Below are 144,179 nucleotides of genomic sequence, written 5' to 3'. Positions count from 1 at the left end.
TTCTTCTCCATGGACTTTAATACCTACTCCGAATTTTTCTTTTGTTTTCTTTACTGCTTGCTCAATATACAGATTGAATAACATCGGGGACAGGCTACAACCCTGTCTGACTCCCTTCCCAACCGCTGCTTCCCTTTCATGCCCCTCGACTCTTATAACTGCCATCTGCTTCCTGTACAAACTGTAAAAAGCCTTTCGCTCCCTGTATTTTACCCCTGCCACCTTTAGAATTTGAAAGAGAGTATTCCAGTCAACATTGTCAAAAGCTTTCTCGAAGTCTACAAATGCTAGAAATGTAGGTTTGCCTTTCCTTAACCTATTTTCTAAGGTAAGTCGTAGGGTCTTTCTGCGGAATTCAAACTGATCTTCGCCGAGGTCGGCTTCTACCAGTTTTTCCATTCGTCTGTAAAGAATTCGCGTTAGTATTTTGCAGCTGTGACTTATTAAACTGATAGTTTGGTAATTTTCACATCTGTCAACATCTTCTTTCTTTGGGATTGGAATTATTATATTCTTCTTGAAGTCTGAGGGTATTTCACCTGTCTCATACATCTTGCTCACCAGATGGTAGAGTTTTGTCAGGACTGGCTCTCCGAAGGCCGTAAGGCCGTCAGTAGTTCCAATGGAATGTTGTCTACTCCCAGGGCCTTGTTTCGACTTAGGTCTATCAATGCTCTGTCAAACTCTTCACGCAGTGTCGTATCTCCCATTTTATCTTCATCTACATCCTCTTCCATTTCCATAATATTGTCCTCAAGTACATCGCCCTTGTATAGACCCTCTATATACTCCTTCCCCCTTTCTGCTTTCCCTTCTTTGCTTAGAACTGGGTTTCCATCTGAGCTCTTGATATTCATACAAGGGGCTCCCTTTTCTCCAAAAGTCTTTTTAATTTTCCTGTAGGCAGTATCTATCTTACCCCTAGTGAGACAAGCCTCTACATCCTTACATTTGTCCTCTAGCCATCCCTGCTTAGCCATTTTGCACTCCTGTCGATCTCATTTTTGAGACATTTGTATTCCTTTTTGCCTGCTTCGTTTACTGCGTTTTTATATTTTCTCCTTTCATCAATTAAATTCAATATTTCTTCTATTACCCAAGGATTTCTACTAGCCCTCGTCTTTTTACCAACTTGATCCTCTGCTTCCTTCACTCTTTCATCCCTCAAAGCTACCCATTCTTCTTCTACCGTATTTCTTTCCCCCATTCCTGTCAATTGTTTCCTCACACTCACCCTCAAACTCTCTAGAACCTCTGGTTCTTTCAGTTTATCCAGGTCCCATCTCCTTAAATTCCCACCTTTTTGCAGTTTCTTCAGTTTTAATCTACAGTTCATAACCAGTAGATTGTGGTCAGAGTCCACATCTGGCTCTGGAAATGTCTTACAATTTAAAAACTGGTTCCTAAATCTCTGTCTTACCATTACATAATCTATCTTATACCTTCTAGTATCTCCAGGATGCTTCCACGTATACAACCTTCTTTTATGATTCTTGATCCAAGTGTTAGCTATGATTAAGTTATGCTCTGTGCAAAATTCTACCAGATGGCTTCCTCTTTCATTTCTCTCCCCCAATCCATATTCACCCACTATGTTTCCTTCTCTCCCTTTTCATACTCTCGAATTCCAGTCTCCCATGACTATTAAATTTTCGTCCCCCTTCACTACCTGAATAATTTCTTTTATCTCATCATACATTTCATCAATTTCTTCATCATATGCAGAGTTAGTTGGCATATAAACTTGTACTACTGTAGTAGGCATGGGCTTCGTGTCTATCTTGGCCACAATAATGCGTTCACTATGCTGTTGATAGTAGCTTACCCGCATTCCTATTTTTTTATTGATTATTAAACCTACTCCTGAATTACCCCTATTTGATTTTGTATTTATAACCCTGTATTCACCCGACCAAAAGTCTTGTTCCTCCTGCCACCGAACTTCACTAATTCCCACTATATCTAATTTCAACCTATCCATTTCCCTTTTAAATTTTCTAACCTACCTGCCCGACATTCCACGCTCCGATCTGTAGAACGGCAGTTTTCTTTCTCCTGATAACGACGTCCTCCTGAGGAGTCCCCGCCAGGATATCCGAATGGGGGACTATTTTACCTCCGGAATATTTTACCCAAGAGGACGCCATCATCATTTAACCATACAGTAGAGCTGCATGCCCTCGGGAAAAATTACGGCTGTAGTTTCCCCTTGCTTTCAGCCGTTCGCAGTACCAGCACAGCAAGGCCGTTTTGGTTAGTGTTGCAAGGCCAGATCAGTCAATCATCCAGACTGTTGTCCCTGCAGCTACTGAAAAGGCTGCTGCTCCTCTTCAGGAACCACACGTTTGTCTGGCCTCTCAACAGATACCCCTCCGTTGTGGTTGCACCTACGGTACGGCCATCTGTATCGCTGAGGCACACTAGCTTCCCCACCAACGGCAAGGTCCATGTTTCATGAGGGTAGGCTTAATAGATAGACTGTATTTAATTTACATCTGTGAGTATACACTTATTAGCAAGCCATCGTACGGCGTAAGGCGGAGTGAACCCTGTACCACTACTAGTAATTCCTCTCCCTGTTCTACTCCCAAAGCGAGGGAAAGAGGCTGCTTATATGTCTCCTTAAGAGCGGTAAGTTCTAAGTTCTCATATCTTATCTTCGTGGTCCCTACGCGAAAAGTATGTTGGTGGCTGTAGATTCCTTCTGCGGTCAGTTTCAAATGTCTCTTCGCAATAGTGTTCCTCGAAAAGCACATCGTCTTTCCTCCAGGAATTCCCATTTGAATCCGACACCGGCACAAAACAAAATTACTGGTGGCCGGCTAATTGGCAAAAGGGGATGTATGTGTTGCATGAGAAGATTCGATATGACGGGTGTTTGCGCTGGACCCTTATTCCAGCCATGTAAATTGATAGATTGACTGCTTGGTGACAATCTCTCCGGGCTCTGACCGTTCTGTACGGAGGGCGTGTGGATGCCGGGGGATTAATGTGCAGCTGCCGACATGGCTGGCGCAGTTGTGGCTGTCTTCCGGTCTGCACGAGCGCTGCCACCTGGCAGTCGGAGGACGGAGTACGCTTTGCGTGTGTGTGCAGTCGGAAGGAATCAACTAGCGATATATAACCTCTGGCCTGGGGCACTGCATATGGGCATCGGGGGGCATCCGAACATGACCGCGCAGGATGTACGAGTGCTCCAGCGATCTCCACGATCTACCCGTGACGATTACTGCTACGGAATGGAACGTGATTTATGTGTCCTTCTCAATCCAGTTGAGTCTCTCTTGCAGGGGAAAGGTGGGAGTGGTATTCATTGTTGTTACTGTATAATCATGTAGTAGACACTTCCTCCTCCTCATTCTTCTTCCTGGTGTAGCTGAGAGAGCCCACTTAGGAATTAATAGCGCTTTAAAAAACCAGTCGCAACATCAAATTCCCGATTGATCAGTTATTGTTTCTGTAGTGGTACTGCGAGGACACACTTCAATCAGACACGTCCGCAGACTGTTTGACATAGCATGCAGTTGAGCTGAAATTAGAAATTCTCAGCTACCTCCAATATAATGAACTTCCTACCAAATGACCTAATTGTGCCAGTATTCACCAATAGCACGCAAGCGGAAAAAATCCAGAATAGTTTGGAATCCGGGCAGTAGCGGGATCGAATGCCACCAGGTATACTAGTCCCAGCAACCACCAACACCAAGGAAAAAGTGCCCACATACAAAGGGTACTGATTTAATTAATAAGTCAGTCAATCTGTTAGAGTTAGGCAATATTTCCGAGACATCCACAGCTGGAGATTTACCAGGTATCTGCTGCTTTGATCAGAGCAAAGAAGGGGTTAGTATGACATGTGACAGATTCTACCCGCTTCTTGACAAATGCCTTTGTTCCAGCCACTACATGTTTCCACTGCAGTGGAAGTGCGAGAACAAAGGGGTATACAGACCACCAGCACCAGGTACGCATGAGGGGTGGGGATGATGCTGGAGGGGAATGGAATGGAGGACAGATGGGTGCGATATCTTGGTCAATGTGTGATTGCGTAGGTTGGTTTACACAAACAGGAAATAACCACTTGAGAGAGACCGCAGGTATCAAATACACTCCTGGAAATGGAAAAAAGTACACATTGACACCGGTGTGTCAGACCCACCATACTTGCTCCGGACACTGCGAGAGGGCTGTACAAGCAATGATCACACGCACGGCACAGCGGACACACCAGGAACCGCGGTGTTGGCCGTCGAATGGCGCTAGCTGCGCAGCATTTGTGCACCGCCGCCGTCAGTGTCAGCCAGTTTGCCGTGGCATACGGAGCTCCATCGCAGTCTTTAACACTGGTAGCATGCCGCGACAGCGTGGACGTGAACCGTATGTGCAGTTGACGGACTTTGAGCGAGGGCGTATAGTGGGCATGCGGGAGGCCGGGTGGACGTACCGCCGAATTGCTCAACACGTGGGGCGTGAGGTCTCCACAGTACATCGATGTTGTCGCCAGTGGTCGGCGGAAGGTGCAAGTGCCCGTCGATCTGGGACCGGACCGCAGCGACGCACGGATGCACGCCAAGACCGTAGGATCCTACGCAGTGCCGTAGGGGACCGCACCGCCACTTCCCAGCAAATTAGGGACACTGTTGCTCCTGGGGTATCGGCGAGGACCATTCGCAACCGTCTCCATGAAGCTGCGCTACGGTCCCGCACACCGTTAGGCCGTCTTCCGCTCACGCCCCAACATCGTGCAGCCCGCCTCCAGTGGTGTCGCGACAGGCGTGAATGGAGGGACGAATGGAGACGTGTCGTCTTCAGCGATGAGAGACGCTTCTGCCTTGGTGCCAATGATGGTCGTATGCGTGTTTGGTGCCGTGCAGGTGAGCGCCACAATCAGGACTGCATACGACCGAGGCACACAGGGCCAACACTCGGCAACATGGTGTGGGGAGCGATCTCCTACACTGGCCGTACACCACTGGTGATCGTCGAGGGGACACTGAATAGTGCACGGTACATCCAAACCGTCATCGAACCCATCGTTCTACCATTCCTAGACCGGGAAGGGAACTTGCTGTTCCAACAGGTCAATGCACGTCCGCATGTATCCCGTGCCACCCAACGTGTTCTAGAAGGTGTAAGTCAACTACCCTGGCCAGCAAGATCTCCGGATCTGTCCCCCATTGAGCATGTTTGGGACTGGATGAAGCGTCGTCTCACGCGGTCTGCACGTCCAGCACGAACGCTGGTCCAACTGAGGCGCCAGGTGGAAATGGCATGGCAAGCCGTTCCACAGGACTACATCCAGCATCTCTACGATCGTCTCCATGGGAGAATAGCAGCCTGCATTGCTGCGAAAGGTGGATATACACTGTACTAGTGCCTACATTGTGCATGCTCTGTTGCCTGTGTCTATGTGCCTGTGGTTCTGTCAGTGTGATCATGTGATGTATCTGACCCCAGGAATGTGTCAGTAAAGTTTCCCCTTCCTGGGACAATGAATTCACGGTGTTCTTATTTCAATTTCCAGGAGTGTATTAAGAAGGCACCGACTTCTCCTTTGGGGTCGTTGGACTGTCTAGGTGGCGACGCTCGAGGAGCTCCCTGGGTGGGTGAATAGTGAACTACTGCTCAGTCTACATTTAGCTGCCTTCTTGACCGTGTGGGCTGCGGATGGAGTATGCTTGTGTTCTCAAACGTCTCTGCAAACATAACCACCGATATATGGTGATTGTTCTTGAAATTTAATTATTGATTTGCTTTCGTCCGTCTATACAGATGGGGATGGACCACGTCATTCTTTGTGATGTGATCACCAGTCAGTAGTTCCCACAGATGTCGCTTGGTGGCGCTGGGATCGTACACAAGCTGTCCGTGAGCCTGGGCACAAGGCTTCTGGACGCCATGGGAAGCAGCCGTGTTGTTGCAAGTGTCCCAGCGAAGTTCAGTAAAGAAGTTATTTTTCTAGCAGTTAGCGGATGTGTGTTTTATATAGTCTGTTTGCAGTATACATGTTAGGCGGTGTTTTTTCACGATGTTTATGGAATGTTGGGGTCTTTATTAGCAATGATTTTTTTTGTGGTATGTTATTCCCACCACTAATCTGCAGCACTGTAATCACAGAAGATGATCATGTCTGACGTATGTGGCAGATGAAAGCTAGTGCTTCCTACTATCGCCTACCCGTTGACACACTTGTAGAAAGGATTCTCATCACCTGACACTTTTTTCAGGGATTAGCGCGACTTCCGATATATACGCTGCGTGAGTCGCACCTGTGTGCAGGCCTCTCTCCCAATCTGCACACAAGGTAACACACAAAGTGCCTGCACATCTGCCCTGCGCTCGGTGCGAACACGCAGTCGGAATCACATGTGCTGAGTTATCTTTACAACACTTTCGTTACGGTATTCCTTGCACAAACGGACAAAAAAGCAATCTCTTAAATTACTTCATTTTGATGTATTAGACAACACCTGCACCTTCAAAACAGCTGAGAATTTGAGTTTTTCTCACCAAATAAAAGAGAGATCCGACGCTTGCGAACTGAATTTTACACTAAAGCGCCAAAGAAAATGGTATAGGCATGTGTATTCAAATACAGAGATATGGAAACAGGCAGAAAACGGCGCTGCGATTGCCGACCTTATATAAGACAACAAGTGACTTGTGCAGTTGTTAACTGCTGCTGCAGTGGCAGGATATCAAGATTTAAGTGAGTCTGAACATGGTCCTATGGGACACAGCATCTCTAAGGCAGTGATGAAGTGCGGATTTTCCCATATGACCATTTCATGAGCCGGAGGCCCACTCGTGTATCCTTGATGACTGCAGGACACAAAGTTTACACCTTGCCTGGGAGCGTCAACACTGACATTGGACTGTTGATCACTGGATACATGTCGCCTGGTCGGATGAGTCACGTTTCAAATTCTATTGAGCGGATGGACGTGTATGGGGATGGGGTACCTCATGAATCCATGAACCTTGAATGTAAGCAGGGGACTGTCCAAGCAATGGAGGCTCCGTAATGGTGTGGGGCGTGTGCAGCTGAAGTGATATGGGGCCCTTGATACGTCTAGATATGACTGTGATAGGCAACATGTACATAAACATCCTGTCTGATCACCTGCATCCATTCATTCCCATTGTGCATCTCGACGGACTTGAGCAATTCCAGCAGGACAATGCGACACCACACACGTACAGAATTGCTACAGAGTGGCTCCAGGAACACTTTCTGACTTTAAACACTTCCGTTGGCCACCAAACCCCCAGGCATGAACATTCAAGGTTCATGGATTCATGAGGTACCCCATCCCCATACACGTCCATCCGCTCAATAGAATTTGAAACGTGACTCATCCGACCAGGCGACATGTATCCAGTGATCAACAGTCCAATGTCAGTGTTGACGCTCCCAGGCTAGGTGTAAACTTTGTGTCGTGCAGTCATCAAGGATACACGAGTGGGCCTCCGGCTCATGAAATGGTCATATGGGAAAATCCGCACTTCATCACTACCTTAGAGATGCTATGTCCCATAGGACCATGTTCAAACTGGGATGTATGCAACGTGATCTTCAGAAGAGCCCTTCACTGACTCATACTCTTATGGATTTGTGGACAGCTGTGCAGCATTCATGGTGTCAGTTCCCTCCAGCACTACTTCAAACATCAGTCAAGTCCATGCCACATCATGTTGCGGCACTTCCGCACGCTCACGGTGGCCCTACATGATATTAGACAAGTGTACCAGTTTGTCTCTTCAGTATATAAATAAATAGCACATCCTTTATTAATTTGATTTCAACTTCCTGTTGTGAGATGCTTCCTCTCCAGCACAGACTCCTTTTCCCACCAGATGGGGTATGGGAGGGGTCTGGGGGATTTACCAGAGGGACAGGGGTTAATTAATTTATCGATTTAATTAATTAATTTGATATCAAAAGTGTGCTTATTTGGCGAGAGGGTTTAGCAGAGGGATGGTGGAGGTAAAGGGGGAGGGGGAGGTGTGGGATTTCTCAGAAGGATGGATTATCCCCAGCAGGTCTTAAATTAACCCCCAGGGGGTCATACATCAATTAACAGAACAGTAGCTTAAGGGGAGGAGGAATACGAGGGAGTCATGCATCAGTCAAGTTTGATCCTGAATGTATGCTTGCAACTGAATGTATGCAACCCGCAATAATACACTCCTGGAAATTGAAATAAGAACACCGTGAATTCATTGTCCCAGGAAGGGGAAACTTTATTGACACATTCCTGGGGTCAGATACATCACATGATCACACTGACAGAACCACAGGCACATAGACACAGGCAACAGAGCATGCACAATGTCGGCACTAGTACAGTGTATATCCACCTTTCGCAGCAATGCAGGCTGCTATTCTCCCATGGAGACGATCGTAGAGATGCTGGATGTAGTCCTGTGGAACGGCTTGCCATGCCATTTCCACCTGGCGCCTCAGTTGGACCAGCATTGGTGCTGGACGTGCAGACCGCGTGAGACGACGCTTCATCCAGTTCCAAACATGCTCAATGGGGGACAGATCCGGAGATCTTGCTGGCCAGGGTAGTTGACTTACACCTTCTAGAGCACGTTGGGTGGCACGGGATACATGCGGACGTGCATTGTCCTGTTGGAACAGCAAGTTCCTTTGCCGGTCTAGGAATGGTAGAACGATGGGTTCGATGACGGTTTGGATGTACTGTGCACTATTCAGTGTCCCCTCGACGATCACCAGTGGTGTACGGCCAGCGTAGGAGATCGCTCCCCACACCATGATGCCGGGTGTTGGCCCTGTGTGCCTCGGTCGTATGCAGTCCTGATTGTGGCGCTCACCTGCGCGGCGCCAAACACGCATACGACCATCATTGGCACCAAGGCAGAAGCGACTCACATCGCTGAAGACGACACGTCTCCATTCGTCCCTCCATTCACGCCTGTCGCGACACCACTGGAGGCGGGCTGCACGATGTTGGGGCGTGAGCGGAAGACGGCCTAACGGTGTGCGGGACCGTAGCCCAGCTTCATGGAGACGGTTGCGAATGGTCCTCGCCGATACCCCAGGAGCAACAGTGTCCCTAATTTGCTGGGAAGTGGCGGTGCGGTCCCCTACGGCACTGCGTAGGATCCTACGGTCTTGGCGTGCATCCGTGCGTCGCTGCGGTCCGGTCCCAGGTCGACGGGCACGTGCACCTTCCGCCGACCACTGGCGACAACATCGATGTACTGTGGAGACCTCACGCCCCACGTGTTGAGCAATTCGGCGGTACGTCCACCCGGCCTCCCGCATGCCCACTATACGCCCTCGCTCAAAGTCCGTCAACTGCACATACGGTTCACGTCCACGCTGTCGCGGCATGCTACCAGTGTTAAAGACTGCGATGGAGCTCCGTATGCCACGGCAAACTGGCTGACACTGACGGCGGCGGTGCACAAATGCTGCGCAGCTAGCGCCATTCGACGGCCAACACCGCGGTTCCTGGTGTGTCCGCTGTGCCGTGTGTGTGATCATTGCTTGTACAGCCCTCTCGCAGTGTCCGGAGCAAGTATGGTGGGTCTGACACACCGGTGTCAATGTGTTCTTTTTTCCATTTCCAGGAGTGTAGTTGTTTCAGTACCTCTGTTACCCCACTGCTATCGACATTCACAATCAAATCTCTCTCCCTGCTGACGCACTCGTCCACCAGTTGGGGTACTCAGACGTGTGTGCTCACTGTGTTCCTCGCCCTCGCCACCTAACACAAGACCACAAAGAACAGTGGACGATCATCTGTGCGGAATTGCTTGCGCGTTTAGAGGCTGATAGTGACAATTTTTTAGTTGAACTTCTCCACAGGCTATGAAATGTGGGTTCATCACTTCAAACGAAAAACAAACGAACAATCCATGGAGTGGCGCCACATCCTCCCTCCTCTAAATAAAAAGTTCAGAGCCACACCCTTGGCCAGAAAAGTCTTGGTGACGGTCTTCCGGTACTGTGGAGGTACTATTCTGTTTGATGTCCTTCCACATGTGTTCTGTACTACCCTCAGGAAATTGATGAAACGACTTCAGCATGTTCGACGCCACAAAAATGCAAACGAGCTTCCGCTGCTGCATAACAACGCAAGGGCTCACTCAAGTCTTCACACCCAAGAGGAGGTCTCAAAACTTCCTCGTTCATCGTACAACTTCGACCTCACACCTTCCAACTTCAGTCTGTTTTGTCCAATGAAGGATGCTCTCCATGGGAAGCTATATGTAGATGGCGGGAAGCTTATTTATGCAGTGAGATGTTGGCTCCGACGTCGACCAATAAAATGGTACCATGTGGGCATACAGGTTCTCCAAGGAAGGTGGCGTAAGACCATCAGATTGAACGGAAATCATGAGCCAAGCCAACACAGTAATACATGTTTATGTGCCAACTAGCTCCGTAGATGAGGAAGACAATAAGGAAATGTATGATGACATAAAAGAAATTATTCTGGTAATTAAGGGAGACGAAAACTGAATAGTCATGGGTTACTGGAATTCGATAGTAGGAAAAGGAAGAAAAGGAAAAGAAGTAGGCGAATATGGGCTGGGGAAAAGGAATGAAAGAGGAAGACGCCTGCTGGAATTTTGTACAGAGCATAATTTAACCATAGCTAACACTTTGTTTAAGAATAATGAGAGAAGATTGTATACGTTGAAGAGACCTGGAGACACAACAAGATTTCAGACTAATTACATACTTTTTAGAGGTTTAGGAATCACATTTTGGATTCTAAGATATTTCCAGGGGCAGATATGGATTCTGACCACAATTTATTGGTGCTGAACTGCAGACTAAAACTGAAGAAACTGCTAAAAGGCTGGAATTTAAGGAGATGGGACCCAGATAATCTCAAACAACCAGAGGTTTTAGAGAATTTCAGAGGGAGTATTAGGGAACGACTGACAAGAACAGGGGAAGGGAACACAGTAAAAGAAGAATGGGTAGAACGAGAATGAGATGAAATAATGAAGGCAGCAGAGGAACAAGAATATAAAAAGAAGAGGGCTAGTAGATATCGTTGGGTAACACAAGAAATATAGAATTAAATCGATGAAAGGAGAAAATATAAAAATGCAATAAATGAAGCAGGCGAAAAGGAACACAAACGTCTAAAAAATGAGATAGGCAGGAAGTGCAAAATTACTAAGCAGGAATGACTTCAGGACAAATATCAGGATGTATGAGTAGAAGCATGTATCTCTAGGGGTAATATAGATACTGCCTAATGCAAAATTAAAGAGACCTTTGGAGAAAAGAGAACCACCTGCAAGAATATCAATAGCTCAGATGGAAAACCAGCCCTAAGCAAAGAAGGGAAAGCAGAAAGAGGCTATACAAGGGAGATGTACTTGAGGGCAATATTACGGAAATGGAAGAGGAAGTAGAGGAAGATGAGAAGGGAGATATCATACTGATTGAAGAATTTGACAAAGCACTGAAAGACTTTAGTTGAAACAAGGCCCGGGAGTAGACAACATGAATACATTAATCCCAATTCCAAAACTAGCATGTACTGACAGGTATGAAAATTACTGAACTATTAGTTCAATGAGTCACGGCTGCAAAAGACTAACATGAATCCTTTACAGAAGAACAGAAAAACTGGTGGAAGTCGACCTCCGGAGAAATGTAGGAACACCCGAGGCAAAACTGACCCTACGACTTCTCACAGAAAGGAAAACCCACGTTTACAGCATTTGTAGACTTAGAGTAGGCTTTTGACAATGTTGACTGGAATACTCTCTTTCAAATTCTAAAGGTGGCAGGGAGCGAAAGGCTATTTACAATCTGTACAGAAAACAGATGACAGTTATAAGAGTCGAGGGACACAAAAGGGAAGCAGTGGTTGAGAAGGGAGTGAGACAAGGTTGTAGCCTATCCCCTATGTTATTCAATCTGTATATTGAGCAAGCAGTAAAGGAAACAAAAGAAAAATCTGGAGTATGGAGAAGAAATAAAAACTTTGAGGTTTGCTGATGACATTGTAACTCTGTCAGATACAGCAGAAGACTTGGAAGAGCAGTTGGACGGAATGGACTGTATCTTGAAAGTAGGATATAAGATGAACATCAGCAAAAGCGAAACGAGGATAACGGAATGTAGTCGAATTAAATCAGGTGATGCTAAATTAATTAGATTAGGAAATGTGGAACTAGAAGTAGTAAATGAGCTTTGCTATTTGGGAAGCAAAACAACTGATGTTTGGAGTAGGAACGATATAAAAAGTAGACTGGCAATAGCAAGAAAAGCGTTTCTGAAGAAGAGAAATTTGTTAACATTGAGTATAGATATGTCAGAAAGTATTTTCTGAGAGTATTTGTATGGAGTGAAACATGGACAGTAAATAGTCTTGACAAAAAGAGAATAGAAGCTTGTGAAAATGTGGTGCTACAAAATAATGCTGAAGATTAGATGGCTAGATCATGTAACTAATGAGGAAGTACTGAATAGAATTGGGGAGAAGAGAAATTTATAGTGTGACCTGACCCAAAGAAGGGATTGGTTGGTAGGACACATTTTGAGGCATCAAGGGATCAGAAACTTTATGCTGGAGGGAAGCGTGGGGGATAATAATCGTAAAGGGAGACCAAGAGATGAATACGGTAAGCAGATTCAGAGGGATGTAGGTTGCAGTAGTTACTTGGAGATGAAGAGGCTTGCCCAGCATAGAGACCTATGTCAAACCCGTCTTTGGACTGAATATCACAACAACAACAATAACAACAGCCAAAAGAATGGGGAATAATATGGTGTATTGGAATCCTGAATAAAACCACCCTGGTTTCAGAAAAAAGCGTTGAATTACTTACTGAACATCCCTCGTGCTTAGTTCCATGGTGACAGATGGTGCTTAGGTGTTCCTGATGGCTATTTTCCACGGATTTGTTATGTAAGTAGGCTGTTTAGGTTTTCTTATTGGTAACGCCACGTAGCGCTCTGTATGAAAAATCACTGGCTGTGCTGTGTGCAGTCTGTGGCTAGTTTGCATTGTTGTCTGCCATTGTAAAAAAAATGGTTCAAATGGCTCTGAGCGCTATGGGACTTAACTTCTAAGGTCATCAGTCCCCTAGAACTTAGAACTACTTAAACCTAACTAACCTAAGGATATGACACACATCCATGCCCGAGGCAGGATTCGAACCTGCGACCGTAGCGGTCACGCGGTTCCAAACTGAAGCGCTTAGAACCGCACGGCCACACCGGCCGGCTGCCATTGTAGTGTTGGGCAGCTGGATGTTAACAGCGCGTAGCTTTGCGCAGTTGGAGGTGAGCCGCCAGCAGTGGTGGATGTGGGGAGAGAAATGGTGGAGATTTGAAATTTGTAAGACTGGATGGCATGAACTGCTATATATATTATGATTATTAAGGTAAATACATTGTTTGTTCTGTGTTAAAATCTTTCATTTGCTAACTATGCCTATCAGTAGTTAGTGCCTTCAGTAGTTTGAATCTTTTATTTAGCTGGCAGTAGTGGCGCTCGCTGTATTGCAGTAGTTCGAGTTACGAAGATTTCTGGTGAGGTAAGTGATTTGTGAAAGGTATAGGTTAATGTTAGTCAGGGCCATTCTTTTGTAGGGATTTCTGAAAATCAGATTGCGTTGCGCTAAAAATATTGTGTGTCTGTTTACGCATAGTCTTGTATAATTTTTCAAAGGGGACGTTTCAGTTATATGTCGATATTAATAGCGTTGGTGACTTTGAACACGAGAATTTGATGTGGGTGCACGTCTCATAGAGCGTACGAGATATGAACTCCCTCTCACAAGGTTATTCACATAAATTAGACGTTCCATTGAGGGGAAATATTCGGGATTAAGAGCTGAATAGTGAGAACTCATTATGATTATGCGCATTTTTGGAATGTCAAGATTCAATAACGGATTCACAATCGTGAAAGCGACTGGAATAACATTTCTCACTCCGAGAAAATAAAATATCTTTCGATGCACGCAGTATGAAGAAGAAAATCAAACAAGCACTGACTTTGGGCTCAGGAGAAGCGCTGGACCGGCACACGAGAACGAGGGAAGGGTAGGAGGGGGAGGCTGCCAAGTTTCTTGTAGAACCTTGTACTGAGCGAGGACAGGATCAGTTTGTGACCTGTCATTCTTCGAAGTGTGCCCTCCAGGTACCCTTGTTACTGTTCTTGAATAATTCTATGGGGGGGGGGGGGGGGGGGGGGGGGACGTGGCATAGACCTCATGCCTCATGGCGCTGGACTCGTGCTTGAGATCAGTAGATTCCAGATTCCCTTGTGGGTCATCCAGGTTTACGTTTAATGTGGAGTACATAAATCAGTTAATGTGAATGCTAGAATATTTCCTTTGACAATAACAAGGCTGCTTTCCATTCAGTATCAGGTCCGCTCTAACTGTCCAATTACATACACTTTTTCGCTTCCTTCTTCCTACGTCCACCCTGCTTTTTCCACTACTTTAAGACTTTTACAAGCCAACAAAAACATGTTTAGATACGGATTTTTTACCGTATTGCGGTAAAATTTCAGGCAGCCGTTTCAAAAATAGAAACATAATTCCAGCATTTTGCATACCCAAAAGCACCGAAATTAGGTATAGACACAAGGAACGAACTAATACCAAATCCGTATAAGGGTACTGGTATATGCACGATTAATTGTAACGACTGTCACGGTAGGTATGTACTGCAGACAAGGCCGCTGTATAATTACGCCTGTGGTTCTTAAAACCCATTATCTTTTATCTTCTCATACACTCATCCCCTTTTTACGATAGTACCCTCCCCTCTCCTCGTTGTTCTCTTTTCCGTCATTTTACTTTCTTTTGCCCTTTCCAATTCCCTCGTAAACGATCCCCCATCCTTCCTCCCACCTTGCCCCCAACTCCCCACCCGTGAATTTTTCTTATGTACTACCACTTTAAGTCATACTCTTTGTCTTACAGTTTGTATTTTATGTATTTTACATAACAATAATTCCATCTACACAAGGGAATATTAGCATACCCTTTTATATTTTTACTATTATCTATGCCAAAACAAATGTATACATCTACTGTCCATTCCGTATGCGAGTCGCAAGGTCCAATCAGCGCACTGCTCTCTCAGAACCTCGAAGAGCTACATTGTGCGCCTATCTCGCACTCTCCAGTGTTTAATGTTCTTCTGTTACCTGATCTCAGCTTATGCGCCACGGAGGCTATCTATCCTTTAATCCACGAAGCCAATTCTGAAGGCTTTAATACTTACGTGGAATGAATGTTCATTCCGTACACACATATATAGCGTCACTTTCTGGTAAGTGCCGTCCTTATGCCTTGTTCCCTCCGTGTTATTTAGGACGGTGAGAAGTTTCGCCTCACAGTTACATAGACTTCCATTTTACGAACAGACCTAACAAGACACAAGTTTTCCCCTGTCATCCGAAAACACAAATGTTCAACAGTCTAAACTGTATCACGTTACCACATGTGAGTCAGATATTACTGTCTTGATTAAATTCATTTTGGTCTGCTTATAGACCATGTTGGATACTCCTCACTACTACTTTTACAATATTTTTATTTTAGGGACGTCTGGCGCCCTCCAACAGTCAGTTATCAGTGACAGCTGACTTTATTAAGTTTCACCGCCGCTGGTGGTTGCGTCAGACAGTGCCCATCTTTGCGCCTTGGAACATGCATTAAGCCATTTAGATAACGTGGGACATTAGGCGTTCTAAGTAATTTCATGATAGCTTTCGTTGTTAATTGGTGTGCCATGATATTAATTTTCTTACTGTTAAGAATTCTGAACTTAGTAATATAGTAGTAGGGCTCTTATAAAATTTTGTACCAAAATTTTACGCAGAAATACGCCTAAGGATGTAACTGCGTGCTACGAAATCAGTCTCTGAGCGACTACAATAAAACAGCTAAAGCAGCAAATTGGCCTCTCAATCAGTTTTACCAGCAATTCAACACCTAAATACATTGTAATTTGTTTGAGTGTTCCTTTAGTACGTATAACTATTTTAACTGTAGATGCCCTACTTCTAGGTTTGTTTGCAATAACTTGCCTGGCATGGCAAAGATGGCTCGTTATCAATTCTTACATTTTAAGAAACTGTGCTTAAAATTACTGTGCACGTCCGATTTATAAAGACTTGCCTTGCGCTTTGTGTGTCTAGTAACTACACAAGAAACGTAATAATGTTCGAGCCCCCTTATCTAGTACATTCACGAGACGCATGCTGACCTTTTGCCTACGTAATGAAGTCCGCAATTTTTTGTGTTAAGAAGGACAAGATCAAGAGTGCCTTTCACACTGCCCACTTAAGGTTAGTAGGTTGTTGAGTATAGAATCCTTTGATTCAGTTCTAGAATGCATTAACAAGTTCAGGAAAGGATTACCGGTGATCCATTCTAAAAGAAACTACACCATTTGTTGACTGGTGCTGTTCGATATACTAGTCCGTTCACCTCCAACAATTCTTTGTAGTTTGCTCCACGCATCTGTAATTTAAGCGATTTTACGCTTCACTGTAGAGAAACGTAATTCCTAGAAAAAAGTCTGACGTATAACACAAACCAACCTCTATTTCAAAGCTCAGCCTGTTTCCGCCTTGTATGCAACATTACTCACTACAGCCCTCAACGGAATGAAGTTCTCACTACTCATCAAGTCATGTCCAACAACAGAATAGGCCATGTAAGGCGCCAATGCAAAGTAATGGTAGTAAAATATTTCCCAATAGCAACAGGAAACTCTGAGCACCAGTCCATCATAGTTAGATCAGATAAAGCTAAGGCTGTAGTCGTTATCAAAGGCCAGTACATAGCTAAAGGATTCGATTTTTCATTAAAAACTATGTGATGCGGTGTAGATACGACCCTACTGCTAAATATATGGCACAGTTTAAAAAATACTTTAAAATCACAACCACTTTCCCAGATTCCTTCCGAAGGAGGTCCTTAACATCCATGAAGCCAGAAAGTCCACGTGTAAGAACGATTGCACAGGTTCAGATAAGAGATTTTCCTGCGCATACGATAGTACGCATTGTTCGGAAAGTTTAATTGCATCCTTTATAAACAAACATTATGTCCATCTCTCACTGTTTACATTACAGAATAATGCTCGTTTATTTTCTATCCTAACTGACCTGTTCCACCAAATCCCAAGATAGGTTCTTTAGATATCAACAGTTGTGTACAGCAACATACTAACAGGACAGGGTGTAGAGATTGTCACTCACAATTTACACACTCAGAGTAACCGTCACACAGTGGAGATCAAATAAGTACGAGGTGCATTCAAGTTCTAAGGCCTCCGATTTTTTTTCTCCGGACTGGAAAGAGATAGAAACATGCGCATTGTTTTAAAATGAGGCCGCGTTCATTGTCAATACGTCCCAGAGATGGCAGCACTGTACGGCAGATGGAATTTTACCACCAGCGGCGAGAATGAGAACTGTTTTAAATACTTAAAATGGCGACGTTTTCCTTACTTGAACAGCGTGCAATCATTCGTTTTCTGAATTTGCGTGGTGTGAAACCAATTGAAATTCATCAACAGTTGAAGGAGACATGTGGTGATGGAGTTATGGATGTGTCGAAGGTGCGTTCGTGGGTGTGACAGTTTAATGAAGGCAGAACATCGTGTGACAACAAACCGAAACAACCTCGGGCTCGCACAAGCCCGTCTGACAACATGATCGAGAAAGTGGAGAGAATTGTTTTGGGGGATCGTCGAATGACTGTTGAACAGATCGTCTCCAGAGTTGGCATTTCTGTGGGTTCTGTGCACACAATCCTGCATGACGACCTGAAAATGCGAAAAGTGTCATCCAGGTGGGTGCCACGAATGCTGACGGACGACCACACGGCTGCCCGTGTGGCATGTTGCCAAGCAATGTTGACGCGCAACGACAGCACGAATGGGACTTTCTTTTCGTCGGTTGTGACAATGGTTGAGACGTAGATGCCATTTTTCAACCCAGAAACAAAGCGCCAGTCAGCTCAATGGAAGCACACAGATTCACCGCCACCAAAAAAATTTCGGGTAACCGCCAGTGCTGAAAAAATGATGGTGTCCATGTTCTGGGACAGCGAGGGCGTAATCCTTACCCATTGCGTTCCAAAGGGTACTATGGTAACAGGTGCATCCTACGAAAATGTTTTGAAGAACAAATTCCTTCCTGCACTGCAACAAAAATGTCCGGAAAGGGCTGCGCGTGTGCTGTTTCACCAAGACAACGCACCCGCACATCGAGCTAACGTTACGCAACAGTTTCTTCGTGATAACAACTTTGAAGTGATTCCTCATGCTTCCTACTCACCTGACCTGGCTCATAGTGACTTTTGGCTTTTTCCAACAATGAAAGACACTCTCCGTGGCCGCACATTCACCAGCCGTGCTGCTATTGCCTCAGCGATTTTCCAGTGGTCAAAACAGACTCCTAAAGAAGCGTTCGCCGCTGCCATGGAATCATGGCGTCAGCGTTGTGAAAAATGTGTACATCTGCAGGGCGATTACGTCGAGAAGTAACGCCAGTTTCATCGATTTCGGGTGAGTAGTTAATTAGAAAAAAAATCGGAGGCCTTAGAACTTGAACGCACCTCGTATTTGTCGGTTGGTTGATTTGGGGGAGGAAAGCAAACAGCGAAGTCTCTGTCCCATCGGATTAGGGAAGGATATAGAACAAAGTCGGCTGTGCCCTTTCGAAGGAAGCATCCCGGAATTTGCCTGAAGCGGAAAACCTAAATCAGGATTGCCGGACACGGATGTGAACCGTCCTGCTCCGGGGTGCGAGTGGAATGTGCTAACCACTGCGCCACCTCGCTCGGTAAAGAAGTATTAAAGTTCCTGTAACTAGCACTGTAATTGCTTCAACTCTACATACATCGCAAAACGAGTTGTGACAATGCGATTCCCTCTTTCGTATCCTTTTGCCAACATTTACATGTCCAAATTCGAGTAATGATTACATATAACAACATCCGTCTTATGGTACAAATATTTTCGAATAGTTTCGTTATGTTGAGATGTTTTATTGCTATATAAAAATCCTAAAACAACGTGTGACACTTTCGACCCGTACTTTAATAAACAACACGCTCTGAAGACACACTCTCTCGTTGTGAGGGGTAGCCGCGCTTTCTGAGGCGCCTTGCCACGGTTCGCGCGGCTGCCCCGTCGGAGGTTCGAGTCCTCCCTTGGGCATAGCCGTGTGTGTTGTCCTTAGCGTGAGTTAGTTTAAGTTAGGTTAAGTAGTGTGTAAGCCTAGGGACCGAAGACCTCAGCAGTTTGGTCCCATAGGAACTTATCACACTTTCTCTTTGATTTGTTCACTACTTTAAAAAACAGTCTTTTTTCTTTTGACCTTTACCGTACACCTTCCTCCACTGATCATGTCATTCAACGGTCTTCCGAACATCACATTATTTAAAGAAAAAGCCACTTTTAGATCCTTTTTACATCGTCTTCAAAATGTCCCCTTACTCCGAGAGGCCTCTGATCGACAATAGAACGCCATGCAACAAATTGCTAGAGCAAAAGGATACAGTGCAACAGTTATAGAGAAATACCAAGAAAGAGATCGTATTCTTCCTGCATCCACCGTGGTATTTTTTTTTTTTTTTTTTTTTTTGCTACCTTTGTGACTTGTACCAGCCAAAAGTAACACGCTGAGGTATCACTGTTTACCGCATTACGGCAAAAATTCAGAGCAAACAGACAGCCATTTCAAAAAGAAAAACATAATTCCAGCATTTTGCATACACAAAAGTGCCAGAGCTAGGTATATACACGAAGAGAGATCTAATATCAATCAGTATAAGGGTAGAGGTATGTATGCAATTAATTGTAACGACTGCAAAATAGGTATATAGAGCAGACAGAAATGGGTTCTTACAAGGGGAGGCCACGACGTTTGTAACGCGGATTTACTTCAAACTTCGTACACTCGTAGTACTCCACGAGCACAACAAAATGTGTAAGCAGTAGCGCGTACTTCTCAAGCGTTATTGAGAAAATCGCAAGATAGTTTCGGTCGTCAAATATATACCTATGCGTGGCCGTTTTTACCAGGAAGCGGCAGCAGCCGAGTGGGTAGCGTTCAAGCCCCATAATTTGCTGGATCGAGTCCCGTTCGTCAGTTCTTTTTATTTTTAACACAGTCATTACCTTTACTATTTATACTACAATTGATATAATGGGAAAATACGTATAATCGGATGAAGTTTTATTAAAGTTACAACGTTATTTGACGGTCTACAAATTTTTATTTTCACAAATAATATAATATTCATAACTATCGATTAGTAAACGACCAAACGTATAAAGTGATACTGAAAATCTATGCTAGTCCGTGATTTGAAGCGTCCCTTATATCTGGAAGGAGCACGAAACTACTTGTTACCTCCAAGTTTTGACCGGCACAGACGGCTTTCGAAAGATGTACAATTAATTGTCGCTTTCGACATTACAATATCAGGATGGTATTTTTCGTAAAAACATGGAGAACATAGAGTTAAATGGCACCAGCTGCATTGAATAAATGCTGTTTCCGCATACGCAAGGCCTTTTGAGGTTTTCCGTGGAAAAACAAACCTCGTTAACATTTTCAAAAGCCTCTTTCAACCGATAATTTGGTAGCAAACCATGCACAACGCAGCATTTCCTCAAATATCGGCGCTGATAATTGATCATGCAGTATCGAGTGTATTTTAATAGCGTCTTCACGAGAAGCAATTTCTCGTTCTTTTTCGATTAAATACGAACAATTTTGAAGACACAGACAAGCATACATTTTCAGTATCACTTTATGCGTTTGGTCGTTTATTAGTCTATAGTTATGACTGAAGACCACAACAACAACAATGTATATTATATTATTTGTGATAATAAAAATTTGTAGACTGTCAAATAACATTGTAAATTTAATAAAAGTTCATCTGATTATACGTATTTTTCCCATTATATCAATTGTAATACAATAGTAAAGAAAACGACTGTGTTAGAAATTAAAAAAAGTGACCAATGGGACTCGATCCAGCGATTACGGGGCTTAAACGCTACCCACTCGGCTGCTGCCGCTTCCTGGTAAAAACGGCCACTCATAGGTATATATTTGACGACCGAAATTATCTTACGATTTTCTCAATAACGCTTGAGAAGTACGCGCTACTGCTTACACATTTTGTTGCCCTAATGGAGTACCACGAGTGTACGAAGTTTGAAGTAAATCCGCGTTCCAAACGTCGTGGCCTCCCCTTGTTAGACAGTAAGAGGAGACATGTTTCAAAGAACGTATCTATTTGAACCATTACAGATCTGTCATGACAATGCAGCGACAGGACAGGGGACATTCAGTTCTTCCTGTAGAATATGAGTTGGGGGTCTTATTCGGGAAAAACAAAGAAACCGCCCTGAATATTTTAGAAGAGGTACAGATTATGAGAACTAGTAAGCAGACAACTTCACAAGTTCAAAAATGTTCAAATGTGTGTGAAATCTTATGGGACTTAACTGCTAAGGTCATCCGTCCCCAAGCACACACACTACTTAACCGCCGGCCGTGGTGGCCGAGCGGTTGTAGGCGCTACAGTCTGGAACCGCGCAACCGCTACAGTCGCAGGTTCGAATCCTGCCTCGGGCACAGGTGTGTGTGATGTCCTTAGGTTACTTAGGTTTAAGTAGTTCTAAGTCTATAGGACTGATGACCTCAGAAGTTAAGTCCCATAGTGCTCATAACCATTTGAACTACTTAACCTAAATCATCCTAAGGAAAAACACACACCCATGCCCGAGTGAGGACTCGAACCTCCGCCAGGACCAGCCGCACATGCGTGTAACATGACCCCACCATCTAAGCCTGTTCGCCCTGACTGCTACATCTATAGAGTTCATTCCCAGTTTTTCTTTGATTTCCTCATTGTGGACACCCTCCTGCCATTGTTCCCATCTACTAGTACCTGCAATCATCCTAGCTACTTTCATATCCGTAACCTCAACCTTGTTGATAAGGTAACCTGAATCCACCCAGCTTTCGATCTCATACAACAAAGTTGGTCGAAAGATTGAACGGTGCACAGATAACTTAGTCTTGGTACTGACTTCCTTCTTGCAGAAGAGAGTAGATCGTAGCTGAGCGCTCACTGCATTAGCTTTGCTACACCTCGCTTCCAGTTCTTTCACTATGTTGCCATCCTGTGAGAATATACATCCTAACTACTTGAAACCGTCCACCTGTTCTAACTTTGTTCCTCCTATTTGGCACTCAATCCGTTTATATTTCTTTCCCACTGACATTACTTTCGTTTTGGAGATGCTAATCTTCATACCATAGTCCTTACATTTCTGATCTAGCTCTGAAATATTACTTTGCAAACTTTCAATCGAATCTGCCATCACAACTAAGTCATCCGCATATGCAAGACTGCTTATTTTGTGTTCACATATCTTAATCTCACCCAGCCAGTCTATTGTTTTCAACATATGATCCATAAATAATATGAACAACAGTGGAGACAGGTTGCAGCCTTGTCTTATCCCTGAAACTACTCTGAACCATGAACTCAATTTACCATCAACTCTAACTGCTGCCTGACTATCCATGTAAAGACCTTTAATTGCTTGCAAAAGTTTGCCTCCTATTCCATAATCTTGTAGAACAGACAATAACTTCCTCCTAGGAACCCGGTCATATGCCTTTTCTAGATCTATAAAGCATAGATACAATTCCCTGTTCCACTCATAACACTTCTCCATTATTTGCCGTAAGCTAAAGATCTGGTCCTGACAACCTCTAAGAGGCCTAAACCCACACTGATTTTCATCCAATTGGTCCTCAAGTAATACTCGCACTTTCCTTTCAACAATGCCTGAGAAGATTTTACCCACAACGCTGATTAAAGAGATACCTCTGTAGTTGTTACAATCTTTTCTGTTTCCATGTTTAAAGATTGGTGTGATTACGGCTTTTGTCCAGTCTGATGGAACCTGTCCCGACTCCCAGGCCATTTCAGTTATCCTGTGTAGCCATTTAAGACCTGACATTCCACTGTATTTGATGAGTTCTGACTTAATTTCATCCACCCCAGCCGCTTTATTGCACTGCAATCTATTGACCATTTTTTCCACTTCCTCAAATGTGATCCTATTTCCATCATCATTCCTATCCCATTCAACCTCGAAATCTGAAACATTACTGATCGCATTTTCACCTACATTGAGCAACTCTTCAAAATATTCCCTCCATCTGCCCAAGGCATCCACAGGATTCACCAGCAGTTTTCCTGACCTGTCCAAAATACTTGTCATTTCCTACTTACCTCCCTTTCGAAGACTGCTAATTACACTTCAGAATGGTTTTCCAGCAGCTTGACCCATAGTCTCCAACCTGTTTCCAAAGTCTTCCCAAGATTTCTTCTTGGATGCTGCAATTATCTGTTTGGCTTTGTTTCTTTCTTCAACATAACTTTCTCTGTCTACCTGGTAGACAGAGAAAGTATGTAGCCATTTTTGATACGCCTTCCTTTTCCTTTTACAGGCTGCCTTGACTGTATCATTCCACCAAGCTGTTTGCTTCATCCTACTTTTACACACTACTGTTCCAAGACATTCTTTAGCCACTTCTAGTACTGTGTCCCTGTACCTTGTCCATTCCTTTTCCAATGACTGTAATTGACTACATTCAACTAACTGGTACCTTTCTGAGATCGCTGTGATGTACTTGTGCCTGATTTCCTTATCCTGAAGTTTCTCCACTCTTATCCTCCTACATATGGACCTGACCTCCTGCACTTTCGGCCTCACAATCCCAATTTCACTGCAGATTAAATAATTTTGTAGAAAAAACAATAAACGGGGATGCTTACTGTGACATGTTGACAGAGTACGTCTTTCGCCAAATGAACGATACTGAGGCGGAACGGGGCTTGTGTTTTTCCAACAAGATAGCGCCGCACCTCATTACAGTAACCGTATTCGTGCGGCTCTTGACACTCGCTTTCCAGGAAGTTGGATAGGCAGGACTGGCCCAGTACCTTGGCCACCACAAAGCCCAGACTTAACCCCACTGGACTTATTCTTTTGGGGCCACATAGAAATGCTGTGTACAGTGAAAATATCAGAGACATCAGTCACTTACGGGAAAGAATCGTCGCGGCGGTTGGGACAGTTATACCCGAAATGTGGGTGATTACGTGGCGAGAAGCGAAATATCGTCTCGACGTGTGCAGGGCAAGAAATGGATCCCACTTTGACGTCTTCTAACATGAAACAAAACTTGAACGAATTCTCTTTCATGATATGTACTCATTAAAGCAATTTTTCAATAACTTCTACATTAAATTTATACTTAAAACTAGGCACTTCTTTTTCAAACACCGTGTATTATAGTGCACTTGTGTCAACTAATCTTTCGCTTGCTTGTCCAGATTCCTACGGCGATAGATCGTTCTGGCCATCTTCCAATCTTTTATCATTAGCAACGAGAACATAACTGCGGCTCCTCAGAACACAGCGTTTACTGTCTCGCATCATGACAGAGTCGGCGTATAATTCTGGAAATTGGAAATTTGTGGTAAGTTCCTTCGGGACCAAACTGCTGAGGCCATCGATCCCTAGGCTTACACGCCACTTAATCTAACTTAAACTAACTTATGGCAAGGACAACACACCCACCCATGCCTGAGGGAGGACTCGAACCTCCGAGGGGGGGGGGGGGGGGGGGAGCTATGCAAACCGTGGCAAGACGCCCTAGACCGTTCGGCTACCCCGCGTGGCGGTATAATTTAGCGTATGATTCTTATAACATATTGTATTCTGCCTTCTCATCCACTCATCATCTCTTTCCAATACCAGCCTCCTTTCTCCTCTTTATTCCCTATCCCTCTTTATTCTTTCTTTTTTTTCCAGCCTACAAGTAGTCACAATGAAGCTTGAGTAGCCCATGACAAAGAGTATCGTAAGGTGTTTAAAAATGTTATTAGGAAGGCAAAAAGTATGTGGTATGCAAATAGAATAGCTAATTCCCAGGATAAAATTAAAACCATATGGTAAGTTGTTATGGAAGTGCCTGGGCAGCAGCACAAGGTCGACGATATAAAGTCAGTTCACAGTAAACATATGTTTGTTACTGATAAATCAGATATACGTACAGTATTTAACAATCATTTTCTGAGCATTGCTTGTGAATTAAATAAAAATTTAGTTCCTACAGGGAATCATATAACTTTCTTGGCAAATACCTTTCCGAGATTGATGTCTGAAATACTCCTCTGTGGCGCACCCAAGAGAGAGATTGAGTCAATAATTAAATCATTGAAGACTAAGTACTCTCATGGTTATGATGGAGTGCCTAGCAGAATATTAAAGTAGTGTGCTGCACTTGTTAGTCCTGTATTTAGCCATATTTGTAATTTTACCTTTAGGAATGGTCAGTTTCCTGAACGATTAAAGTACTCTGTAGTAGAGCCACTTTATGAAAGGGGAGAAGGGGATAATATAAATAAATTTAGCCCTATTTCTAAGCCATCAGTGTTTGCTAAAATTATTGAAAAGGCTGTGTATGTAAGGATAATTGATCATTTTATAGCACACAATTTGCTGTCAAATGTACAGTTCGGCTTCAGAATTCTTTTAACAACTGAAAATGTCATATTCTCTTTTCCCTGTGAGGTACTGGATGGGTTAAACAAAAGGTTTCGAACGCTAGACATTTTTTGATTTAACTAAGGCATTTGATTGTGTTGATCACAAAATATTGCTCCAGAAGTTGGACCATTACGGAATATGGGGAGTAGCTCACAATTGGTTCACCTCTTGCTTTAGCAACAGACAGCAAAAGGCATAATTCACAATGTGGAGAATGGTTGTGATGTGGGGTCTGAGTGAGGTACAGTTAAGTGGGGGGCGGGGGGGTGCCCCAGGGATCAGTGTTGGGGCCACTCCTGTTCCTTATTTATATAAATGATATGCCCTTTAGAATTAAGGGTAACTCTAAAATATTTCTGTTTGCTGATGACACTAGCTTGGTAGTAAAGGATGTTGTGTGCAACATTGGCTCGGATTCAAACAGTGCAGTTCTGACCTAAGTTCATGGCTTGTAGAAAATAAACTAACGTTAAATCACAGTAAGACTCAGTTTTTACAGTTTCTAATACACAATTTAACTAAAACTTACATTTTAATTTCACAGAATGGTCATATGATTAGTGAAACTGAACAGTTCAAATTTCTAGGTGTTCAGATAGATAGTAAGCTGTCGTGGAAGGCCCACATTCAGGATCTTGTTGAAAGACTTAATGCTGCCAATTTTACTATTAGAACGGTGTCTGAAGGGAGTGATCTTTCGACTCGAAAATTAGTCTACTTTACTTATTTTCGTTCGCTTTTGTCGTATGGTATTATATTTTGGGGTAGCTCTTTCCATTCTAAAAGGATATTTTTGGCTCCGAAACTGGCGGTTCGGCCAATAAGTGATGTAAGTTCACGAACCTCTTGTCGACTCCTATTCACAAGTCTCATTTCGATATTGTCCTCTCAATATATAAATATTCCTTACTGTCATTTCTTGTTAACAATATTAGTTTATTCCCAAGAATAAGCAGCTTTTACTCAGTTAATACTCGGCAGAAATCAAACCTGCATTTGGCCTGGAGTTCCTTAAGTCTTGTGCTGAAAGGTGTGCAGTATCCTGCTACATCCCTTTTTAAAGAGCTACAACTCGAATTCAAGAATCTTAACAGTGATCCGCGCGCTTTCAAGTCGAAATTGAAGAATTTCCTCGTGGGTCACTCTTTCTATTCTGTCGAGTAGTTCCTTGAAAAATTAAACTGATTCTAGTCGTATTGTTGACTGCGTTTACTTAAACTTATGGACTGACTTTTTTCGGGTTCATAAGCATTTATTTTTGTGTGTTATTACTTTGATGTTGTAATTTCATGTACTGGCATGTTCCATGGCCTTGGAGATTTGCTCCTCAATTTGGACCTACGGAACTTGACGTGTAAATAAATAAATAAATAAATTTTGTCTGAGCTTTCTTACAGTATGTACAACTTTTTCTGTCGCACAGCGGAGTACTGATTTCATATACAAATGAATAAAAATATTATTTCGAAATTATTACTGAGTGATGAGAGAGAGCAGCAAGTAGAGCAATATCCTTTTATTAATAATTTTGGAGAAAAAATCCGTTTCATATGGTCAGCTAAGAACTCCTGAGCCGCCAACCAGCTCCGAATTCAGGGATCTGAAGTACCTGGAAGACTGGCGAACGGTAGTCGAACTAGCATGGAGGCCACAGCTCACTACTGCAGTGGCCGAAACAAGATAAATCGTATAAAATCTATTCCTCAGTTCTTTTAAACATGACTGTTTCTCAGCAATTGTATACAATTTTCAAACATAAGAATTATACAGCCCATCGGTTCCAAATAACTGTTTGGTACAATTGACCTACGTTTCGAGACCTATTAAGGGTGTGATCAACAGAAATTTTGAGGAACCATAAAATTACATTGCGAGAAAGCAATGGTCAGAATTTAGAGCAACTCAAGTCAAAAATGAAATAAAATATTTTCCACCGTTTTTACGTATGCCAAGCTAGGAATATCCATTTCGCTCTGACGTGTTGATAGTTGCATCAGGCTGGAACTATTACTAACATTGATTCGAAACGGTCAGAGCTTATTACGATAAGGCACAGCGCTTGTCACTTCTTTTTAAAAGAACAGATCATTTAAATAATTTGGAGGTGTTCGCAAGTGAGCAAGGTGTCATAGTGGCAAGCGCACTACACTCGCATTATGGAGGACGCTGGTTCAAATCCATGTCAGGACATTGAGATTTGGGGCTTCCTGGACTTCTGCAAATCGCATTATGCAAATGTCTAAATGGTTCTACCGATCGAGGTGGCGCAGTGGTTAGCACACTGAAATAGCATTCGGAAGGACGACGGTTCAAACCCGCGACCGGCTAGTCTCATTCAGGATTTTCATGGCTTCCCTAAATCGGATCAAAAATATGCTGGAATGGTACCTTTGAAAAGGCACGGCCGTCCTTCCTAAACCAATGCAACTGATTACCTCGCTTTTTGGCCCCCTCCCCAAACCAACAACCAACCATCCAACCAAACTGAATGGTTCCCTTAAAATGAGAACTGCCAATCTCCAAGAAATTCTTCCATAATCCCATCATTTGTTCCGCCTCTAACAACCCCGATGTAGGCGGAACGGCATACTCTAATCTTCCTTTCTTCTGCCAGTAGTTTTCCGTTTCCTTTAAAGACTAGATGAAATGAAAGTGAGACTATTTCATTTACCTTTAACTGCACAGTAGCAGTTTCTTTTATCATTAACTACCATTAGTATCCAGCTTCACCTGGGAATGAATTTATTCGAATATTCTACTAGTCCATCTCCCGTTACCACTCTCTCTGTCCAGCTCCACCCCCCACTGTGTATTTCCTCCTGTCACTGTCTCTGTCCATTTCCTCGTAACCCTGTCTCTGTCAGTCTGCTCTTCTCCCTCTGTTCATATGCGGCTACCCCTCTGTCCAACTGTCCAAGCTCCTCCTCCACCTGTTTCTGTCAGTCTGCTCGTCTCCCTCTGTTCATCTGCTTCCCTCTCAACCCATCTCCTACCCCCTCGGTCTCTCTCAGTCTGCTTGTCTCCCTCTATTCACATGCTGCTTGCCACTCTGTCTAGTCTCCTACTTTCTCAGTCTGCTCGTCTCCCTCTGTTCAATTGCTGGTTCCCCCTCTGTACAATCTCCTCCTCCCCCTGTCTCAGTCCGTCTGAGTCTCTCATTCTGTTCATCTGCTGCTTCCCCCTCCACCCATCTCCTGCCCCCTCTGTCTCTGTCAGTCTGCTCATCTCTCTCTGTTCATTTGCTGCCACTTCATCCTATTTCCTACTCAGTCAGTCTGCTCATCTCATTCTGTTCATCTGCGGCTTCCCCCTCCGTCTATTCTCCTCCCCCTGTCTCTGTCAGTCTGATTCTCTCCCTCTTTTCACCTGCTGCTTACCATTCCACTCAACTCCTACCCCCTCTGTCTCTGTCAATCTCCTTCTGTTCATCTGCTGCTTCCCTCCCTGACCATCTCCTCCTCTCCCTCTGTTTATGGTCACCCTCTCTCTGCACATCTTCGCCTGCCTCCTCTCTCTGTCCATTTCTCCTCTTTCCTGTCCATTTCATCTCCTCGCCTTTCCTTTCTGTGTCCACCTCCACCTCCCCCTCTCCCCTTCCCTGTGCATCTCCTCCTCCTTCCCTTCTCTGTCCACTTCCTCATCCCCTCTGCTCATCTTCCCTCATCCATCTCTCTGCCTATCTCTTCCTCCACCTGCCTCTGTCCACCTCGTCGTCTTTTATTTCTCTGTTTATCTATTCCTCTCCTCTCTCTCTAATTTCACCTCCTCTATCTCTGTCCATCGCCTCCTCAACTTCCTACAAGTGCATATCTTCTCCTTTGCCCTAGTTGTCTTCCTGCCCCCCGTCCTTCCTTCTCTCTCCACATTATCATATCCCCCCCCTCCCCAATAGGAGGCTGGCGATTCTTATCCCTACTTCCTCTCACACTGTAGCTAATATGTGTACCAAAGTTTACTGAAGTCGTTACATGGCTTTCTGATGCGCTTCTTACCTGTGGCTTTACCCGCAAATGCACGTGTCAAACATATTTCACACATGTTTAACGTATTTCGTGAGTATTTGTACCCATGCGTCACCAGAATGCCTAGCGCATTCCGTCGTGCAGTTTCACACTCACGCATCTCAATATTTATGACGTATCTGTCGAGCTACGTGCTGTACAATGATATAATTATGCGCACCCATCCAGTGGTGTATGTACCTACAATCTGCGAAATGTGTTGTGAATAGATTTAATAGAAAAGAATAAATAAATTAAAACATCATGCATAATGTCGCAGTTTCTCACGCATGTCAACATTTTACGTCGTATCTCCTGAACTATGTGTCATCCAATGATATATTGTACAATTCAGCGAATCACCGATACAGGGAAATTGTCTGCGAAAAGTGTTGTGAATACATTTAGTGGCAACGAAGTTATAAATTTAATCGTCTTATGCTGCAATAGTTTTTCATGCACTCAGTCTCCATGACATCGTATCTCCTGTATGAACTACGTATCTCCTGGTACATACAGTGGTATATGTGAATAATGTATGCAAAATGTGCCCCTAATAAAGTTAGTAGCAATTAAATAATAAATCAAAACGTCATGCTTCATATGGCAGTTTCACTGCATGAACAGCGAAAATGTAGTAACGGATAACTTTTTTCAGTTCATCCTTCTGGGGGGCGGGGGTTGTCAACGAGGAAAAGTTTCGTAGAGGTTTGAAATTTTCAAGTCTGTAAGTGCTCTCATTCTGAAGTGCTGGATGGCTGCAGTGTGAGTATTCTCGCCTCATGGGCTACAGTGCTTCTTCACCCCCATCCCTTCCTCTTGGGTAGGTGGATTCTCTTATCCCATAGTGATCCTTTCCAGACTGAAAATGATATGTGGAACGAGTTTGGTTGAGCAGATGGTTTAGGTGGTGGTGGTGGTGGTTAGTGTTTAACGTCCCATCGACAACGAGGTCATTAGAGACGGAGCGCAAGCTCGGGTTAGGGAAGGATTGGGAAGGAAATCGGCTGTGCCCTTTCAAAGGAACCATCCCGGCATTTGCCTGAAACGATTTAGGGAAATCACGGAAAACCTAAATCAGGATGGCCGGAGACGGGATTGAACCGTCGTACTCCCGAATGCGAGTCCAGTGTGCCTACCACTGCGCCACCTCGCTCGGTGATGGCTTAGGAGCAGATGTAGAACATACAAACATATACATGCGTATGTTTGTATGGACTGCAGCATGGAATTCAGACAGTTGGTTATTCCTAATTTTGCACTTAGTATTCTTTGGAGCTAGACACCCCTGGAGCTGTGGAACATATTAACACAGCCAGATGCGTACTATAGGGTCGCAGCCATCATTCTTATACTTGTAAAGTACTGTTTTCAGGGAATGTTTATTTTAGGCTTCTAATAGCGGTGGCTCACATGATTTAGACTGTATAAAACTTCAGCTTAGACTTCGGTTGCAAATCCCTGTTTACAGCTGTTTGAAAATGGAGCCACTTCACCTCTCGAAACTTGTTCTCGGTTTCTAACTGCCTCATCGTCGAGGCGTTTTTACTCCGGAGTCTCGTTTCGCATGTATCTGTTGAGAAACTGGTGTCTCTGTTAGTCGTGAGAATACCGTTCACAAGGTGAAGCTGATCAGAACACTTAATGTAGTTGCAAAAATGTGCCATTTTAATGCACTCTATCAAATGATGGCTTGATAAGAAATACGTTACGATTGAGAAAGCAATTACACCTACGTAAATGGAAAAATGGTGTCTGATAACGGCTACCTATATATTCGAGTGTCAACAACGAGAAATCGTTTACAGTACTGTCTAACAGCCGGGGAAATGTTTAAAGGTGAGTTAATGCTTTCAAAAGATTAGCAACACTTCTTTGAGCTTCTCCACTTACATATTTATTCTTAATGTAAACTCGATAGAATGGCCACGTTGAGTGTTGGATGTATACTACACATTTTTCTAATTCTAAGCTTAGCCGCCGTTCGTTGGAAAAAGCGAGTAGCTACAATGTTTAGGATGCTAATGCCTCTCCTGATCCATGCGGCCGGCCGGCGTGGCCGTGCGATTCTAGGCGCTACAGTCTGGAACCGCGTGACCGCTACTGTCGCAGGTTCGAATCCTGCCTCGGGCATGGATGTGTGTGATGTCCTTAGGTTAGTTAGGTTTAAGTAGTTCTAAGTTCTAGGGGACTGATTACCTTAGAAGTTAAGTCCCATAGTGCTCAGAGCCATTTGAACCATTTGACCCATGCGGAGGCGAAGAAAAATCGACAGCTCAGATAATAAGCGCGAAAGACTCTTCAGCATGTCCAATAGACATTTAAAGAGATTGTTTTATGGTGAAACTTTCGAACGAAAACCAACAGAAACGTGAGCTGCAGATCCATTAACACTCAAGTGTGAGACCATTTTGAAGTATCCTATTAAAGAGAAGAAACATGAATTCAATACATTAGTAATCGGTTAAAAGTTAATCTTATCTTTTATTAATTCCAGCATATTTTAAAATCTGATTTGTTACTACGTTTCAATTTTAAGCGCTTCCTAATATAGTGAACCCAAGCTCTTTCCGTTTAATACGACACTTAAAAACTGTCCAACACCGAAACTGTGCAATAGTACAGCGGATAAAGAAAAATGGCACCTGCAAGTGGTAGAAAATTATTTAAAAACTCAAAAAAACTGAGCTTCACTGCTTTAAAACCAACGATAACTGCTGCATACAGTATACTGAGATACAAGAGGCTTTAAAAGTGCTCTCAAAAATAAATTTCATTTCGTACGTTCATCACTTGTCGTATATGTCTCATAAGACCAGACTTCGAAAAAGAAATTTGTTTGTTAACCACTTCTTGCAAATTCATCACTCGCATTTCTTAGATGGTACGGACTTATAGCGCATCTTATCAGTTTTCATCCTTCGCCAGTTTTTTTGTCTTTCTTCACTTGATATAAATCAAGAATACTGTCAAATGGTTCAAATGGCTCTGAGCACTATGGGACTCAACTGCTGTGGTCATAAGTCCCCTAGAACTTAGAACTACTTAAACCTAACTAACCTAAGGACAGCACACAACACCCAGCCATCACGAGGCAGAGAAAAAGAATACTGTCAACGGAATGTAAAATTTTTGTACTCTCAGATCGGCAAGATCTGCTGGAACAGTAAAGGTTTTAATTTAATACGTTAAAAAGAAAAAATCCAACACAGATATAACTCACAGTTTTTATTAAACTGCTTTGTGAGATACAGTGCGTCCCCTTTTTTCAATAGGTAGAAGAGAAGTGGGTAGCTTGTGTCAAATGTTTTTGTTTTCTGCAATATAGGCGTACACTAAACAATAAGAAGGAAAACAAGTATGGAAAAAATGTAGGACGTTAATTACGTGACAGCAGACAGGCTGCATCACATTGCACTGTAGAAAGCAACTGAGATGTCGCGAAGTGAGATGCGTCTCCGGCTACACAATGGTGTCGTAACAAAATGTCAACAAGGGAGACCTGAAGTACAAACAAGCTGGAAGCTCATTTCATCACACTATGTAAGAGGGAAGCCTAGAGCAACTGACTCGGTACTTTGGCAACACTGTGCTGCAGACAGAACGCTCTACTATAATGAGGCAAATTTAGTAACCTAAATGTAGCAACGTCACCTAGAGATGTCGCAAGAATGCCGGTTGCAAACTTCGCACGAAGAAACGTTCTCGAGCAGTGAAAAATACTATAGCAGCTGAGAGTGCTGACAGGCTCAGAGAACAACGACAGCACATTCGGTCACCAGTTTGGTGGTGTAGGGAGGGGAGGGGGGGAGGCGGAAAAGGAGGAGAGATCACGTCCAAACCTGCTACAAAGCCTCCGCCCTCTTCAAACTCATTCTGAGATTGAGGCCATTCAGTCTGCATCATGGATACCAATGGAAGCCCAGCTCTGTTAAGTTGGAGGAATTTAGCAAACGTCTACATGCTGCCGCCAACTTGGAGTCAATTGCTACACGTCCACAGCCGTCTGGCTGTGAAGGGGTCTTCTGATCTGCAAGCCACTTCTGTCCGTCACAACAGACACTGACTGAGAATTGGGGACTGGCCGATCTCTTATGGATAAAGAACTGATCCACTTGTCCGTAAGCTGTTCAACTTGGGCTCCTGGTGCATGTGTCGCCGTTACTGCGGCAGTACAAGGTCTGCTTTACCAGTAGTATGCTGGGATGCCACTCAGGCTGTCCTTCACATTGCTGTTGACTCTTCCGACATCACACAATTTCGACAATCGACTACATAAGTATGTAGTATTCTGGGAACGAGCCAAAGCGGAGCAGATTCCCTCATCGAGAGCACTGAACCTCCTGCTGGGCTCTGGAGACGCACAATCGCTGTACCCCCTACAGGACGCAGCACTGACCAAAGGCAACGCCAGGGCCTGCTCTCAGAAAGTTCCTCACTTCGCGTTTTCATGCTACGCGGGCTCATCACGGTCGCTGCTAGGCAGAGCCGGGAATAACGTAGAGTTATTGTCAAGCTCTCGTTCCAGAGGTCTACAGGATCACTCAACCCCCCTCTCTGCTCTCGACATACTGATAACAACACGATCTCGACTCAGGTCGTAACATTACTGTTAAGAAGCGGCGTCGACACTTATTGTTAGCAGTGGTTCTGGAACACTACATTCGCGCCAGAACGTGGTTCTGACACGCTGCAGGGTGACAGCAGGACTTGCAATCCTAAAAAGGGCCACCTGGGGTACCGACGTCTACTGCCGCCGCCATCGACGAGTCACACCTGTGCATCAGCAGCCACTGGCATTTGTCATCATCCGCAGCGGTGAGTGACCAATTTCTATTCGCCTGTTTCGTTTTTCTTTGCTGGGGGGGCCCTGTTAAGTCGCTAGGATCTGCACAGTAACTTGAAAGTGGCATTGCATAGGCCACAATGGCCTGCAGACATATCATAGTTCGAGATAACCGTAGGGAATAATATTTACCTCTGAATAGGTGCCAGTTTTATAGCACATCAGGGCATGAATCACCTTGTACTAAGGCAGTGCTAGTAATATGTGAAACCTGCAGACGAACTGGCCAGGTAAAGCAGAGCAGTGAGTGAGTCTCGCTGATCTATGATACACAGAGAAAGATTAGTACAGTTATTTTTTATTGTTGATTTTGTGTTGGTATAAAGAGATCCCACTTGTTCTGAAGTGTAGTTCAGACACAGCGACCAGAAACGCGTTCAATAACTTTGAGAGATGCCATCTCCTTCCGAGGTTATGATGCCTCAATTAGATGCTAATGAAGAGTCAGTGAGGAAGTTCACGAAACGTAGTATGGCAGAAGGTCAAACGAGCGAATACAAAAGCACTGGGGCATCAAGAAAAGATGAGGCAACTTACAGCGATATTGACACAATACTGAGTAGGTCAGTGGGTTTTGGTAACCAACCCATACGCACCAAAAGTAAGAATAAAGAAGTGTTTAACTAAGTACCAAGGCCCTCATCAGGTGATAAAGATGACATCACAAGTGAATGTGAATGTGAACGTACAGCTTCTGACAAAAACATCGATTATTCATGTAAGCCAAGTCAAACCTTTCAGTGGAGTAGCAGACGCCTTGCCACAGAGTGCAACACCATAGGTGGCATGGAATAAGAACTCCTGGAAGGCGAAGAATTCTGTAGTTCGAACTGTTCAGTCATCGGTGGACGCTTGGTTTAACTCTGAATGCATGGAAGATGAGAAATTAGGTGTGTGGGTTAGAAGATACTTTTTGGGAATTGCAGAAAGAAGCATGGAAAAAGGGAGTTCTAGTGAAAATGAATACAGCGGATTGCAGCTCTATTATAATAAACTCAGGGGACTGCTGAAGAAGGCAATCAACCTGGAACCAAGGACATTATTTCTGAGAAAGAAAGGATGGGTAAACATAGTGGAAAACTTTTGATGATTGGAACAGCATATGACAAAGATATTCGACATTTAAATACACTCCTGGAAATGGAAAAAAGAACACATTGACACCGGTGTGTCAGACCCACCATACTTGCTCCGGACACTGCGAGAGGGCTGTACAAGCAATGATCACACGCACGGCACAGCGGACACACCAGGAACCGCGGTGTTGGCCGTCGAATGGCGCTAGCTGCGCAGCATTTGTGCACCGCCACCGTCAGTGTCAGCCAGTTTGCCGTGGCATACGGAGCTCCATCGCAGTCTTTAACACTGGTAGCATGCCGCGACAGCGTGGACGTGAACCGTATGTGCAGTTGACGGACTTTGAGCGAGGGCGTATAGTGGGCATGCGGGAGGCCGGGTGGACGTACCGCCCAATTGCTCAACACGTGGGGCGTGAGGTCTCCACAGTACATCGATGTTGTCGCCAGTGGTCGGCGGAAGGTGCACGTGCCCGTCGACCTGGGACCGGACCGCAGCGACGCACGGATGCACGCCAAGACCGTAGGATCCTACGCAGTGCCGTAGGGGACCGCACCGCCACTTCCCAGCAAATTAGGGACACTGTTGCTCCTGGGGTACCGGCGAGGACCATTCGCAACCGTCTCCATGAAGCTGGGCTACGGTCCCGCACACCGTTAGGCCGTCTTCCGCTCACGCCCCAACATCGTGCAGCCCGCCTCCAGTGGTGTCGCAACAGGCGTGAATGGAGGGACGAATGGAGACGTGTCGTCTTCAGCGATGAGAGTCGCTTCTGCCTTGGTGCCAATGATGGTCGTATGCGTGTTTGGCGCCGTGCAGGTGAGCGCCACAATCAGGACTGCATACGACCGAGGCACACAGGGCCAACACCCGGCATCATGGTGTGCGGAGCGATCTCCTACACTGGCCGTACACCACTGGTGATCGTCGAGGGGACACTGAATAGTGCACGGTACATCCAAACCGTCATCGAACCCATCGTTCTACCATTCCTAGACCGGCAAGGGAACTTGCTGTTCCAACAGGACAATGCTCGTCCGCATGTATCCCGTGCCACCCAACGTGCTCTAGAAGGTGTAAGTCAACTACCCCGGGCCAGCAAGATCTCCGGATCTGTCCCCCATTGAGCATGTTTGGGACTGGATGAAGCGTCGTCTCACGCGGTCTGCACGTCCAGCACGAACGCTGGTCCAACTGAGGCGCCAGGTGGAAATGGCATGGCAAGCCGTTCCACAGGACTACATCCAGCATCTCTACGATCGTCTCCATGGGAGAATAGCAGCCTGCATTGCTGCGAAAGGTGGATATACACTGTACTAGTGCCGACATTGCGCATGCTCTGTTGCCTATGTGCCTGTGGTTCTGTCAGTGTGATCATGTGATGTATCTGACCCCAGCAATGTGTCAATAAAGTTTCCCCTTCCTGGGACAATGAATTCACGGTGTTCTTATTTCAATTTCCAGGAGTGTAACACACTAGGCCAGGTACAAGCAGTAGGAGACGTTACAAGGAGTAAAGTGGAATGGCATATCACCCAGTTGAGGAATATGGAACGAGCTGTATTAAATAACACAAGAGTGGTACGGGAACTAGTAACGGATTTAAAACAACACCGTAGAAGCACTAAGCAGAAGATTGAATAACTGAAGGTCTTAAACAGGTACAGTTCCAACTACAGGAACTAGACGGGCAGACAATTATAGCCAGACTCTTACGACTTTCGACAGCTAGTATCAATGACGCAAGATTGGAGACCGTAACACTGCAGGAATCTAAGCGCTAGACTACTGCCACTGCAGCACTTCTTAGCAGGGCTACGAGAAGCACAAAAGAATTTCGTAACTGAGCTACACAGTAAAAGGGAACCGACTGAGGGCAAATTAGCATTACTTTGGGAATAGATGGTGCGCGACTACGTGTGTCAATACATTTCCCAGTGGTAGTCTTAGACACTCCATATCAATGTTTTCTTATACATCCTGCCCCTGTAAAGTGGATCACGCTAAGAAAATTGGTACAAGTACGCACTAGCCGAGTACAGTTACATTTGTTAAATTGTAGTCATTTATAGCACATCTACTCGTACAGCTATAGCATTCATCTGTCGGCAGTTTTATTCTCTGTCGTCGATTTATACAAATCAAGACACTCGTGTCGATGGTATGTAACATTCTTGTACTCCCAGATCGACAAAGTCTGCAGGAACAGTAAAGGTATTAATTTAAAGGATTAAAAGGAAAAACTCGGCACATAGAAATAACACTGACAGTGTTTATTAAACTACTTTGTGAAACACAGTACCTCCGCTTTTTTCCTCAGGTAGAATAGAAGTAAACAGCTTGTGTCATCTTTTTCTGTTTTGTGAGATATGTTGTCTCTGAAGTGGTATGGTGGCAAGACAACAACTCAGACGAGTAAACTAATCAATAACATGAAGTAAAACAAACATGGGAAAAATATTGGACTTCAGCATCGCGATAGCAGGAAGGTTACATTACATCGAAACCAAAGGAGTGAGACGATAGGTGAGGCAGTAAGAGCCTCTTTGACGACTGCCCTATACGGGGAACTCTGAAAATATGTTGCCTTGGCACTTACACTACAGATGTCTGAAGTACATGCAGACTGTCATGTTGACAATTTTTTTTCCAAGGCACTGCAGCTATCTCTGACCAATAGCTTATCTCCCTTTTATATTCTAAAAATGCAGCGTAATAGCTGTGTCCTTCTCTTTGTGAGCAGTTTCCACACTACGGAAATTTCTTGAAGCTAGATGTGGTTTGCCACGGCACTACATCCAGCAGACCACTTTTGGAGACATATACCGAATATATATATTATGACCAAATCATAATCACATAAGGAGACATTCGCCACAAGCGTATTTCATAGATCCTGGTAAAAAAAAGGCAATCTAATTTCCTTTATTTTTGTAGGAGGAAGAGGTTCAAATGGCTCTGAGCTCTATGGGACTTAACGTCTGAGGTCATCAGTCTCCTAGAACTACTTAAACCCAACTAACCTAAAGACATCACACATAACCATGTCGAAGGCAGGATTCGAATCTGCGACCGTAGCGGTCGTGCGGTTCCAGACTGTAGCGCCTAGAACCGCTCGGCCACCCCGGCCGGTGGAGGTAGAGGGAGTTTATTTTTTAGGTTATAGTTTCGCCATTAGAAATATTCCATAGGGACGATTAACTAAGAAAGAGTAAGGATAGATAGTGATAAAGTGAAATATTACAGTTCAGTATTTGGGTGATATCAGTTTGATAAAAAGCGAAGATATTAGTAGCTACGCACAAGTTTGAGATTATGTATGCTCTGATAACTCTCAAGTACTTCATGAATAGAAGCTCTCAGGGAAATTGGAATTATAGCTGGGAAGGCTGAGTACTTTAATATTTTTAGTTTTACATTCGTCGAAAATGCCTTATGTGAAATGAGCAAGATACGAGGGTTGGAACTTTAATAGTGGCAACTATTTATTTACAGCTCGTACAACATAGATATGTGTGTCAAATTTTTACTGACCTTCAAAGTAGTCACCAGCATTGTGTATAACCCGTTGCCAGCGACGTGCAAGTCGTAGGATACTCTTAGTAGTGCCAGTTGTGTTGACAGTTCGAGCGGCGCTGTCTGTTGCCCAACGAATTTGTAGCAGTTCTGAAGCGAATGCCATGAAGTGTTTCCTTCAGTTTAGAAATCGAGTTGAACTCATGAGGGCTTAAGTCAGGGGAGTGCAGTAGGTGGTATAGCAATTAGCAGCCCCATTTGTCAAACAAATCAGTGACAGCTTGCACTGTACGTGCTTGAGCATTGTCCTGCAAAATGATGGTCAGGTCCTCCAGAAAGTGTCATCACTTCTGTCTCTAAGCTGATCGTAAACCCTCGTATGAATACTTCTGTTTGGATTTTAGGCATTTTTTAATACTTTTGAGACTGCCTTTCTCATTTACCTTCCCGTTTCTGTGTCGTTCAGTGAAAGCAGATGTATTTAGCCATTTTAGAGGCAGAAAAGCGCATCGAGCGCAGGAACAGGACATGTCAGTGTTTTACAACGTAGCAGCAGCAGTAACGGTACTCGGGGGATTGCATTCAGCAAACACTTCAAATAAGTCACATTAAAATAGCATATACCACGGTCCATGACTTCCGGAAAACAATCAATATAGTTATGAACTGACACAATGGATACAAAACACGAACGTGCGGAATATTGTACCACCTGTGTGACATGGTTCATTGCTTCCTATTAGATCCAACTCGATAATTCGTTCTTAACAGAGCGGAATCTTTAGACGAAGAAATAACTTTGGGCTACAGGGGACTGTAGTGGGGCCGTTATGGTCCAGTATATCTGTAAGTAGTCTGTGGGTAACAGGAAACTCTGCGAGGCTATTCGCAGATATGCCGGATATATGAAATCTGCAACGCCAAAAAACTGTAACAAAATACAGGAAGACCTACAGAATATCGATACATGTGAAAGAGATTAACAATTAACCTGACAGTACGTGAATCTAACGTATAGCGCACCTGTAATCGGGAAAGACAGTTATTGTTCGTTTACAACACTGGTGCCAACTCGCCGGAAACAGTACAGCGGCATAGCTGTAAACTACCTGGGAGTATCTGTCCGGAGCGATATAAACTATCACTGAAAACTACTTGAAGGAAAAGCAGATGCGACGTTAAGATTCAGTGCAAGTATTCTTACGAGAAGTAGTCCGTCCAAGAACTAGTGTTCTCTCCAACACATCAGCAATCTACACTTCAACTGCTTCTGGCTGTGTTGTTTCTGATGAGAATACTGTAAGGAAGTCGCAGCTTTAACCTTCGTGTGAATAAAAGCAGATATGCTGATAGATGCTCAGCTTCATCTAGCACTTCGATAACTGTCGATATGAATATACATTACATATTTTTTTTTTATTTTTTTTATTTTTTTTATTTTAGTTATTAATTTTTTAGTGTGCCAACCTCTTCATCTCAGAATTGCACTTTCAACCTACGTCCTCAATTATTTGCTGGATGTATTCCAATGTCTGTCTTCCACAACAGTTGCTGCCCGCCCTTTAGTACCATGGAAGTCAGTCCCTGACGTCTTGCTAGTCTATCGTCCTGTCCCTTCTCGTTGTCAATGTTTTCCACATATCCCTTTCCTCTCCTATTCTGCGAAGAATCTCCTCATTTAATTCCTTATCAGTCCACCTTATTTTCAATATTCGTCTGTAGCACCCGATCTCAAATGCTTCGATTCACTTCTGTTCCGGTTTTCCCATGGCCCATGTTTCACAAACATACAATTCTGTGCTCCAAACGTAGATTCTCAGAAATTCCTTCCTCATATTAAGGTCTATGTTTGAAACTTCTCAGGACCAGAAATACTCTTTTTGCTAGTGCTGGTCTGTATTTTGATGTCCTCCTTGCTCTGTCCGTCATAGATTATTTTGTTGCCCAGGTAGTAAGATACCTTAACTTCATCTATTGCGTGACCATCAATCCTGGTGTTAAGTTTCTCGCTGTTCTCATTTCTGCTACTTCTCATTACTTTCGTCTTTCTTTGACTTACTCTCAGTACATATTCTGTACTCATTAGAATGTTCATTCCATTCAGGAGATCGTGTATTTCTTCTTCAGTTTCACTCAGGATAGCAATGTCATCAGCGGATCATATCACATATCCTTTCACCTTGAATTTTAGTTCCACTCCTGAACCTTTCTTTTATTTCCATCATTGATTCTACGTTGTACAGATCGAACAGCAGGGGCGAAAGACTGACTACATCCCTGTCTTACACCCTTTTTAATCCGAGCACTTCGTTTTGGTCGTCCACTGTTACTATTTTCTCTTGGCTCTTGTATATACACTCCTGGAAATGGAAAAAAGAACACATTGACACCGGTGTGGCAGACCCACCATACTTGCTCCGGACACTGCGAGAGGGCTGTACAAGCAATGATCACACGCACGGCACAGCGGACACACCAGGAACCGCGGTGTTGGCCGTCGAATGGCGCTAGCTGCGCAGCATTTGTGCACCGCTGCCGTCAGTGTCAGCCAGTTTGCCGTGGCATACGGAGCTCCATCGCAGTCTTTAACACTGGTAGCATGCCGCGACAGCGTGGACGTGAACCGTAAGTGCAGCTGACGGACTTTGAGCGAGGGCGTATAGTGGGCATGCGGGAGGCCGGGTGGACGTACCGCCGAATTTCTCAACACGTGGGGCGTGAGGTCTCCACAGTACATCGATGTTGTCGCCAGTGGTCGGCGGAAGGTGCACGTGCCCGTCGACCTGGGACCGGACCGCAGCGACGCACGGATGCACGCCAAGACCGTAGGATCCTACGCAGTGCCGTAGGGGACCGCACCGCCACTTCCCAGCAAATTAGGGACACTGTTGCTCCTGGGGTATCGGCGAGGACCATTCGCAACCGTATCCATGAAGCTGGGCTACGGTCCCGCACACCGTTAGGCCGTCTTCCGCTCACGCCCCAACATCGTGCAGCCCGCCTCCAGTGGTGTCGCGACAGGCGTGAATGGAGGGACGAATGGAGACGTGTCGTCTTCAGCGATGAGAGTCGCTTCTGCCTTGGTGCCAATGATGGTCGTATGCGTGTTTGGCGCCGTGCAGGTGAGCGCCACAATCAGGACTGTATACGACCGAGGCACACAGGGCCAACACCCGGCATCATGGTGTGGGGAGCGATCTCCTACACTGGCCGTACACCACTGGTGATCGTCGAGGGGACACTGAATAGTGCACGGTACATCCAAACCGTCATCGAACCCATCGTTCTACCATTCCTAGACCGGCAAGGGAACGTGCTGTTCCAACAGGGCAATGCACGTCCGCATGTATCCCTTGCCACCCAGCGTGCTCTAGAAGGTGTAAGTCAACTACCCTGGCCAGCAAGATCTCCGGATCTGTCCCCCATTGAGCATGTTTGGGACTGGATGAAGCGTCGTCTCACGCGGTCTGCACGTCCAGCACGAACGCTGGTCCAACTGAGGCGCCAGGTGGAAATGGCATGGCAAGCCGTTCCACAGGACTACATCCAGCATCTCTACGATCGTCTCCATGGGAGAATAGCAGCCTGCATTGCTGCGAAAGGTGGATATACACTGTACTAGTGCCGACATTGTGCATGCTCTGTTGCCTGTGTCTATGTGCCTGTGGTTCTGTCAGTGTGATCATGTGATGTATCTGACCCCAGGAATGTGTCAATAAAGTTTCCCCTTCCTGGGACAATGAATTCACGGTGTTCTTATTTCAATTTCCAGGAGTGTATTATATATCACTCGTCTCTCCCTACAGCTTACCCCTATTTTTCTCAGAATTTCGAACATCTGCACCATTTTATATTGTCGAACGATATTTCCAAGTCGACAAATCCGATGAAAGTGTCTTGATTTTTCTTTAGTCTTTCTTCCATTATCGGCTGCAACGTCAGTACTGCCTCCCTGATGCCTTTACCTTTGCCAAAGCCAAAATGATCGTCAAACCACACATTCTCAATTTCCTTTTGTACCTGGTGATCAAAAAGTCGGTATAAATTTGAAAACTAAATAAACCACGGAATAATGTAGATAGAGAGGTAAAAATTGACACACATGCTTGGAATGACATGGGGTTTTATTAGAACAAAAAAAAATAGTATTGCTAGACGCGTGAAAGATCTCTTGCGCGCTTCGTTTGGTGATGATGGTGTGCTCAATCGCCACTTTCGTCATGCTTGGCTTCCCAGGTCCCCAGATCTCAATCCGTGCGATTTTGGCTTTGGGGTTACCTGAAGTCGCAAGTGTATCGTGATCGACCGACATCTCTAGGGATGCTGAAAGACAACATCCGACTCCAATGCCTCATCATAACTCCGGACATGATTTACAGTGCTGTTCACAACATTATTCCTCGACTACAGCTATTGTTGCGGAATGATGGTGGACATATTGAGCATTTCCTGTAAAGAACATCATCTTTGCTTTGTCTTACTTTGTTATGCTAATTATTGCTATTCTGATCGGATGAAGCGCCATCTGTCGGACATTTTTGAACTTTTGTATTTTTTTGGTTCTAATAAAACCCCATGTCATTCCAAGCATGTGTGCCAATTTGTACCTCTCTATCTACATTATTTCGTGATTTATTCAGTTTTCAAATTTATACTGACTTTTTGATCACCCAGTATATTATTCTTGTAAGCAGCTTCGATGCATGAGCTGTTAAGCTGATTGTGCGATAATTCCCGCACTTGCCAGCTCTTGCAGTCTTCGGAATTGTGCGGATGATATTTTGCCGGAAGTCAGATGGTATGTCGCGAGTCTCATACATTCTACGCACCAACGTGAAAAGTCGTTTCGTTGCAACTTCCCCAAATGATTTTAGAAGTTCTGATGGAATGTTATCCACCCCTTCTGCTTTATTAGATTTTGAGTCCGCCAAAGCTCTCTTAAATTCCTTTTCTAATATTGGACCCCCTATCTCTTCTAAATCGACACCTATTTCTTCTTCTGTCACATCAGACATATCTTCCCCCTCAGAGACGCCTTCAGTGTACTCTTTCCACCTATCCGCTCTCTCCTCTGCATTTAATAGTGGGATTCCCGTTGCACTCTTAATGTTACCTCCCTTGCTTTTAATTTCACCACGTGTTGTTTTGACTTCCCTACACGCTGAATCACTCCTTCCGAGAAATGTTTCTTTTTCGATTTCTTCACATTTTTCATGCAACCATTTCGTCTTAGCTTCCCTGCACTTTCTATTTATTCCATTTCTCATCGACTTGTATTTCTGTATTTCTCAATTCCCCTGAACGTTTTTGTACTTCCTTCTTTCATCTATCAACCGAAGGACTACTTCTGTTACCCATGGTTTCTTCGCGGTTACCTTCTTTGTACCTATGTTTTTCTTTCCAACCTCTGTGAATGCCCTTTTTAGACATGCCCATTCCTCTTCAACTTCACTTTATATTGAGCTATTCCTTACTGCTGTATCTATAGCCTTAGAGAACTTCAAGCGTATCCCGTCATTCCTTAGTACTTCCGTATACCACTTCTTTGCGTATTCATTCGTCCTGACTAATCTTTGAAACTTCAACCCACTCTTCATCACCACTATATTGTGATCTGAGTCTATATCTGCTCCTGGCTACGGCTTACTATCCAGTATCTAATTTCGGAATCTTTGTCTGACGATGATGTAACTGATATCTTCCCATATCATCAAGCCTTTTCGAAGTATATCTCCTCCTCTTGTGATTCTTGAACAGAGTATTCGCTATTACGAGCCGAAATTTATTACAACACAGTTGGTCTTTCTCCTTTCTCATTCCATGTCCCAAGCCCACATTGTCCTGTAATCTTTTCTTCTACTCCTTCCCCTACAACTGCATTCCAGTCCCCAATGACTATTAGATTTTCATCTTCCTTCACGTACTGTATTACCCTTTCAGCATCCTGATATACTTTCTGTATCTCTTCATCTTCAGCTTCCGACGTCGGCATGTATACCATAACTATCGTTGTTGGTGTTGGTTTGCTGTCTATTCTGATAAGAACAAACCTATCACTGAACTGTTCACACTAAGACACTCTCTTCCCTACTTTCCAATTCATATCGAATCCTCCTCCCATTACAGCATTTTCTGCTTACTGATCTCACCATAAATCCTTGTCCTCTTATCATTTCTGGATTGAGCCTTTGCATTTCCCTTTTCAGATTTTCCTGCTTCCATACCACGTTCAAGATTTTGACATTCCACGCCCCGACTTATAGAACGTTATCTTTTCGTTGGTTACTCAATCTTTTTCTCAAGTTCACGCCCCCTTTGGCAGTCCGCTTCCGGAGATCCGAGTGGGGGACTATGCCGGAATCTTTTGCTAATGGAAACATCATCGTGAAACCTTTTCAATTACATGCCACCTATCCTCTGCATACATGTTATGTGTCTTTGATGCAGTGGTTTCCATTACCTTCTGCATCCTCATGCTCTTGATCATTGCTGATTCTTCCGCATTTAGGGGCAGTTTCCACCCCAAGGACAAGAGAGTGCAACCTGAACCTCTGTCCGCTCCTCTGCCCTCTTTGACATGAGGGGGACTTCTTATGCTGGAAGTCCCGCCAACGAATACTTACAGATTAATTATTCAGATGCACATAACGCATTTTTGCAGCCAACATACACCAACTACAAAGTTGCTTGACTGTGATGTGCCATAACGTTTCTTCCGGCAGATTCTTAATGTAATTACAGGGTTATTACAAATGATTGAAGCGATTTCACAGCTCTACAATAACTTTATTATTTGAGATATTTTCACAATGCTTTGCACACACATACAAAAACTCAAAAAGTTTTTTTAGGCATTCACAAATGTTCGATATGTGCCTCTTTAGTGATTCGGCAGACATCAAGCCGATAATCAGGTTCCTCCCACACTCGGCGCAGCATGTCCCCATCAATGAGTTCGAAAGCATCGTTGATGCGAGCTCGCAGTTCTGGCACGTTTCTTGGTAGAGGAGGTTTAAACACTTAATCTTTCACATAACCCCACAGAAAGAAATCGCATGGGGTTAAGTCGGGAGAGCGTGAAGGCCATGACATGAATTGCTGATCATGATCTCCACCACGACAGATCCATCGGTTTTCCAATCTCCTGTTTAAGAAATGCCGAACATCATGATGGAAGTGCAGTGGAGCACTATCCTGTTGAAAGATGAAGTCGGCGCTGTCGGTCTCCATTTGTGGCATGAGCCAATTTTCCAGCATGTCCAGATACACGTGTCCTGTAACGTTTTTTTCGCAGAAGAAAAAGGGGCCGTAAACTTTAAACCGTGAGATTGCACAAAACACGTTAACTTTTGGTGAATTGCGAATTTGCTGCACGAATGCGTGAGGATTCTCTACCGCCCAGATTCGCACATTGTGTCTGTTCACTTCACCATTAAGAAAAAATGTTGCTTCATCACTGAAAACAAGTTTCGCACTGAACGCATCCTCTTCCATGAGCTGTTGCAATCGCGCTGAAAATTCAAAGCGTTTGTCATCGGGTGTCAGGGCTTGTAGCAATTGTAAACGGTAAGGCTTCGGCTTTAGCCTTTTTCGTAAGATGTTCCAAACCGTCGGCTGTGGTACGTTTAGCTCCCTGCTTGCTTTATTCGTCGACTTCCACGGGCTACGTGTGAAACTTGCCCGCACGCGTTCAACCGTTTCTTCGCTCACTGCAGGCCGACCCGTTGATTTCCCCTTACAGAGGCATCCAGAAGCTTTAAACTGCGCATACCATCGCCGAATGGAGTTAGCAGTTGGTGCATCTTTGTTGAACTTCGTCCTGAAGTGTCGTTGCACTGTTATGACTGACTGATGTGAGTGCATTTCAAGCACGACATACGCTTTCTCGGCTCCTGTCGCCATTTTGTCTCACTGCGCTCTCGAGCGCTCTGGCGGCAGAAACCTGAAGTGCGGCTTCAGCCGAACAAAACTTTATGAGTTTTTCTACGTATCTGTAGTGTGTCGTGACCATATGTCAATGAATGGAGCTACAGTGAATTTATGAAATCGCTTCAATCATTTGTAATAGCCCTGTACTTCGCCAGTACAGGCATACACAGTTCAAAAGCATCAGGTATTTTGCACACGGGTTTCGTAGGCACTTTTATTATTAGCATTCCATATCTGCCTGAAAGCAAGGGGAAATTACGGCAGTTATTTTTCCTGAGAGCCGGCAGCTCTATTGTGTTCTCAAATCGTGATGGCCTCCTCTTGAGAAATTGAAACGTCCCCTTAGAACGCTTTATACAAGACTGTGCTTAAACTGACACACAATGTTTTTAGCGCAACGCAATCTGACTATCAAAGATCCCTGCAAAAGAATGGCCCTGAGTAACATTAAACTATACCTTTCAGAAATCACTTACCTCACAAAAATCTTCATTACTCGAACTACTGCAATACAGCGAGCGCCACTACTGCCAGCTAAATAAAAGATTCAAACTACGGAAGGCACTAACTACTGATAGGGATAGTTAGCAAATGAAAGATATTAATAGAGAACAAACAATGTATTTACCTTAATAGTCATAATATGTATAGCAGTTCATGACAAATTACAAAACTCCGCCATCTCTCTCCCCACATCCACCACTGCTGGCGGCTCACCTCCAACTGCGCAACGCTATGCGCTGTTCACATCCAGCTGCCCAACACTACAATGGCAGACAACAATGCAAACTAGCCACAGACTGCACACAGCACAGCCAGTGATTTTCATACAGAGCACTACGTGGCGTTACCAATAAGAAAACCTAAACAGCCTACTTACAAAATATACTCCGAGGGTAAAAATGGTACCCCGATCGAAACGTTTGACAGGTACTATCCAGGAATACGTCTTCATCAGGAAACAGAAAACTAGCATTCTACAGATAGTAGAGTAGAACTTTAGATCCGTTACTTGGATATGTAGGTTAGAGAATTTAAGAAGAAAATTCGATAATTTAGTTGTGGGAATTGCTGAAGTAGCAGAAAAACTGTAGGGTTATAAATACTAGACCAAACAGGGGTAATGCACTAGTAGGTACAATAATGAATGAGAATATGGGAATGTGGTTGTCCTATGAGCAGCACAATGAACGCATTATCGTAGCCAGAGAAGCCACCACCCATCAGATTAGTACTAGTTTTTATATCAGCTAGCTCCACAGATGACAAAGAAGTTGACATGATGTATCACGAGATTAAAGAAATTATTCGAGTCGTTAAGGAACACGAAAACTTAATTGTGATTGGAGACTGGAATTCGATACTAGGAAAAGAAATAGAAGGCAAACTAGTAGATGAACATGGACTGGGGAAAAGAAATGAAAGAAGATGCCATCTGGCAGAACTTCGAAGAGAGCACAACTTAATCATCTCTAACACTTGGTTTAAGAATCACGCAAGAATGCTGTAGACATGAAGAGACCAGACCTTGGACAGGTTGATGATATAATGGTAAGTCAGAAAACTCTAAACCACATTTGGAATTGTTTCCAGTGTGGAGTCCAGATGTGGACTCTGACCATAACACAGGTCAACGATGTAAAAACTTTTTTGCTGAACATACCTTATTCTTATGTTTTTTAGGGTGGGAAATCCAAATATTATACTTAAAAAACTGTATCACCCACCATTTGTTCACGTTTTACAGTCAAATTTATTAAATTAAGCGATTTTTAAAGAATTTAACAGCTTTTATACACTTAAAATAATTTGAAAATGAGGTGTAATGAATGCAGATGACGTTGGTAGCACTGCTGAAAAACATTTGCTAGCAAAAAAATGCACAGTATTACTGTTCGTTTTTGGAGCATCACCTGCGACCAGCTTTGCGAAAGAAGCGGTGACACGTTCTGCGCACCTCCCCCCCCCCCCCCCCCCCATTTTGCACGACAATGCGCGGGCGCATACAGCGCAAGCTGTGGCTGCTCTGTTCGGTCGATGAGACTGGGAAGTACTGTACCATCCACCATACTCCCCGGACTTAAGTCATTGTGACTTTGATTTGATTCCGAAGATGAAGGAACCACTTCGTGGCATTCGCTTCAGAACTGTTCCACAGATTCGACAGGCAGTAGACCGCTCTATTCGCACCATCAACAGAACAGGCTCTGCTAACGGTATACTACGCCTTCCAAATGGCAATGGGTTCTACACAACGCTGGTGACTACTTTGAAGGACAATAACAGGTGCAAACATGTGACTCTTTTGTATCGGTCGGGAATAAATAGTTGCCACTTTTTAAGTTCCAACTCTCATAGATTGCGTAATTACTGAGAAGGTTCTGAACTGAATTGAGGAGAAAAGAAAGTTGCGACAGTTTGACTAAATGAAGTAATCATTTGACAGGACACGTTGTGGGGCATCAAAGAAATCACTTTGGTATTCGAAGGATGTGCATTGGGGTTCAAATGGCTCTGAGCACTATGGGACTTAACAGCTATGGTCATCAGTCCCCTCGAACTTAGAACTACTTAAACCTAACTAACCTAAGGACAGCACACAACACCCAGTCATCACGAGGCAGAGAAAATCCCTGACCCCGCCGGGAATCGAACCCGGGCGTGGGAAGCGAGAACGCTACCCCACGACCACGAGGTGCGGACTGTGCATTGGGGGAGGGAGTGGGGGAGAGGACGTAAACATTTTGTAGAGAGACCAAGGGATGAACACAGTTGTTTTTTTTTTTTTTTTTTTTCATCAGTCTACTGATTGATTTGATGCGGCCCGCCACGAATTCCTTTCCTGTGCTAACCCCTTCATCTCAGGGTAGCACTTGCAACCTACGTCCTCAATTATTTGCTTGACGTATTCCAATCTCTGTCTTCCTCTACAGTTTTTGCCCTCTACAGCTCCCTCTAGTACCATGTAAGTCATTCTCTCATGTCTTAGCAGATGACCTATCATCCTGTCCCTTCTCCTTATCAGTGTTTTCCACATATTCCTTTCCTCTCCGATTCTGCGTAGAAGCTCCTCATTCCTTACCTTATCAGTCCACCTAATTTTCAACATTCGTCTATAGCACCACATCTCAAATTCTTCGATTCTCTTCTGTTCCGGTTTTCCCACAGTCCATGTTTCACTACCATACAATGCTGTACTCCAGACGTACATCCTCAGAAATTTCTTCCTCAAATTGAGGCCGGTATTTGATATTAGTAGACTTCTCTTGGCCAGAAATGCCTTTTTTGCCATAGCGAGTCTGCTTTTGATGTCCTCCTTGCTCCATCCGTCATTGGTTATTTTACTGCCTAGGTAGCAGAGTTCCTTAACTTCATTGACTTCGTGACCATCAATCCTGATGTTAAGTTTCTCGCTGTTCTCATTTCTACTACTTCTCATTACCTTCGTCTTTCTCCGATTTACTCTCAAACCATACTGTGTACTCATTAGACTGTTCATTCCGTTCAGCAGATAATATAATTCTTCTTCACTTTCACTCAGGATAGCAATGTCCTCAGCGAATCGTATCATTGATATCCTTTCACCTTGTATTTTAATTCCACTCCTGAACCTTTCTTTTATTTTCATCATTGCTTCCTCGATGTACAGATAGAAGAGTAGGGGCGAAAGGCTACAGCCTTGTCTTACACCCTTCTTAATACGAGCACTTCGTACTTGATCGTCCACTCTTATTATTCCCTCTTGGTTGTTGTACATATTGTATATGACCCGTCTCTCCCTATAGCTTACCCCTACTTTTTTCAGAATCTCGAACAGCTTGCACCATTTTATGTTGTCGAACGCTTTTCCAGGTCGACAAATCCTATGAAAGAGTCTTGATTTTTCTTTAGCCTTGCTTCCATTATTAGCCGTAACGTCAGAATTGCCTCTCTCGTCCCTTTACTTTTCCTAAAGCCAAACTGATCGTCACCTAGCGCATTCTCGATTTTCTTTTCCATTCTTCTGTATATTATTCTTGTAAGCAGCTTCGATGCATGAGCTGTTAAGCTGATTGTGCGATAATTCTCGCACTTGTCAGCTCTTGCCGTCTTCGGAATTGTGTGGATGATGCTTTTCCGAAAGTCAGATGGTATATCGCCAGACTCATATATTCTACACACCAACGTGAATAGTCGTTTTGTTGCCACTTCCCCCAATGATTTTAGAAATTCTGATGGAATATTATCTATCCCTTCTGCCTTATTTGACCGTAAGTCCTCCAAAGCTCTTTTAAATTCCGATTCTAATACTGGATCCCCTATCTCTTCTAAATCGACTCCTGTTTCTTCTTCTATCACATCAGACAAATCTTCTCCCTCATAGAGGCTTTCAATGTATTCTTTCCACCTATCTGCTCTCTCCTCTGTATTTAACAGTGGAATTCCCGTTGCACTCTTAATGTTACCACCGTTGCTTTTAATGTCACCAAAGGGTGTTTTGACTTTCCTGTATGCTAAGTCTGTCCTTCCGACAATCATATCTTTTTCGATGTCTTCACATTTTTCCTGTAGCCATTTCGTCTCAGCTTCCCTGCACTTCCTATTTATTTCATTCCTCAGCGACTTGTATTTCTGTATTCCTGATTTTCCCGGAACATGTTTGTACTTCCTCCTTTCATCAATCAACTGATGTATTTCTTCTGTTACCCATGGTTTCTTCGCAGCTACCTTCTTTGTACCTATGTTTTCCTTCCCAACTTCTGTGATGGCCCTTTTTAGAGATGTCCATTCCTCTTCAACTGTACTACCTACTGCGCTATTCCTTATTGCTGTATCTATAGCGTTAGAGAACTTCAAACGTATCTCGTCATTCCTTAGTACTTCCGTATCCCACTTCTTTGAGTATTGATTCTTCCTGACCAATGTCTTGAACTTCAGCCTACTCTTCATCACTAGATTAAAGCCGTTGCCGCACAGTGTCATGACACTAAGGAACAATTACGCGAGGAAATTGAGGCTTGTGCTAGGAAAAGCAGCGAAGAAATTAGATCTGTTGCGCAAGAATTAAGGGACATGCAAACAGCTGCAACAGAATCACTCAGAGACGAAATTAGTACAGTCGGTAAACAATGCTCTGAAAAGGCTACACAATTACGCGACGAGTTTAAACTAATGACAGCAGAACTTGCGCGCACAATGGATGCAAAGATAGACGTGAAATTCGACCAGCAGAACACTCAGATTGACGAACGTTTTAATCACCACATACAAAACAGTGATACGTGTTTCCGTAAATTTATACAGGATCAAAATAAAGTAAAACGACAAGTAATGGAATCAATCACAGACAAACGTAAATTGTTTGCGAAGGCAAAAACATACGTAGACAACAATATTGCTACAGTGTCAGACAAAATTAATACCATCGAACAGTTGAACGCCGAATTACGTGATGAAATTTCTGATCTTAAATCAAAAACAGATACACACACAGCAGATGTTCAGACAGTGACAGACAGATTCGAACAATTACAACTAACACAGGATTCCGATGTCGTCAAAGCTGACGTTAAAAGATTGAACGAAACAACACGTAAATTACAAAAACAGATTAATGCTTCTGACAGTAAGAACGATGATCAGGTAAAAATAGTGACTGAAAAATGTGATGAATTGGCCAGTCGTATTGATGTTATTGAAGGTAATAATGACAGCAAATCAGACGATACCTCACCGGTTTCATTTAACCAAACACCTGAATTCCAAAATTTACAGCAGACAATTAATGAGATCGATTCGTCTAACAATACATTGCGTAGAAAATTGTCAAGTTTACAGCAAGAGGTAACAGAGATAAAAAATATTTCAGTTAATAACACATCACAGCAGACACCACTTTACGAACATTTTTCAGACTCACGCAGCGCATATAATTTGGGTAATCTACCGAGAGTACGAAATTTAGATTCAGAACAGACGCAGACAAATAGATTCTCTTACAATCCTGAACCTGTTCCGTCATACCGAGACGATAATTTTGATTACAAACATTTTCTGTCAGTGAGAAAATTTAAAGTGTTTAAAAATGACAGAACACAGATTCATCCACTGGATTGGATACAACAATTTAGCTTTGCTTTTCCACCGACTTGGCCCGTAACGCATAAACTTTAATTTATCTGCAGTTTTTTGGAAGGCGAACCGGCAACTCGTATGAGACCGATCGCGAGACAATGCTATTCGGTAGAAGAGTTTCAGAATGCTTTTCTATCAGCGTATTGGTCGAAGACGACACAGCGTGGAATTAAAGATCAACTAATCAGTTTACCAAATTATGAGAATACAAATTTTCCCAGTGTCACGCAATTTTTTGAGCATATGGTCCAATAAAACCAGTACTTAATTGAGCCATATAGTGAATCTGCACTCATTCAGTTATGTATTTCTAAATTGCCACGATCATTAAGAGTGTGACTTTTGACGGGTCAGCAAAAAGAAAATATTTCGGCATTCAGGGATCTGCTGCAGCTTTTAGAAGTGCAGAATCAGATTATTCTTTCGTAAACAAAAATTTTTCATATAACAACCAAGGCCAACAAACTTACAGTAATTACGGTCAACCACGTAATTTCAATAGCAAAGGTAACAGACGCTTTAGGAACGACAACCACCAGAACTTTAATAGCAGACAAAATTTTGATTATCAGTATCGAGAAAATTATCAGCAAGAAGAACCACATTTTAGTAACAACAGAGGTTTTTCACAACAACTGCAACAAAACCACCCGGTTAGAATACCTAACCAACAATGTAATGCACAAGGTCAACCAAGCTTTAATGTTTCGCCGCGTGCACGTATAGTCCAGGGTACAACAAATGGTAACGCACGGCAGCAAAAAAACAACTACGTACAGAAAACACAGTATTTCAATTCCTATCGCAATGCATCGTATAGGAATGACTATCACGACAGACGTGAAAACAATGAGCACAATTATCAGCGTACGTATAATAACAGTAGGTCTTACGAGCAGCAAAATGATCAGGAACAACATATTCTCATGAATGAACCCGACAGTAGGTACCATCCAGCACGTAATACGTCTGGAAGAATTAACAGAACAGTTCAAATAGTCGAAATGCCACAGCATCCTCCTGAAAATAATAACACGTCAGATAGAATCTGACTAGATACAGTACAGGTCGCATCTTCCAGTAACTCAAATAATACTTCAGATACACAGAATGTTATTCACGAAAATGTTATTACTTTTGACGATATCAGAGACACACTTTTGCGGGAAAGACCAGTTGTTCAAAAAACCATTTCACATCCTGTCATTGAAGTTAAAATTGGTTCATCGAAATTTTCAGCAGTAATCGATTCCGGATCACCTATGTCAGTAATAAATGAAGTAACTTTTAACGAATGTAACAAAGAGAATACCTATCCTACATTAGCATTAGGCAAAACGAAAGTGAAAGGAGCAGTATCGAGTAAAAGAGTAGACGTTAAATTACAGACACATTTATCATTTTGTATTGCAGGTCATACTTTTCATTCTAATTTTTGGATTGTTCCTTTGTTGACAACAGGCGTTATTTTAGGTACTAATAGGACAAGAGAGTGCACTGAACCTCTATCCGCTCCTCCGCCCTCTTTGACAAGGCCATTGGCAGAATGAGGCTGACTTCTTATGCCGCAAGTCTTCGGCCGCCAATGCTGATTATTTATCAAAATTTAGGCAGTGGCGGGGATCGAACCCGGGACCGAAGACGTTTTGATTATGTATGAAAGACGCTACCCCTTTTTTTATTTTTTTTATTTTTTTTACCGCTTTTTTTATTTTTTTTCTGCCAGGGGTGGGATACGAACCCAGGTGTCCTGCTTGCTAGGCAGATGCGCTAACCATTTTTTTTATTCCCATCTAGCCTAAAAACAAAAACAAAACTAGTGCCACCGCCACTTTCATCCTAAAGCTAACTAGGACGGCCGTTCGCCACCACTTCAGGTTCCGCCAACGAACAAAAATTAAATATGCCTCTGAACTTTGTATTAAAAAATAAAATAAAAGGAAAAGGAAAGGGTATAATACTTTATTATATTGTATTTGTTGTTCATTTTGTTCTTATTTTGTTCTTGTGTATTTATTTGGATACGAACGCAGGTCTCCTGCCCACTTTTTTTAAATCTTGTTTTATTTATATAGATATCAATGTGCGAACAGTCATAGTTAATCAAGCCTGGAAAACTAAAACGGAATGAAGACGCCATCGAAGATATGAAACAAATAACATGAAAAGAAAGCTACCACGTCGTAGTGAGGCTTCCCAGCGACTGCGCCCACTGATAAGGATTGTTCAATATATGTTCGTTTGCGGTTCGTTCTGACCTCATCTACCACTGCCTGGAACATTCCAGCTGCACGGCGGGCTGTGAAAGGCACTCCATAGGTAGTTTGCGAAGCACTGTCGATATCTGGTATGCCCGGAAATAGCATGATGTCTTTCTTGCAAATAGAGCCAGAAGTCAAGGAAATTCTTGTGTCCGTCACGACAGAGGTAATGGACTGCATGTCCACGTATCCAGGTGACAGAGTTGGTTCGAGTCTTGGGGTAAAATGTCTCATCCGGAAACAATAACGTGCGTGCAGATATATGCTCCGGCCTAACTCGCAAGAGATAAGCCAGCATCTGCCGCACTAGGTGCCAAACCGGTTCCGCCTCTCCGCAGCTGAGACGGTGCTCGTCAGAATCTACTGTATTACAACCCACACAATTGGGAGATTCTGCCATGTGGATATTGTAGAGACGTTCTTGCGTCACCAGCTTCCCATTAACGACTACGTACCATTGGGAAACAACATCGGAATCAAGCATGGCATCGGATACAGTCTTCCACACCACGCGCCACCGTACGTCAGGATATTTTAGTTCGACCACATTAAGGGGGCGGCGTTGCAGCATGTCATGATAGAGGCGTCGAGTTGTGGCCATTTGTGGTGTCGTGAGCGCGACACTGCAATAACTTTGTTCTAAATAGAAACGTCCTATATAAAATAGGGGCGCTGGGATATCCTGTAGTGGCACCGGCGCTCTTAGTGAAGCAGGTCGTAGCGCCGTCAGAAGCAGACTCGTGAGGCTCGTAGGACAACGGCGCAGCAGACATAAATGTGAGCTAACATAGAGGGCAATGGCCCTATCATGGACGTTAACTAGGACGAGACCACCTTTTTCCTTGGGGAGGGTAAGAGATATGTATCTGATCTTCAGTAACATACCAGCGGTGACGAAGTATCCCAGCGCTGCCATAATGCTACGAGCCAAGGGCTTCGGAATGGGTAGCGTTTGGGCGACATGCGGTACTCGGGACGCAAGGTATACATTGGCATAATACGCCCGCTGAACGATGTTGAGGGATCGCAAGCGCTGATTTGCAATTCCGGCCCTAATTTGGTTAAGAAGGCGTCGATAATTGAGCGTCGTCGCGCGTCGCATGTCGTTCATGAAATATAAGCCCAAGCAGCGTACAGTATCACTGAAGCGTAAGGGGGCAATATGTTCCTGCGGTAGCCCAATCCCGATGCTCAAGGCGACGGACTTGTCAACGTTGATTTGGCTACCAGAAGCTGTACCGTAGGCTGCAATCCAGTCCAAAGCCGCGGCCATCTCGTCAGCTCCACGTATGACGATCATCAAATCATCCGCATATGGAGCCGCCGAACTGTATCCCAGTGAGTCTGTCTCGGAGACCACACAACAAAGGTTCTAAGGCCAATGCAAATAACAATGTTGATAATGGACATCCCTGTCGTACTGATCGGTGGATCGGCATGGGTGCCGTCAGTCTTCCATTAACAAGAACTCGAGAAGTTGCACCATGTAGTAGGCGTGTCAACACTGTGATAAAGGGGTCGGGGTATTCCATGCGCCGTAGAACGGCCGTGAGGAAAGTGTGGCCCACACGGTCAAAAGCCTGGCTAAAGTCGATAGACGCGAGGGCTGCCGGCAAACGTCTCACCCTTGCAAGGGAGATGAGATCTCTGTAACGACATAACGCAGTTCTGATGTTGTTGGGTCCCCCCAAGGACGTCTGATCACCGGACAAGACGTGCAACAGTGTGCTGCGAATACGTTCTGATAGCAGCCTCGAAAAGATCTTGAAGTCGCTGTTCAATAACGTTAAGGGACGATAATCACGGACATTCGGCTTATGGATGGGGACAATCAGACCTTCCAAGAATGGTGCAGGCAATGTTATACCCGGGGACATCAATTCCTGGCAAATTTCAATCAAACACGGTAGCAACAGTTGTTTAAAGGCTCGATAGAACTCTAATGGTAATCCATCGATTCATGATGATTTATGGGGAGCACCTTTACCAATGGCGTCGAGCACTTCCTCTTCTGTCACTTCTCCCAGTAAAGTCGGTACCATGTCTGGTGGAACTGTACCGTGGACATGTGTTGAAACGGTGTCTACCGTTGCCATATCAGGGAGCACTGCTGAATAAAGTTGAGCGTAATGCCCATAGAAGGCTTCTGCTATATCTGCTTGTTCTACCACGTGTCGACCGTCGTCGGTTATCATGTCGGTTACCAGTGCCCTATGGCGCCTCCTGCGTTCTAGGAGCACGTGGTGCATAGATGGCCTTTCTGATTGTACCATGTCTGGGGCACGCGACCGTATAACAGCGCCTTGTAAATGATAGCGTGCTAAGGAGACGAGCTGAGCTTTCGCGCGACTGACTATGATCTGCCTGTCAGGTGAGGGCTCCATAGCAAGACATTCCCGTAGGACGGTGTAATAAAAGTTTCCGTGCTCCTCCTCCATGCCGCTGCTTCCCGACCGTAAGCCATGAAGGTGCGCCTAAGAGCAGGCTTCGCACATTCAATCCACCAACTGAGGGTCGATCGGTAACGACCACGACGCTGTAAGGACGCGTTCCACGACTCTTCGACAGCACCTTTACATGCCGGCTCGTCCAGATGGGCGATGTTCAGTTTCCAGGGGGGCCTACTGCGCCACACACGTGCAGGGTGGAGGGCAATGGTGCAAATATAGGCTGTGTGGTCGGTGAGTGCAGTGGGCCAGAGCTCTGCTCCTCTCGTCGCCGTCGAAAGGGTGCTTGTGACGTAAATCCTGTCCAACCGACTTGATGAATGGCTTGTATAATGGGTGTAACCAGGAGCTGGGCCATGGATGTGACGCCACGAGTCGATCATCTACATCTACATCTACATCTACATCCATACTCCGCAAGCCACCTGTCGGTGTGTGGCGGAGGGTACCTTCAGTACCTCTATCGGTTCTCCCTTCTATTCCAGTCTCGTATTGTTCGTGGAAAGAAGGATTGTCGGTATGCCTCTGTGTGGGCTCTAATCTCTCTGATTTTATCCTCATGGTCTCTTCGCGAGATATACGTAGGAGGGAGCAATATACTGCTTGACTCTTCGGTGAAGGTATGTTCTCGAAACTTTGACAAAAGCCCGTACCGAGCTACTGAGCGTCTCTCCTGCAGAGTCTTCCACTGGAGTTTATCTATCATCTCCGTAACGCTTTCGCGATTACTAAATGATCCTGTAACGAAGCGCGCTGCTCTCCGTTGAATCTTCTCTATGTCTTGTATCAACCCTATCTGGTACGGATCCCATACTGCTGAGCAGTATTCAAGCAGTGGTCGAACAAGCGTACTGTAACCTACTTCCTTTGTTTTCGGATTGCATTTCCTTAGGATTCTTCCAATGAATCTCAGTCTGGCATCTGCTTTACCGACAATCAACATTATATGATCATTCCATTTTAAATCACTCCTAATGCGTACTCCCAGATAATTTATGGTATTAACTGTTTCCAGTTGCTGACCTGCTATTTTGTAGCTAAATGATAAAGGATCTATCTTTCTGTGTATTCGCAGCACATTACACTTGTCTACATTGAGATCCAGTTGCCATTCCCTGCACCATGCGTCAATTCGCTGCAGATCCTCCTGCATTTCAGTACAATTTTCCATTGTTACAACCTCTCGATACACCACAGCATCATCTGCAAAAAGCCTCAGTGAACTTCCGATGTCATCCACCAGGTCATTTATGTATATTGTGAATAGCAACGGTCCTATGACACTCCCCTGCGGCACACCTGAAATTACTCTTACTTCGGAAGACTTCTCTCCATTGAGAATAACATGCTGCGTCCTGTTATCTAGGAACTCCTCAATCCAATCACACAATTGGTCTGATAGTCCATATGCTCTTACTTTGTTCAATAAACGACTGTGGGGAACTGTATCGAACGCCTTGCGGAAGTCAAGAAACACGGCATCTACCTGTGAACCCGTGTCTATGGCCCTCTGAGTCTCGTGGACGAATAGCGCGAGCTGGGTTTCACATGACCGTCTTTTTCGAAACCCATGCTGATTCCTACAGAGTAGATTTCTAGTCTCCAGAAAAGTCATTATACTCGAACACAATACGTGTTCCAAAATTCTACAACTGATCGACGTTAGAGATATAGGTCTATAGTTCTGCACATCTGTTCGACGTCCCTTCTTGATCAGGTGGAGGTCACGCACTAGCATTTCCAATTCCGCACACGGGACGTGATGTGGCTGCTAATCAGACGGAGATAATGTAGAGTTAAAATCTCCTCCGATCACCATATCGTCTATGCGGCCCATAAATAGACGCGTAATATCTTCCGAAAAAAAGCGGGCCCGATCTCTCCGTCTCCCTGATCCTGAAGGGGCATATACATTGATGAGTCGTACACCGTTGACAGTTACTGCCATGGCTCTTGCACTCGGTAAGTACAGTACGTCCGTAGCCGCCAAACCGTCCCGTAGCAGAACGGCCACACCACAATCGGTAGAAGAGGAGTGGGAGATGTGGGCGGTATATCCGTAGAAGTCAGGGAAACTAGCGACACATACTTCCTGTAAGAGGGCCACGTCGATGTCCGCCGCATCAAGTATGCGTTGTAGCATTGTCAGTTTGTGTGGTGCCCTTATCGCGTTGATGTTGATTGTGGCAAGGCGAAAGGTGTGCTGCCTAGCCTCTTCTCCTAGGGTAGACGCCATGGCAATCAAAGCTAACCGCAAGAGGTGCCGGACCCACCAAACCCGTCACAAATTATGAGTCTTTCACGCTAGGAGTGGCATCCTCAATGCCGCCCCCTCCTCTGTCACCCGTGCCCTCTTCAGGAAGTTCCTCAACATCGTCCGACCACAGTGGGTGCAACACGATGCTGTGTAGCTGATCGGCACCTAAATCGCTCTCACGTACGTCGTCTTTGGTAGAGGTAGACTGAGCGCCATCCATCGACGCGACCTGCCGCGTTTGTGGTGCAAGAAGTAACTGGGCACTCGTAGTATGGACAAGTGTACCGTCTACACCACTTAGATCCTCAGCAGGCGCAGCATCTGTTATATCCTAGCCAGTAATGCCAACCGAGCCCGCTGCCAAAAGGTTGGCAGCATCAAAGTCCGGACGCCGTCCGCATAAGCAGCGCCAGCAATACAGGAAATCGCGGCAAGTCTGCGCGCGCCACCGCTGGCTTCTGGCTTCTTAAGCGCTGGAGTCGCGAGCGCTAGGACAGTTCTGTATTCGCCGCTCAGTTGTATACTCGCCACCGATTTGTGTACTTGCTAGTCAGTTGTGTGTTCATCGCAGCAGAGTTGTTGTTTGTCGTCAGCCGACGCTGACCTAGCCGCTCCGACTCGAACTAGACAGATTTCTGTAGACACGGAGTTCACTACTGTGTTTCTGTATATTCGTTAATAAAGATAAGTACCGACTTTTACTTAATCAGAGTGTTTGGGTTTTCATCTTTCTGTTCACTGGTTCACTGTTCCAGCGGACCGGTCGGCCCGCTATTAAAAGTGTGGCGGTGACTTCGTAAGCCGTTTCTACAGCGAAGTGTTTGTCGCTACGAACGCCGCCACAAAAGCATCCATGCCGTCTGATGAGATGTCACCTTCTTGACCGGCCGTGTGTAGGAGGCAATCGTCAGAAGGGGTCCGCCGACGTCGCTTGCGTCGTCGAGGCGAACATTGCTTTCGAAGGTGGACATCCGTATCCGAATGTGGGAGGCAATCCAGCGTCGTATCACCTTCCGCTAGGAAAGCCGCGGTCGGAACAATGTTCGCGTCCACGTCCATCGCGTTCTGAATGTTATGTTGCGTCTGGAGTCCGTGAGACTGTTGCTGCTGTTGTTGCTGTGGAGGGGGCGACATATGGGTTGGCACCAAGGGTCCTTCCTCTTCCTCCCTTGGTACTTCTGGCGTCGATGGATGTGTCTGCTCGCCCGTGTCGTCCTCAACTACGGTGCGCATCGTCGTCTGAGCGTACGTGAGGGGCAGGATTGTCGTCCCCGTCGGGGAAAAGGAGTCTCCCACTGGTATCTGCGTAATTCTACGTTGTAAGCAGCTCGATCGAACATGGCCTTCCTGCCCACATCCGGAACAGGTACGCGGTTGACCGTCGTACATGATGATTGCACGACAGCCACCGATGTTCAAATAGGACGGCACATGTTTCTTGAGCTCAAGTTTAATTTGGCGCACACCATTGTAGACCTTATACGTCGAGAAAGTTTGCCACTTTTCTGCAACGTGGCTGATAACATTGCCATATGGTCGTAAGGCGTCCTTGACAACTTCCTCTGGGACCTCGAAGGGGAGCTCAAAAACCCTTACAGTCCTTAGGCCCATGCCTGCATGATCCACCGTCACTGCACCGATATGCCCGTCAGAATGTTTGAATCTGAGAGAGTTCGAGTATTTAGAAACCACTGTCGCGCAGACCTCTGCACTGGTCATTTTAACATAAACCACGCTCGCCGTTATAGAAAAATGTATTCCGACGACAGTCGCCAGATCTAAACGTAGATCGTCGCGTATGAACGGTTCTATTTCATAGGCTCGAGGACGCGCATGATCTGGTTGGAAAGTAATTTTGATCGTATCGTGGCGCCATGTGTGTGTCATAGTCGCACTGAACTTGGAACAAATACAACTCGCGCCGCGAGAAGGTAAACACAAGCAAGCGCTCACGGTCGCGCACGGCGGGGCGCAGCGGAAGTCCTCGCCCCACCGCAGCCGAAAGCAGACTGACCCCTAGACCACGGGTTCCGTTTAATACAGTAAGAAGGTTCAAATGTGTGTAGGTTGCAGTAGTTACTGAGAGATGAAAAAGGCATGTAGGCATGTACAGGGTTGAGCAGCATATAAACCTGCCTTCGAGCTAAAGACCACAGCACCAACACCTGGAATGGACATTCCTAAAAGCTCATAAGAGACGAACATTTTATGTCGTCTCGTTGTCTCTGTTCAGCTGTACCAAGGGAGCAAGGAGAGGACGTAGTTTGGTGGCCAGTACCCTTTTTCTGTAAGACAAACTGCACACATACATTAACTGGCTTCTTTACTCCTAAGAATAAGAAATCTACTTAAGATAGTCGTTGTGGTACAAGCTCTCTGTAATAGTCCACGTTAGCCTCACTGCTGTTGCAGTACAAATTTCGCTATCAACACTATTCTGGTCACTATGTGTTGCCTGATTCTGACCTAGAGGCTGTGACTACAGCTCCGACTCGGCTGCGACTAATGACAGACTGCGACAGACTGACCCTCCGGTCCATGGCGGTGATCTAAATACTGGTGGCCGGGAGGCCGTTGGTGGCACGTTTCCTGCGAGTCTGTCGTTGGCCTCTATCGATTTTCTCGCAACCCCTTTGCCGCCTGGTGTGCTGGCGTCAACTTACGCCAGCACAGAACGTAGGAGCACTTCACCTGTGTATGAAAAGTTCAAATGTCACTATTTTTCGTTATAGGAATAGGAGGTATGTCCACTGCTATTCCTATATCGTTTTGCTGCATCTCTGTTGTTATCAGTTATGCTTCTGCGGCATTGCAGAGTTATTTCCCAGTACACCAAAGTGAAAGTTTCCCTAAAAACGTGGAATCTGGAGCATTCCCGCAACAAATAAAAAATTATTCCCTCCAGGTGAGAATTAAAATTTTATGAGTATGCCTCGTATGCATCTCAGCATGTCACTTTTGTCAAACAGTACTTCAAAAGTGCAATACATGGCGAAACGAATTGTTTGCTTATTTTATTTGTGATCGATTTCTATTTAGCTTGTCATCCATCAAGATACCAAGAAACTTCTCACATAGTGTATTTTACAGTATAATTTGAAAGATTACCGTCAAACCTCCTTGCCTAGGGACGCCAGATGAAAGTTGATGTCGTCAAGCCCTGAATGAAAATTGCGGAACGGATAACTGGGGAGGGGAGCTTGAGAGCGCTACCTAGAGAGCGTGCCCTTTCTGTACGATACTAGGCAAGGGGCTGGAGGGCTCACACGCTGATGTGTGGGTCCCTGCATTCTATAGCTTTTATTTTAAATGAATTCCTTTAACTTGACTCCTGTGTGATTTTTAGGGTATGTTAAAGATTGATGACAATTGATTACCTATTTATTTTAAAAATTATCACCCGACTTTACCGCGATTGCAGCAATTGTTCCAGTTTACAGATATTACAATTTTATAGCTTATAGCTCGGGTATATTATATACTAATCTGCACGCACATTTCTACGGGCAAGACGGAATTGTGTTGGCCAAATGTGTACCACCAAAGTCTCCCAATATTTTACATGACACATCCACTACGTGAGGAGGATAACGGGCAAATTGGGGACCAGATAAATTAACACAGGGGTCAAATTTCCGAAATTAAACGAGAACATTCATTTTCTTACACAATCCGAAGCTGGAAATAAAAGAATTACTGCAAATATTCAAATACCTCTCTTCCACGCGTGAACATCGAGACAGACGCACCGAGGACACGTCTGCTCACTTACCCGTCTTCTGTAACACTCCCAGAATATCGCGGGCACCCAGAGGTCTTCCCGGGCCCCGGTGGAGGGGATGGTCGAACCACTTGGCCGTGACCAACCTCTCCACCCCAAATCTTGTGACACTGGAACGTCTTGGACTTTTACCTGCCCGTGCTGTCTCTCTGATCCCCTACCCAGGAGTAAGGTTGGCACTACTATACTACAAAACTACTTCCCAACTAAGATTTGGCCACGCTTTATGGAAAGGTGTGAGGAGGATTAGGAAGGTTCAAGTGGAGATTCACATTCACGTACAAGAAATCCATACTACACGACACATATAAATACGTATTATGAAGCCTGACACATTTCTTTCCACCCGTCCACATGGGTTCTGTTGCACCCGCGGCCGGCCGCGTCGTGCAATAAAATTGACGGTGGAGCCGCCTCTGTTTGTATTTCCCGTTGCGAGCGAGTAGCGAAACCTGGTGCTTATGGAGCGGAAACGACTGTATCGTTTGAAATTATATCAATGTTATTAGTCAGGAATATGGTAAAGTGAGTCTTTGTATGGTTAAAGCTTTAAATATGGCTGTTCAGGTATCAAATGTGCTGTGCACCGTGTGGGTTCAGTTTTTCCCCTGGGTAACACTTCTGAGTTGATATCAGGCAACATTACAGTTTCTGAAGAATTCTTGAATGTGTTTGGCATTTCACGCCGTATAATCTAGACTTGCCAAGAGTACATCTGAATTAACAAAAGAGCTATGATGTCTGGGAGTGATTCAACACTTCCGCCCCTGCACCACAGTGTCTTGTTGCAGCTTGGAGGGCGACGACGCTGCTGGTGGCGTGGGCGCTGGCGTGTCGCGCGGCGGCCGAACTCACGACCCGCTACGACGAGGACAGCGGCCGGTTGCTGGTGCTGTCCGCCACAGGTGAGGCGCCCAGCTGCCGTCCCCACCACGAGAAGATCGATCTCTGTGATCCTAAAAATTGTTCTTCTTCCATCCAGGTCTCTTGTTCTGCGGCGAACAGAATTATGTAGTACTTGAGTACTTTTCAGCGTAAGATACTGGATACCCACCACTCTCATTTTGCTTACTCACTGTCCAATTTTTTCTTTTTCTTTTTTAATAAACGCTTGACACTATCGACAAGGTACATTCATTTTATTCGTATGTAGCCCTGTTAATCTGATCTTTCAAAAAATCTTCTCTAGCGTCTAGGAAACAAGTTGGAAGCTCTACAACTACTACCTAGTACAAAACAGAAAAATAACTTCATGCTGTAGATAGTTGTCATCAATCATGTTTTAACAGACGCTATAATGGTTCCTGAGCAGGGAGGACAAGGCGTCGTGCTCTAAGACGAGATAGTGACAAGACAGGGGATTACACATTAGTAAGCACTTTCCGAGCGGTTACGAACACAGGCAGAAAGGCAAACTTCCAATGAAGGCGGGTTGGTTGCGCGGATCAGCGGCAAATACTGTCACACCTAGTGGAGACGTGAATTCTGGGACTCTATAGCATGCTCGAAATAGGTGCACTGGGGCCTGACTAACATTATTTTATGCATTCCGACTAGCTAGTACACTGAAAGCTAGTTCTAAACGTTAGAAAAAGGAAAGGATGCAAGTACATGGGCAGTAGAAGCCAGTGCATGAGTCCGTGAGGTGAGAGCTAACAGAAGTAGCAATCACTATGAGCAACCTAAAGTACGAATTTTTAGAGCAGCACTGAAAGTGAGAAAACAGACTTGTAGAGGCATACAGTTGAAACTCGAACGATCTGACTGAACTCTGTCTGAATACAGAAACATTGGTTTTAATGGACACTCACTGTTTCTGTCTTCCTATAGTTGACCCACCAACCAATCAACACTTTACAAACTTCAGCCAATCGTATGAGCGTTTCTGCGCCTCCAGAGCGCCTCTGGTCCCCCTCCTTCTTCTACATAAGAGGTAGGGTGGTTCTAGACTTTACATTAGCAAACTCCAAGCTCTGTAGCAACAGCGCTCAGCTGAAAGCTGGACGACTCTGCTCTTCCTCTTACGGCTAGCAGTGTTTTACGTCACTTGGCCTCGGCCTGGGAGATCACACGAGTGCGGACTGCTACTGTAGCACTTGTGCAAACTCACTGAAGTTGCGGCTCTCAGGGGCGTGTGCAAAGCTTGCTACCTTCCTGAGACCTTCTTCTACTGTGTCTAGGCTATCGATGGAGTTACCAGTTAATCCTCTAAACTGAAACTTTTCCTTTGGGACAGCTGCCCAGGACGTCTGCAGATCGCATGCTTCTACCATTGTTGCTTACCTCAGGTAACCTAAACGCTGCCACTTGTGCATGCTCTCTGCACTGTCTCTGATTTCCTATCTTGGAGTGCCCTTACTGGCTTCCAACAATCTTAGGCTTAACAATATACATCGTCAATATATGATAAACGATGTGTGCGTCTGAAACCTATAGAAATGAACCAGTAGGTTTAAAAGGTGAAAGTGGGGTATATCTTTCACTTTGATGTATAGTTAGGCGCGCTGTAGGGTCGGTGAACAAACAACCAACAAATTAGAGTGGTCATGGTAGTCAACCAAAGGTGGAGCAGAGTCTGAAAAATCAAGGAGATACAGAGAACGCCTCTCAACCGACATTCAGGAGGCGATTCTGCTGCCGCTACGAAATTCCGCCCCCACTCACCTCATATGCTGCTCAGCAGTGGCGCGGTAGAAACTGACATTCACTGCGTTACCGTCTATAGTAACTACTATAGAACTAGCTGTAAATTTAAGGGTAAACGAGATTCTTGGTTTATTAATACAACATTCCCGATACTCTCTAGACTGGTGGTGGCATGTACATGTTAATCAACTGTACCGTCACATTTTTGTGGAACTGTTTAGTATTTAATGGGAGAAAAAAACAAATGGTGCTTTGTTATAGCTCTATTTGTTTATTATAAATAGGCTTTCGGCTTTTTATGCAGAGTATGGACAAAATAACATGCACAAACCGTGTAGTAGTGGAGAGCACAGCACTGTTGCGGAGGGGGCAGGGCTCCACTGTGAACGAGCGCTGTGTGGTAGGGCAGGGGCAGTTCCACAGCTCATGCCTACTCACAAACGCTCACATTTCACATGTTGTAAGCTTCAGCTATTGAGTCTTCAAACGAATGTATCAACAACACATAGCACGTGCGACAGTTCGTCAAATATAGTCGTTTTAAGTCAGTATTTTTTATCACTAGAGTACCGAAGAAGAAGTACTCACATATGCAGAGGGTCAAACGAAACAAAACAAGATCGACCATGCACTGACAGAAATAAATCTACAAAACAAAAGAAGGAGGTAAAATGTGTAGTGCACTGGACGTCACTTACTACAGTCGTGGTAATATAAAATGAATAACACGTGCTACACGGAAATTATGCGTCAGACATCTGACAATCTTTTTGGCAATATCATATTAAAAATACATTTTTCTTCACCTTTATGAAGTTGTGAAGCATTAGGAAGAACTTGTGGGCTTGTTTCATTCTCTTTATTGAGAGTCTGGAACAGCTACTGCTTCCTGCAAGCCTCTTACAGTTTTAATAAAATTTTGATCGAAAGCGCTGGAAGAATCCATGATGGCTCTGTTCCCAAGGGGCCTGCCGCTTGCGGGCCTGCACAGCCTGGTACCGTAGTCTTCACACATCATAGGTGCAGGGAAAGTTCTTATAATCAGGCATGTGTGATTGTATGCAGTTCCATTAAATTTTTATTAGAAGAGGCACACGAGAAATCGCGCTGTCCACTCGTATCAAGTTTACCATTTTTTATTTACGAAGTGAAGAGCCAAAGAAACTGGTACACCTGCCTAATATCGCCGGCCGATGTGACCGAGCGATTCTAGGCGCTTCAGTCCGGAACCGCGAAGCTGCTACTGTCGCAGGTTCGAATCCTGCCTCGGGCGTGGATGTGGGTGATGTCCTTAGGTTAGTTAGGTTTAAGTAGTTCTAAGTTCTAGCGGACGGATGACCTCAGATGTTAATTCCCATAGTGCTTAGAGCCATTTGAACCTAATGTCGTGTAGGGCCCCCGCGAGCAAGTAGAAGTAGAGGTGCCACAACGCGACGTGTTATAGACTCGGCTAATGTCTGAAGTAGTGCTCAAGGCAATTGACGCCATGAATCCTGCAGGGCTGTCCATAAATTCGGTGGAGATCTCTCCCGAACAGCATGTTACAAGGCATCCCAGATATGTTCCATAACGTTCATGGCTGGGAAGTTTGGCGGCCAGCGGAAGTGTTTAAACTCAGAAGAGTGTTTCCAGAGCCACGCTGTAGCAATTCTGGGCGTGTGGGATGTCGCATTGTCCTGCTGGAATTTCCCAAATCCGTCGGAATACTCAATGGACATGAATGGATGCAGGTGGCCAGGCAGGGTGCTTAGTACGTGTCACCCGCCAGACTCGTGTCTAGACGTATCAGGGGTCCCATATCACACCAAATACACACTCCCCACACCATTACAGAGCCTCCACCAGGTTGAACAGTCTCCTGCTAAGATGCGGGGTCCGTGGATTCATTGTGCCCACCCTCTTAAACGTCCATTCGCTCGATACAATTTGAAACGAGACTCGTCCGATCAGGCAACATGTTTCTAGTCATTAACAGTCCAACGTCGGTGCTGACTGGCCCAGGCGAGGCGTCAAATTCGTGTCGGGCAGTCGTCATGGGTATACGAGTAGGCCGTCGGCGTTGACATTTGTTGATGGCCCAGCACTGAAATATGCAGTAATTTGCGGAAGGGTTGCACTTCTGTTGCAATGAACGATTCTCTTCAGTCGTCGTTGGACCCGTGCTTGCAGTATCTTTATCGGCCGCAGCGATGTCGGAGATTTGATGTTTTACCCGATTCCTGATATTCAAGGTTTGTTGTTGTTGTTGTGGTCTTCAGTCCTGAGACTGGTTTGATGCAGCTCTCCATGCTACCCTATCCTGTGCAAGCTTCTTCATCTCCCAGTACTTACTGCAATCTACATCCTTCTGAATCTGCTTAGTGTATTCATCTCTTGGTCTCCCTCTACGATTTTTACCCTCCACGCTGCCCTCCAATGCTAAATTTGTGATCCCTTGATGCCTCAGAACATGTCCTACTAACCGGTCCCTTCTTTTTGTCAAGTTGTGCCACAAACTACTCTTTCCCCCAATTCTATTCAATACTTCATCATAAGTTATGTGATCTACCCATATAATCTTCAGCATTCTTCTGTAGCACCACATTTCGAAAGCTTCTATTCTCTTCTTGTCCAAACTATTTATCGTCCATGTTTCACTTCCATACATGGCTACACTCCATACAAATGCTTTCAGAAACGTCTTCCTGACACTTAAGGGGCTCCGGAAAGGCTCAAATTCATGAAAAGTTCAATTTTTACTTTTTTGCGTTTTCTGAATCTGCAGACTATTACCTTTTAATAGATATATAATTTATCCAATTCCGAAGACTACAACTATTTTTAAATTTTTTTTGAAATGTGTTCTACATGGGCGTGACCCACTGTGGCGCTGTTAAACTGCTGTGAAATGGTGTTATTATTAACGTCCGTGTTCATCAGGTACATTTTAGTGATGTGAGATAAAGTATGTGTTGTGGCTAACCTATTTTCAGAGACTGTTGAAAAAGTGTATTCACGGAAAAACTCAAAACCCCAATGAAAGTGTAAATAGTGTTATATGGTCGAGAATCCCCAAGACTGTAGTTGTTGGAATAGAAACACTTCACTTTGGTGTGTATGATGCTGTTGCGACTTTCAATGATGGCAACATTGTAAGGTGCAAGGTATTTAGAAATATGGGAATGAAGATAGGTTCTAACATGGTACGAGCGATGCTTGCTTTAGACAAGGAACGCCTTCGGGCTGCAGACAGGACTGTAAAGAGTCTAGAAATACAAGCAAGAGTAAACAGGAGGAGGAACAAGAGGAAGCTGGAGGAGGAGTTTGCAGAGGATGAAGATAATCCATCCTATGGACCTGGAATGCACTAAAAAGTTAATCCAATCTTTGTCGCTCGATTCCCAAAACTTTTATTTTCTCATACTAATTACATGTTTTCTAAGGATCTTCCAAACATATTTGTTTCAAACTTTCAGTAAATGTTACACAGTACCTTCTGCATAATTTAACACAGCCTTTTTCCAAAAAACTGTATATTTTTGAATATATAAATAAAAAATTGCAAAAAAATGTTGTGATTTTTCATTACAATTAAAAAAATCATCTTTAATAACTGAACTAAAATTTTGTAAATTCCCTGTGTTAAGTTGTAGCCCATATTCCAATAAATAATCTGTAAAAAGTTCAACTTCCTACCTCAAATACTTTGTGAAGAAAGATGTAATTTATAAGCGTTATTTTAACATTGCAAGTATAGGGCGTTCCGGAGCCCCTTAAATCTATACTCGATATTAACAAATTTCTCTTCTTCAGAAACGCTTTCCTTGCCATTGGCCGTCTACATTTTATATCCTCTCTACTTCGACCATCATCAGTTATTTTCCTCTCCAAATAGCAAAACTGCATTACTACTTTAAGTGTCTCATTTCCTAATCGAATTCCCTCAGCATTACCCGACTTAATTCGACTACATTCCATTATCCTCGTTTTGCTTTTGTTGATGTTCATCTTATATCCTCCTTCCAAGACACTGTCCATTCCGTTCAACTGCTCTTCCAAGTTCTTTGCTGTCTCTGATAGAATTACAATGCCATCGGCGAACATCAAAGGTTTTATTTCTTCTCCATGGATTTTAATACCTACACCTAATTTTTCTTTTGTTTCCTTCACTGCTTGTTCAATATACAGGTTGAATAACATCGGGGAGAGGCTACAACCCTGTCTCACTCCCTTACCAACCACTGCTTCCCTTTCATGCCCCTCGACTCTTATAACTGCCATCTGGTTTCTGTACAAATTGTAAATAGCTTTTCGCTCCCTGTATTTTAGCCCTGCCACCTTTAGAATTTGAAAGAGAGTATTCCAGTCAACATTGTCAAAAGCAAGGTACACTCATGTAATGGTCGTACGGGAAAATCCCCACTTCATCACTACCTCGGAGGTCCTGTTTCCCATCGCTCATGCGCCGACTATAACACCAAGTTCAAACTCAAACTCACTTATATCTTGACAACCTGCCATTGTAGCAGCAGTAACCGATCTAACAACTGCGTCAGGCACTTGTTGTCTTACAAAGACTTTGCAGACGGCAGCGTCGTATTTTGCCTGTTTACATATCTCCGTATTTGAATAGGCATGCCTATACCAGTTTCTTTGGCACTTCAGTGTATAATGATTACTTAGTGAGGGAGCTTGAATATTTGGTTACTCACATGCTCATTATTGGTAACTGTATGATTACACTTACATCTAAAGCCATACTTTGAAAATGGACGAGATCGTCCGACACTAATCATCACAAAGAAATTACTTTTATCGCAACTGTGTTGGATATTGGAAGGCAGTTAAAACTTTAAACATAATTTCAAACGTTTTCTAAACTTTTTCTTGCTTATACGGTTAACTTCAAATGTTTAACATATTAACTAATTTTAGAGTAAACAAATATTTGAAGCAGTTTTGTACATGGGAGTTCAATCCCTCAATGAATCAAAGGTTTACTGCTCTTTTCCTATCACGAGAAGAAGAACTTTTTTCGAGCTTCCGCATCGCAGAAGTCTGCCTTGTCGGCTGCCGTTCAACCACCTTTACGCTCGTGGAACGGTTCTATGCTGTCCGCTTCATGTTAAGAATGGCGCACACCCTTTACCGCGGTATATTAACTGACGTGAATCACGGGGAGTGACTCCAAAGCCGTTACCTTTCCGTTATGAGTTCTTAAATGGAGCCTCTGTCACCTGAGGATGCATCTTCAGTTGACGCGAAACAGGTCGTGACTGTCAATAGAGGTCTGTAACATCTATACGTTTAGGCCTGTCGTCGTTTACCTATGTCATTATATGGATCATCAGTGATTTGATATCGAGTCGTAGTATTCTGTGATAAGGATATGAGTATCTCACCTGTCGAAAGCGCGTTCATCGTCCAAGTATAGGGCTGAGTCATAATCGGTGAGATTGAGTCCTGGCTGAGGTCACTGTGGTGCGTTTGACCCTGATTCCCGCTTGGTTTCTTGTTATCAGGTGGTTTAGGTGGTTTGGTAACGATAAATTCGAATGTTTCCTGGCAATAGAAAGACCGCTCTATATGGCTGATTATTTCGTGGCTTTCCGGGGTACAGTAGCATGGTCACGAGGGGTGAAACTAAATCAGGATTCGCCTGAATCGAGCCGTTCAGTTAATTAGGGCCCTCGGAGTGCGAATCGCACCAATTTCTGGAATCTTTCGTAGTTTGCATTCTACTTCACTCGTTACATCGGAGGCGGGTGTTGCTTCATCTGCTGATCGAGTATAGTTTCGAGTCCCGTTACGTTCTCTACCAGAGCAGATAACCATCCATTTAAAGTTCCTGATGCGTTTAAATCATCGCTGACTGATTCTGCAAGTATACTTGAATGGTTGTATTTGTAATCAGTCTATAATCTTACGGTATTTTCAGCGTGTGTCCGCAGTACTTGGCGAAAAATTTGTGCCACCAAGCGGCGTTGCAGTGATGAACACTCTGGATTCGTATTCAGGATGACTGTTGAAATCCTCTACCGGTCATCCACATTTAGGTATTCCGTGAGTTCCCTAAATTTCATAAGGCAAATGCTGGGGTGGTTCCTTCGAACAAGCACGGACTATTTCCTTCTCCATCGCTCCCTAATCCGAACCTGAACTCCGTCTTTAATGCAGGTTTCTTTTTCTTTAAAAAAAAAAACTGGTTTAATCTGAGTGATTCTTCGCTGTGATACATGAAGATCTGTTCATCCTTATCAGTTTCATCATCTACATTATGTAAAAACGTTTTCCGCCAGCCCATTCTCTTGATATCTGCTACGTGATACATAAGAGCTACATCAGGTTGTGTGGTATCAGATTGTAGCGCTCAAAAGGATATAAATGAAAGCCGTGGGAACATGTATTTATCTTATACCAACAATGATGATTTTTATCTTTTGAAGACGCGCGTCTCAGCATCTATAAAGCAGAAAAAGAGAAATTTTCACTCTGCAGAGGAGTGTGCGCCGATATGAAACTTCCTGGCAGATTAAAACTGTTTGCCGGACCGAGACTCGAACTCGGGACCTATGCAAGGTTCGCAGGAGAGCTTCTGTAAGTTTGGAAGGTAGGAGACGAGATACTGGCAGAAGTAAAGCTGTGAGGAAGGGGCTTGATTCGTGCTTGGGTAGCTGAGTTGGTCAGCCAGCACGGTAGCTCAGCGTGTTCGGTCAGAGGCTTGCTGGCACGGTAGCTCAGCATGTTCGGTCAGAGGCTTGCTGGCACAGTAGCTCAGCGTGTTTGGTCAGAGGCTTGCCGGCACGGTAGCTCAGAGTGTTTGGTTAGAGGCTTGCCGGCACGGTAGCTCAGCGTGTTCGGTCAGAGGCTTGCCGGCATGGTAGCTCAGAGAGTTCGGTCAGAGGCTTGCCGGCACGGTAGCTCAGCGTGTTTGGTCAGAGGCTTGCCGGCACGGTAGCTCAGCGTGTTTGGTCAGAGGCTTGCCGGCACGGTAGCTCAGAGTGTTCGATCAGAGGCTTGCCGGCACGGTGGCTCAGCGTGTTTGGTCAGAGGCTTGCCGGCACGGTAGCTCAGCGTGTTCGGTCAGAGGCTTGCCGGCACGGTAGCTCAGTGTGTTCGGTCAGAGGCTTGCCGGCACGGTAGCTCAGAGTGTTTGGTCAGAGGCTTGCCAGCACGGTAGCTCAGCGTGTTCGGTCAGAGGCTTGCCAGCACGGTAGCTCAGAGTGTTCGGTCAGAGGCTTGCCGGCACGGTAGCTCAGCGTGTTCAGTCAGAGGTTTGCCAGCACGGTAGCTCAGCGTGTTCGGTCAGAGGCTTGCCAGCACGGTAGCTCAGAGTGTTCGGTCAGAGGCTTGCCGGCACGGTAGCTCAGCGTGTTTGGTCAGAGGCTTGCCGGCACGGTAGCTCAGCGTGTTTGGTCAGAGGCTTGCTGGCACGGTAGCTCAGAGTGTTCGGTCAGAGGCTTGCCGGCACGGTAGCTCAGCGTGTTCGGTCAGAGGCTTGCCGGCACGGTAGCTCAGCATGTTCGGTCAGAGGCTTGCTGGCATGGTAGCTCAGCGTGTTTGGTCAGAGGCTTGCCGGCACGGTAGCTCAGAGTGTTTGGTTAGAGGCTTGCCGGCACGGTAGCTCAGCGTGTTCGGTCAGAGGCTTGCCGGCATGGTAGCTCAGAGAGTTCGGTCAGAGGCTTGCCGGCACGGTAGCTCAGCGTGTTTGGTCAGAGGCTTGCCGGCACGGTAGCTCAGCGTGTTTGGTCAGAGGCTTGCCGGCACGGTAGCTCAGAGTGTTCGATCAGAGGCTTGCCGGCACGGTGGCTCAGCGTGTTTGGTCAGAGGCTTGCCGGCACGGTAGCTCAGCGTGTTCGGTCAGAGGCTTGCCGGCATGGTAGCTCAGTGTGTTCAGTCAGAGGCTTGCCGGCACGGTAGCTCAGAGTGTTTGGTCAGAGGCTTGCCAGCATGGTAGCTCAGCGTGTTCGGTCAGAGGCTTGCCGGCACGGTAGCTCAGAGTGTTCGGTCAGAGACTTGCCGGCACAGTAGCTCAGCGTGTTCAGTCAGAGGCTTGCCAGCATGGTAGCTCAGCGTGTTCGGTCAGAGGCTTGCCAGCACGGTAGCTCAGAGTGTTCGGTCAGAGGCTTGCCGGCACGGTAGCTCAGCGTGTTTGGTCAGAGGCTTGCCGGCACGGTAGCTCAGCGTGTTCGGTCAGAGGCTTGCCGGCACGGTCGCTCAGCGTGTTTGGTCAGAGGCTTGCCAGCACGGTAGCTCTGCGTGTTCGGTCAGAGGCTTGCTGGCACAGTAGCTCAGAGTGTTCGGTCAGAGGCTTGCCGGCATGGTAGCTCAGCGTGTTCAGTCAGAGGCTTGCCGGCATGATAGCTCAGCGTGTTCAGTCAGAGGCTTGCTGGCACGGTAGCTCAGCGTGTTCGGTCAGAGCGTAATGTGCCCTCTGTAATAAAAAAAAACTGAGTTAACAGATCAACAACGAACTTAAATGGATGTCTCACGACGTCCGACCCGAGCACATGCAACGAACAAAAGCGAACAAAATGAGATTAAAAAAAAAAGTTGGTAGAGCACTTGCCCGTGAAAGGCAAAGGTCGCGAGTTCGAGTCTCGGTCCGGCACACAATTTTAATCTTCCAGGAAGTTTCAGAAAAAGATTGATTGTGACTGGACTGTAAAAGATAAACTTATGCTCCCGCAGACTTTTTGTACTGCTTTTCGAGGTCTACAATTCAGTACTAAATCAAACTATTTTGCCGTAATAGTTAAGGCAGCCTATAGCAAGAGTGCTCAATGGCAGCCGACTTACTTCCGTCTTGATTTAGAATTAGCTCCTCTCTGATTATTGCTTATGTTATCTAAATTACCTAAATATATACTAAAACACAGCCAATGAATATCTGTGTGAATTAAAAAAAGAAACACGTCAATTGCATAAGTGACAATGGTAAACTATGATGATAGTGTGTAACGCATTTTAATTAGTAATAGTGATAGATTTTAATTATTAATATTATCCCAAAGCTGCACGAGCAATATTGCAGTGCCAAAAATCTGAAACTGTAGTCATATTTATGAAAATACATCTACTGTCTCCCCCCCCCCCCCATGAACCATGGACCTTGCCGTTGGTGGGGAGGCTTGCGTGCCTCAATGATACAGATAGCTGTACCGTAGGTGCAACTACAACGGAGGTGTATTTGTTGAGAACCCAGACAAACGTGTGAGGGGCAGCAGCCTATTCAGTAGTTGCAGGGGCAACAGTCTGGATGATTGACTGATCTGGACTTGTAACACTAACCAAAACGGCCTTGCTGTGCTGGTACTGCGAACGGCTAAAACCAAGGGGAAACTAGAGCCGTAATTTTTCCCGAGGGCATGCAGCTTTACTGTATGGTTATATGATGATGTCGTCCTCTTCGGTAAAAAATTCCGGAGGTAAAATAGTCCCCCATTCGGGTCTCCTGGCGGGGACTACTCAAGAGGACGTCGTTATCAGATTTAAGCAAAACGAGGATAATGGAATGTAGTCGAATTAAGTAGGTTGATGCTGAGGGAATTGGATTAAGAAGTGAGACACTTAAAGTAGTAATGGAGTTTTGCTATTTGGTGAGCAAAATAACTGATGATGGTCGAAGTAGAGAGGATATAAAATGTGGACTGGCAATGTCAAGGAAAGCGTTTCTGAAGAAGAGAAATTTGTTAACATCGAGTGTAGATTTAACTGTCAGGAAGTCGTTTCTGAAAGTACCTGAATGGAGTGTAGTCATGTATGGAAGTGAAACATGGACGATAAATAGTTTGGACAAGAAGAGAATAGAAGCTTTCGAAATGTGGTGCTACAGAAGAATGCTGAAGATTATATGGGTAGATCACATAACTAATGAGGAGGTATTGAATAGAATTGGGGAGAAGAGGTGTTTGTGGCACAACTTGACAGAAGAAGAGATCGGTTGGTAGGACATGTTCTGAGGCATCAAGGGATCACCAATTTAGTACTGGAGGGCAACGTAGAGGGTAAAAATCGTAGAGGGAGACCAAGAGATGAATACGCCAAGCAGATTCAGAAGGATGTAGGTTGCAGTAGGTACTGGGAGATGAAGAAGCTTGCACAGGATAGAGTAGCGTGTAGAGCTGCATCAAACCAGTCTCAGGACTGAAGAGCACAACAACATCTATTGTCATAATACGCAGATTTCGGGAAGGCAAGATGGTTCAAATGGTTCAAATGACTCTGAGCACTATGGGACTTAACATCTGAGGTCATCAGTCCCCTAGAACTTAGAACTACTTAAACCTAACTAACCTAAGGACAGCACACACATCCATGCCCGAGGCAAGATTCGAACCTGCGACCGTAGCGGTCGCGCGGTTCCAGACTGAAGCGCCTAAAACCGCTCGGCTACAACGGCCGGGGGGAAGGCAAGATCTCGGGTCACAAATTCTTGTTTCGTCCTGGATATTGTTTGTGTGAATGTGCGGTTAGTGTCAGTCGTACCGTGTCTACTAGTAAAATATGAAGTTTAAAAAGCACTAAGTAAAACGTCAATAAAAATTTTAAAAAATTGTGATACAAAAAACCTCCAAAAAGTAAAAAAATAATATTTATTGCCTCCTTTAATACAATCAGTAAAATTTTGATCCGCTACGTAAATAAAATAAAAAAAGAGTAATGTGAAAAAGATGAAATATGAGATTTAAATATAAATAAGCTACCTAGGCAACGTAGGTAAATATCAAAATAACAATATCAAATCGTTGAGTCTAAGCCGTGATTAATTCACTCAGAAAAATTTGGAATACAGACACAACCGCCACCGATGGCTGCCCGTGCGACCGTTTGGTCACCTCTCGCCCAGCGCTCCTCATACCACGCACCGCTGCGACTCGCGCTGGAGGTTTAGTGAACCGTGAGTTAGTACACCGTCATCAAACCCCTGCAGCACACGAGCCTCGTAAAATAGATTGACGTATGAATCTAAGTTCGTACGTAATTATGTAAAATCTGGCATCAAATAAACAGGTAACTCTATTCTTTAACAGTGTTAGGCTAATTCAAGACGGATTGGTTTTCATTTTTGATATAAAAAGTAACTATAACTTCACTAGCTATTTTAAGGTATGTATACAGGACGCGCAGGACTGGAAGAGATGATAGCAGACAGAAGAGGCTTATACCCAGCAATAATGAAAGTATACAGTTTATAAATGACAGCTGCTGTTAACATCTTATTTATTTTATTTACTTAGCGGTCTCCCGGCACGACGACGCTTGGGTTTCAATTTTACTACTTAACATTGAGCTTAATTGGGCAATACATATTACTTTTCTACTTTTCTGGAGTTTTTTTGTGCGGGGTGTTTTTTAATTTTCAATTTTTTATGTTGAATACTACTGAATTTCTTGGCTTTTTGTTACATCAACTTTTTCGTGGAGTAGTCGTGGGTCCCTATTTCTTTCGGCCTGATAAGTTCTCAGATACACTCCAAGACCAAAAAAGATCAAATCGAATGTGTGTGAAATCTTATGGGACTTAACTGCTGAGGTCATCAGTCCCTAAGCTTACACACTGCTTAACATAAATTATCCTAAGGACAAACACACACACCCATGCCCGAGGAAGGACTCGAACCTCCGCCGGGACCAGCCGCACAGTCCATGACCGTAGCACCTAGACCACTCGGCTAGTCTACATCTACATCTACATCCATACTCCGCAAGCCACCTGACGCGGTGTGGCGGAGGATACTTTGAGTATCTCTATCAGTTCTTCCTTCTATTCCAGTCGTATTGTTCGTGGAAAGAAAGATTGTCGGTATGCCTCTGTGTGGGCTCTAATCTCTCTAATTTTATCCTCATGTTCTCTTCGCGACATATACGTAGGAGGGAACAATATACCGCTTGACTCCTCTGTGAAGGTATGTTCTCGAAACTTCAACAAAAGCCCGTACCGAGCTACTGAGCGTCTCTCCTGCAAAGTTTTTCCGTTGGAGTTTCTCTATGATCTCCGTAACGCTTTCGCGATTACTAAATGATCCTGTAACGAAGCGCGCTGCTCTCCGTTGGATCTTTTCTATCTCTTCTATCAACCCTGTCTGGTACGGATCCCACACTGGTGAGCAATATTCAAGCAGTGGGCGAACAAGTGTAGTATAACCTACTTCCTTTGTTTTCGGATTGTATTTCCTTAGGATTCTTCCAATGAATCTCAGTCTGGGATCTGCTTTACCGACGATCAACTTTATATCATCATTCCGTTATAAATCACTCCTAATGTGAACTCCCAGATAATTTATGGAATTAACTGCTTCCAGTTGCTGACCCGCTATATTGTAGCAAAATACTAGAATGCGATTTTCACTCTGCATCGGAGTGTGTGCTGATATGAAACTTCCTGGCAGATTAAAACTGTGTGCCGGACCGAGACTCGACCTCGGGTCCTTTGCCTTTCGCGAGCAAAAGCTCTACCAACTGAGCTACCCAAGCACCACCAATCCCGTGAGGCCAAAGGACGCATCACGGAGGAATTGTCCGGATGAGACGAAAATCGGTAGATGCGATGTACATGTACAGAGAAACAAATGAGTGCAATTTCAGAAACATTGTACGGTTTATTCGACAGAAAGAGCTTGACAAATAGAGCAAGTCAATAACGCGTTGGTCCATCTCTGGTCCTTATGGAAGCAGTTATTCGGCTTGGCGTTGATTGACGAAGTTATTGGATGTCCTCCTAAGGGATAAGGGATAACTTGCCAAATTCTGTACGACGAGTTAGTCAAAATCCCTAGATGGTTCGAGAGACCTGCCCATGATGCTCCAAACTTTCTCAATTGGCGAGATATCCGGCGACTTCGCTGACAAAGGTAGGTTTTGGAAGAATGAAAACAATCAGTAGAAAGTCTCGCCATGCGCAGAAGGGCGTTGTCTTACTTAAATGTATGCCCAGGATGGCTTGCCACTGAAGGCAATAGAAATGAGCGTAGAGTATCGTCGACGTACCTCTGTAAAGGCGGCGCGGATGACAACCAGAGGCGTCGCGCTACGAAATGGAAAGGCATCCCAGACCACCACTCCTGGTTTTCGGGCCGTATGTCGGGCTACAGTCAGGTTGGTATCCCACGGCTATCCGTCTCCAGACACCTCTTCCCTCGTCATCGGAGCCCAGTTCAAAGTGGGACTCATCGCTGAAGACCACTTTACTACAGTCAACGAGATTCCAGCCCGAAGACCTGGAATCACTGTAAACAATTGTTTGTCAGTACATGTATTACATCGTATTTTTCTTCATTAGAGTGTATTTGAAAAGTTGATAGACTACTTGTGGCCCACAATTGTGCAACCTCTTTCTCATTTATGGGCTCGACGTGCTGGAAGGTAGTTTTTAGCTCTTTCATTTAAGTTGTCCTATTTTGTTTCTATTTGGCAATCTACTGCGCGTTTGAACTGTCTCTATATCTTTCTTTTTGTTTGATGGTGCTAATGATGCACTGTCGTGTCCTTTGTAGTCCTGGTTTCATAAATTTCTTCGGTCGTGTGTTTTATAGCTGCTACTATCGAGCTTTTATAGGCTTCAAGCTGATTGGGGGTGCACATATTCTCTTTCTAGAATGTTTTGGTGTTTGCTAACGTAGAGTCTGTTTTAGTCGTAGCTTATCTTGAAAGTTTTTTGTTCATGTACGAAGCTACGTATTTGTTGCTGAGATAGGTGGAAGCGTTTTTACTAGAACTTTAGTGTTCCTTCATTACAATTAATTGTTGTGTTTCCCAAAGGGGTACAGAGCGCATTGTAATATTCTGTTACGAGACAAACATCCCAAATGACTTAGATGTTGCAGAAATTTTACTGGTGTTGTCTACCTGGATGGAGTGTACAGTACCACTACGAATAGGTTCTAGTTGTTGCCGGTTTGACGCTTCGGGACTGATGTTTGTTGATTCTGGCATGACGCAGAAGCATCGATTCGATTTGTTTGAATTGCCTTGTCCTGAATCATGGCGTTGCTACGGGTCTTACGTGAAAATTTTCTAAGAGATTTATCTGTGGCAGACGTACTGTTTTAAAATTACTGGTAGGCTACTTGCCCTTCATTCTACAACTTCGAAGACTTCTCTACGTCGTGCGGTCGTTGTATTATCAGAAGTATAACGCCATTCACATTAATTAATCCTATTATCGCTTCTTCTCCGGAGAGTAATTTATGGTTTTGGGCCACATTGAAGTGTTTTTTGGCGCCATGTTGGGCACCTGGTAAGTCTGAGGGAACAGACTGCCCTGTTGTCATCTAGTTGCAACTTCACTAGGGCTCGTTAATAATAACGAGAAATTAATCGCTAGTCAGCATCAATTCGTTACTGCTTAGCCACCAGAGGGCAAGTACACGGCGTTAGATTTGAATAAGGCTCATCTGATCAAAAAGGCTTCGGTCATGCACTGTTGCTTTAAGGCCTCATAGCAGCAAGGATCATCATGAGGCACCTTAATTTAGCAATGAAAACAAAGTGAAATAATTTTAAAAAGCGATAAATGAATTGTGATTATTAGAAGGAAAAAAAGAATATGATCCTGTAAGACAATGGTATGGCCTACAAGCAAAGGATTAATCTTGGTCATTCGTTTATTCAGGTCACACTCAAAATTATTCCGAACAATAGCCTCACAGAAGTTGTTGCTCAGCACAATGTAAATATTGGAAACCAAAATGAATAATTTTGCAGTACAAGCAGAGTGTTTGTAGGCCGAAACGAATATGAACTAAAGGCATGAAACCGTATACCAAGTTACTTAAACTGGAATGAAATTTTAACGTTCAATTGGTGCATGTAATTCTTTATAGAACAGGATAATCACTGTGTCTGAAACAAGCACTCACAGCTCCAAATATTTTTAATTTATAAATTGGTTCACATGGCAATATATCTAAGTCTCGAATAAAACTTAAGCCCAAGCGGCTCTCTGACCGCACAGAGCCTTACCAAAACGAGCCTAACCGACCAAGAGATGAAGACGAAAGACCCAGCACTCTGCTCTGCCTGCCTTTTTACAAACTTGATCATGTTACCCACTGCCTTATTCAATACATAACTTTACTACTTGATCACCACTCATGGTAGTACAAGCATAGTTACATGTACACATATTAAGCAAATACAACATACAACATATAGTTTTGGATGATTAGCAATCTCATACCACACCATTCAGTTATGAACATAGCAAGATAACTGGCTTCATTCAATTTTACACACCACAAACGGAACTGCAGAAAACCTCATGACAAAACTACTCACAATGGCGCCTCAGTTGTATTTTACAAAAGTGATAATCTTATAAAATTAAGTTACCAATATTTCATGAAATAAACATATGGATTGAAACGATAATGGAATAATCATCTCATGTAATAGTAATATTTTGTAAATAATTAAATCTGTTTAAAAAGTGTCTTTTGGAGTAAGGCCAAAAAACACCTTATATTTAGGGTTTGCGCTACAAATTTTAAAAATACATAATAGCGATTTTTTTATGAATCATGAAATTCCTTTAAGAAGTATCTTTCTGATGTAAGTCCATAGGACATCTCTTATTGGTCAGACTTAAAAAAAAAAAACAGTCACACGTTCCTTGATCTGCTATTTTTGCCAGTAGCCACTTCTGGCGTGTGGAAAGCATATCTACATATTTTGGCTAGTGGGCAAAGGGTTGGTTTGATACGCACCTCCTCTTGTTCTACCTGCTATTTCAGCACCTTCGTTTTGCACAGTTTCCTATAGTGATGTTTCATCGTCTATGACAAAACAATATATTGTTGGGATTACAAATTAAAATAGTAAAATGCTATAGATTAGCAGTTACTCGTAGGTATGAAACCAGGCGAATAGACAGACTATATCAAATACGATACACCTAAGGAAACACAACATTGAGGAACTACACCAACTTCCACTTCATTTCGATAATTGGGATAGTATAATGGAAGATGAAAATTTTTACCTTTGAGGGTGTTGCCGCAGCGTATACGCAACTTAGAGCGAGTCGGGTGTAGATACATAAGCCATTGTGACATTGATGTATTTCCGATACGCATGTGGTAAATGCGTAAACATAAACTATGGCGACGTTTTACCAAATGCATCCAAACGGAAGCAATGTGCTGTTATTTTCTTAGCTGTCGAAAGACAAACTCCGATAGACATCCATCGTAAAATGAGGAATGTGTATTGGAGAGCACGTTCGTCGAAAACCACTGTTGTGGAATGGCGTGCCAAGTTTCGTGCTGGTCGCGATTCGACACAAGGCGGACGTCGGTCTGGGAGGGTAGTTTCATCCATTACAGACAACATCTCGAGTGGGAGACATCTGATCTCCCCCCCCCCCCATATGATTATGACGCCTTTGGTCCCTAAAAAGGGCTGTGAAGGGTCGACGATTCCTGTCGGACGAGGATGTGCAATACGCAGTTACGGATTTCTTGACACTGCTGGAGACAGGGTTTTATCAACGGTATCTTCAACTTGATGCGTCGGTGGAATGATCGCCTCGCCTCAATGCTCACGGCGATTTTGCCTGACAGGCATACCGATTCTGGACTGTATGGCTTTCGGACTTTTTGATCGCCACTTATACTAACAAAGCTTCCGTGCAGTTACAGAAGGGAATAAACCTAAAACAACTACACAAGCATTTACTTCACGATGCCATGCTCAACTACTCGGAAACCGACTGTTACTGACTGTTCCAGATCCATGCTCGTCTCTCTCAGAATGACAATTAGGTGGTCATTCTCCATTGAGTATCGCATACGAAATACAATGTACTCTGCGAACTCACGTAATTTGAACGGATACGTTATGTACAGGTTGAACCTAAATTCTACACACAACATTTCGAAGTTTGTTAAAGGATATTTTTTATCTTGATTCGAGTCTCCAGTGGCTAGCTACAGAGTAATTTAATTTCCTTTGCTTTCTTACCCCCATTTATATCCGTAGTTGTACTGCACGAAATAAATCCGCATAACATTGCGGAAGTCGACGGTATATGCTACGTGCTTTGTTTGAAAACTAACTTTTTCCACTCATTCACGGTTCTTGCTGTTGACAAAGGTACTGTCCACTTTACTCTTCGCCCTTGCACTAGCAGTCACTACTGCTCGGTCCTACCTCAGATTTATTTTTCGAGTAGTCAGTTGCACGTTAACAGCGATACAGAGGAGCGTGGGCTGCTTCACTGACGAGGAGTTGGCCATTAGGAACCTCCTGTAAGGGTTCACTGAATGCAATGGAAGAAAGAACGGTACAACGGCGCCTCGCTGAGTTGTTCCCGCAGTGGCGGGAGCCACCTCACAGCACTGTTGCAGCTGCACACAACCACCCACGAGATACCGGATCCTTCGGGTTTGGCCTGTAATTGGCCAGTATCTTTCATTCTATTTCATCATTATGAAGATATTTTCACGAAAAGAAAGGTACTGGGAAATGTAATAAGCCACTGGAGACAACAGCCCCTCACTTCAAAATACTCAGAAAATATACCAAAACAACTTACCAAAGTTATCGGTGGATTTCAGATTCACCCTCTATAATATAAGGGATAATTAAACTCGCTAGAGGATAACATATGTCTCTCAACTGCAGGTGAAGACATTCTTTTATCATTTTATGTTGCAGGTGACGAAGAGTCTGAGATTGGTTACTTTATGGTCAGTGACAAGGATGGCTCTTCAATCCCATGTGAGGAGAGTCGATCCAAGAAAGTACACTCCAGAGCCAGCAGTTGTAAAATAACTGTCGAGAATGGAGACAGTGATGGCCACTGTCTCAATATACAGGCGTCAACTGATTCTTCCACGTCCGTTATCTCTAGCTGTCTCTATCACCTGGACAGCCATGTATATGGCGGGCACGAGACGGTATACCCAAAGTGGCCGATGGAGTCCAAGGAGTACGACCGTATGCCGTATGTTACTGTGAAGACAGATCACATCGGCATCGCAGTGCGCTACTGGCTTTTCTCCGATGGGAGATTGGTCCATATCCCGTCAAACGTTCCACTCTTCATAAGCCAGAACACTAACGATTCAGTGAATTCCCTATGTTTTATCGCTGAGAACAAGGACCCGTACCCACCGGAACGAGCTGACAACGTTATGGAGTGGGACGTGTGCTCTTTCGACGACGCCAGGGAGGCCCACGAGTACGCCGTCGGGAAGTATCTGGCCAAGCCGACGGCGATCCCGGACGAGCGCATGGCGACGCACCCCATATGGTCGACTTGGGTCCGATACAAGAAAGACGTCGACGACGAGAAGGTGAGACAACTGGCCGCCGAGATTCTCGCCAACGGCTTCAACAACAGCCACATTCAGGTGGACGACAACTGGGAGACCTGCTACGGCAGTCTCACATTCGACTCCAACAAGTTCCCCGACGTGAGGGCGCTGACGGACGACCTCCGCCAGCTGGGCTTCCGGTCGACGCTGTGGATACACCCGTTTGTGAGCGAGGACTGTGAGCCCTACCACTCGGAGGCGCTGTCCAAAGGCTACTTCGCGACCAACACAGAGGGCAGCACCCGCACACAGTGGTGGCGTGGCTACGGCGGAGTCATCGACTTCACCAACTCCGAAGCCGCCAGCTGGTGGATCAATCGCGTCTGGGTGAGTCAGCTTACACGGAAAACGTTTTCACTCCATAGCCTTATGTAGACACGATGCTTGCACTTGCTTATGAGATATCTCCGTGATTATAGCTTATTTCAAGGAGCTACTACAACAGCGAACAAGTACACGTGCTTGAAGGAGAACTGAAAATCTTTATGTCATTATTCCAGTCATAAACTTTTCTCATTATTACTGTCACTATAGTTATGAAGGAAAAAAGTTTAAAAAAGCAGGTAGCAATTATCACATACGAGGTGTGGCTAGAAAAAAACCGGACTAGTACTGGTGAAACAATAAAACGAATGCAATAAGGCTGAAAGTCGCGTGGCCTGTCACGTGACTCTCGCTCCGCCTACTGCTCGAGTTTCAACTGCCTCCTGCACTCAGTCTGCCCGTGGCGTCTGTTCTAAGTAGTTGACGTTTTGTCTGTGCGTCGGAAAATGTTGAGTGTACAGAAAGAACAGCGTGTTAACATCAAATTTTGTTTCAAACTAGGAAAATCTGCAAGTGAAACGTTTGTAATGTTACAACAAGTGTACGGCGAAGATTGTTTATCGCGAACACAAGTGTTTGAGTGGTTTAAACGATTTAAAGACGGCCGCGAAGACACCAGTGATGACACTCGCACACTTTGTTCATGTTGAAACTTTCATGAAGAATCTGCCTAACACTTTCCTTGTTAACTCCTGTTAACTGAGACACTGCTCTGATTGTTAAACGGCGATCTTGTCGAACAAGTTTACCGATTTTTTCAATGTTTGCATCAGTTTTTGCTGACAATGGTCTGCCAGTGCGGGTGTCATCACTGTTCTTTCTGTACACTCAACATTTTCCGACGCACAGACAAAACGTCAACTACTTAAAACAGACGCCACGGGCAGACTGAGTGCAGGAGGCAGATGAAACTCGATCAGTAGGCGGAGCGAGAGTCACGTGACAGGCCACGTGACTTTCAGCCTTATTGCATTCGTCTTATTGTTTCACCAGTACTAGTCCGGTTTTTTTCTAGCCACACCTCGTATCTTTTTCAGTGAAGAGGTTACATCGTAAGGAAGCAAGAATCATTTGATACTGACCCATCACTGGGATGATAAGAGTGAAAACATATATTCTCTTATTCTTGGGTGATTCAAACGCTTTCAAATACATCTGGTTGGCTTTCCCTTTATGAACATACATTTTAAGGATCTTGCCACACCTGCCCATAAATTCTATGCAAAACTGACAGAGATAAAGTAATAGTCGCCACTGACGTAAAACGACATCAACAGCTTGACAGGTTTTTACACTTGTAAAAAGTATATCATCTTGATTCAGTCGCATCATCCTGATTAACAATTGCTCCTTGGAGGCACAAGCATAAATATTTTAAATATTCATGTAGACATTCTGAATTCATTTATTAACAAGTACTTAATGGTAAGGTTGGTGTGTTGTTATCATTACTAGCCTCCATACTGAACCCAAATGGTATGTGAGAGCTGATTGGGAACGTTCTACTTCATGATCTGGTTTCTATGCTTAAGATTATCTTGAAGTATGATTCATCAAGCAGAGTCTTGTAAGATGAGTAAAGCATTGTATAAGACATGAAGAGGCTGTAACAAATTGTTAGCTCCATGTCATCGATCAGTACGATACTGTCAGCTGTTGAATAATCTGTTCTTTAAGCATAAAGTTTGTCCGTACAATAAAGAGCATACATACCTTAGCAGCTGATGTAGTTTTTATTTCAGTGGTTAGCCAGCCATATTTTACTGTTGCGCTATTTTATATTACATGAATGAACTGCTTTTTACAGAAAGCATCTCTTTTTCTCTGTATGTGCGCATGCGCACGAGGATGGGCGTGTGTGTGTTGGGTGGGAAGGGGGTTTTGTGAGTTTATGGTATTCAAGGTGTTCTTAAATTCTAATTCCTGTTAAATTACTGTTTGATCACTTTTAGCAGTATTTGTCTCAAAAAATGATTATAGTAAGTTCACTAAAGATCTGTCGCCAGAACCAACACATCATCATCCTCATCATAGTTCTGCGGCAGAAGACATGACATTTTTGTCTACAGTTCCTAAGCTGCAAACAACGTGTAAGAACTGGAAGGTCATTAGATCATTATTGGTATTTATCTCTCCACCTGGTGCTGCAGCTTTCAGCAGCTGTGTTTCCCTCTAAGACCCCTGTCCCACCCACTAGCTACTCCATCCAGTTGGAAGGAACTTACCGACTTCCTCTCCAATTGTGAGCTGCATTACATGTTCTATCCATAATTTTCTACAGACTTTCTTTCCTTGGTGTACTCTTTAATTGTTTGTATTTCCATTATATGTTGAAGCATCCATACGATCCCTGAGGTTTATTTAAAGTTGGTTTACGATTCATTTTGTGATTCTTCCGTAACACGCACGTCTGTGCTAATCACATAACTTGTTCAGGTAGCCAATATACTTGCATGAAGATATAGATGAAATTTAGGTAGTTCGCAGTGCTGATACACATACACATGAAAATTACCATTGGAGCCAGACTCAACAGATAGTGTTTATTTTCCAAATTTCACAGACTGCGACATACACTGAAGCGCCAAAGAGACTGGTATTCGCATGCGTATTCAAATACAGAGATATGTAAACAGGCAGAATACGGCGCTGCGGTCGGCAACGCCTATATAAAACAACGAGTGTCTGATGCAGTTGTTAGATCGATTACTGTGGCTACAATGGCAGGTTATCAAGATTCAAGTGAGTTTGAATGTGGTGTTATAGTCACACACCAGCGATGGGACAAACCATCTCCGAGATAGCGATGAAGTAGGGATTTTCCCGTACGACCATTTCACGAGTGTACCTCGAATATCAGGAAACCGGTTAAACATCAAATCGGCGACATCGCTGCGGCCGGAAAAAGATCCTGCAAGAACGGGACCCACGGCGACTGAAGAGAATTGCTCAAAGTGACAGAAATGCAACCCTTCCGCAAATTGCTGCATGTTTCAGCGCTGCGAAATCAACATTGCGACTGATGTGCTTCGCGTTTTCTGCCAGATTTAAAGACAGATTTTCGTTGTGGAATGTATCTCACATTGAAGTTCGCACTAAATTTTGAGCTTTTGTAAAATTGTGAACAATTATACCATTTTTTTTAATATTTGTTAATGAGAGCGGTTTTTTGGTACTTTGCCTTGGCTGAAGTAGTCATTAAGGGGCTCCGGAACGCGCTATACTTGCAATGTTAAAATAACGCTTATATATTACATCTTTCCTCACAAAGTATTTGAGGTAGGAAGTTGAACATTTTACAGATTATTTATTGGAATATGGGCTACAACTTAACACGGGGATTTTACAAAATTTTAGTTCAGTTATTAAAGATGATTTTTTTTCAATTGTAATGAAAATTCACAACATTTTTTTGCAATTTTTTATTTATATATTCAAAAATATACAGTTTTTTGGAAAAAGGCTGTGTTAAATTGTGCAGAAGGTACTGTGTAACATTTACTGAAAGTTTGAAACAAATATGTTTGGAAGATCCTTAGAAAACATGTAATTAGTATGAGAAAATAAAAGTTTTGTGAATCGAGCGACAAAGATTGGATTAACTTTTTAGTGCATTCCAGGTCCATAGGATGGATTATCTTCATCCTCTGCAAACTCCTCCTCCTGCTTCCTCTTGTTCCTCCTCCAGTTTACTCTTGCTTGTATTTCTAGACTCTTTACAGCCCTGTCTGCAGCCCGAAGGCGTTCCTTGTCTAAAGCAAGCATCGCTCGTACCATGTTAGAATGTTATTATTTACAGTAATAACACATACCTTTGGCTTTCCAACATTTCTCCTTTTCTTAAAAGCCTTCAGAGGATTTCTAATAACTTTACTTTTACTCATTATTATACTTCAACAAAACAGAGACTCAAGAAACAGAATTAATTACGAATATTTTCGAGATAACGACAGAGTAAATAAACCTGAAACAATCGGCAATCACACCAGCGATGTATATTGAACCATCACAGGTTAGCCACAACACAAATTTTATCTCACATCACTAAAATGTACCTGATGAACACGGACGTTAATAATAACACCATTTGACAGCAGTTTAACAGCGCCACAGTGGGTAACGCCCATGTAGAACACATTTCAAAAAAAATTTAAAAATAGTTGTAGTCTTCGGAATTGAATAAATTATATATCTATTAAAAGGTAATAGTCTGCAGATTCAGAAAACGCAAAAAAGTAAAAATTGAACTTTTCATGATTTTGAGCCTTTCCGGAGCCCCTTAAGCAGATGTTGCTCCCCAAGTTTGACTCAGCGAGCCTCGCGGCTGGCTAGTTTACACAGTGACGCTCGTCTGGCGCGTTGTCACGTCTCCACTGCCTGCTCATTTACCGCCGCTGTCTTTCCGCAGGAGCCGGCCGCGGTGGTCTCGCGGTTCTAGGCGCTCAGTCCGGAACCGCGCGACTGCTACGGTCGCAGGTTCGAATCCTGCCTCGGGCATGTATTTGTGTGATGTCCTTAGGTTAGTTAGGTTTAAGTAGTTCTCAGTTCTAGGGGACTGATGACCACAGATGTTAAGTCCCATAGTGCTCAGAGCCATTTGTTGAACTTTCCGCAGGCGCTTCGGAACGAGACGGGGCTGGACTCTTTCAAGTTCGACGCCGGCGAGACCAGCTGGCTGCCGCAGCTGCCCGCCATCACGCCCCTGGAGGTCAACCCGGTGCGCTTCACCGACGACTACGTCCAGACCGTCTCGCAGTTCGGGCCCATGATAGAAGTGCGCGCCAGTGTCGAGAGCCAGCACCTGCCCCACTTCTTCCGCATGATCGACAAAGACAGCAGTTGGAGCGGCCAGAACGGGCTGAAGACGCTGATACCCACACTGCTGCAGATGAACATCGTGGGCCACCCTTTCGTTCTGCCAGACATGGTGGGCGGTAATGGCTACAAAGGCGCCGTTCTCGACAAGCAGCTGTTCATTCGCTGGCTGCAGGTCAACGTCTTCATGCCCACTATACAGCTCTCCTCCGTGCCCTGGGACTACGACAACGAGGTACGTGTTGTGACTGACAATTCGCAATTTTTCACAAACACCACTTTTATTGACGTGAGGTCACAAGGTTGATGACTGAACAACATACGAAAGGTAAAAATAACGGTGCCAGTAAAAATCTCCTAATTGAGGCAAACAAAAGTTTGTGGTAACACACACACACATACGCAACACACAACACACACACACACACACACACACACACACACACACACACACACACACACTAATAACCAATTCAGAGACGAAGACGTAAAGAGTGAACTGAACTTCGGGGCTGGTTCTAGCCCCTTGATAGCTGTCTCTAGCCAATCAGGTTTTGGCATAGTGATACTTCCTGCATTCCGTGGCTCGAACTTCCCCTGCAGGAAGTAGTGCTCGGCATGTCTGTTTCCTTTATCTTGTATGTAAATAGCCGGTGTTTACCATGGTGCGTTAGGTACGCCTTGGACATAGACAACCTCGTCCTCTGTGGTGTAATGTGGGTTGCCGGCCCTCAGGGGCTACCTTGGCTCCGGTTTACATCTTTATCACCTATAATATGAGACTATCACTATTTCTGCTGAAATTCAGACGCTAGCTGAATGTAGGTTTTCAATTTTCTTTAAATTCTAAGTTCACAGCTTTGCTGGAATTTTGCTCTCGAAGGATGTAAGTAGTCAACAGCAACGCTCTGGTCCTATCTATAAGTCATACCAGGAGTTGCAAAGTTCTACAACGTGCATTTCCTTTGGTATAAAGTGTGGTTTCTCTGGACCCTAGTCACGTACTCGCCTAGGAGAACGTCATGGCTGCCAATCAACATGCCCCACTCGCTCATCAATTGGTTCCACCACCTACGATAGGAGCACTGCGCCGTGGGGTTTTTTCTCCTTGAGTCCCACAGGCCCTGTGGATGTGCATATTGATCGTGCTCTGGCAGCGAAGCTCATTTGTTTTACTCCAGTCTTCACCCTTTCACTGATTGTGACGCGTATACCTGTCGCGAATTTACCCATCGCCTGCAATAACAACGAATACAGGGCAAAACAGGTCTCCCCCAAACAAATTTCCGGAAGTTATTCGGGGATGTCTTCTAATTATTTTGGTATAACACTGACTCGTTACAGAGCAGTCATTTAACTATGGTTAATTCGGTTTCTGTCCTCAAAAAAAATTGTTTCTGTGAAACTACTGAAATGTCTACGTCACTTGTTGTAATTGTGCTATGTGCGAGTCGACTTGAGTTCAGCATTCGTTTGTACGAGCTGTCTCCCACACTCGTGAACTCAATACACAAATGACCAAATAAGCGATTCTGTGCCCATAAGGAATCCAACACAATCGCAAAACGGTTAAATTTGTAGTTGAAGTTTCATTATCCACAAAGCAAAATTTAAGAGAATTCATATAGTTAAAAAGGACCAGCTGACTTTCCAGATTAAAGGAAAAGAATAGGTTCCTCGTAATGGCACCTGTATTACTTTGTGAATACCGTCACAGTGATGCTGCAATTCAGTGAGCTAGAATCTTCTCACGATATTTATTTTTAATGGTAAAGGTCGCCTCATAACGATGTTGGGGGAGTAAATGATAGAATGAGAAAAAGTGATCTTAAAAATACTAATTTATTTGTTCTCAATCAACATTGTTCAAATTAGAGTTGGACTGATTTACTACTGTTTTCATAAAAAGTGAAAAAAGCAGTACACGTACAATGTTAAGATTTTTATGAATCACCAGTGTGATAATATCTAGATTTGTACACGCTTTATCTGTACAGAAGGAAGGCAAAGGGACATATACTGAATAGCATTAACAGTTGATCCCAGTATGATAGAGGATAAATGATAAAAAGCCGTCACAAGTTGAGAAACAGACACGGAAATTGTGAGCTATGCAGTGTAAAGCCAATGCATTCGCTAAACGTGACACTCCAAAACAGCTAAATGAGAGCCAAGCTGACTCTCCAGGGAAGAGACGCAAACTGCCACCATGTGCTCACCACAAAATCTACTGACTGCCTGCTCTCACACACTTCTCGTAATTACCGTAGGAGGGGAGGAAATCGCGAAGCTTGCCACAGGGACAATTGCAAGTCTCTCTCTCTTTTCCTGCATGCTGGAAAAGGTAGCAGAATTTTCTTCTCTAGCACTTTTTGTATTCTCTGCCAACGAAGTAAAAGTTGGCAGCGTACTGGCCCTCGCCTTATGATTGGCAGGATGATGTCTGAGCATGTAAATGCAGCTCTGCTCCCATGTTGTTTACGGTCACATAGTGGTGGTTCTGTTCTCTGCTTTCGCATTCAGGGCACGCTGTGGGCCTTTGTTGAAATCCCTTGGGAGCTCATATGACTCACACTGTTTTGAAAGGCACTTTTGTAGTATTCTGACTTCAGCGGAACCCAAAGCGGCTGACTCACATGTCCACTACTCGTGCCGGTTTCTGGTGGAAAATCTCCCAGTTTCCCAACATTGCCTAACCAGCACCTAAAACCTGCAGGTGAAACGTCTCGTCATATTCCAACAACATGGAGAAACATGGGCTAAAATAGTAGACTCACAGAGTCGGCTCTTCCATTCAGAAATTTTGCAGAATACAACAGAAAATAATTCTAGATTATATATCGATTATCAAAATATCCACGGGTATGCTGCCGGTCTATAGTGTCCAACGGGCACAATATTTCGGCGATCAAACATGTCGCCATCATCAGGTGAACTGACGGACTGAGCTCCTGTGAAAGTACCGGCACGGAGATCCGTACGCTATGGCTGCTCAGAGGGAACTGGGTTCGGTCGCGGCGGCGGCCGATTTAAATACCCTCCGCCCGCGGCGTGCTCCCTCCGCCGTCCGCGCCCAGCGCCACGGTCGCGCGGTGGAACAGATTGCGACGGCGTCTGAGATGACGTCGGTGTGATGGCTCTGTCCGCCGTGGTCGTCACAACTATACGTCTGCTCGATTTACTCTTGATTAACCCGATCGCTGGTTCCCAAGCCTTGCTAAGATTATAGCCACAGTCCCGGTTTATGAGGTCGTCATTGGTGCGAATTTCGATGGCCTCTCTAACAACGCTGTCCCAGTATCTCGACGTCTGTACCAGAATCCTCGTGCGGTCATACTCCATGGCGTGATTTTCCGACAAACAATGTTCAGCGACCGCCGACTTGCTCGGATACATCAGTCGAGTGTGCCTCTGGTGTTCACGGCATCGATCCTCGACGGTACGCATCGTCTGACCAATATACGACTTGCCACATTGACACGGAATCTGGTACACGCCGGCCTTCCTCAAACCGAGGTCATCTTTGACGCTCCCCACCAGTGCACGAGTTTTATTTGGAGGACAAAACACAGTTCCGACCCGGTGTTTCTTCAGAATGCGGGCGATTTTCCCCGAGAGTGCGCCTGTGTATGGAATAAATGCAGTGCCTACCTCCTCCCTCGTGACTTCATCCATCTCAACAGGTTGTGCTGCAGTGGTTGGGCGGAGAGCACGTTGAATCTGCCACTCTGAGTACCCATTTTTTCGAAATACAGTTCTCAGATGTTCCAATTCCTGGGGTAGACTCTCTGCGTCAGAGATAGTGCGCGCCCTATGTACTAGAGTTTTAAGTACCCCATTCCTCTGTGAAGGGTGGTGGCAGCTGTCTGCATGCAAATACAGATCAGTGTGCGTAGCCTTCCGATACACCCCATGACCTAGGGTGCCGTCAGCCCTTCTCTTGACCAAGACGTCAAGGAAAGGTAATTTACCCTCCGTTTCAGTCTCCATAGTGAATTTGATGTTGGGGTGTATGGAGTTTAGATGTGTAAGGAAGTCAAGGAGTTTATCCATACCATGTGGCCAGATGACGAACGTGTCGTCCACGTAACGGAAAAAGCAAGTAGGTTTCCATACGGATGACGACAGGGCTTCCTCCTCGAAGTTCTCCATGTACAAATTCGCTACCACCGGTGAGAGTGGGCTACCCATGGCGACTCCCTCCGTTTGTTCATAGTATTCTCCATTAAAAAGAAAATACGTGGAAGTCAAGACATGCCTAAAAAGTTCAGTGGTCTTCTCATCAAACTTCTGACTAATCAATTCTAGTGAATCTCGCAGGGGTACCCTCGTAAACAAGGAAACGACATCAAAACTCACCATGATATCTGACTCATCCAACCTGAAGCTATCAAGGCGTTTAACAAAATCCACGGAATTACGGATGTGATGAGGGCATTTACCCACATAAGGACTTAATATTCCCGTCAGGTATTTGGCCAACAAATATGTAGGTGCCCTGATGTTGCTGACAATGGGGCGTAATGGTACCCCCTCTTTGTGAACCTTCGGGAGTCCATATAGTCTAGGCGGTACCGGACCTTGGGGTAACAATTTCTTAGCGTCACCCTCCGGTAAATCTGCGTCTTTGAGAAGCGCCCTCGTCTTGTTCTCCACCTTCTTTGTAGGGTCAACGCTGATCTTCCGGTAGGAATCGTCATTTAGCAGGCTCTGCATCTTATCAGTGTAGTCCTTATGGGAGACAACAACTGTAGCATTGCCTTTGTCAGCTGGTAAGACAACAATTTCAGAGCGCTCCCTCAGATCACGAATGGCCGCCCTCTCTTTACTGCTGATATTTGACTTCATCGGCTTGGATTTCGTCAACGCACGACAAGTTTCACGACGTATTTCCTCGGCTGATTCTGACGGAAGTCGAGCTGCAACCTGTTCAACAGCACTAACAATTTCTGCGACCGGTGTGAACTTGGGGGTGGGAGCGAAGTTGAGACCTCTCTGCAAAACCGAGACCGCATCATCACTCAACACCATGCCACTCAAATTGATGACAGTCTTGCACGGAACCTGCAGGGATGGTTTGTCAAGGAGACGTGAGAACTTAGCTGTTTGACGTCCTGTAGCCTTCTTATGGGCGGAATCAGCTGACACCCAGGTGACACCATCAATCCAATCCCAGGAACAAGAAGTGAACTTACTAGCCAGTTGCAAATGTAGTTTGAGTAATTCCTGTGAGATAAACTCAAGGCTCCGGCGGGTGAATTGCACTCTCTCACGTACCAATGCGAGGCTGGCTCGTTTCTTGATTCTTTTAGCTGCTGCAGAATCGATGTGATGCATAACCTTAGCAAAATTTGGAACAACATTCTCGGAACGACATCTCTTTAGAAAGGCAAGAGTACTTAGCAAACGACATCTACGGTGGCGCAACTTTTCAAATTTCTTCATGCTGCGATACATCTCCTCCCCGTAAAGGTGTATGATGTGATTCTTGAGTTTCTCCCGGCGTATTTGATAATCAAAATATCCACGGGTATGCTGCCGGTCTATAGTGTCCAACGGGCACAATATTTCGGCGATCAAACATGTCGCCATCATCAGGTGAACTGACGGACTGAGCTCCTGTGAAAGTACCGGCACGGAGATCCGTACGCTATGGCTGCTCAGAGGGAACTGGGTTCGGTCGCGAACCCAGTTCCCTCTGAGCAGCCATAGCGTACGGATCTCCGTGCCGGTACTTTCACAGGAGCTCAGTCCGTCAGTTCACCTGATGATGGCGACATGTTTGATCGCCGAAATATTGTGCCCGTTGGACACTATAGACCGGCAGCATACCCGTGGATATTTTGATTATCAAATACGCCGGGAGAAACTCAAGAATCACATTATATATCGATTGTTGCTTATACACTGACCTCCTGATGTCAGACACTCAGATCGGTACCAAATGTTGTGTGTCGATAGAATATCAACCAAAATTCCGAATTATTTCGTATTCTATGCTGTCGTCCAGCAGAACGTTAATTAAAAGTAACAACAGAACAACGGAGCACACGAAAAGCATAACTGTGAGTAACTAATATGTACATCTTTCGTGGGGAACTTGGTAGAGCATTAGACCGTCATACAAAGACTGCTGGGTTCATACCCCAATTATGACAACTTTCCTTTTTACTGCATTTAAGGGAAAGTTTTATATGGGATTATTAATACTTCCGCCAGTGTGATGCAATTGTTTCTTTATTCTACTGTTCCAGTTGTTTATGTGTATTCTAAAATGGTTCAAATGGCTCTGAGCTCTATGGGACTTAACATCTGAGGTCATCAGTCCCCCAGTACTTAGAAGTACCTAAAGCTAACTGAACTAAGAAGATCAAACACATCCATGCCCGAGGCAGGATTCGAACCTGTGACCGTAGCGGTCGCTCGGTTCCAGACTGAAGCGCCTTGAACCTCTCGGCCACACTGGCCGGCTATGTGTATCCTATGAAACTACAAATGCACTAGCTGCTTCATCACGAGTGGTGTCCGTTCTGTCGCACATGTCCGAGAGAACCCCGGACCTATCTATACAAATGTACTCTATAGGTTTGCTACTTTCAACTAACGAATCGAAAGTAGACTTTTACAAGAACATTGCTGCAAATTCCAAAAAGTCCTTTTACATGTCAGGAAAATGTTAACCCATATAATAGTTTCACGCGTAAACAGTTAAAATGAATTTTCATCAGGACTGAATGCGGGACCTTTGGCACGACGAGCTCGTGGTCTACCTAACCACCAACGCGAGATCTGTGAAACTAATCACTCACAGATTTGCCCTTCTGTGCAATGTAGTGTTCGTGTTACTTTTAATTACCGTTTACGCATGTTCTACCGGACGACAGCACACAGCACGATATAAATCAGTGTTTTGATTGATACTCTGTCTACATACAACGCTTGGTACCGACCTGAGTCTCTCACATCTGGACGTTTGCGTGTTAGTGATACGTGACTAACCACTCTCCTCATAATACTTTTAGAACAACCAAACAGCCTCAATGTAGCATCCCAAAAAGGTACAACACAAAATGTGGAGCAACTCAACAGCTCGCAGTACCAAAAGCTACTGTACCAGAAGGAACCACAAAGCACAGTGCCGTTGTGAGGCTCTTACAGTGCACAGACGTCAGCCGCATATTGGCTAACTCTTCAGCAGGAAACCTATCCATACCGCTGTGTGCTGCTGTTAATGTACAACTAACATCGTCGGTGATACCGACTGAAGACAGAACTGCGCAGTGCTCAATGCAAGTTTGACGACAAAGAGTAAATTAGGTAGCACTGTTTCCAAAGCAAGTATCACCCGACAAGGCGAACTGGTTACCCAGTAAAGTGGTGCGCAGTCCGGTCGCAGAAACGGGTCACAGGAAACATCTCTGCGGACAGAGAAGGTGATGGAAGATGCAAGCGATTGTTCACAGGCAAAAGGAAGGTCAGGAGTGTGCAAATTACAGAAGGACGGACATGTGACGACGAGTGGAGCAGGATGCAAGTATCTGTTCCAAAGCAGAATAACTGAAATACAAATTACAAATGTTTCATTGATGATACAGATAAAAGTGTTATTAGACAGCAATTTCTGAAATATTTTCAGCAACACAAGGAAATGTCATTTTTGCAAAACCTTCATATCTTTTGACACATGTAACTGGACTTGCAGCTTGGAAGGACACTCTAAGAAGAACTGCCCAATCCCTGGTCTTCGATATTGAAAGGGGCCAGGTTCTAGCCATTTTGGGCAAAAGAGAGGACATTCTTGCTAAAAGAACGCACTATATTATATATTTATGGAAATATAAATCATCATAATTAGAGCATCCGGCGGTTTATTTAGATGAACTGTGAATTATTACAAATTAGACAGTGAACAAAAGTCGCAAGTGACAGTGTGTGAAGAGTAATGCCAAATAACAGTGCCAGGAAACGTTTCCTGACACTGAATTTTTGTGTTCTCCGCTATGGCAACAACAGGAATACATCGTACTGTCATGCAGAAAAGGACAGAGTAAACTTAAAAACAGATTGCGACAGGGTAAGCTAACTTGTGGCATTAAGGAACACCAACCTTCATCTGATTATTACATTGAGAAAATTTTACAAGATATGGTTCTCTCTGCACTACCGCCATACTATCTAGGTGGTGTATCTATGAGGACTTTGATCCATAGTTCAAGTTTCCTCTGCTACTCGGCGCTTCAGTCGGCGACAAATCCAAGATGATGATGGCGGGAAATCCAAAAATCCAAAATGGCGGATGGCAGGAAATTAAAAAAATGCAAGATAGCGGGAGTAGCCAAGTTGTGCTTCGTACCACCTCTCCCTCTCTCCCTAACTCCTTCCCCTTTCCCATTCTCCACCCTATCCTCTTCACCAGTCAATCTCAGTGTACTGTGTAAAAGAGGCAGTTAAGTAACTGAATTCGGTAAAAATATGCCTCTGACATGGAGTATTTCCGAAACGTTATGTAACATTCATTTGAAATAGTATCATGTTCAAAGATTTTCCGAAAAATGGTGTATGTTCAAAGGTATATGCCTCTGAATAGTGCATGCACACACTGTATTTCATAGTCAAATTCTGTACTTGCACATGTTAAAAAAATATTGCCAACTTTTTTCATTCTTCGCTACAAAAAAATTGTTTGTCAAACACTTTATGGCCTCATCAGCAAATTTCAACAGACATTTGTAAATTTCATAGGAAACTAGACGCATTCAGCATATAATATGACAACGAGAATAAACTATTCTTTCCATAAAGAGTTACAGACCAGTGGTCGCTTATGCAATGTAATTAATTAAGTAGATATACCAAGATGCTGAACATGTGTTTTGCTTTAACTACCATTCTGCAAAACTTCAAAATGCAAAGTAAAATAAATTGTTGAGTTGCACCTTTCGGTTGTGTTGCTAACAGATGTTTGGAAATGTCTATAGATTGAGTACCGTATCACACATTGTGTAAGACAGATAGGATACAAATGATCAATACCAGTAAAGATTAGGTGCAGTAACAACTCTCGATGATGTCTGCAATATTTACCAATTAGAACTATCATGACAAGGATCTCCGAAAGTGTATGCCCCATAATCAACTAATAAATAACACCAGCATCTAATGAAATTACATGATGTAAAAACAATACGTTCACGCACAATATAGCCAAAAGACAACCAAATTGTGCAAAAACCGTTTTAGAAAGGAAGGGAGACTGTGATCTGGCGATATTTTACTGTGATTAATCACTTAAACGTCATATTTTCGCAAGACACAATAAGAACTTTTGTTATGTTTACAAACATCAAAACATGACCGGTGCTGGACGAAAACAGAGCTGAAACGTCACCGAAGACGACGGTGCAACAGACAGAGACTCAGTGTCGGTATCTCTACAAAAAAATATTTGAAAACAAAGTAATACATTTATTGAGTAATAAACACATACAGATTGTTTGTAATAGTACGTAAGCAGAATTACAGATATCTGATCTTGAACAAAAATTCGAACTTTGCAACAAAATAAAATTGTACTATTTCTCAAAACAGGTAAGATTTGGAGCACGAGACACTTATGGCACTACTGCCATACATCAATTGTTCTATAATATTTTTAAAAATTCACGTCGTGTACGCTTTTAATAAAACTTTTAGCAACTGTTAATGACCAAATTATGATTGTTGTACCACACTCTGCAAGCACAAAGGAAAGTAAATATTTTCACATCCAAATCGTCCATATCACGTAAACTATTCCTCTTCACTTTGGCAGTAGTGAAATAAATTATACGCTAGTAGATGAGCCGAGTCTGATCTCTGTAATATTCATCAATTCATAAAAATTGGTTCTATAATGTCGCAAAACATGTATGACCACTATTACTGATCGAATATACAGCTTAATATATACTTGTCGACTAAGATAACCAAAGGAAAGAATGGCATTATCATATGCTCACAAAAAGGCGGTTTCAGCTAGTTCACCATTTATCCATCATCTTCTTATGCTTGGGATGCATTTAGCATGGCAATATGATAAGAATGTCTAACACCAGCAAACATTTCTCGTTGACACATCAAGCAGCGAATGACAAACATAAAACACAGTGAGGGTGGGGCTTTGAAACACGTATCCCCCCCCCCCCTCTATAATCGTCTTACTTAATCTTGATTCAGCCATCAACGTAGCAAGGAACTGGCTCACTAGATTAAGTTTATCACTATTTATCTTTGTTACTTATGTAGGATAGAATATTCTCATAAGCAATTTACCATTCTGCAGCTGAGTCTATCACTTAATTTTCTGTGATCATTATAAACTTCAAGCAAGAATCAGTGCTTCTCCTCGATCGATATTATTTCGTTATCACATGAATCACCGCCTGTCACTTTCAAAGCCAGTAAGGAAACTAATCATTCTACCATTTCTTTCAGGTTATTACAGTGGTCATTGTCGGTAGCTGTTGACGAATCGTTGGAGACTGTATTACAATGGGGAGAGTCATCTTCCTCATCTAATAATCTCTTCTTCTCCATCATGATTATCTTTATCCTCTTCTTCTTTTCCTTCAGAATCATCATCTTCTCCATCATCATCATCTTCCTTATTGTAATCATCTTCCTTTTCTTCTCGTCCTCCTTTGTCTCCAACTTCTACTTTCGTAAATACATTGTTTTATTTGGCTGTTAGGACCTGTAATTGTGTTTTCTCCCATGCCAATATGTATGTCATCATCTCTCAATAACGATGCTCCAATTTTATCTAATGCGGGTTTATAGATATATAGGATTTGTTTGCCTTGAGGAGTGGTATCTCTTTCTTATGAGCATTAGCAGTCCCGAAAGTTTGATTTCATTTTTTAAGATCTTGTGTTTGTAACATTTTAGGATGTTTAATTTTAAACAATGGAGTACGTATTTCCCCTTTTTTGTACTTCAGGATGCTAAATTTCTCATTAGACCTCCCTGTCACTGATACGTTCAATTTTCAGTCTAGCCCAATGAACGACTGATGCTGCATAACTTCTTCTTATCAGTCTTTAGTACAAGATGCCAACCTTTTTAATCTTGTTTGGAAAAATCCCCAGATGATTTCTAGCGTGGGTCACAGGAATGCAGAAAGCATTTCCATGCTACCTCTGGTTGTGGTGCAAGCCACTGTTTGTGGACAGTTCCTTAGCGGTTTGCACACCGGATGTTCTTGAGAGAGAAAAAAACTGCTGAGAGTGTCTCCTGGTGTTTCTCTGCCTTCTGAGCCCCCAAGAAGTTTGCATCTTAACAAGAGGCCCGTCTGTTTGTAGTGGGAAGGCCTTTCAGCCAACATCCCTTTCACCCCCACAAGTGTCACAGGTTCTGGAGAACTTGGCGGCGTCCCTCAACTGTCAATCTGTCTTCAAGCAAGACACCTCCTTCAGAATGAAGCACAACACTTGTAAACCGTATCATTCCGTCGTCTGTAGCTTTCGGAAAAGTCTCGTGACAAAAACTGTGGATTAACAGGAACTCTTTTGACCAAAGCATCGACCTGCGAAGTATTGCACCCATTTATGGCTTTGCAGGAGAATTTGTCGACCGACGAATTGCCGGTCTATGGATAGTTATTTAGAAAGCTAACCATGACGAAGATTTAATTTCAGGAGCTGAGGATGTACTTCAGGAATCCGTGAATTATCTCCTAGTAAATTCACAAAGACGTCATACTGAATGCGAAGCAGATCTAAACACAGACATTCCAGGAATATAAGAAATTATCCACCTCTATCAGCACTTACGATTATCATTTTTATCGTCTGTAGTTCTTCAGTAAATCCTCAAGGAATGTTTACATTCTGTGATCAGTGCAAAACCAACTGTAGATAAAGACTGTGTTTATTTGTGTACATAGCTTAATAATGCACGTTATAAGAAGCAATCTGATGTTAACACCACAAGGGAGTGCCCTGACCAGCACTGCATCTAGCTACGCTTGGTCCACAACATTATGTTCTTGTAACACCTGATGATGAACCTGCAGTGGCTCGAAAACATGTTCACGGTTGAATAAATCGTAAAAAAGCGACTGGTTGCATATTTATTACCAGATAAATGCCAGTCTAGTTTCTTGACTTTATAGAGTTTATTAATAACATGGTTCACTATAACTGGACCACATGCCCCTCCATACCGCATCCAAAGACGCCATTGGCTGTGGATGACACGGTTGGTCCGGCCCAATTGCTCGTCTAGGGAACTTTATTTTTTCATACTATATCCGAAGACGATATGTGATAATATATCTGTTCAGTTTACATGACAGGAAATATGTATTGTTTCAACAGACGTGAAAGCTTTTTTAAACTATACTTGGACAGTTTCTACTCTGCACAACCATTTCCCAAATGAGCAATTTTTTTTCTCAGCTTCTAACCTAGCTGAACAGGAAGACTAGTAACTGTACACTGCCCAGACATACACGACTAAGCCACTTTGCGTGTTTTGCTACTTTCGATTCATCGTTCCCTTAATGCAGAGATATACGCCAGTCTATGTTCAATAATGGTGAAATTTGTTGCAAATCATTCAACAAAAAACACGGAAAAATTTGCGTCCAGCCATCACCTGGAAGGTTCTTGCTGGTGATGTTACAGACGGTGGAGATCTTTCGCAACATGACAGCTTTGCACACAATGCACGCACCTCGTATTGTGGAAGCCATGAAGCGGGCAGTGAAGGACGGCACCCCTGTCAACCCTCCCATCTGGTGGCTCGACCCAACAGACTCGACGGCCCTCACCATCGATTCAGGTAAGCTCTACATTTTTATTGACTCCTATGCGCGTGCGAGTGATTAAATAGCCTTACAATTACCTTGTCATTTTGCGGAAATTATCAAATATTTTTCGCTTTAACATGAAAATGCCTCTACCCAAAGTTTTCTTTAATTGTCACATATTTCGTGCTCATTATCAGTCTCCTCTGTAGGAATAAAGAAAAGATCATGCAAACTACGGTTTTATAAATCGGCACTCAGTTCTCCTGTGGGATCGAGTCTAATCCAGTTTGTTTTTATTTAACAAATGTAGCGGAACCGCTTTTTTCTGTTGTTGTGGTCTTCATTCCAAAGACAGATTTGATGCAGCTCTCCATGATTATGCTGCGCTAGCCTCTTCATCTCCGAAGAACTACTGCAACCTACATCCTTCTGAATCTACTTACTGTATTCATCTCTTAGTCTCCCTCTACTGTTTTTTCCCTCCACACTTCCCTCCACTACTAAACCGGTGATTCCTTGATGTCTCAGAATGTGTCCTGTCAATCAATCCCTTCTTCCAGTCAGGCTTTGTCACTAATTATTTTGCTTCGCAGTTCTGTTCAGTGTCTCCACATTAGTTATACGATCTACCCATTTAATCTTCATTATTATTCTGCGGCACCACGTTTCAGAAAATTCTGTTCTCGCCCTTTCTAGACAGTTTATCGTCTATGTTTCACTTCCATACATGGCTACACTCCATACAAATACTTTTTTATAGGTCACAACAATGTTAAGGCTAGTGTTGCTTACACCACCTCAAAAGTTACAAATTCTGGTATTTTATTATGTAGCTAATTGGGAGGCATTAAGATTGTTGGATATGAGCAGTTGTTTGATGTTAGAGGTTACAGTCCAGTAATATTTACTGTCACTATTGTGATTGCGAAGAGTACATTCTTTGGGCGAAACTTATGTATTACTCAAAGGACAATTAATGCTGGGAGTGGTATTTGTATGTATTTTATTATTTTCATTGCATGGTACTTTTACAGTCATATCTGATGCTGAAGTCTACATCCATTACATTACACAGATATTTTAAACTCAGCCAGTACTATAGCATTCTGTTGGTACATTGCCAACATGCGGTAAGAATTGATGAAATGACTGTCAGAGTAAGTTATTTTCGGTGCATGGGTGAAAATAGTTGTTGTGACTTGGCAAGACAGCCAAGCCACTATGATTGGTAGCCGAAAGGCACGCGTTTAAGCTCACGCAGGCTGGCGTGAGGTCTGGAACAGTTATAGGAGTTGAGTCTAGTAAAAAAGGTACGTAGCTGTTGGAATACTTAACTTTAATCCATAATTGGTGAACATCGGTCTGACGGTACATGCATCACAAGATAAATGGCAAATGATAATGGCGCCTTGCTAGGTCGTAGCAAATGACGTAGCTGAAGGCTATGCTAACTATCGTCTCGGCAAATGAGAGCGTAATTTGTCAGTCAACCATCGCTAGCAAAGTCGGCTGTACAACTGGGGCGAGTGCTAGGAAGTGTCTCTAGACCTGCCGTGTAGCGGCGCTCGGTCTGCAATCACTGACAGTGGCGACACGCGGGTCCGTTGTATACTAACGGACCACGGCCGATTTAAAGGCTGCCACCTAGCAAGTGTGGTGTCTGGCGGTGGCACTACATTCCTCCCCCGCAAATCGGCGAACGGTTGTGTTATAAGGCTTCCGCCCGCCGTGGGGAGGACCCCATGTTGACGTATGCGACGAGGTGGGGAGCCTAACAACAGGCGAGGCTGTACCACCCGCACCCTGCCATTCGGCCCGAGGGGAGCTAGGAAACGCCTGAAAACCTACTCCAGGGTGCACGCCAACATGCGGTGTATGCGCCCGTATAGAGACAGGAGGGGCCGACCTCCATCGGGTCGGGGCACCCGACGGGCGAAGACGCCATGTGGTCCGGAGCGGGCAAGAAGTCCATGGCGGAGGACAACGGGTCACGGGAAGCGATCGGCGGCGCGTGACGCAGGGAGGCGCCTAGCGATTGCAGCGACGCGTCCACTGCGGGCGTCGCCGGCGGGAGAACAGGCGACGGCGGCGCCGGCGGCGCGTCGCCATGGGGCAAAATGGAAGGCAGCGTCGGTAACACCTGGGGCTGAGGCGAGCCAGTAGATGGGTCCCCAGGGCGCTGACCGGACGGCACCGTCGCTGAAAGCAGACGGGGAGCGGCAGATCCCGTGCGACGACCGAGGCGCAGCTGATTGAGATGCCGACGCACCTCACCAGTGGCCCCCAAAACCAGATACATCGCGCGGCCGAGGCAGCGAAGAATGCGCCCTTCGAGCCAACGCCGTGAACCTCGATAGTTGCGGTAGTAGACAACGTCGCCTGGGGCAAAAGCAGGTGTCTGCCGCTGCACAGGAACCTGATGCGGCGGATGTAGCAAAGACATCAAGGTTCGATGAGGGCGACCATGAAGCAACTCAGCCGGCGAGCGACCATCTCGGGGCTGAGAGCGATACGAGGACAAAAAGAGCAATAACGCATCCTCCCGAGAATGCGACTCTTGTAACTTCAACATCCGTGACTTGAAAGTCCAGACCAATCGTTCAGCGGCACCGTTTGACTGTGGCGAAAACGGCGCGGACGTCAGATGTTGAATACCATTGGCCTTGCAGAATGACTGAAATTCGGCGGACATGAATTGTGGGCCATTGTCGGAAACAATAGTCTGCGGAAGACCTTCAATGCAAAAGATAGCGGATAACGCTTGGATTGTGGCAGAAGACGTCGTGGAAGACATCCGGACAACAAAACGAAAATTACTGAACGAATCGACCAGAACAAACCACCGAGCATTCCAGAATGGACCAGCAAAATCGATGTGTAAGCGTTGCCAAGGGGAAGTGGCTTTTGGCCATGCAAAGAATTTCCGCGGTGGTGCTGATTGGTGTTCGGCACACACCATGCAAGAAGAGCATATATTCGTAATCGCGGCATCGATTCCGAACCAAGTACAGTGCTGACGAGCAAGTTGTTTCGTTCTCACTATACCCCAATGTCCTTGGTGCAGAAGCTTTAAGACAGAGGACTATAACGAACGTGGGACCACGACTCTGGACTGATCATTATCAGAACGCAACAGCAAAACACCACGTCGTACAAAAAGTCTCTCCTTGTGAGCAAAAAAATCTGCGAACCAACGGATGGCCGATCCGTGAGTTTGACAAGGGCCATTGCGTAGCAACAAAACGCAGAACGGTAGCAAGGACAGGGTCGGCAGCTGTGGCTGTAGCTACCCGACGAAAATCAATCGGAAACGATTCGACCACGTCATCGGTTTCCGAATCAATGAACATGCAAGCAAGTTCGGAGGAATCGAATGCTCTATCCTCAGCAACAGGCAAACGGGACAACGCATCGGCGTTTCCGTGCTTAGCAGTGGACCGATACAAGATATCGTAGCGGTACTGCGAGAGGAAAATAGACCAGCGAATGAATTTCTGCGCTGTACGTGGAGGGACAGGCTTGGTCGGATGAAAAAGTGATGTCAAAGGTTTGTGGTCTGTGATGATGGTAAAGTGACGACCATACAAGAAATCATGAAACTTTGTAACACCAAATACGAGAGCCAATGCTTCTTTCTCGATCTGAGAATAATTTCTTTGCGCAGACGAGAGCAATTTGGACGCAAAGGCAATAGGGCGATCATGCGAACCATCTTTGTGCGCAAGCACAGCACCGATCCCGAAATCCGATGCATTCACCATCAACAAAAGGGGTTTCTGGGGATCGAATGGCGTAAGGCAAGTAGTGGAAAGCAACGCCGATTTCAACTGGCGAAAGGCGCGTTCGCATTCCGTCGTCCAGACGAACGGAACACCTTTACGGCGTAAGCGATGAAGCGGAGCTGAAATGGAAGAGGCGTGGCGCACTGAGCGATGATAGTAATTTACGTTTCCCAGCACACTCTGCAGCTGCTTCAAATTCTGCGGCGAAGGCAAGTCTTGTATGGCACGGAGGTGCTCTGGACTGGGATGTATGCCTTGGGCATTGAGTACGTGTCCCAGATAGGGTAAGTCACGAGCAAAAAACACACATTTGTCCTTCCGCAAGCGAAGACCATTTTGTCGCAAGACCTGAAATAATGTTCTGAGATTGGCTAAATGTTCTTCTTCCGTCATTCCGGAGATCACAATATCGTCCAGATAGTTTGCTGCAGTAGGGACCGACGCACAAACAGTTTGTAGATATTGCTGAAACAATGCAGGGGCGGATGCACACCCGAATGGCAGTCGTTTGAATCGGTACAAAGCAAGATGCGTGTTAACCACCAGAACGCGCTGGGATTCTTCGTCCACCGGTATTTGCAAGTACGCATCTGCTAGGTCCAACTTCGAAAAATATTTACCCGGGCACAGTTTATCAAAAAGATCTTCCAGGCGGGATAAAGGAAAAGTTGCAGTCACTAGTTGTGGATTCACTGTTGCCTTGAAGTCCACGCAAAGTCTCAATTTTCCGGAAGGTTTGTGCAAAATTACTAAGGGTCATGCCCAGAGAGAAGCCTGCACACGTTCAATGACACCTTGTGATTCCAAATCGTGTAATGTTCTGGCGACCTCGTCACGCAATGCGTGGGGAACATTGCGCGCTCTGAAAAATTTCGGTTGCGCGTTGACTTTCAGTTCCAAATGTGCTTTATAGTTCTTAGCGCAACCAAGGCCCAGGGCTAAAATGTCTGCAAATTCGTCACAGAAACGAGAAACACTGGCTGAAGGCACAGTCTGGTGCACTGATAGGACCTGATTGACTATAGACAAGTTAAACAACTGAAATAAATCTAAACCAAATAAGTTCACTGCAGCAGAAGAACGAAGTACGTAAAATGACACAAGTTTTGTTTGTCCCTTGTATGTTGCAAGAAGGCTGCACTGTCCTAACACAGGGATATGCTATCCTGAATAACTACTGAGCTTAACATTTGCGGCACACAACGGAGGTGTGCCCAGCTGTTTGTAAGTGTCATGATTGATCAGTGAAACTGCAGCTCCGGTATCGAGCTGGAACGGTATCACTGTGCCGTTAATGTCCAAATCTACAAAAAGTTTATTGTCCTGCTGACGACAAGAGCGACTGTCTCGTGCAACGTGAACGAACACTGGTACAGAATCACTTGCAATTTGACGGGATTTCCGGCGATGTCGACGCACACTATTTGTGAGACGAACACAGTCACTGTGAGAGAGAGTAGCACTGGGCGGAGTGGCATCAACTACATGAATTTCCATGGGCGAAGTGTCGCGAGCCTGAGTATCCTTGGTTCGATTCCGATTCCGGCGCGAAGCAAAGGGCCTGGAATGGTTGTGAGTGTCTGATCTGGGCTTCTTCTGGCAAACACTTTGAACATGGCCTTTTTTATTACAGAAAAAGCAAATAGCCTGGCGTGACGGGCAATTCTAGTAGCACACCGCGGGCATGATTTCACTGTAATTGCTTGCTGGCGCGGGACACGTGGCTGAGAGCCAGGCGGCTTCGGCACGGCCGGGCGCGAAGACTGTTTACTGTTCCGTGCAGCTCGCCCGGCGGGCCGGTTAACACGACACACGACTGGCGAAGTTTCAATCGATTCATGAGCAAAGTCAAGTGTGTCCTGCCGATCCAATATGTCCATCACTTGTTGAAGGGAGGGATTGACTAGTTTCAAAATCTGTTCCCTTATACGAACATCAGAAACGTTCTGTGCAATTGCATCATGTACCATAGTATCTGAATAAGGGAGTCCACATTCACACTCAAAAGCACAATCCCTAGTAAGGCCTTGCAAGGTTGCAACCCATTCCCGATGAGTCTGACCTGCCGTACGTTTTGTACGAAAGAACGTATACCGTTTCGCAACTACAGTGACTGATTCTTTGAAATATGCATCTAATGCAGACAAAATTTCTTCGTAGGACTGAGTTGCTATGTCGCGTCGGGGAAATAATTTCACTATCACACGGTACGTCTGGATGCCTACGGATGCAAACAAAAGAGGCTGCGGCTCATTACCTTGAATTCTGTAAGCGGCGAGATGGAATCCAAATTGGCGTGACCACTCCGTCCAGCTTTCCAGTGCCGCATCAAAAGCACGAAAAGGTGGTGCAACTGTGTGTTGTGGCTGTGGTAGCAGAGGAGCAGCGGCTGCCGCATCGTTTTGCAGTGCACGTTGACCCTGGACGAGTTGTCCAAGGGCATCCAATAAGGCCTGCGTCTGCTGATTCTGCAAGCGATAAAATTCAGACAGTACCTCTGGAGAATGTGGCGAAGCCATGACACAAGTAAATCAGTACGAACGCAAAATTCTTGTCGCCAAACTGTTGTGACTTGGCAAGACAGCCAAGCCACTATGATTGGTAGCCAAAAGGCACACGTTTAAGCTCACGCAGGCTGGCTTGAGGTCTGGAACAGTTATAGGAATTGAGTCTAGTAAAAAAAGGTACATAGCTGTTGGAAAACTTAACTTTAATCCATAATTGGTGAACATCGGTCTGACGGTACATGCATCACAAGATAAATGGCAAATGATAATGGCGCCTTGCTAGGTCGTAGCAAATGACGTAGCTGAAGGCTATGCTAACTATCGTCTCGGCAAATGAGAGCGTAATTTGTCAGTCAACCATCGCTAGCAAAGTCGGCTGTACAACTGGGGCGAGTGCTAGGAAGTGTCTCTAGACCTGCCGTGTAGCGGCGCTCGGTCTGCAATCACTGACAGTGGCGACACGCGGGTCCGTCGTATACTAACGGACCGCGGCCGATTTAAGGGCTACCACCTAGCAAGTGTGGTGTCTGGCGGTGACATCACAATAGTTCTTATTTTTCTGTTGATATTTTAACATATTTTTGTCCTGTAGTCTTGATAATGTGCCCAATATTCATGAGGAACATTCTTTTGAATACTGTGCGGATTTTCAATTGCGAGGATTTTCTTTCTGTTATACTGCGGGAAGAATTAATGTCTTATGTGTTATCTGAATATACAATTAAATATTTTGGAACATCTTATGTTTAAATTCTGATGTTAAAACTTTATAAAAATTTTTGGTTCAGCGAAGGTATTTTTTGTGAAATAATATGATTGTGACGAAATATTTCACGAATGTCAGCGTCCAAAGGACACAATACTTTTACAAGTGAGCATATTGCTATGATGGCAATGTGGTCACTTGAACACTGACGTCTGACCATTCACACATGAACTATTTCGTTATGCAGTACGCCAAGAGAACTTGAAGAATCGCAATACGCTCGTGGCTTGCCTTATGAGAAAAAGTGGTCAACGTCAGGTTATTACAAAGTGGAGGTAAAGTATTTCCACTGAATTTCATGTAGTGTTAATGTAGGTAAATTTTATTTATTTGTGGAAGTGTTCATGCTAACATGTTGTGTTTCTGAGGTCCTTATTCGTTTGAAGCATAACATTTTGCTTTAAATACATGTATCTATTCCTCTGTGATTTACATTTCAAAGTGTCATGGCTTATACACTGGACCTGTGTACGATGGACAGAATACAGCTGTGGTTTTCCTGTTTTCTTGATACAAGTCAGTCATTCGAAATGCAGTTAGTGGGAGACACCTCTTGTGTTCATAATCCTTTTCATAGTAATTTAAGGTGTGAAGTGTTTTACTCAATTATTCAGTGTTTGAAACCTAGAGAGCAATTTGGAGAATTTCTCACTCCCTCGCATGTGGTAGTATAACCTCACCTACTTTGTCTCTTGTCAAATATTTAGTAACGTAATCCTGCTTTGATAAGATTGTTTTTTTAGCGTTCGCAGGGTCCGTCAGCATGACTTCAGGGCATGACCACATTGCCATCATTGCATCTGATAATAGCAATGGACTCATTTGTAAAAATATTGCGTCCGTTGGACACTGACATCTGACTACTCATGCGTCAGAACCACATTATTTCACAAAAAAATCTTCACTGCACAAAAAAAATTTTATACAGATTTAACAGCAGTATTCAAAGGTAACATGCTGCAAAATATTTCACTGCATATTCAGATAACGCATAGGACATTAAACTTCTTAGCGTATCGCAAATTTTATACTTCAAACAAGCTGTGACTTCTACAGTTTTACTGTGCAATGACTATTTAGCGTTATAACCTGTTATGAAATTGGACAGGCATTTTACTGATAACAATATTTATTACCGTGTCTTTACCTCCACTAAAACTGCTGTAAGATGTTTTCGCATAATTTATCCGAAGTATTGGGTGGATGTGGGGTTCGGTCTTCCACGCAAAATTAATTAACAATACGCTTCACTGCACTGCCTATCTACGATATCGTCTTAATAACTTGAATTATATCGACTGAACAAGCAAGTCTTGTATTCAGTATCAGGATGAGACAACATCGATGTCAACATTAGTCTTCCCATCCGAAATAAATACCAAACATAAAATCTGCCCGCCAGTCCTGAAGGGAAAAAAATCCGAATATTATTACTTTTGTAATGAACTGAAATATTTTAATGAAATCTTTTATTATTGCAAAGTTACCTGGAATCAAAACGGATGCCATCAACATCTTCGAACCACGTAGCTACAATGTCGAAAAGCTGGTCCGAAATAACAGTTAAATATTACTTATTGTTGATGTCGTTGTGGTCTTCACTCCAGAGACTGGTTTCATGCAGCTCTCCATGCTACACTATGCTGTGCAAGCTTCTTCATCTCCGAATAACTACTGCAACCTATATACTTCTGAATCTGTGTAGTGCATTCATGCCTTGGTCTCCATCTACGATTTTGACCCTCCGCACTTGGCTCCAATACTAAACTGATGATTCCTTGATGCCTCAGAACGTCTTCTAGCAATCGATCCCTTCTTCTAATGAATTTGTGCCACAAATTCTTCTGCCCACTCCCTTCAGTACCTCCTCATTAGTTATGTGATCTACCCATCTTCAGCACTCTTTTGTAGCACCATATTTCGAAAGCTTCTACTCTCTTCTTCTCTAAACTATTTATCGTCCATTTTTCACTTCCATACACGGCTACACTCCATACAAATACTTTCAGGAAAAACTTCCTGAAACTTAAATCTACACTCCACGTTAATAAATTTCTCTTCTTCAGAAACGCTTTCCTTGCCATTGCCAGTCTACATTTTACATCCTCTCTACTTCGACCGCCATCAGTTATTTTGCTCCCTAAATACCAAAACTCATCTACTATGTGAAGTGTCTCATTTCCTAATCTAATTCCTCAGAATTACCTGATTTAATTTGGCTACATTACATTATCCTCATTTTGCTTTTGTTGCTGTTCATCTTATATCCTCCTTTCAAGACACTGTCAATTCGTTCAACTGCTCTTCCAGATCCTTTCCTCGACTGTTATATCTGCCATTTGGTTTCTGTACAAACTATAAATGGCCTTTCGCTACATGTGTTTGACCCCTTCCACCTTCAGAATTTGAAAGTCTTCCAGTCAACATTGTCAAAAGCTTTCTCTAAGTCTACAAATGCTATAAACGTAGTTTTGCCTTTTCTTAATCTAGCTTCTAAAATAAGTCGTAGGGTCAATATTGCCTGAAGTGTTTCAACATTTCTTCGGAATCCAAACTGATCTTTCCCAAGGTCGGCTTCTACCAGTTTTTCCACTCGTAGGTAAAGATTTCGTGTTAGTATTTTGCAGCTGTCACTTATTAAACTGATAGTATGGTAATTTTCACACCTGTCAACATTTGCTTTCTTTGGGACTGGAATTATTATATTCTTCTTAAAGTTTGAGGGTATTTCGCCTGTCTCATACATCTTGCTCACCAGATGATAAGAGTTTTGTCAGGGCTGGCTCTCCGAAGACTATCAGTAGTTCTAATGGAATGTTGTCTACTTCCGGTGCCTTGTTTCGACTTAGGTCTTTCAGTGCTCTGTCAAAAGCTTCACGCAGTATGATATCTCCCACTTCATCTTCATCTACGTCCTCTTCCATTTCCATAATATTGCCCTCAAGTACATTGCTCTTCTATAGACGCTTTATATACTCCTTCCACCTTTAGAAAGTCTTCCCTTCTTTGCTTAGAAGTGGTTTTCCATCTGAGCTCTTGATATTCATACAAGTGGTTCTCTTTTCTCCAAAGGTATCTTCAATTTTTCTGTACGCAGTATCTATCTTACCCCCAGTACTATATGCCTCTACATACTTACATATGTCCTCTTCCATCACTGCTTAGCCATTTTGCACTTCCTGTCAATCTCATTTTTGAGACGTTTGCATTTGTTTTTGTCTGCTTCATTTACTGCATTTTTATATTTTCTCCTTTCATCAATTAAATTCAATATTCTTCTGTTACCCAAGGATTTCTAATAGCACTCTTCTTTTTACCTACATGATCCTCTGCTGCCTTCACTATTTCATCTCTCAAAGCTACGCATTCTTCTTCTTCTGTATTTCTTTCCCCCATTCTTGTCAATCGATCCCTAGAGCTCTCTGAACTCTCTACAACCTCTGGTTCTTTCGGTTTATCTAGTTCCCATCTCCTTAAAATCCCACCTTTTTGGTGTGTTTACTGTACTATCCAAAAATAACAGCGAATTTAACCACTGTAAGTCGAAATAGATTTCATAGCTTTGGTCGTTAATATACTTTGTTAAGTAAATGACACACTAACATTGTCATTTCAGCCAATAAAATTTACGTGAACTGCAGTTCCTCAACGAATCAACTTTTTAAAAAAAATGCTGTATGAAAGAAGATAATAATTATTGTATGTATGTAATATTAAAATAGAGAAATGCTGAGAATTGATAAATTACTTTGTTCTTTACGCTTCTAAATATGAGAGTGCATAAAATTTCTTGACTTGTAGCAAATGAATAGCCATGATTTGTGGTGACTAACAATGTTACACAATTTCTTCCCATATCTGTTAATCTAGACAAATAAGGGCTTGCCATGATGCCATCAAGAGACGTACCACTACTTAACCAAAACTTACATCTGGAAATTCTTGCATCCATGACAAATATCTTGTTGAGACGACTTGTAACCATGTAACTTATTGCCGCCCTACTTTCTTAACCTTTTTATCAGAGTATCAGCATACTGTAGGGAAAATTTTTAACTATACATTTCAGAAAATTGGCTTCACGACTTCACTCTGTACAAGACACTCTCTCACGGATCCCAGTTCTGCTCTTGCCCACTGTGTGCATCGCGATCATCCAAAAAGCCTACCAAAGAAAACCAAACTGTGATTCATCCTCTTATGTGGATCATCATTACAAACATGAATTCAGGACAATATAAATCCCTTAGAAGCTGATCAGTCATTTACGCTTTAAATGAAATAACTGTAATATATTTCACATTATATTACAGTCAACATGCAATAGATAGAAATGAAGCATTCAGTTCTTTAAATTCACAGCGGTGCAATCTTAAAAAGCTAGAATCCGTCAACAGAATATTGGCACTCAGGTACAATTTTATCAGAAAACATTTAAAATTTTTATATTACAGTTACATATTACATCGTCATTACATTACAGAAGGACAGAATGAGGTCTGGAAGAAAGTTACTGAGTATGTCGGATTAAACAATTTTGTTTATTTTCATTAATTATTTAACTACCATTATCTGGAACTTTTAAAAATTCTGTATCTGAAACTGACTAGAGGTACTACTGTACATTCACAGCTGTGAGGCTGGGATTTTTTGTGCTTCTGTCAGCAATGATGTGGCTTTTCTATGGACATTTAATATTTGAGGAATGATTTTTTAAATTTTTACATATATTTGCAGTGAACTTTGAATATCTTCACATCATATTTAATTTACTTAGGCTTCCAACGTTTGGGCTATTAAGAAAAGAGTTCAAGTATTGTTGTCTTACGTCTTGTTATTGCAATACTTTATAGAAACGAATATTATATTTCTGTATAGTCATCGGATTTGTGATTTTTTGTGGACTTGTGTGCTGGTATGTTGCTTTCAAGTGGCTGATCGTTCTTTGGTGCTCTTATTTTGCGTTGTATGATGGAGAAACATGCAATAAATCAAAGTGAGACGAGAAGCAACACATTTGGGAACAGCCAGACTAGAAACGAAAAATCTAGTTTAAACAGGCAGTCTGATTCTGGTGTTGTTCCGTATACTGGTACTATTGAGGTGATGTGCGTGTGCCGTTTAGTGATTCAATGAGCATGTCAGTTAGTGAATTAGAGAGTGTCGAGGCCAGTAACGTGAACGTGGTGGTTCAAGAAGTTGTAGGTGATACTGTGAGTGAGGGTACTACTAATCTGAATTTGTTCTACCCATTGAGTCTGTTGCTCACTGTTATGTTTCGACACATAATTCTGCAATTCCTGCTGGTTGTAATGTACGGATTGAATACCTGAGAGTTAGTAAAGTTCCAAAAGATATTTCTGATCCATTCTTAATTCATGTTCTGTTCGCATCCATAGCGTGGTTAGAGGCTAATAAAAAAAAGGTAATTTATAAGAAACAAAGTTAATTTCGGAAGCAAAATTAAAATTTGGAAAGAACAAAAGCTGGTATAGATACATTAAGTGGAAAGATCGAGGATATTTCTACGGAAAAAACTGGGTAGACTGGGTGTACTACAAGCACAAACTTGAACAAATTTGAAGTCATTGGGGAAGATGTTTCAGTGAGATTTGATGTACCTAGCACACAATTAAGAGGAGAATTTGCCATATTTTGATGAGATTATATCTAGTGTTGAGAATAAAGCTGTTACTGTACGGGGAAGTCAAATTAAGCTGCAGGAAATAGTGAGTGAACAAAATAAGCAATTGCAAGAGAGTTTTCAGCTTAAGAAATTAGTACAAGAAGAATAAAACAGATTTGACAAGAGATGTTGGATGCTTTCCCAAATGAGGAACTTCTTACAGAAATTCATAAACGAAGTTCAAATAATACTGCCTTATTATAAGGATTAGAGAAGGATATTGAAAAGTTAATGGTTAGTTCAGAGAAAGAGATGTCACGGAATAGAGAAGAGGTTCACAAGACCATTAAAAAGCCATTGCTGCTGCACAAGTAGCTGTTGTTGCCGAACACAGCTCACTTAGTACAGTACCCGCTACTGTTGGTGGTTGTAAGGAGGTGAGACGTTTGTTGAATTTGAGAGATGATCAAAAGGAGGTTGCTGGGAAGAGAACAGAGTTCAGCAGTGGAATGACAAGGTTTCAGAACTCTGATAAAAGTTGGGAGAAGGTATTGCTTAGGGTTCTTGCTATAGCAGACCTCATGTGCGCCATTTTGATATGAATTCTGGTCATAAAGATGAGCCAGATCCTGTGTCTCATTAAGAGAGGAGAGATCAATTCAGAACTGTTCAGGCTATGCCAAATGGTGACACTCTTAGTGCAATGCCGACAAGGTATGTAGTGTCAAGAGAGACCACATCATTAGTTAAGCCTGATGTATGTTTCTTGCTGTTCCCAGATGGATGTGCATAAATTTATCTGTGCCATTCCGGTGCATTTGAGTGTTAGTGAACTGCACCTGGATGATTTCCATTCAGGCTGTATGAATTCCTTACTGTGCTAATTTCAATGAATGGTGTAGATCCAAACTACAAGAGGATCAGATACAACGTTCATGTTCTTCACACAGAAGTAAGAACAGGCCTCAGAGTGGGAGAATTTAGTGACACTAAAATTTGTATGTTGTTGTACTCAGATGAGAGTACCGAGCCTTCTTCGTATGTATGTTAATTAATTGTTGTTCGTTTTGTGTGTGCAACTGGGCACCTAATATGTGCTGTCCTTGAAGAGCTTTCTTTTCTTTTCTTTTTTTTTACTTGTTAGGACTCGTTTGCATTAGTATTCATACGAGATAGTTTCTTCTTTGTGGGTGACAGTTTGTGATTACGGAGTATGCAGTGATCGACCACATCTATGACTAGATTATGATTATGCTTTCCATGTGGCTGTTTTGTATATTCTTTTTTCACTTACTTTATTCAAGTGATGAAATAATTTACCTACTTGCTGCATACAGTTTTCTTGGTGTTATGTCTGCTTTCATGAAAAGGTTGCATTGATTTGCCATACCTGTTCTTTATGTTTTGATGACTTGTTTGATGTGTTGGTTTATTTATTTATTTATTTATTTATTGTTCCGTGGGACCAAATTAAGGAGAAGTCTCCATGGTCATGGAACGAGTAAATACATGAAATTATAACCCGATATTAGAAACAGATAAAATGAAATATAAAAAAAACATATTCAGGTGACAAGTCGTAAGTTTAAATAAAGAAAATCAACACTGTTTAACACTGGAATTTGCTTAATTTTTTAGCTCTTCCAGGAGCTCCTCGACAGAATAGAAGGAGTGAGCCATGAGGAAACTCTTCAGTTTAGACTTAAAAGAGTTTGGCCTACTGCTTGATATTTGGTACTGGATGTTTGCGAATGATGTGGTAAGGTGATGCAGTATAATGATTTTTGTTAGTGAGTTGGTTTGAACTATGCCACGGGGTCATGAATAAATATTTTTCCATTCAGTGATGTTTAATACTTGGTGTATGTGATTTGTAAGTGTGAAGTGAAATGTTGTGAAGGTCTACATTTTTCAATTCTTTTATACTTATTGTATTGCTACTCGTTTGCTTAGGTGAAGTGAGGTTTCTGTCCAATATCTATATATGAGTATAGTTCTCTTACTACCAGTCGATCTAAATGTGGAAGTTGTTACAGTCATACGTGAAAAAATGTACGTAGGCAATGGCTAATGAAAGTGAACTGGTAATGAAGAATGTGGGATTGTTTGAATTAATGTCAGCTGTTAACAATCACTTCATGAAATACAAATTAAAATAAGTATTTCACAGTAACCATGGTTACGGAAAATAAATTCGATGTGATTCAGATTTCAAACCATGATAAGTTTGGCAGGGAATAAATAATGTTGCATAAGATCATCAGATGGGCTCCGTTTCAGTAGAGGTTGATTATGTATGACGATTGATGATTTCTCTAGACTGTCGTTGAGGTTGATATTTGTTTGAGGTGAATGTTTCTGGCTGTACTGAATACTGTGAAGATGAAGTTATAAAGTGAAACTGCTTTGTGTAGATATGAATTCACTCCAATGTAGATGCTGGAACAATGTGACGCTGTGGTTTTTTTGTAGACGAGTATATGAGGTTTGTTTGATTCTCCGTTTCATGAAGACTGTTGGTAACCAACGTGTCTTGTTGTGGTTCTTGGTTGAAATTGGGCAGTAGTCCGAAATGGTACCGTGTGCTTAGCGCTGTTCTTCCTATTATTGACGTTTTAGTAAGGAAGTATTTTACTGGTGCCAGGAGCACTGCGATCTATTTGTGAACTGATGACTTATGTGTGCCAGTACATGAATAGTGTACGACCTATAGATACTGAGCTGTTTTGGTGGTATCAAGAGAGCTGCAGCCCAGTTGGTATTTAAAGGAAGAATTCATCACTGCTAGGCAAGAAAAGAGGAACAAATCCTCTTTTATCATTTACGCTACACCGAGGTTCAAAGCTTGTGTGGAACAATAAGTTTTGAAGGAAACTAACAATGTAAAAGACGTATTACTATATACATAACTAGGTCTAGACTGGGACTTAGCATCTATTCCACAATGCCAGGTCTTGTAAGCGATGACATCTCGGTCGGCGAAAGATTCGAGTCCACATAGAGAGGCATTCTCACATCGGACAATAGCAAGAGTAAACCATCCACTTCCAGTACTCCCTGTGCCAGCATCGAGACTGAAATTAACTCGACATCCACAGAAAAAAATAGGTCCCTTCACTATAACAGTTTGTGCGGTTCCATTTGTGCCAAGTTTATTTTCGAAGCTTATTATATGTTTGTAGACAGGCATGCGGTGGCGGCGTTGACGATACACACATCGACGAGGCATAGTGCTTCAATGCTGTTGCAGATAGAGCTCACAGCGGAATGATTCTGCTGGCGTGCACTGCCCGCTTATATAGACACTTGCTATTGTCCGATGTGAGAATGCCACTCTACTTGGACTCGAATCTTTCGCCGACCGAGATGTCATCGCTTACAAGACCTGGCATTGAGGAATAGATGCTAAGTCCCAGTCTAGACCTAGTTATGTATATAGTAATATGCTTTTTACATTGTATACTTGCTCCTGTCGTAAAGTTAGTAATGATGAAAAAATACATGTCTGGATGAAAGGACTTGGTGTACTTGCTGAGAATGTAACTCTAACTGGTGATGTAGCTCTGTACTATAATTATTAATAAACTGTGATCCTCACTGCATTTATTCTGAACAAATGCACAACAATTACGCGAAGCGAAATGTAGTGTGAGGAGGGCTATGCGAGAGGCGTTCAATGAATTCGAAAGTAAAGTTCTATGTACTGACTTGGCAGAAAATCCTAAGAAATTTTGGTCTTATGTAAAAGCGGTAGGTGGATCAAAACAAAATGTCCAGACACTCTGTGACCAAAATGGTACTGAAACAGAGGATGACAGACTAAAGGCCGAAATACTAAATGTCTTTTTCCAAAGTTGTTTCACAGAGGAAGATTGCACTGTAGTTCCTTCTCTAGATTGTCGCACAGATGACATAATGGTAGATATCGAAATAGACGACAGAGGGATAGAGAAACAATTAAAATCGCTCAAAAGAGGAAAGGCCTCTGGACCTGATGGGATACCAGTTCAATTTTACACAGAGTACGCGAAGGAACTTGCCCCCCTTCTTGCAGCGGTGTACCGTAGGTCTCTAGAAGAGCGTAGCGTTCCAAAGGATTGGAAAAGGGCACAGGTCATCCCCGTTTTCAAGAAGGGACGTCGAACAGATGTGCATAACTATAGACCTATATCTCTAACGTCGATCAGTTGTAGAATTTTGGAACACGTATTGTGTTCGAGTATAATGACTTTTCTGGAGACTAGAAATCTACTCTGTAGGAATCAGCATGGGTTTCGAAAAAGACGGTCATGTGAAACCCAGCTCGCGCTATTCGTCCACGAGACTCAGAGGGCCATAGACACGGGTTCACAGGTAGATGCCGTGTTTCTTGACTTCCGCAAGGCGTTCGATACAGTTCCCCACAGTCTTTTAATGAACAAAGTAAGAGCATATGGACTATCAGACCAATTGTGTGATTGGATTGAGGAGTTCCTAGATAACAGGACGCAGCATGTTATTCTCAATGGAGAGAAGTCTTCCGAAGTAAGAGTGATTTCAGGTGTGCCAAAGGGGAGTGTCATAGGACCGTTGCTATTCACAATATACATAAATGACCTGGTGGATGACATCGGAAGTTCACTGAGGCTTTTTGCAGATGATGCTGTGGTGTATCGAGAGGTTGTAACAATGGAAAATTGTACTGAAATGCAGGAGGATCTGCAGCGAGTTGACGCATGGTGCAGGGAATGGCAATTGAATCTCAATGTAGACAAGTGTAATGTGCTGCGAATACACAGAAAGATAGATCCTTTATCATTTAGCTACCAAATAGCAGGTCAGCAACTGGAAGCAGTTAATACCATAAATTATCTGGGAGTACGCATTAGGAGTGATTTAAAATGGAATGATCATATAATGTTGATCGTCGGTAAAGCAGATACCAGACTGAGATTCATTGGAAGAATCCTAAGGAAATGCAATCCGAAAACAAAGTAAGTAGGGTACAGTACGCTTGTTCGCCCACTGCTTGAATACTGCTCAGCAGTGTGGGATCCGTACCAGATAGGGTTGACACAAGACATAGAGAAGATCCAACGGAGAGCAGCGCGCTTCGTTACAGGATCATTTAGTAATCGCGAAAGCGTTACGGGGATGATAGATAAACTCCAGTGGAAGACTCTGCAGGAGAGACGCTCAGTAGCTCGGTACGGGCTTTTGTCAAAGTTTCGAGAACATACCTTCACCGAAGAGTCAAGCAGTATATTGCTTCCTCCTACGTATATCTCGCGAAGAGACCATGAGGATAAAATCAGAGAGATTAGAGCTCACACAGAGGCATACCGACAATCCTTCTTTCCACGAACAATACGAGACTGGAATAGAAGAGAGAACCGATAGAGGTACTGAAGGTACCCTCCGCCACACACCGTCAGGTGGCTTGCGGAGTATGGATGTAGATGTAGATGTAGAAAGATCAAAATAACCGAATCTGAAGTTAGAGAACCAAACGTCGAATGCATTCATGTAAATATCACAAATGTTTTTGGCAGCAACTATTACGTTACTACACCTGCGAAACTCTAAAAGGCAAGTGATGCCGGATATGTACCTCTTCTGGTATCTGGCTTGCCATTTCACCATAAACTGCAAACAAAATTTAAGATTTAATGATTTGCCAGTAAACAAGAGACTAACCTTAAAACGTCTTTGGCACGACTTTGAAGTACACAAGAGCTGATAAATGACAAACGTATATAGACATGCACAGAAACGACGTTACTTTCCGGTTCCCCTAACATGTCTAGATATGCTTAAAAACAAAAAAGACAGACAGGATATAATAAAAAGTAATGAAGCAGTCATATTTAAAAAATGTTACTTACGCTTTGACGCTGATTTCCGTATACTGAAGTGCATGGAGTAGAGTACTCAGCATGGTAGCAGACGTTAGGATTCCTTCTCGTTTCGCTCCAGTATGGACCGCGAAAAGTATGGCTGCTTAAATACCTCTCGCCACACCGTAAGAATTCTAACTCTATCTTTACGGTCCCTATGGGAGTAATAAGTAGGAAGATGAAGAATGTGCACCTTCTTCGCTAAATACCGGTTCATACAATTTTACAAGTAAGCTTTCGTGCGATAATTAATAATTTACCTTCAAATGTCTGCGAATTCAGGTATCTCACCATATCCGTTACGTTGTTCTGTGATTGGTATTGCCCTCCTTTCTACACGTTCAGTATCCCCCGTAAGTCCTATCTCGTTTGAGTATCACATACTTGAGTAATATTCTAAGATGAGAAGCACAAGTGTTCTGTAAGCGATCTTCTGTGTAGACTGATTGCATTCGCCTAGAATTCTACCACTGAACTGGAGTCTTCCGCCTGCTTTAGCCACAGCTGACATTACGTGACCTTTCTGTTTCATAAATTGTTACACACACGTATTTGTATGAGTTCACATATTCCGTTTGTGACTCGTTGATATTGTAGTCACAGTTTTATGAAATGCACAATTTTACGTTTCTCAACATTTAAAGGAAGCAGCCTACTGTAGCATCCCCTTCGAAATCTTATCAAGATCTAACTCGTTATTTTTGGGATAAGTATATAGTTCCACATTAGAAGTTATTATCCTGCTCATTGTAGATCAGTGAAGGTAGAAGGAAAATGGTCGCCTCTATTATGTAAATATATAGCTTCTTTGACATTTGGAAGCAGATGACGTCTCATACCATTCTCCAGTGTGTCACATATTTGCCACCATTCCTTGTCCAATTACTTTGTTTCTGATGAAGACTCCTATCCTTCCACTTACACCACATTATCCAATTTTCTCTAGCGTAAAATCAACTGACGCCAGCAACATCCAGATTATAACATTGTTTTCCAGTATTTCAACATCGCAGGCAGTGGTTCAGCATGACGTAACTAGAGCACCGGTAATGTGTCTTGCCTTCTGCACAGAGTTCCTTCTGGGCGAGGACCTCCTGGCAGCTCCCATCGTGCAGCACGACACATACGAACGCGACGTCTACCTGCCCAAAGGCAGCTGGAGGGACGAGGTGGACCCAGAGCACCCCACCATAGACGGGCCCACCTGGCTCCGCGACTACCCGGCGCCTCTCAACACGCTGCCCCACTTCACCAGGGTCACCTCCTTGTAGCTCTCACTGACTAAAATGTTCCATGTTTCGTATGAAAAATAAAATAAATTATGTCTATCATTTTGAGTTTGTAAATGATGCATTTCAGGAAAGTACGACATATCACCTGCTTTCACCTGATGCCAGTGATAAACAATACCTTCGAAGAGGTATGTAGTTTTGTGTCATAATGTGTTTCATAACATTACCCAAGTTACTTCAATTAGCAGCTCAGATACGTCAAAATGGCGTATCTCACCATTATTAACCCTTTAATCCTTATCCTTACCACCACCTTATCTTATATGAATCAAAATTCTCCCGCAAACTTTGAGTAAGGACTGTAAATGATGCAGAAAATGTGAAAACTGAGACCTTCAGGTTAGTATGTAGTGGCGAACAAGTCTCTGGTCACTACCACGGGAGCATTTGCATGGCGACTGCTCAAATCACACACTACACACCAATTTTGAAAATCTCTCTCTCTCTCTCTCTCTCTCTCTCTCTCTCTCTCTCTCTCTGTCACTCTCTCCCTCCTTTATCTATGGGTGAGTCACTAACTATCGCCACCTACAATAACTTCGAAATAATGACAGTAGCTAAAAGTTGCATGAGACAACGGGGGCCATAATAGGACATCGGTTTTTTGTTGCTAGGTGGGGTCGCTTCAGAGATATGGTCAACTTTGTTTTTTTTTTAAATGGGATGCTATAGTCTGGTACTTTATTTTCTGATAGCGGCTATCGAGACGAATTTAATGATGGGTAACAGTAAGGTCGTTAAAGGTCAACGAAGGTCACAAAGGTGGCATGAACTTCCATTCACAGAAGGAGTTCGAAGTGATGACCATTGGTATCAATGCAGTGCTGCAATCTTCTTATCATGGATTGAGTGGTATTCCTTACCACATTTTCTTGCCCTTAGATAGAAAATATTTCTGTATTAATGAACGCTTTGTGTTCATTTAAGCACTAATTTTATACACATGATCTGAACTTACCTCCCTTATTTATACTGGTGGCTCGTCCATTTATAAAGTATGGCTGCAGTCTAAGATTAATTTTTAAGTTAACTTCTTGTCATCCATCAACTGTATCTACTAATCTTGACTTTCATTCCAATATTTTCAATTTTGATTATGCTGGGTAATACAAATTAACAGAAAACGTAATATTCAATAATTACAAGGAGTCCCAGCGGCTTGTGTGCTCTGTATAGAGATGTATTGAAAGACGTGGAATTATTGCCTGTATAGTTACATTTACACACTAGATTTAGTAATAGACAACGGTACAGTATTAACAGTGACATCTGTATGGTTACAGTATTTTTTCTGTACATTATGTACGGTTTTAAATTAAATTTAACACATGTCTGGTATCGTTGAAACACGAAGCACCTTAAAAGGATTACCGCGCTCTATATGTAGCTACAATCTGTGCCATGATGTGTAACATGAAGAAAGACAAACAACATTTTCATACAAAGCCTTCGCAGAAAGACCCACAATAATGAGTTAATATTCTTCTCTCATAATTTGTCACTTTTCAATGACATTTTGCAATATACCTGCCATCTCTTGCAATGCAAACGTGTACACTTGTACTAATACATTTTACTTTCCTCTTGAAATAAATATTGATGCCCTTCTCGTGTCTGAAGTGTGAGGTACAAGGCGTTGGAGGTGGCGCAGTGGTTAAGATATTGCATATCATTCGGGAAGGTGAAACATCCTAATTACAGCGCAACCAGCGTGATTCAGCTTTTCCTTAGCTTCTCGAAATCATCTCAAACGAAACCAGTAAAGTTCCTTCAGCAAGTCGATGTCACATTCGTTCCACCATGTACGCCCAACTGTCAGTCTTAAATAACTTCGATGCTGGGGGGAACAAGAAACTCTAATCTTACTGCTTTCTGTCTGCTGGTGTTCTCGAGGTGTGAAAAATGTAGTAAACTACACTTGCTTGAAAAAATTGCGCTACCCGTTGTGGCCAGGCGGATCGCCAGTGTCCTAGTGAATTAAAGTTGCCTGTGGTATGCTGACTGTTGAAGTATAACGCCACCCACGAAACAGACAATCCAGCCTATACCAAGGAGCAAACAATGTGCGAATTTCAGGAAAGAAACGTGCACAATTTACAAAAGAAATGAAGCAACAGTGGAGATTAATGTGCCGTCGTCTTCGTAGCAATTATGGTCGAAGCCTTTGCTTGGCTGGTGCGGTTCTGCAGTACATTTCTTGAACCGTGGCGGCATTTGCCGGAAGTGCATCACTGAAGCAAAGAAACCCTTCAGCCTACTTGTTAGACATGGACTTGAGCCTTCCCTGTGGTGACTAAACCATTCAGCCACCTGTTGCTGCCGCGCACTGAAGAGATGGTACTCCAAAGCCGGTCTATTCAGTCCTGCAACAGGAGTCTTCAATGGCAGCCAACTTATTAACAAACCCAAGCAAAAGCGCTTGCATTGTAACCTGTTCTTTCCACTGCACGTTTCAGAAAGCACGTTCGCGGTTCTAGGCGCTTCAGTCCGTAACCGCGTGACCGCTACGGTCGCAGGTTCGAATCATGCCTCGGGCATGGATGTGTGTGATGTCCTTAGGTTAGTTTGGTTTAAGTAGTTCTAAGTTCTAGGGGACTGATGACCTCAGCAGTTGAGTCCCATAGTGCTCAGAGCCATTTGAACAAAGCACGTTCCCGTTTTCCAGCCCCACTATTTATCCGATTCTAAAGACATTTACCTCTACATACCCACTCCGAAAGACGCCGTAAGGAGGTTACCCCGTATCACTACTAGTCGTTTCTTTTTCCTGTTCCACTCACACAAAGACTGCCTTTTTTGTCACCGTATGAGCCGTAATTTCTCATATCTCATATTTCGGGTCCTTGTTGTTGTTGTGGTCTTCAGTCCTGAGACTGGTTTGATGCAGCTCTCCATGCCACTCTATCCTGTGCAAGCTTCTTCATCTCTCAGTACCTACTGCAACCTACATCCTTCTGAATCTGCTTAGTGCATTCATCTCTGCCCTCCAATACTAAACTGGTGATCCCTTGATGCCTCAGAACATGTCCTACCAACCGATCCCTTCTTCTGGTCAAGTTGTGCCACAAACTTCTCTTCTCCCCAATCCTATTCAATACTTCCTCATTAGTTATGTGATCTACCCATCTAACCTTCAGCATTCTTCTGTAGCACCACATTTCGAAAGCTTCTATTCTCTCCTTGTCCAAACTATTTACCGTCCATGTTTCACTTCCATACATGGCTACACTCCATACAAATACTTTCAGAAATGACTTCCTGACACTTAAATCTATACTCGAGGTTAACAAATTTCTCTTCTTCAGAAACGCTTTCCTTGCCATTGCCAGTCTACATTTTATATCCTCTCTACTTCGACCATCATGAGTTGTTTTGCTCCCCAAATAGCAGAACTCCTTTACAACTTTAAGTGTCTCATTTCCTAACATAATACCCTCAACATCACCCAACTCAATTCGAACCTCCAAGTTTTTATTTCTTCTCCATGGATTTTAATACCTACTCCGAATTTTTCTTTTTGTTTCCTTTACTGCTTGCTCAATATACAGATTGAATAACATCGGGGAGAGGCTACAACCCTGTCTTACTCCCTTCCCAACCACTGCTTCCCTTTCATGTCCCTCGACTCTTATAACTGCCATCTGGTTTCTGTACAAATTGTAAATAGCCTTTCGCTCCCTGTATTTTACGCCTGCCACCTTTAGATTTTGAAAGAGAGTATTCCAGTCAAGATTGTCAAAAGCTTTCTCTAAGTCTACAAATGCTAGAAACGTAGGTTTGCCTTTCCTTAATCTTTCTTCTAAGATAAGTCGTAAGGTCAGTATTGCCTCACGTGTTCCAGTATTTCTACGGAATCCAAACTGATCTTCCCTGAGGTCGGCTTCTACTAGTTTTTCCATTCGTCTGTAAAGAATTCGTGTTAGTATTTTGCAGCTGTGGCTTATTAAACTGATTGTTCGGTAATTTTCACATCTGTCAACACCTGCTTTCTTTGGGATTGGAATTATTATATTCTTCTTGAAGTCTGAGAGTATTTCGCCTGTTTCATACATCTTGCTCACCAGATGGTAGAGTTTTGTCAGGACTGGCTCTCCCAAGGCCGTCAGTAGTTCCAATGGGATGTTGTCTACTCCGGGGGCCTCGTTTCGACTCAGGTCTTTCAGTGCTCTGTCAAACTCTTCACGCAGTATCCTATCTCCCATTTCATCTTCATTTACATCCTCTTCCATTTCCATAATATTGTCCTCAAGTGCATCGCCCTTGTATAGACCCTTATGCGAAATGTATGTTGGCGGCAATAGTATCTATCTGCAGTCAGCTTCAAATACCGGTTCTCTAAATTTTCTCAATTGCGTTCCTTGAAAAGAACTTCGGCTTCCATTCAGGAATTCCCATTTGAGCTCCCGAAGCATTTCTGTAACACTAGCGTGTTGCTCGGACCTGGCGGTAACAAATCTAGGAGCCTGCCTCTGAATTGCTTCGATGACTTTCCGTAATTCTACCTGGTGCGGATCCCAAACTTTCGAGCAGTTCTCAAGAATAGGTCCTACTAACGTTCTATATGCGGTCTCCTTTACAGATAAACAACAGTTTCCTGAAATTCCCCCAATAAACCCAACTTCGACCATTCGTCTTCCTTACCACAATCCTGACATGCGCGTTCCTTTTCATATCGCTTTGTAACGTTACGTCAATCAGGACAATACTAATGCTCTATCCGAACATTCCCAATCTAATGTCTTAGTTTTCCAAGATAATCAACATATTGTCCCAACGGGAAGGAGCCAAACATCTCGGATTATTAAGGATTTGCTGTGTCACAACAGCACGCGACTGGTTTTTCGACATTATGCTGCGCACGAGTTTCATGAAGATCATTCGACGTGGCACACACTGGACGACCTTCTTGCGGCTGTTGTGTGTGAACTCAAACTGGTCCAGATTTGAAAGTGGCCGCCACTAGTAGAACTGTAGCGCTTATCTTGTGTCACCTTTGGTGCACGCCGCTCCCCAGCAGAGCTCTAGTACACGTTCGCTGAGTTTAAACTCTCAACACATCGCCACTCTATCTTTGAAAAACGTTTCTGTGCATATATGAAGAACCACTATGTCAAAGAATTCGTCTATTCAACACATCCAGAAAGATACCACTGCACCCGATTTTGACATCAAAACCTGTGGAAATCGTGACCCCTGACATCGCAGAACCATCACCTCAGGCTCGTGGGGTCGCCAAATGTCTCGTAGCTGTGTGTGATTTATTTTCTAAATTCTTAGACTCTTATGTCACAAAAACTGCTACCACAGCCTTGATTATCAAACAATTTAGGAGACAATCTGAGCAGTCCTCTTAGATTGTTTGCAGATGATGCTGTGATTTACCATCATGTAAAGTCAGCAGATGGTCATAACTAATGGAAAATTATTTAAGAAGATATCTACATTGTACAAAAAGTGGCAATTGATTCTAAATCATGAAAATAGTGAAGTCATCCAAATAAGCACTAAAAAGAATCCTCTAAATTTCAGTTACACGATAAATCACGCAAATCTAAAGGCAGTAAACTCGTCTAAAAACTTATGTACTACAATTACGAATATTTTAAATTGGAACGATCACACAGACACTGTCACGGGGAAAACAAACCAGAGACTTCGATTTATTGGTAGAAAATGTAACACTTCTACTAAATGCCACAGTTGTACTAAAGAGACTGCTTTTTTCTTAAATTACGCTTGTCCGCCCTCTTCCGGAGTATGCTGTGTGGTGTGAGATGCGCATCAGATAGGATTGATGGAGAACATCAAAAAAGGTCATTGAAGGGCAGCTCGTTTTGTATTACTGGTACCCGCCAAACACGATTTTAGGATGAACTAGTTTCACCTAGGTGAAACTCGTTCATCCTGTTACCGATAGGATAAAACAGTTTACCCTAGGTCGAATCGGCTTATCCTAGTTAGAATTTACATGCTTTAGGATAAACTGGTACGTCCTAGTCTGAACTAATTTCACCCAGTTTGTGTCTTCTATAAGCTTTTCAAAGTAAACTGAGTAAAGGACTATAAATAAAATAGTCAAAATGATTCATTAAAGTTATTTATTAACTAATCAGTAATTTCACCTCTATCACTAGATAAGCTTACATATATCCATCCACAGAAATCACCTTATTGCAATTTGCTTTTTTTTACATATTTTTGCAAGGTTTACTTTGGTGGCACTTAGAATTGCAGAGTACTTTGTTTTTCTTACAATTGCATTTGTTTGTTGTTGTTTTTCACGCAACTGCACTTCACGAAGCCTTGCCCTGATCCAACAGAATGTTTTGTGGCTGCAGTCCTTAAACATATTTCAATATCCTGGTTAATATCTCCCACATCTAAAAACTTTTGCATGCAGCCCTCAAAATCAGTTCTATAAAATATAAAGAAGTTAAAACAAATATTTTTTAATATTTTATTAGAAAAACTGTGGAAAATTTTAATAAAATCATACCTGAAATATTGTTTTTGAAGTACGCCATGTTTGGTGCCAACTTTGTAGAGGCACTCATCAGTCTTTTGAAGTATTATTCCAGTTATGTTTCGAAGGTCACATCTGCCTTTAGCAACGTCTGGAATAGGTATAATTACATTGTCTGTAATGTCGGCTGGAGGATGGGATTTGTCAGAGGAAGCTTTCATTCTTTTAGCTTGTTTTTTTTTTAATTTTCACACAAATTCAAGGAAAGATTGGTTGGATGAATCCCTTCTCGACCAACTGGCTAGCTGACAGAGGCAGACAACGCACAGCCTAAAGCAGTGGTCGTCAAACTTTTTTGCTTAAGGGCCAAAACTAGCAATATGATGTGGCACTTCGGGCCGAAGATTTCCAGGTCTTTTTATTAACTGGTAAGCCACGTAAATGGTGTGTTACGAACCACCAACAGACTAGCTACAGCAAAAAAAGGGAGAGGTTTAGCACTAACTTCCTAGCATTTATCGTTAAAGTCGATACCACTCGGACCACTACGTGTAGAATGTTCTCTGTTTCAGATTGTTGCCACCCTCTATGACCCGTAAATTGTAACACTGTAATTGGCCGACGAAATGTTTCTGCGTTGTCTTTCTGAACAGATGGTTAATAACAGCAAATGGATTTATACTTAAATGTAATGTGCAACATGAGACATGATCACAACTGTTTTCTACATGTTTTGAAAGTCATTGTTTCTTCAACTCACTTGACTGAACTGCAACAGCCTTAATTTTATTTCATACTAGATGAGGTATCTGGCATTGGCTAGATATTTATTTATTCCAGTGTTACGTTATTCTGTCTCTTCCTTCTCTCACTCTCTGTCGTCCATCTCGACTTTCCCCTCAGTCACCATCTCTTCACCCCTTTATGTGTCCATTTCGCACTCCCCCTGTATGTGTCCATGTCCTCCTCCCCCTTCTCCCTGCACATTACCATCCCCCTCCCCAATAAGACGTTGCCTTTGCTTACCCCATAATATATCTTTACAGATTGTAAATAATATGTGTATCAGTGTGGTTGAAATCGATACGGGGGTTTAGGAGGAGAAGTGAAGGATAAACACACTTACACACACACACACAGACACACACACACACACATATATATATATATATATATATATATATATATATATATATATATATATATATATATAAAGAGCTAATGACTAATGATTTCTTTTAACAAATATGTACCGCATAATACCGTCTCTATAATGCGTATTCACGAATCCAACGCACATTCATTTAAGATTGATTCAGTAGCAGATAACTGGTATGAGGCACACGCACCCATTTGTTGTCAGCACTGAGAAACAAACAAGAAAACATTTTCATTATTCCGTCCCCTCCTACCGCAAGGACAAATCTATTTGCCCCTGTACCAAGTAGCACTTGTAAAGGTGACAGAACAACTTTACGCGCTCCTACTTACAATGCTTTAAGTATATTTTTCATTTGACGAAAGAGACAGATACAGCCGAAAGCTGCAAACCATTCATTCTTTACCGGATTTATCGTTCTTCAGAAACTGTAAACGTTAGCACTTGTTAAAATGAAATAGTACTTTCGGAACAAACCCCTCGCAACTGCTGGATGTATGTGACTCCTTCGCCAAATAACATTGCTGTGCAATTGCTGACAACAATAAGCCATGTTTGTGACACTGAAATTCTGCAATACAAGGAAAAAGATTTTCAAATACCCGTCCGTCGGTTTGACAACTATTAGATTATGAGAGATATATTCGTAGGAGACATACGAGTAGTTGTGTCACGTTGTCAAGAATTACATTTTTAGTCATTCTTCAATAAAGTGTTGAGACCGACTGGAATAATCGTTGTGGTAGCATGAGTCAATGATGACGTGTCATTCACAGACTTTCACAGAATGTCTGTCATCATGTTTATGAGTGCTGAAAACTGCATAAAATGCTGCTGATCAAATTTCAGTAAATTGGAAAAAAGCATACAGTGCATCTGACTAATTCATTCCAGTTTAATTATAGGTGTGAAAATAAAATTCACATAACTTGCATAATCTTACAATATTTATGTAGCTAGACAGGAGCATATGAAGGGTGAAGGGAAGGAAGAGAATCATTAGTAATTTTGAGTCACCACCAAAAACAAATTTGGGATCAGTGTATCTTGTTCCTGAAATTTATTTTAAAGTACTTTCATGCAAGAAGAGATAGATGTATTATTAAAATATTATATGACATTACTCAAATGGCCACAAAAACTTTATTATAATTGCATTAATCTCAAACTTCCAAAAAAATGTAGAAATAAATAAGAAATTTACAAAAAATAAGAAAAGGACAGATGTCCTGCACATACAACAGGCTATATAAGAAAGCTACAGGTCTCTTGCTGAATTTGGTTTTTATTCATTATAATTGCAAAACAAATGTAAATACAAATATATAATTTTTCATTAATGTGACTTGAGATGTTGAACTTTTTTGGCTATGTCGTCTATATCTGCGTCGTTTGGGCTCCAGGCAATCCTCATTGCGTCTTCTAAATGACTGGACAACCGATTATGATATTTATTTTTCAGGTACTTCATTTTTGAAAATGAAGCTTCATAAAAGTTGAAGAAAGTAGTGTTAAAATGAACTGTGCACAGTCTCGTAAATTTTTATAATTGTTAGGCACACATTTCCAAAATTCAGAGTACTGTTGTGTTTCACGATGTTCTATAAACAGAGCTTTAAGCTGTGTGTCATGCTAAAGTTCGGGTATTTCATTTAGAAAATTAGTTTTAGGAAATCCAAATTGGCAGAATACTTTGAGATCATGGCCATCATGCCAAGGGTTCTCTACGAGAATGAAACAGCTTCGAATATTTCTAACATCTGCAAATCTGTTTTTTATTTCTTCCAAAAAGGCTTCCAAATATTCTTTCATGTGTTGGTAAATAGTTTCGGCGATAGTTAAGCCTGATCGGAGCTTAGCAACAGTTGGAAAATTAGACAGATCTTTTACTTCGAGTTCATTTATATATAATTGCAGTTTGGCTTCAAATGGAAATATTTTGTTAGTCATTTGCCAAATTATCTTGTTTGGTTCTTGTAATTCCAAGTTAAGTGTGTCGAATTTTTGTGTAACCCCGGTCAAAAAGCTGTAAGTATCCACCATTCATCATCTTCAAGTTCAGGATAATTTTTGAAACTTAGTTGTATGAATGAAATAATTTCAGATATCAAATTGACAAACCGTTCCAGCACTTTTCCGTTGCTTGGCCGTCTGACAGCAGTATGTAGGAGAACATCACTGTAACAAGTTTGCAATTCCTGCAGAAGTTCTTTAAGTTTTCAGTGATTAAGCTCATGGGCAGGAATGAAATTTATAACGCTTATAACCGTTTGCATAACATTCTTACATTTGGTATTTGAAATTTGACGTGGCAAACTTTCTTGATGCAGTAAGCAGTGAATGGAGAGTAAATTTGCCAAATTCCATTCCTTCTTAATTAGTGCTATCGAACCATTGTTAACGCCCGTCATTGACAGATAATACATGTTACACAATGAGAAATTTCTGTCAAATCGGCTGCGAGGAAGAACACGCTGAGTTGCGCTATAAAAATAAGCTTTTCTTTTCCTTTTGGCAGCCATTCTTGGTATGGTCTTCAGTCCGAAAACTGGTTTGGTGCAGCTCTCCTTGTTACTCTATCGTGTGCCAGCCTCTTCATGTCTGAACAACTACTGCAACCATCGTTCCGCTGAATCTGATTACTGTATTCATCTCTCGGTCTCCCTCTGCGATTCGCAAAATAAGAAAATAGTCCTACCTGTTAGCACATTAAAACCATGCGAAATACTGTCATTAAAGCTATCGTCCTCACAAATCCAGGAGCCTCGTGCCCCGTGTACTAATGATTGCAACCGATTTACACATTCATTTTGTCTTCTATTCCCAATTAATATACCGTTTACAATAACAATAGAACAGAGAGAGGGGGGAAAGGAGAGTGGGGGAGAGAAGGGAGAAGCAAATGGATGTAAAGAAGGGGAAGGAGGATATGGATAAAGAGAAGAGGGAGGAGAAGGACAGGGAGAGTGTGGGATAAGAGATGCACAGGGAGTGGCGGGAGGAGAAGGAAGGTGATGAACAGTGGTAGTAGGGTGAGGAAGAGGAGATGGACAAAGGGAAGGGGAGGAGAAGGAGATTGAGAGAGAGGGGAGGAGAAGGAGATAAGGACGAATCCAATTCCCATACATTTTTAGCAATTGCGAAGAAGTTTCGGGTTCGCTAGTAGTTGTATAAATTCTAAACAAGAAGAGATATTTGTTTATAAACTCCTATGGGAAACAGTTTTCGTGCTTGAGTGATATTAGTAAAAAATGGAAACATCAATAATGACTATGTTAAACGTAAAGACACTCTGTTAGTGGCACCCCACGAGGTTATATATATATAGCACAGGTTACTTTTTTTCTGTATATGTTTCAACAGTCGGACTAAAACAATACACAGAAATCGTGCGTATGACGCGTGATATAGGAGAAATGAGCAGCCAGTCACACTAGTTTTAAGCCAAGATGCTGTTTGAAAGAAATATTTTCATATATTGTTAGGTACGAAATAAAGTTTTTTACTTAGAGATAAGACAAGCAAATGACTTTCCTTAGTACTTGTATTGACGAGTATTCTTAGCTGCATAATCTGTTGGTAGCAAGTCATAGTATTCAGTGTAATGCGAATTATGAACTGTTCAATGAGTATTTCACCCTAATCTCTAGTTCTTGATCTCTTTCACGATCGTGTTTTTTCTTTTTTTTTTTTTTATTCTTTGTTTGGTCCGAGCTCGCATAAGTGACGATTTATCGCATGTGAGCATAAAACAATAGAATTGCATTTATACCTATATTGCTTTATGTATAAAAGAAATGAAAAAAACTATAATTACTTGTAATTATAAGGCCACTGAGTTCCATACGAGATTTACCGCCATAACAGTTACACAAAAAACAAAAAAGGATTTTGCAAAGACACACAATGAGACACTATATTCTGTATGATACAGAAAAGCTATTCTCGATATTCCTTGACCCAAGTACTGTAAAGAAAGTTTTACAGTCCGTGGGACTAAGATACAGAATTTGTTAGTTCCTGCGCGAAGTTATTAGTCGCACTTGTGGATATAAACCTAGTGTTTCTTTTCCTCGAATCCGAGCGGGAAAAGAAGTATGTGCGACGCTCTTGCAAGGGAAGATGCAACTTGGAGCACTCAGACAGGCATTTAAAAGTGCATAGAGCCCGTGTACTCACCTCTGATGTGCTGGTAGCAATGTGGAAACCAGTCATGAATCCAAGGACTCTCCTCGCCTTCTGTATATCCTGCAACTGGTGACAAATCCCCTCACCCATATAAACACGTAGAACCGGCTACAATCCGCTTAGCCGCGGACGTGAATGAACTTCCTGCGCGAATAGTGGGTGTCAATAATGCCGTGTGAAAGCTAATTGTTGACGTGTATCTTGTAAACTAAATCACGCACCGTTACGCTGCACTGACATTTGCTTATTGCTAGCCATGAACACTTACGTGACATAACCAACAAAATGTTTCATGTGAAATATCTGAGGACAGTCGTATTTGTAATGACGTTATGTGTTCGCATCTAGCAAACAGCGTTACCAACTTACAGCTAATGAAAGAACTGTATGTCCCCACAGATTCGGGTCATGGAAGTGCATAAATATTTATATACATATCTGTAAATTATAATTTCTCTATAACATGAACGTACTAATGAACTTTATCATAGGGCAATATCGCATGTCACGCCTTAATGAAAAACTGATCCTGCCCCTACGACTGTGTCACGTATCCCGTGACAACCGGTTTGCAGAACAACACGCCAGCCGACCTGAGCGGCGACCGGCAGTTGTCCTTCGCTGACCACGCCCCCGCACCCCAGCTGACTGCGTCACAGGCCTGTCGTTGCCCGGCAACACTCGACGCCTGCTGCTTTCGCTCGCCGCCGCACAACGATGCTGCAATCTTGATTGAGTCCTCGACCTCGTCTTTGTATTTTTATGTACAGAATGTTTCCCGAGAACTAAAGTTCCATAAAACTAGAAAAATTAGACGTTAATTAAACAGAAAGATTACGCCACTTTATTCGACAATTTATGTGTGGAAAGGACACAATTTTGAACCCACTATGAACAAACCTTTTTATACGTGTAAATAGTGAAAAGAGTGTAAAATCGGGGATTCTGCATGTTCATGAAACATGACTGTGCCTCATGAACACATTACTAAGTATAAAATTTTTAGTCAAAGTACTAAATGTATAGAATGTGATGACGTCCCACTCTCCGCTGTTTTGATAAATGAACCAATAACGTTAGACTAATTGTTGAGTTCTCATTAAGTACTGAAACATAAAAATCAGTTCTGAGCACTATGGGACTTAACAGCTGAGGTCATCAGTCCCCTAGAACTTAGAACTACTTAAACCTAACTCACCTAAGGACATCACACACATCCATGCCCGAGGCAGAATTCGAACCTGCGGCCGTAGCGGTCGCGCAGTTCCAGACTGAAGCGCCTAGAACCGATCGGCCACATCGGCCGGCTAAAAATCAGTTACGTTATCATTTGTATACCTGTCAATTATCTTGAATGTTTTTGAGAAGTTACTATATGGGTAAAGTTTCCTTAACAATTTAGTCTTCAAATATTTTATTTTTTACATTCAAACGGGCGGTAAAACGTGTCATTATATTTTTGCCCTAATTTTTTATTCTCATAATCGGTAATGTAATGTTGTCTAATAATGAAACCTTCTTTCGTTTATAAGGAAGACACGATTTTAACGTACCGTTATGTTCAAAGATTGTGATTAACAAGCCCAAACTTCCAGAAGTTGTAAAAGTGGTGCATGCAAAGCTACTTAGAGTAAAAAAAAGAGCGCTGTTTCTTTAGATTCTTCTTCTGTATCACCTGGTCGAACTGAGCATATGTAAGTGTCGTAGTCGTAATATATTTGTTCAAGGTTACTTAAATCTATCTGTTGTGTTGTCTCCCGTATTGATCCAAGCGATTACCTTGGCTTTTAATCATTCATGTTACGATTCCTGAATATTACAGCAAGTAAAATAGGCGAGGCTGGCGGCGGATTATTTGAACACTCAGATGGGAAGTGATTAGTGTTCTTTCGTTAACGACTTTTCATTGGCGTAATACAACGCAGATCTACAAGTAAACTTCAAGAGGGAGGATTTTTATTAGGTAAATTGTGGTATGAAAGTGGATTGAGGATTGTCTTCATGTTGCAGCTGTTCTATTATTCTAAATTGCTTCATCTGTAAACTTTTAAATTCTTGCTGCAACTCATATGTCCCTCATTAGCGACGTGGGGCTAACCCTTCACACCTCGAGGGAATCTTCGGAAGCAACCGACTACCAGATGGTTCGATTAATCTTTTGTTCGTACATACAGTTCCGACAATCACTTAGCACTTCAGAATCGCTACAGATTCCATCTAGGTTTCCACTGGTCCTAGACAGGCGGAGTTCATCATATTCTGGGTCCCAATGTGTACACTCTAGATGCGCCTCACTTCGCAATGGGGGGGCCAAGCGCCCTGGGAGTGTGAAGGCTGCTGCCTCATCATCCCTTTTCCGTGCAAGCGAGGCCTTAAGCTTCCTACAGGCGAATGACCCACGCACATGCTAGACTTCTTGCGCCGTTCTTTCATCTGATATGACCTCACTCAATTTCGTCTTGTCAGGTTACGTAAATACACTGATCAAGCAGAGTATTATGACTATCGACGTACTATCGATATAAACCTGTCCCCACTATAGCAGTGTCACCTGGCGACGAATGACTGCTAGTCTGACACATGCACGGTGCATGTTGTGTGAGCGAACATGTTGTCCGCGTGTAGAATGGGGCAGACGGGCGAACTGAGTTTGACCAAACGTAGATTCTGATGCACCGGAGGCTCGGCACGAGCATTTCGGAAACCACGACTTGTCGAGTTTTCGAGGAGGCCGTTGTGAGAGCCTTCAACACGTGACGAAACGAAGCTGAAACAACCTGCAGGCGTCGTGGGTTTGGGTAGAATTGTAAAACAGTACAGGCGGCCAACTGTGGCGAAATTAACATCAGATTTTAATGCTGGGCAGAGTTCAAAAATGGTTCAAATGGCTCTGAGCACTATGGGACTTAACTGCTGAGGTCATCAGTCCCCTAGAACTTAGAACTACTTAAACCTAAGGACAACACACACATCCATGCCCGAAGCAGGATTCGAACCTGCGACCGTAGCGGTCGCGCGGTTCCAGACTGTAGCGCTTAGAACCGCTCGGCCACCCCGGCCGGCGCTGGGCAGAGTACAAGTGCATGTGAATACGGAGTGCACCGAACACTCTTAACGATGGGTCTCCGCAGCCGACGACCCATGGATGTGCCAATCTTAACACCACGACATAGGCAACTACGATTGAAATGGGCACGTGAACATAGCACTGGACTTGGAGAAGTGGCAGATCGTTGCATGGTCTGATGAATCCCGATTCTTCATTAAGCCGATGAGAGGGCGCGAATCAGTCGTGTGCCAGGGGAACCGCTCCTTGACACTGCACTACGAGAGGGAGGCAAGCTGGCGGCGGCCCAATTATGCTCTGGAGAATAGTCACGTGACGATCCATGGTACTAGTGGACCTCGCGAAAGAGACCATGGCGGCCAAGGAGTATTGTGCACTGGTTTCAGAGAACGTACACCCTTTCATGACCATCATGTTTCCCGATGGGGGTAGCATATTTCAAAAAGATAACATGCTGCGTCATAAGGGCAGATGTGTGGTGGAGTGATTCTAGGAACAGAGTGGCGAGTTCCAATTGATGTTCTGGGCCCCTACCTCGCCAGATCTGAACCCAATCTAACACATCTGAGATGTGATTGATCGTGGCGTCAGAGCTCATAGACCCCCTCCCCGGAATTTACGGGAATTAGGCGACTTGTATGTACAGATATGGTGCCAGGTCCCTCCAGCAACATACCAAGACCTCACTGCTTCCATGCCACGACGCGTCGCCGCTGTTATTCCTGCCAAAGGTGGATGGTTCAAATGGCTCTGAGCACTATGGGACTCAACTGCTGTGGTCATAAGTCCCCTAGAACATAGAACTACTTAAACCTAACTAACCTAAGGACATCACACACACCCATGCCCGTGGCAGAATTCGAACCTGCGACCGTAGCGGTCATGCGGCTCCAGACTGTAGCGCCTTTAACCGCTCGGCCACTCCGGCCGGCTGCCAAAGGTGGACATACCGGCTATTAAGTAGGTGGCCATGATGTTCAGGATGATGAGTGTATGCGTACGTGTCATCTCCAAAGACTGGAGAGGATTTCATGACAAAAATTTTCATTGCCTGCTGCAGTGTGTAAAACATACTGAGACTGTTACAATGGTGTAATGTGATCACTACACAAAGCTACTGGGGGACTGAACTTTAGACCAATGTCCTAAAAAAAAAAGCTGAAATAAGTTACATTCATTGCCTACCACCGCAGGTGCCGGAGATCTTGCATCGAGTCAGCAGCTTGGTAAAACCTACGTCACAGGTTTTGAGAGACATTGGTCTTCCGTTACCGTTGTCTGACTGTTTCATTAGTGAAAATCAGTTTACTCATGAAAACTGAATGCTATCCAGTAATGACAAAGAAACAGAGGTATAATTAATTTTGATTTTGCTAATTGGAAACGGCAGTCTCAATATCGTTATCAGTATTTTGCAAACATGTGCAGCACGGATCATAAATTTAAGTACCACGCATGATAAACCACTCTTCGAATATCGCAGTAGATGATAAACATCTTTGAAAAAGAGTTTAAATAGCCTTCACGAGTACTAAGCTATTGTTCACAAACGCATTTTCTGAAGATGATGATTTATTTGTTTTCTTATAATCGTATAACTTCTTTCTGTTCCGGTACATAAGGTCTGATCTTTATGATGACCGTTATCCAGAATACTGTTATCAGTCTGTAAACAGCTCTCGTACCTCAATCTCAGCTGATGTTTATGACTGTGAATTATGTCGATCTTGACACATGGTTTCTTTAAAGATAAAAAACTGATGATTGTGATTTTATGTTAACCTTGTCGTTGAGTTCCCTACGGAAGAGATACACGGGGAGCTGTAATATACACGTCAAAAAAAGTTTTGTATCATCTCGGTTCCGAGAGTTCCGGAACCTGTACAGAAAATTGGAATACAGATCAACATAAACGTCATTTCCGCCCTTTTTATTGCTCATGAAAACCACACATTGCATGTTGTACCACCATACAGTGAGACCTTCAGAGGTGGTGGTCCAGATTGCTGTACACGCAGTAGCACGTCCGTTTTCATTTATGCATGCCAGTATTCGTCGTGGCATACTATCCACAAGTTCATCAAGGCACTGTTAGTCCAGATTGTCCCACTCCTCAACGGCGATTCGGCGTACATCCCTCAGAGTGGTTGGTGGGTCATGTCGTCCATAGACAACCCTTTTCAATCTATCCCAGGCATGTTCAATAGGGTTCATGTCTGGAGAACATGTTGGCACTCGCTTTGGCTCACTACGAGACGCCTGGACACTTCCCTTGTTGAGAGCCCGTCCTGGCATAAAGTAACAATGCGCACGCGAATCGAACCGCGGTATTGACCGTCTAGGCATGGTTGAACTACAGACAACACGAGCTATGTACCTCCTTCCTGCTGGAATGACTGGAACTGTCAGATCCCCTCCGACTATTAGGCGCTGTTCGTGTATGGTTGTTTACATCTTTGGCCGGGTTTAGTGACATCTCTGAACTGTCAAAGGAACTGTGTCTGTGTTACAAGAGCCACAGTCAACGTCTATCTTCAGGAATTCTGTGAACTGAAGTGATGCAAAACTTGTTTTGATGTGTGTATATTTATAATTTCCTCACTTAATATTCGGCCTTATAACTTTGTAGAAAGACTTTCTCGGGATACTTGTTGTCTGTCTTCAAGTGTTTGCTGGTTTTACATACGTTTTCCAGAATTTCCACAGTGCTCTTCAGTAAGTCGAACAAATCTGTGACCCGGAAAGAAATTTTCCAGTCTGCAGCAAGATTAGAACTGTATGCTGGGCCGTGTTGGTCGGATTCGACAACTTGCCGTTCACTGGCAATGCTCGCACAGCGTGGAAAGCGAGAGAGAGGTACTGGAAAGTTAGCAAAGCTGTGCGCACGGACTGTGACCCGTGATGTGTTTGCTTGGAGTGGGTAGGAGGGGCGGAGGGGGGGGGGGGGCGGAGGGGGGGGGGGACGGTACCCACGAAAGGCAAACATTCGGTTTGTAGTCCCGTCCGGAACATAGTTTCAGTCCGTCAGAGAATTTTAGACCCGTGACCAAACGTGCTGCCCTTCTTTGTACACCAGTTCGGTACAGGTGCCACACACATTAGTAACATTCTAAGATTGGTCGCAAGGCACAATAATTTTGTTACCATCAAGCTTAATAGGTAACAAAATAAAAAAGTGACCTTATATCTTTTATCCAATTCTCTACATACTCACCAACGTTCTCAACACGTTTCTCCCATCGTGATATCAATTTCAGTATGCCCTGTTCATAGCAGTCCATTTTGTTGGAAAATGGCTCTGGGCACTGTGGAACTTAACTTCTAAGGTCATCAGTCCCCTAGAACTTAGAACTACTTAAACCTAACTAACCTAAGGACATCACACACATCCATGCCCGAGGCAGGATTTGAACCTGCGACCGTAGCGGTCGCGCGGTTCCAGACTGCAGCGCCTGGAAACGCTCGGCCACCCTTGCCGGCATTTGGTTGGAATATGGACATCTGTGGACGGCTGTTTTCACTTCTGCATCTGCCATAAAGCGTTGGCTGGCTAGTAATTTCTTCATGAGACTGAACAGCTGAAAATCCGACGTGCAAGGTCCAGAACGTATGGTGGATGCTGGATCGTCTCCCACCCAAATTTGGCGATTTTCTCACTAACAAGAGCAGCAACTTGGGGACGGTAGTTGTCATGAAGAAATTTGACAGCGTCAGCATTAATTTTGTGGCATTTATCATGAAAGACACAGCGCAACTTTAACAAAATTCTAATGTAGGCTTCAGCATTGACAGTGGTCCCGTGTTCAACAAAGTCCACTAGTAACACATTATGCATGTCCTAGAACACCGTGAAAAGCACTTCCCTAGCAGACTGAGTCACTTTCAGTTTTTTTCGTACTGGGGAACCAGCATGTTTGCACTCCACTGAGGGCTGCTTGGTTCGGGCGTGCAATGGTACGCCCACGACTCATCACCAGCGACGACTGCTTTCATAAAGTCACGCCCTTCTGCGGGGTAACGCAACAACTGATCCAAACTTGTCATTCGCTGGCCCTTGAGGTTGTCTGTCAGGTTCTTAGGCACCCAGCGAACACTATCATTACGAAATTTGAAAGCGTCACGAACAATATCGTACACAGCACCTTAGGAAATCTTGAACAGCTGCGATAACGTTCGCAGATGCACACGCCAGTCGTTCAAAATTGCTGCATCAATGGCTCCGGCATTTTGCGGGGCTGCAGTTGTTACCGGCCGCCGGCCAGAGCATAGAGAATCGCTAAGGTTCATACGGCCCTCTTGGAAGAATGCACCCCAAACGGAGAGATTGCTAACAAGGGAACCTCCCCATCGCACCCCCCTCAGATTTAGTTACAAGTTGGCACAGTGGATAGGCCTTGAAAAACTGAACACAGATCAATCGAGAAAACAGGAAGAAGTTGTGTGGAACTATGAAAAAAATTAGTAAAACATACAAACTGAGTAGTCCATGCGCAAGACAGGCAACATCAAGGAGAATGTAAGCTCAGGAGCGCCGTGGTCCCGTGGTTAGCGTGAGTAACTGCGGTACGAGAGGTCCTTGGTTCAAGTTTTCCCTTGAGTGAAAAGTTTAATTTTTTATTTTCGCAAAGTTATGATCTGTCCGTTCGTTCATTGACGTCTCTGTTCACTGTAATAAGTTTAGTGCCTGTGTTTTGCGACCGCACCGCAAAACCGTGCGATTAGTAGACGAACCAGTGGGAACCGAAAACATTTGATCGCAAGGTCATAGGTCAACCGATTCCTCCACAGGAAAACACGTCTGATATATTCTACACGACACTGGTGACGGCATGTGCGTCACATGACAGGAATATGTTGTCGACCCACCTAACTTGTACACTTAGCGAATGGGTAAAAAGATTCTTCTACCTTGCCCGATTTAGGTTTTCTTGTGGCTGTGATAATCACTCCCAAAATAGTGATGAAAACATAAGAGTTTGACACACAAACTGAAAATAAGAAACTAAATTTTTGACTCGAGGGAAGACTTGAACCTAGGATCCCTTGTTCCGTATCTGCTCCCGCTAACCACGGGACCACGGCGCTCCTAGACGTTCGTTCGCCTTGATGTTGCATATCTTCGCATGGACTACTCAGTTTGTATATTTCACTAATTTTTTTCATAGTTCCGCACAACTTCTTCCTGTTTTCTCGATTGATCTGTGTTCAGTTTTTCAAGGCCTATCCACTGTGCCAACTTATAACTAAATCTGAGGGGGGTGCGATTGGGAGGTTCCCTTGTAAGGACCATACAGCCACGCATGTTCCTGTGACGTTCACTCGGTTTATGCCCTTTGGCCCACAAGCTGATGACAGTAACATGCGCGTCACGTTTGTTTCGTAGTTCAGGCTCCTCTCGCTAGAGCTGCAGAGATACCTTCTGTTGCTCAAACTCGAAACTACATCGCTGTGAAATTTCAACATTCCAGCTGCAATACCAGAGGAGAAAAAAATACATTGTACGTCACTTTCCGATCCTCCGTCGTGCTTTATAGACTGACTCCATTTTCCCAGTATCTCGCAAGTGAACTGAACTTTACAGCCAGTTTTGATTACGATCTACATCTACATACATACTCCGCAAGCCACCGTACGTCGCGTGGTGGAGAATACCACTTACCATATCAACATTCCGTTCGCTCACAAAGGGAGGGACACACAACTGTTCGTAGGCCTCCGTACGATCCCTAATTTATTTTATCCTGTCTTCGCCGTCCTTAGGCCAAATGTACGTTGGCGGCGGCAGTATCGTTTTGCAGTCAGCTGAAAATGCCGGTTGTCCAAATTTTCTCAATAGCGTTTGGCAAAAAGAACGTCGTCTTCGCTCCAGGGATTCCCATTTCAGTTAACGAAGCATCTGTGTAATGCATGCATGCTGATCGAACCTCTGAAGAAATTCGACGTCTTCCTTTAAACCGACCTGGTGGGGATCTTAGATATACTCAATAATGGATCGCACTGGTGTTCTATACGAGGTCTCCTTTTATAGATGAGCTACACTTTCCTAAATGTCTCCCAATAAATCTAAGACGTCCGTTCGCCCTCCTTACGACCGTCCTTAAATGCTCGTTCCAGTTCATATCGCTTTGCAACGTTACGCCTAGATAACTAATCTAGATGATTGTATCAAGCAGCTCACCACTAATACTGAATTCGAAACTTACAGAAGTGTTTTTCTACTCATTTGTATTAACTTACGTTTTGCTACATTTATAGCAAGCTTCATTCATCACTCCAAATAAAAATTTTGTCGAAGTCATTCTCTATCCATCTACAGTCTCTCAGCGACGATATTTTCTCGTGTACCAAGCGTCATCAGCCAACAGTAGTCCTCTCCGTCAGATTATTTATGGATATAGTGAACAACAGCGATCCTATCGCACTGCACCGGGCACTCATATAGCTTATTCAGTTTCGTCTTTCCACAAATTGTCACAGGTGTTTGTTTGAAGTGACTCACGCCAGTTGTGATACACTGATATTGGCGTTCTGAGAGGTGCACAGTTGGACGTTTCTGAACATTTAAAGCACGTTGTCGATCTTTGAACCACTTTGAAATCTTACGAAAGTCTGAATGAATTAATTTCGGCTTTTTTTCAGGTACTTTTTCATTACATACAACTGCATGGCCTGCCGATTACTGATAATATTGTCGGCCAAGTAATTACT

General features: G+C 43.5%; 1 protein-coding gene across 1 annotated transcript; it reads left to right on the top strand.

The window, feature by feature from the left end:
• Window positions 1–64,426: 64,426 nt before the first annotated feature.
• LOC126095388 (myogenesis-regulating glycosidase-like) lies at window positions 64,427–122,573 on the top strand. Its single transcript, XM_049910191.1, has 6 exons — window positions 64,427–64,483; window positions 64,650–64,776; window positions 84,155–85,143; window positions 89,756–90,190; window positions 102,585–102,777; window positions 122,374–122,573. Exons 1-6 carry the CDS (start codon window positions 64,427–64,429, stop codon window positions 122,571–122,573), a joined length of 2,001 nt encoding a protein of 666 aa, XP_049766148.1.
• The last annotated feature ends 21,606 nt before the right edge of the window (window positions 122,574–144,179 follow it).

Source organism: Schistocerca cancellata, chromosome 8, assembly GCF_023864275.1.
Source record: "Schistocerca cancellata isolate TAMUIC-IGC-003103 chromosome 8, iqSchCanc2.1, whole genome shotgun sequence".
Taxonomy (NCBI): domain Eukaryota; kingdom Metazoa; phylum Arthropoda; class Insecta; order Orthoptera; family Acrididae; genus Schistocerca; species Schistocerca cancellata.
The sequence above is the reverse complement of the archived record's forward strand: the minus strand, read 5'-3'. Positions and strand labels throughout refer to the sequence as shown.

Excerpts from the sequence above, each read along its gene's own strand:
- LOC126095388 (XM_049910191.1), top strand. The coding sequence starts at position 64,427 with ATGGCTGTTCAGGTATCAAATGTGCTGTGCACCGTGTGGGTTCAGTTT. Across the intron at positions 64,777-84,154 it reads GCTGGTGCTGTCCGCCACAG|GTGACGAAGAGTCTGAGATT; the intron begins GTGAGGCGCCCA and ends TTTATGTTGCAG. Across the intron at positions 102,778-122,373 it reads GGCCCTCACCATCGATTCAG|AGTTCCTTCTGGGCGAGGAC; the intron begins GTAAGCTCTACA and ends CCTTCTGCACAG.